This window comes from Pongo abelii, chromosome 1 (genome assembly GCF_028885655.2).
Source record: "Pongo abelii isolate AG06213 chromosome 1, NHGRI_mPonAbe1-v2.0_pri, whole genome shotgun sequence".
Classification (NCBI taxonomy): domain Eukaryota; kingdom Metazoa; phylum Chordata; class Mammalia; order Primates; family Hominidae; genus Pongo; species Pongo abelii.
In genome coordinates, this window is record NC_071985.2 from 209,003,050 (window position 1) to 209,104,481 (window position 101,432).

The window sequence follows — 101,432 nt, forward strand, 5'->3', positions numbered from 1 at the left end:
ATTTGTTGTGAGGGGCTGTCCTGTGCATTATAGGATACTCAGCAGCATCGCAGCATCCTTGGCCTCTGCTCACTAGATGCCAGTAGCATCCCACCAGTTGGAACAACCAAAAATATTACAGAGCATTTCCAAATGTCTTTGGCAGACAAAATTTTCTCTGGTTGAGAATCACTGGAGTAGAGCTATTTGGCCTGCCTCTTAACAGTTTCCTATTCTCCCTATCCAAGAAGAACTAGATAAGAAGGAAAATGTCCAGTCTGTTTTCACACCTGTGGATAAACAACCAATAACAATGATGATGATGACGATGGTGATGACCAAAAGCACAATTACTACCATTGATCAAGTGTCTTTTACGTGCCAGTTACCATGCCAAGTACTTTGTATATGTTTTCTCCATATATTATTCCTATTTTACAGACAAAGGAGCTGAGGCTCAGAGAAGTTAGGAAACTTGCCTGAGGCATCTGTGCTGATACATGGCAAAACTAGGATCTATTCGTTTCCTATTGCTGCTCTAACAAATTATTGCAAATTTAGTGGCTTAAAACAACACACATTAATCTTCTTTCAGTTTAAGAGGTCAGAATTCTAAAGTTGGCCTTAGTGGGCTAAAATCAAAGTGTTAGCAGAGCTGTGCTCCTTCTGGAGGCTCTAGGGGAGAATTCATTTCTGGGCCTTTTCTTGCAAGCTGCCTGCATTCCTTGGCTTGTGGCTTCCTCCTCCATTTTCAGACCAGCAGCGTAGCATCGTCTTACCTCGCTGTCTCTGATCTCTGCTTCCATCATCACATCTCTTCCTCTCTCTCTGACCCTCCTGCCTCTCCCTTATAAAGACCCTTATGATGACATTGGGCCCACTCAGCTAATCCAGGATCATCTCCCCACCTCAAGGTCATTAACTTAATCACATCTGCAAAGTTCCTTTTGCTGTGTAAACTAACATATTCTGAGGTTTGGGGGATTAGGATGAGGATGTTTTTGGGAGGCCATTATTCAGCTTCCTACATAGGAGTTGGACTCTTATCTGTCTGATCCCAAGGTTTGCACTCTGAATCCACTCCTGCTTCATCTACACTGCCTTTACACACAGACACACAGGCCAAGCACCGTGGGAGGCACTGAGGTGGATCCGATGTGTGCAGGGGGTGGTCGGCAGCAGCAACACATCATGAGGGCGCGCATGAGAAGGGCTGTGAGAGACGGACAGAGAAAGAGTCCTGGAGCCGCTGGGCCAGCTGGGGTAGGGGAATAGGGAGTGGGCTCAAGAGGCAACTGGGCAGGTCTGATTCCTTCCTTGCTGAGCAAGCTGATTTCATGTAAGTCTTAGCACCAACCTACCTCTAACTTAACTTCAAAGGTATCCATAGTTCGTCCTGTCCTGAAGGACCAGTCCAGCCCTGCCCCTGCCCGCCAGAATTCTATCCCATCTGTGGGCTTTATTTGCCTAGTTAACTCATAACCAATCTCAAATCTTCTTTTCTAAAGCTCCTCCCTGCCAAGGGCTTAGAAGGTCTTTTGTCTTGTAAGGACTTTAGTCTTGTAAATGTCTACCAAAGTAGACTGTCTGCTTTAGGCCACTCCCAGGCCAGTTCTGATTTGCAAGGATGTCTTTCAGCTGTCTGGCCCCTCCATGAGCCTCATCAATTCCTTTACAGACTAGAGGAAGTGTACTGGGTTGGTTAGCTGGGCTCTCTTTCCCAGACAGGCAGAGCCTTGGACTTCTCCCAGCGACTCTCAGGCCGTGCAGTAACTTAGGGTAGTTTCTCTAGGCTACTGAACACAATGAATTTCCTGCCTGCAGGAAACTTACAGGTAAGAAGGATGAATTCTGGTTGGCCTTATCTTGACATAAACAAAGTTTGGGATACATCTTTTAAACAAAAGAAAGCAGGGGCCGGTCTTAGTGGCTCATACCTGTAATCCCAGCACTTTGGGAGGCCAAGGCAGGTGGATTACTTGAGGCCAGGAGTTCGAGACCAGCCTGGTCAATATGGTGAAACCCTATCTCTACTAAAAATACAAAAATTAGCCAGGCATGGTGGCGGGTGCCTGTAATTTCAGCTACTTGGGAGGCTGAGGCAGGAGAATCACTTGAACCTGGGAAGCGGAGGTTGCAGTGAGCCGAAATAGCACCACTGCTCTCCAGCCTGGGCATCGCAGCGAGACCTCATCTCAACAACAACAACAAAAAAAGCAGAAAAGACTTCTGGCTGGTTCAACAAACCAGATGGGGCACAAGTATTCATCTCTGCTTCATCTTGAACCCCCCGACACATAACAGTGAAGGAATCAAGAATCAAGAGGCATCAACTCTCAAGGCCAAAGGGAACAGAAGAGAAAGCAACCACATTGGAGAGACACCAATCCAGGTTTGAAAGTTGGAAAAGCTGATGGCTAAGGATGACTTACAGCCTGGAAAAGGTCAAGGCCCAAACCTACAGACTGGGGAAACCAATTAAAGCTGATTGCACTGAAGAAACCCCCCAAAGACTCAGGAGTGAGTGGTGACAGAGATCACCAGATGTCAGGGTGCCAGGTAGGGCTAAAAAGAGGAAGACTGGCTGGGCGCAGTGGCTCATGCCTGTCATTCCAGCACTTTGGGAGACTGAGACGGGTGGATCACCTGAGATCAGGGGTTCGAGACCAGGCTGGAACTTGACAAAACATGGTGAAACCCTGTCTCTACTAAAAATACAAAAATTAGCCAGATGTGGTGGTGCATGCCTGTAGTCCCAGCTACTCAGGAGGCTGAGGCAGGAGAATCGCTTGAACCTGCGAGGTGGAGGTTGCAGTGAGCTGAGATTGCACCACTGCACTCCAGCTTGGTGACAGAGCAAGACTCCATCCCCCCACCCAAAAAAAGAGGAAGACAAAAGTTAAGGTGCAGCTCCACTCTGCCCCCCTCCACCCCTTCCCTCCATCCTCACCACTGTGGGCCTCCTCCACCCTGCAGAATAGAATGAGTTCTGCCTCCCTCTGCAGAGACAGCCAGGAGGAGGTAGACCCGCACCGCCCGACATGATAGCCACAGGTAGCCACGGTGAGTTAAAGAAAAATTAATTACACTTAAATACAATTAAAAATGTAGTGCCTCTGTCACATTAGCCACATTTCAGCTGCCCAGTGTGTGCTGTGGCTGGGGGCTCCCGCATTGGACAGCACAGGATTGTGTCAAGTCATTTTGGGGAGTGCTGCTGCAGGCTGTGGCCCTCACAGTGGATCAGCATCACCGGCAGCTCTGGTGCTTTGTTGGGAATGCAGACTCTTGGCTCCACTCAGGCCTGCTGGCCAGAACCTATCCCTCAGCCAGACCCCAGGAGATTCATAGGCACATTTGTCTGGGAAGCTTGGCTCTGCCAAAGGCTAATCTCTAGCTGAAAATGGGAATGTCACAGCCTAGGCTCTGGGAAACTGACCGGCCAAAGGGAATAGACCTACAGTTACTGATTCACTAGAGAATCCTCTAATACAATGGCCAGGTTCTGTCCAGTCAGCCTATGGAGAGGCTGCTAGTTGACAAGCTCTGCCTATTTCACCTAGAGTTTCGAATGGATTTTTGTTGCCTTATTTATTTATTTATTTATTTATTTATTTATTTATTTATTTTTGAAACAAGGTCTCACCCTATTGCTCAGGCTGGAGTGCAGTGGTGCAAATCATAGCTCACTGCAGCCTTGAACTCCTGGACCTAAGTGCAGCCTCCTGAGCAGTTGGGACTATAGGTGCGCACCACCGTGTCTGGCTAACTTTTTAAATTTTTAGTTTTGTAGAGATGTAGCTATGTTGCACAGGCTAGTCTTGAACTCCTAGACTCAAGGGATCCTCTGGCCTCAGCCTCCCAAATTGCTAGGTCACAGACATGAGCCACCACCCCCAGCCTGTGTCTTACTCTTAAATAGGAACAGATAGCCAAGGACCATCAACAGACCTCTGAGAAGAGAAAAGCCCCAAGCATGACAAACAGATAGCAAACAAAACAAATGAACAGACGGAGGCATTTAAGGCAAGTAGAGACAATGCACAGAGCAGAAGAAAACATCGATATATTCAGACAGCTAAGATATTGCATCTATAAAACAAGAACAGGAGGATGCTATGAGAAAGGACACTTTTAGGCATGAAGTCTTTAAAAAAAAAACCCCACCCTACCCCATGCACCTTTTCCCAGGAAGCCCCTGGAGGATGCACCCACTAAAGTGAGGGAGGGGTGAAGCAAGAGAAGGCAGGGATTCCGGGGACCAGGGGCTCCAGCCTCCAGTAGGAAGGAGCAAGAAGATGCCGAGGTCCGAGCTGCCGGGCACAGTCTGCGGGTAACCAGCCTGACTGGGGTGGGGGAGATTCTGTCAGCTAAAGAAAAAATGAAACCTATAGATTTTCTGATGTGTTTGTCTAGATGGAAAGGACATCTATTCTTCTCTTCTGTTGGAGAGTTTGCAGGATGAGTTTATGATAGAAAACTAAGTTCTCAGTCAGGTGTTGTGGCTCTTGTCTGTAATCCCAGCACTTTGGGAGGCTGGGGCAGGAGGATTGCTTGAGGCCAGGAGTTTGAGGCCAGCTTGAACAGTATAGTGGGACCCAATCTCTACAAAAAATAAAAATAAAAATTAGCTAGGCATGGTAGCATGTGCCTGTAGTCCCAGCTATTCAGAAGGCTGATGTAGGAGGATCACCTGAGCCCAGGACGTTGAGGCTGCAGTGAGCTGTGATCGTACCACTGCACTCCAGCCTGGGAGACAGAGCGAGAACCTGTCTCAAAAAAAAAAAAAAAAAAAAAAGAAAGAAAGAAAGAAAAAGAAAACTAAGCTCCCTCCCCCAACAGGCTTAGGGATTAAAACTGTACCTTTCTATTCCAGCTACCCCCCCCCCCCACCCCACTCCCAATTTCTCTTCACCACACCACACACCCTCTGTGGAGGCTCTAGGAAGCAACTCCGTGTCCCAGGATCCTGGAGACCCCAGTTGGAAAACTCCTGAGTCCATTGCCCTCTCTTCTACAAATGGGGAGACTGAGGACCAGCAAAGCCCCCAGGAGCACATAGACAGAGGAAGGTTCATTGGTAGTTTATTTGGTACAATTTTTTTTTTTTTTTTGAGACAATGTCTCACAGGCTGGAGTGCAATGGCATGATCTTGGCTCACTGCAACCTCTGCCTCCCAGGTTCTCGTGCCTCAGCCTCCTGAGTAGCTGGGATTACAGGCACATGCCACCATGCCTGGCTAATACTTTTGTATTTTTAGTACAAACAGGGTCTCACTATGTTGCCCAGGCTGGTCTCCAGCTGCTGGCCTCAAGTGATCCACCCGCCTCGGCCTCCCAAAGTGCGGGGATTACAGGCGTGAGCCATTGTGCCCGGCCTATTTGGTACATTTTTTAGACCTCCTTTCGAATTCATTCAAAACAAAATGGGCAACAGCAGTAGCAAGAACCAAACCACCCCTAAAGGAGCCATGGCCAGGAGGCAACTTGTGAGAACCCTCGACCCCCGGCCCATGCGTCTCTCCTTTAAGCTTTCCTCGCAACCACCCTGCTGTTGTAAGGCACTAAGTCTCCCAAAAGCTGAAACTGAGGTTTCTGAGTCACTTCTAATTGCCACCTACAAAAAGCAAGACTATGTAGATGTAGTTGATATCTATGCCATGAATAAGGCAACTGAAAACTTCTGAGAAAAAAAATTGGGGATGGGAGTGCAGGAAAAAATTCAACTCCAAATGAGTGCCAGCAATCTCTCTGGAACCAGGTGTGTTGACTTCCAGAACCAAGGCCAGGCCGGGCATGGTGGTTCAAACCTGTAATCCCAGCACTTTGGGAGGCCGAGGTGGGAGGATCACTTGAGGCCAGGAGCTAGAGGCCAGCCTGGGCAACATAGTGAGAACCCATCTCTACAAACGAAAAACAAACAAACAAAAAACCCAAAAAAACAAGGCTAGTGCCTTCTTAGAAACTCCAGAAATCTGAGTTTATCCCTAATGGATCTTCCAGTGGTCTCGCTTTTGTTTCTCTGTCTCTTCCTCTGCCTTATCCAAGGGCTTGGCTAACCTCAAAGTGTTTGTTATTAATGAGTTAAGGATGACAATTCTCTGGGAGTATCTGCATTTTAATATGAAATTCTAGGAAATCTAGTGCTCTATAATTTTAGCATGTGACATCCTTTTTATTTTATTTTATTTTATTTTTTTTTGAGATGGAGTCTCACTCTGTCACCCAGGCCTGGAGTGCAGTGGCGCGATCTTGGCTCACTGGAACCTCTACCTCCTGGATTCATGTGATGGATGCTTCTTCCTCAGCCTCACGAGGAGCTGGGATCACAGGCATGCACCACCACGCCCAGCTAATTTTTTTTTTTTTTTTGTATTTTTAGTAGAGACAGGGTTTCGTCATGTTAGCCAGGCTGGTCTTGAACTCCTGACCTCAGGTGATCCACCTGCCTCAGCCTCCCGAAGTGCTGGGATTACAGGCGTGAGCCACTGTGCCCTGTGTGACATCCTTTCTTTGAGCCCTAAGGTCTTGGTCTATGGGGCTACCTCACCTACTTAACACAGCCACCTTGAAAACTCCAACAGAGAGGCCTGAGATGGGGGGCAAGAACCCCAGGCTGGAGTTAGGAATCCTGGGTTTTAGTCTCACCCCTGTTACTTACTTGCTGTGTGACCTGGGGCAGGCCACTTGTTCTGTCTGGACTGCAGTTTGCCCTCCTGCAAAGTGAACAGCTGGGGACCAGGGACCTCCCTTTCTGGCCCCTTCCTCCTTGTGACTCTTCCAGCCTCTCACTTGGTTCAGGACACCCTCCCCGAGGCTTGTTTGCCTCCACACCCTCCATTCCAGAAGGAACACCCCTCCCCTTTCCCGCCAAGCCCGGGCCTGGCAGCCACTGAACTCCAGAGAGGACAGGAGTTGGAGAAACAATCCCAGCCGTTCAAGCTGCACGCGGTGTGAGCTGGCCAGTGGCCAGTCACAATAGGCCCAAAGATACAGAGGGGCGTTTGTCTGGGGGACCTGCGGTGTCATTTAAACCTACACTTTCGCCTTGGCCCGCCGCCTGTCTTTTCTTCCTACCCTCTCAAGCAGCAGTGCCAGCCCCCAGCTTTGTCAGGAGGTGGGATGTGGATGCCGCACGGACCTAAGTGGCCTTTGTGTGGCTGGGAAACTGGACCAAGAAAGGCAGGTGGGGGGACAGGCAGGGGAGCCATCTGTGCAGGGTGGCAGTGGCGAGGGTGGAGGGTGGGGACAGCGAGGCTGGAGGGTGGGGACAGCGAGGGAGGGCAGGAGAAGCTCTGGAAGGGGCAATGCGGCTGCGCAGAGAGGATCAGGATGAGGGAGCTAGTTCCGACTCCTTCACTAACTAGCCAAGTTACTGTGGGCAAGGCACTTTCTTCTCCTCTCCAGGCCTCAGTTTCCTCATTTTTTTTTTTTTTTTTTTTTTGAGAGTGCAATGGTGCAATCTCGGCTCATCGCAACCTCCACCTCCCGGGTTCAAGCAATTCTCCTGCCTCAGCCTCCCGAGTAGCTGGAATTATAGGCACATGCCACCACACCCGGCTAATTTTGTATTTTTAGCAGAGATGGGGTTTCACCATGTTGGTCAGGCTGGTCTCAAACTCCTGACCTCAGGTGATCCACCCGCCTCAGCCTCTCAAAGTACTGGGATTACAGGCATGAGCCACCACGCCCAGGCAGTTTCCTCAGTTTTAAAATGGGGCAATTGCTCCTAATCTGTGAGGACTGGGTTAAATACAGTGATGAGCTTGCAAATGCCAAGTGTGGCTTGGTGAAGACAGGCGTCTGGACTCAGATGGACCTAGGTTCAGATTCTGCCTCTGTCACCTTTAAACTCACTGTTGTAGACAAATTATTCACCCTCCAGGAGCCTCATTTCCTCATCTGGATTATAAGGATCAAATAAGAGCTGACAGAAAGCACTCTGCCCAATAAACCTGTCTGAACGAATGAAGACTCAGTCGGGTGCATTATGACTTCTGCGGGGCCCTCCCAGCGTAATACATTTTTGTGGCCTCTAAAAATTTTATTTTTTTTCCAACCCGAGGGAAAAAAACTGAAACTTTTTTTCTGCTCTAAAAGTTATTTCCCCTGCTTGATTTTAAAGAAATTAAAACATCTTTTTTTATCTGCGACGAAGTCTCACTCTGTCGCCCAGGCTGGAGTGCAGTGGCACGATCTCAGGTCACTGCAACCTTCACCTCCCAGAGGTTAAAACATCTTAATGGGCCCTTAAGAAATTAAAACATCTTAATGGACCCTTAAAAGTATTATGGGCCTTGGCCAGGTGTGGTGGCTTATGCTTGTAATCCCAGCACTTTGGGAGGCCAAGGCTGGCAGATCACCTGAGGTCAGGAGTTCAAGACCAGCCTGGCCAACATGTTGAAACCGCATCTCTACAAACAAAAATTAGCCAGGCATGATGGTGGGTGCCTGTAATCTCAGCTACTTGGGAGGCTGAGGCAGGAGAATTGCTTGAACCCAGGAGGCAGTGGTTGCAGTGAACTGAGATCATGCCATTGCACTCCAGACTGGGCAACAGAGTGAGACTCCGTCTCAAAAAAAAAAAAAAAAAAGTATTGTGGGCCTTGTCTACTGTGCCTAGTGGTCCTGGTACTGCTGGTTCAGGGTTCTCTCAGAGCTGACCTATCCTGGACACCGTCTCCAATGTCTGCTGGGCCCCTGATATTGTCTCTGAAGAATCTGCTGTGGAGCTCAGAGTCCTGGGACATGGTATATGTCAGGGTTCTCCAGAGAGACAGGATCAATGGGTTATACAGATACAGAAGAGGGGACTTACTAGGGGAATGGGCTTATGCAATTGTGGAGGCTGCGAAGTCCGGTGACAGGCCATCTGCAAGCTGAAGACCTTGGGACATCAGGAGCGTGGCTCAGTCCAAGCCCGAAGGCCTCAGCACCAGGGACACTGATGATATAACTCTCAGTCCCATTGGCCAGGCGCGGTGGCTCACGCCTGTAATCCCAGCACTTTGCGAGGCTGAGGTGGGCAGATCACTTGAAGTCAGGAGTTCGAGACCAGCCTGGCCAACATGGTGAAACCCTGTCTCTACTAAAAGTACAAAAATTAGCGGGCATGGTGGCACGCACCTGTAATTCCAGCTACTTGGCAGGCTGAGGCAGGAGAATCACTTCAACCTGGGAAGCAGAGGTTACAGTGAGCCAAGATTCCACTGCACTCCAGCCTGGGCAAAAGAGCGAGACTCCGTCTAAACAAAACAAAACAAAACAAAACAAAAAAACCCTCTCAGTCCCAGACTGAAGGCTTAAGCACCTGGGGGCTGCTGTGTGAGTCCTGGAGTCCAAGGGCCGGGGGGCCTGGAGTTCTGCTGTCCAACACAGGAGATGAGCGTATCCCAGCTCCAGGAGCTAGACCGACATATTCCCCCTTTTTTCTCTTTTTTTTGTCCTCTCTGGGTCCCCAGCAGAGTACATGGTGCCGCCCACACTGAGAGCGGATCTTCCCCGTCTGGTCCACTCAGACTCGCTCGCTAATCTCTGGAAACACCATCACAGACACGCCCCAAAATAATGCTTTACTAGGTTTCTAGGTTTCTTTTCTAATTTTAATTATATTTTTTCTGGAGATGGGGTTTTTCTATGTTGCCTAGGCTGGTCTCGAACTCCTGGGCTCAAGAGAGCCTCCTGCTTCGGCCTTCCAAAGTTCTGGGATTATAGGTGTGAGCCACTGCACCTGGCCGGTTTCTAGGTTTCTCAGTCCAGTCAAGTTTTTGTTTTTGTTTCTTTTTTGTAGGGGGGACAGAGTCTTGCTATGTCGCTCATGCTGGAGTGCAATGGTGCAATCTTAGCTCACTGCAACCTCTGCCTCCCAGGTTCAAGTGAGTCTCCTGCCTCAGCCTCCTGAGTAGCTGGGATTACAGGCACACACTGCCATGCCTGGCTGATTTCTGTATTTTTAGTAGAGACAGGGTTTCGCCATGTTGGCCAGGTTGGTCTTGAACTCCTGACCTCGTGATCCACCACCTTGGCCTCTCAAAGTGCTGGGATTACAGGAGTGAGCCACTGCGCCGAGCCCCAGTCAAACTGACACCTAAAATTAACCATCATAGACACTGATGCCTTGCCCACTACAGAGCTGAGCTCAGGGGTCCGTGTTTGAGCCAAATCGCCTGGTTTCAATGTGTATGAGTCCTGTCCCTGAAGGCTGATGGGGCCCGGGAGAACCTCAGGTGTGAAGGCTGGGAGGACCCAGGTCTGCCCTGTAGACAGGCATGGAGGTGTGTGAGCAGGGCCTGGCTTTCCTAGACCTGGGGTGTAGAGGGTGGACACCACACAGTCATGGTTGCTCCTTCTGGGTGCCTCTTCCATGCCCTCTACTGGGCATGGGCTTCATGTTCACAGTCCCGTTGGATCCTTATCAAACTCCATTTTGCTTCACACCCAGGGTCACTGAGGCTCAGAGAGACTGAATAAATCGTCCAAAATCACAGAGCTATTGGGGCAGGATTGGGACCCAGTTTTCTGCTTCCCAAACCAGGGCCTGGCAGCACCCATCCTGCCCGCTCCTTGACGTGTCAGAGGAAAAGTGGAAGAGACTTTCAGGACGTGCGGAATGTGCGAGGCAAGCGTGAGCTGGGGGTCCAGGAAATGCAAACATGAGCAGGAACGAGGTTTGGGGAAGGATGTGGTGGGTGTGCTGGGGTGCTGAGCTCTCCAGGGGGCCTGTGTATTCCTAGGAGGAGGGGGCTGAGCAGTGGGGAGGGGCGGCGAGTGTGTGAGCAAGTGTGCAAGCGAGTGTGCCTCTGTGGGCTGGTGTGTCCAGAGCCGGCCCTGGCAGGGGGAGCTTGGCCAGGCGGGGCTAGCAGGTTCTTCACTTCCTCGCCAAGCTGCCCAGAACCATATCTGTTACCCACAAACCATAGCAGGTGCTGAGCTCAGCCCCAGCCTGCACCATTCAGTGACCACTGACTGCCTCGGGAAAGAGCAGGTCAGAGGCACAGGAAGGAAGGGTCTGATGGGGTTGGAGCCTCAGACCTGACATTTACCTTGGACGGGAGAGTCCTTCTTGGGGATACGGAGCCCATCTCCACCTCCAAGTCATACCCCAGTGGGGGAACGCCCTCAGTGTGATCCGTCCACCCTAAGGTGGAGAGGATAGAAAAGCCCTCTCCCCTTAAAATCCATCAGCTGTACAGCCACCCCAGAGAACTCTCTAGAAGTACATCTGGCCATGCTCACCACTGCCCCAACCTTGGATGGCTACTCATCACCTAAGGTGAATGAAGTCCCAATCCTCAGCCGGGCTTTCACCACCCGGCAGCATCTAGATCTGTGCTGTCCAGCGTGGCGCCCCTGGCCACGCATGGCTATTCGAGCCTCTGAAATGTGGCTGCTGTGAGTTACAATGTATTTTAAGTGCAAAATGCCCATGGAATTACAAAGACTTAGGACAAAATAAAAGAATGTAAAACATCTCATTCATAATTTTTTTTTGCCGGGCGCGGTGTCTCACACCTGTAATCCCAGCACTTTGGGAGGCCGAGGCAGGCGCATCACTTAAGGTCAGGAGTTTGTGACCAGCCTGGTCAATATGGTGAAGCCCCGTCTCTACTAAAAATACAAAAATTAGCCAGGCTTGGTCGTGTGCACCTGTAATCCCAGCTACTCAGGAGGCTGAGGCAGGAGAATCTCTTGAACCTGGGAGGCAGAGGTTGCACTGAGCCGAGATCGTGCCATGTCACTTCAGCCTGGGTGACAGAGCAAGACTCCATCTCAAAGAAAAAAAAAAAGTATATATATAAAGTTTTTTTCTATTGACTAAATGTGGAAATGTTCATATTTGGAATACGCTGGGTTACATAAAATATCAAAATTTAGCCTGTTTCTTTATTCTTTCTTTCTTTTTGAGACAGAGTCTTGCTCTGTCACCCAGGCTGGAGTGCGATGGCGTGATCTCTGCTCACAGCAACCTCTGCCTCCTGAGTTCAAGTGATTCTCCTGCCTCAACCTCCTCAGTAGCTGGGTTTACAGCCGTCCACTACCATGCCTGGCTAATTTTTGGATTTTTAGTAGAGACGAGGTTTCACTATGTTGGCCAGGCTGGTCTTGAACTCCTGACCCCATGATCCGCCTGCCTCGGCCTCCCAAAGTGCTGGGATTACAGGCGTGAGCCACCATGCCCGGCCCTTTTTTTACTTTTTTAATGTGGCTACCAGGACATTTACAATAACATATGTGGCTCACATTATATTGGACAACACCAAATCACACTCTGTCCTTTTCTCTTTGCTTTATACCCAAGGATGCTGGGAACTCCAAGAGAAATCTCAATGTCCCTGGTTGTGAAGCAGAATGGGGTTTGATGAAGATTCAATGGGACTGTGAACATGAAGACCATGCCCAGTGGTGGGCATAGCAGAGGCGCCCAGAAGGAGTAATTATGACTGGGTGGTAAGTGTCCACCACCCACACCCCTCTCCTACCAACACCAACTCATTCATTTGTTCATACATTCATTCATTCAGGAAATATTCATTAATCATATATTATGAGCTAGAGACTGTGGCACCGAGCCAGGATCGGGCACAGGGCACCTGGCATGTACCTTCCCCCCATGTGTGGTCTGCATCACCAGAGATGTGACACTAACACAGAGGTGCTGTGAGCTCAGAGACTGAGGGTGCTGAGCAGGGGCCTGGGGGAGGGCAGGCCACCTGGAGCAGTGGAATTTGAGTGGCACCAAGGGGTCATTAAACTCTTCAGCTGTGGGGTCAGACTGACCTGGATCTGAATCCCAGGAATATAATAATAGCTTGCATGTACTTAGTTCTAAGTGCTAAGCCCCCTGTTAAGTATTTTGTTTGTTTATGTATTTAGTTTTCGAGTGAGATCTTGCTCTGTTGCCCAGGCCAGAGTGCAGTGGCACAATCACGGCTCACTCCAGCCTTGACTTCCCCAGTTCAAGGGATCCTCCCATCTGCACCGCCCAAGCAGCTGGGACTACAGGTGCACGCCGCTGCACTCGACTAATTTAAAAAAAAAATTTTTTTTGGTAGAGATGGGGCCTAACTTACTTTATGTTTATTTGTCTCTCCACCCTAAGTGAAAAGCATATTGTTTGTTAAAATTTCTAGGCTGGGCATGGTGACTCACGCCTGTAATCCCAGCAGTTTGGGAGGCCAAGGTGGGCAGACTGCTTGAGTTCAGGAGTTCAAGAGCAGCGTGGGCAACACAGGGAGACCCTGACTCTACAAAAAAAAAAAAAAAAAAAAATTGCCAGGTGTGGTGGCTCACATCTGTAGTCCCACCTAGAGGTTGAGGTGGGAGGATCACTTAAGCCCAGGAGTTCAAGGCTGCAGTGAGCAGTGATTGTGCCACTGTACTCCAGGCTGGGTCACAGAGCAAGAAAAATTGTCTCAAAAAAAATTTTTTTTAAGTGAGGAAACTGAGGCCCAAGGAGGTTAAGTAACTTGTCCAAGGTCACCAACTGAGGAAGGACGTAACCCCAAAGAATCTGACTTCAGAGTCTGCACCATGTTTTGAGGGCTTGAAGATAAGAGGAGCATTTAATGAGCACTTACTATGTGCCAAGCACTTTTCTAAAAACTTTGTAAGTAAGCTTTTATTTGTATAGTTTAAATTTTTATTTGTATAACTCATTTCATTCCATGCCAGCCCTAGGAGGTGGGTATCATTATTTCCATTTTACAGGTAGAGAAACTGAGGCCCAGAGAGACTAAGTATCCTGAGGTCACACAGCCAGTGAAAGTGGCAGAACTAGGTGGAACTTAGGCCAAGTACACCAGAGTTCATGCTTTTGACCACTCCACTTTACTGCTGCCGCTCAATCAATGAACATTGTTACTATTATCATTTGACTGGGACTTTATGAGGTGGGAAGGGAAGAATGCCAGTCTAGCTGGGAAGAACAATGGGAGTGAAGTCTGGGGAGGAGGGGGTGCGAATGCGCACATTAGGGAAGGAAAGTGTAGGATTTGGTGAGTGGGTGGGAGAGTGAAGTTCCCAGCACAGTGAAGTCTAGTGCCCAGGGAGGGCCAGAGTGGAGCCTAGATTCAAGAAATATGTTGGGACTGGGCATGGTGGCTCAAACCTGTAATCCCAGCACTTTGGGAGGCTGAGGCAGGTGGGTCACCTGAGGTCAGAAGTTCGAGACCAGCCTGGCCAACATGGTGAAACCCCATCTCTACTAAAAATACAAAAATCAGCTGGGCATGGTGGCAGGTGCCTGTAATCTCAGCTACTCAGGAGGCTGAGGTGGGAGAATCGCTTGAACCCAGAGGTTGCAGTGAGCTGAGATCACACCATTGGGCGACAGAGCAAGTCTCCAAAGAAACAAAACAAAACAAAAAGAAATATATTGGGAATTAAAGCTGTGGAAGAACTTCCTCCACAGTAAGAAACTAGCATGCTCTGGGCTCTCAAGAACCCCTACATTATGAGCTGGGTATGGTGACGCACGCCTGTAGTCCTAGCTACTTGGAAGGCTGAGGCGGGAGGATCTCTTGAGCCCAGGAGTTTGAGTCCAGCCTGGGCAATATATCAAGACCCCTGTATCTAACAACAACAAAAAGGATCCCTATTATGGGATTCAGTTTGTTATGGATTCAGTTTGAGATGCTTGAAAATGAACCAGTAGTGGTCAGAGCCAGACTGACCTGGCTCGGCTGGGTGGCCTTTGGAAAGTTACTTAACCTTCCTGTGCCTACATCTCCTTTTCTGTAAAGTGGAGGTAATAACAGGACCCTCTTCATGGGGATGCTGTTTAATACTACTACTAAATATAAAGTCTCTAGCAGTGTTTGGCACAAAGCAGCCCTTTAATATATTTCCTTTCTCTCCCCTCCTCCACCTCTAGGAAGATCTCCCCAAACCCCCAGCCACACAAGAATCGAGGTTAAAATCAGCAATGAATCTAGCACCACCGAGGTCCCTGGGGACCCCAGGTCAGTAAGGTGAGGGAGGAAGAAGAGAGGGCAATGTCAAGCCATCCAGTTTCCAAATGTGTCTAAGACTGAGAAAAAGGAATAAGTAGAACTTGTTCTCCTCTCCTTCCTGCTGTGTCAACTCCGAGTTATATAACTGAGCTTCTCTGTGAGGTGCCCCGTGGGGGCCTCCAGGAGGCAGGGTTGGCAGTGACATAAATAAATATTTCTGTGCTCTCTGCCCCCGGGCTCAGGTTCTGAGCAAATACCACAGCCCGAGAGGGAGGCCCTGACAAAGAGGAAGCTCTTGGCTGTGAGTTGCCCTGTGTTCCAGGCCCAGCCCTGCCTGGAAGGATATGAACGGGTCACAGGCAGGTGCCTAATTAGGTGACGAGCGGTCACGGGAGTGTGATCTGGAAGGAGAGATTCCAATACAGCCAGGGCGTCGCGGAACCCTCGGTCGATTCTCCCTATGGGTAGAATCAAGCCCACTCTCCTACTCCACCTGGTGTTCAATGCCCTTTACAATTCAGCCCCCGCCACCTCTCTCCTACCTCCTCTCCCATCCCATCTGGGCACCCACCTACTCCACACCCTGGCTCCTTGAGACTACTGAGTTTTCCCAAGATCTGTCCCCTTTTTGGGAATGTCCTCCACTTCTTCCCTCCTCCATGAACTAGAAAGGGGGTGGAGTAGACAGAGATCAGGACTTTAGAATTAAACTGGGGATTGAACTCCGGCTTAGTTGTGTCCTCTTGGGCTCACAACTTAGCCTCCATGCCTGTTTCCTCAACTGTAAAGGAGGCTTTGCGACTCCTCTCTAGTTCCTTCTTGTTACACTCAAAGGAGATGATAATTGTTAATATTAAGTGTCAATCACTTAGCTTTACTGTATAGACCAGGCCTGTGTAAGAGTTTTGTGTGCATAAGTCGCTGAGCAGTGCATGTTAACCCCCTAGCAGAATGCCTGGGCCCTAGTGGGTGCTGATAATGTCAGTTTCCTTTTTCTCCAAGACCTGCCCAAAGCCTCTCCTCCTATCTGAAGGAGGTCAGGCTCCTCTGAGACTCTTCACAGCATCTCATAGGTACCTTAGTTATAGCACTCACCACCTGAAAGTGTTGTTATCAGTAGGGAGGTCCACTTTCTTTCTATTCTAGGTGCTCCTTGGGGGACAGACCTGCCTTACTTATAGCCATCCTGCCAGCACCCAGCACAAGGCCTGCTGTTTAGAAGGCACTTGAATGAATGAATGCGTGAATGCATGTGTGCGTATGGGCTGCGTGGAAGAGATGGGGTTAAGCAGGTACCTGAGGATGGGTTGGCTCCGAACATACGCTTAACTCTCTGGGGTCCGGCTCCCTGACCTCAGGGCCTGGACCATCACAGCCCCTCTCAGCTCCGTGCAGACTCAAGGGGCAAGTCACAGCCTCCTTTGTACTTTTACATTGCTTGGACTTGGATATTTTTCTCGTAAAAAACCAGGATATTTGTCCCGGCAAAGGGTTTTTGGGCCATGAGGCATCCAAGAGGGGATCTAGAAGCTATGGACTGGAATTTCCAGAATTCAGTTTTATGAATCATAGACTTACCTCCACAGTGCCTGGCCTGACCTTGCACCCAGCATACAATAATTGTCTAATAAATGCTTAGTGGATTTGAGGCGGTGTGCTTTTTATGCCATTGTGGGGCTGGGATATGTCACTGTGAAGGAACAGAAGCCTCCAGCCTCTTCCCTGGGGAGCCACTTGTTGAAGGAATTAGAATTACAGACCTTTGCTTTCTGCACGGTTTCTCCATTGTTCCAAAAGCAATGATCATTTCCAACTTGCTACAGAACAAAGTTCTAATGATCTGTTGTGGGAATCAAGGTCTTCCATGAACTTGCCTCAGTCTTATTCCACCAGCCCCTGTCTCCTCTTCCCTTCCTCCGCCAGGCAGAATGAGCAATTTCCTGTCTCCAAAACCCACCAGTGCTTCCCAGCTATGCAAATCGCAGTTTCCAAAGACAGCCTCATAATATCTCCCATCCCATATTCTCTCCTGCAGTGTGACCCGGCCACTGCCCACATCAAGAGGCAGAGTCCATTTCTCCACTCCCTTGAATCTGGGTGGGCCCTGTGACTGCTTAGACCACTAGAATATGTCAGAAATGGCCAGGCACATGGCTCATACCTGTCATCCCAGCATTTTGGGAGGCTGAAGTGGGAGGATCACTTCAGCCCAGGAGTTAGAGACCAGCCTGGGAGCATTAGTCTGTTTTCTTACTGCTATAAAGAACTGCCCAAGACTGGGTAATTTATAAAGGAAAGAGGTTTAACTGACTCGAAGTCCAGCATGGCTGTGGAGGCCTCAGGAAACTTACAATCATGGAGGAAGGAGAAGGGGAAACAAGGTAACTTCTTCACAAGGTGGCAGGTTGGAGAAGTGCCGAGCGAAAGGGGAGGAGCCCCTTATAGAACCATCTGATCTCATGAGAACTCACTGTATCACGAGAACAGCATGGAGGAAACCACCACGATGATTCGATTACCTCCATCTGGTCTCTCTCTTGACAAGTGGGGATTAAGGGGACTACGATTCAAGATGAAATTTGTGCGGGGACACAAAGCCTAACCATATCACTGGGCAACAGAGTGAGACCCCATCTCTACAAAAAAATGCAAAAATTAGCCAGGCATGATGGTGTGCACCTGTAGTCTCAGCTACTCAAGAGGCTGAGGTGGGTGGATTGATTGAGCCAGAAGGTGGAGGCTGCAGTGAGCCGTGATCACGCCACTGCACTCCAGCCTGGGTGACAGAGTGAGACTCTGTCTCAAAACACACACACACACACACACACACACACACACACACAATCTTCTATCACTTCTAAAAATGGCCAGTGTCACTTGCCATTAATAGAAGGTAACGATGACATAAATTAGATGAAATAGATCAATGTCATTAAATTCTAGCTAGACAATGTCACTTCCCAAACTGTCCAAGCCCAGGGCTCACTCTCTCCTTGTTGAAAAGATGAACAAGTGTTGCAGTGACATTGGTACCCAGACTCTGGGTTCCAATATCTGGGCTGTTACAGTGTATCAGCTTCCAGGTCCCTGGATCCAGGATGTATGTGTCCTTGAATTCAACAGCTCCCTGTCAAGCTCAGTTTCAACCTCCAGGGAAGCCTTGAGATTCCTCCACTTGCCTGGTTATGGCAGATGCTGTAGCTCCCCAGTCTGGCCAGTTTTGCAGTATTTTGGGAGCCTCTAGCCTTTCCTATATTAAAAACAAACAAACAAACAAACGAGGTGTATAAAATCCCCTCCTGCCTAAAATGCCAAGTACTGCTTCTATTTCTTGCACTGAAGCCTGACTTCCCACAGTTCTCGCAGGATCTCCTGAACATTTCTTTTATTATTAATTTCCTGCAAGAGCATTTTCAATGTAGGTCTTTGTGTATTCCACCTTCTGAGGCTTTATTTGCCTAAGAATATTTTTGTTATGACCTCGTGTTTGAATGACAAATTGGCTGGCTTTAAAATTCTGGATTGAAAGAGTTCTTTTTTTTAAATTACTAGTGACATCACTTCTTTGACTTTATTGGGTATTGCTGTTGAGAAGTATAATGCCAACCCAGTTCTTGTTCCTTTGTATGCCATCTGTTATTTCTCCCTGCTCTTCTTCCTGGTCTTTCATATTCTTAATTTCCCCATGATACCTATGTGTGAATTTTTCCTTATTCTTTTCTACTGTTGGTTACTCTATGAGCTCTTTCAATCTGCACTCATTAAAAAAAAACTTTTGGAACACTTAAATCTCCATTATTTCTTCAATTATTTATTTCCTCATCTCCACTTTTATTTTTCTTTCCTTTTGGGAATCATATGTCTACTCTCCATCTCTCTCAGCAATTTTTTTTTTTTTTTTTTTTTGAGACAGAGTCTCACTCTGTTGCCCAGGCTGGAGTGCAGTGGCGTGATTTCAGGTCACCGCAACCTCCAATCTCCCGGGTTCAAGTGATTCTTCTCTTGCCTCAGCCTCCCGAGTAGCTGGGATTACAGGCGCCCACCACCACACCCAGCTAATTTTTGTATTTTTAGTAGTGATGGGGTTTCACCATATTGGCCCGGCTGGTCTCAAACTCCTGACCTCAAATGATCTGCCTGCCTTAGCCTCCCCAAGTGCTGGGATTACAGGCGTGAGCCACTGCGCCTGGCCTCTCTCAGCTTTTCTTTTCTATGTGTTGTCTCTGTTTCTTTCCCTGTTGCTTTTTTTTTTTTATCATCCTATCTACTCACAAATTCTTCAGTTGTATCCATCCTGATATTCAGGCCGTCTATTATGTCTTTTATTTTTTAAATCTTAAATTTTTCATAGCTATTGTTTTGGCTTCAATCTGTCTTATGACTTCTTTTTTTCCTGTTCGTTGCAGCAGTTTTTTAATGAAAGCTGTATGTAAGATTACTTTATTCCACATCTTCCCAATTGCATTTTCCTTGTATTTGGCCTTTTCTGTTCCTACTTGGTGAGGTTTAGCTTTCTGCTCAAGGATCTCAGTCTTTGTTCAGGGTTAAGCACCCTGCTGGGGCAAATGGCCAGCCTTCTCCCCCTGCATATGTCCAATGCAGATAACATATTTCTTCCCAGAAACTTGGACCACTTTGCTAATTTGCTGACCTCTATAGTGTCCTTGTGCAAACTGAGCCTCTTCATCCTTTCAGAGGCGCATGGACCGAACATTATATTTCTGTCTCAGCTCTTTGGAAAGAGGAGAAGACATAATCTTCCTGTAAATATGGGAAGCTGCACTAAATTACTGCTTATGGTTCTTGTGAGAGTCACAAAGATTTCTTGACTTTCAGAAGTCACTGAATTTCTTTTTCTTTTTCTTTTTCTTTTTTTTTTTTGTTTTGTTTTTGAGAAGAAGTTTCTTTATTGTTGCCCAGGCTGGAGTGCAATGGTGTGATCTCGGCTCACCGCAACCTCCGCCTCCCAGGTTCAAGTGATTCTCCCTGCCTCAGCCTCCCGAAGTAGCTGGGATTACAGGCATGCACCACCACGCCTGGCTAATTTTGTATTTTTAGTAAAGATGGGGTTTCTCCATGTTGGTCAGGCTGGTCTTGAACTCCCGACCTCAGGTGATCTGCCCACCTCAGCCTCCCAAATTGCTGGGATTACAGGCGTGAGCCACCATGCCCAGCCAAGTCACTGAATTTCATTTTGGCCACAGTTGCTTCAGTGATAGCTAAGAAAAGGAAGTGCCTGTGACTTCTTGTTCTTGTATTATTTCATGAATTTCTTCCTTTATTTCCTTAAGGAGATAAAATCTTGGTCCATCTGCTTCAGTAATTCTGCTCTGAATGGCATATGTGGTTTGATTTATCTTTCTTTTGTAGTAGCTGCACTTCTCAAGTGTCTAATTATTTCGGCAGGTGAGTTCATGTCCCCCCCAGGGATGCCAGCTCTCTGTCTGGTAATGTGCCCTGGAGAAAGGGCATAAGGAGGGGGAAGGGATGAGCCCCAGGGCAGGAAGCTTCCTTGGCTTTTCTGCCTGGCACTCTGCCAGCTTCACCTTTAAGTTCCCAGAGAGAAGCAGGCTCAGCAGGAAGTAGACTCTGCTTGGGAGATTCCCTTAGCTGGGGGTGGGGGTGGGGGTGGGACTGTAGGGGCATTAGTGGAGAAGTCAATGCCTGATCCCTTGCCTGTTTTTGTAATTCCTCACTCCAGCAGGGCTGTAGCTGCCAATATCTGCACCAAAGTGAAAGGCAGTGATTGTTTCAAGACAAAGAGCAGGGGACCTGAAGCAGGTGAGCTTCCCTGAAGGGCAGAATAGCGGACAGGGTAAGAGTTCAGGCTCTGGGGTCTGTCAAGCATTTGTTCATTCCACATCAAAAGCTGGTATGTGGCGGGCATTGTGTTGGGTGACAGGGAGACAGTGGGGAACTGGGCACAATCCTCACCTTCAGGGAGGTTACATTCTGACAACAAACTAACAGTCGTGGATCCATGTTGGCACTGCCAGCTGGGCAACTCACTGTCTTTCCAAGCCTCAGTTTCTTCATCTGCAAGACGGAGATGATAATAGCACTCATTTATAGGGTTCCTGGGGCTTATCAGGAGACAAGGCTGCAAAGTGATTCGTGGAATGCCTGGCGCATTGAAGACTCTCAAAAATGTTAATTATTGTTGTTATTGTTGTGACGAATGACGCTGTTACTGGGAATTAGGTAGGAACTTGGAGCTGCTTAGAAAAAAGATAAATGAATTGCTTTTCATCCTCTGGGCAAACCAGTTACCCTTAGGAGGCAGAACATTCAGAATTTCAAAGAAAGAGGATTGAGTAGGCGTGGATCTTAAAAAGTTGAGGTAAAAAGCAGCAAGGCAAAGAAACAAAAAACCAAGTTTCATTTTCCAGCAAGAACTATTAATATCATTAAAGGTGTTCAGATTTTGGATAACTGGTCTCCTTCTCCAGTTCTTTGTCCCTCCCTCCCTTTTTTTTGAGACGAAGTCTCGTTCTTGTCCCCCAGAGTGGAGTGCAGTGGCGTGATCTCAGCTCACTGCAACCTCTGCCTCCCAGATTCAAGCGATTCTCCTTCCTCAGCATGCTGAGTAGCTGGGATTACAGGTGTGTACCACCACACCTGGCTAATTTTTTATTTTAAGTAGAGACAGGGTTTCACTATGTTGGCCAGGCTGGCCTCGAACTCCTGACCTCAGGTAATCTGCCCACCTCAGCCTCCCAAAGTGCTGGGATTACAGGCATGAGCCACCGCGCCCAGCCCCTCCCTTCCTTCTTTCTTACTCAAGGCAGTACTGTGAGGTTAGAGCTTCCACAGTGATGGGCCTGGCTGGAGTTTCATCCCTTTGCTTGTTAGCTGGAGGACCCATGTCTCCATTAGGTGCAGGTGGCATGATGCCCAGAGTAATTTTAGGGGCCACAAAAAATGTTTTTATTTCTTTTAAAATCCAGAGGAAAAAGTGACTTTCAGGTTGCAGAAGATGTTTTGATATACCCATGCAGTCATATAAATATCATTGTAAATATTTCTTTTTCTTTTTTTGAAACAGACTTTCACTCTTGTCACCCAGGCTGGAGTGCAGTGGTGCAATCTCGGCTCACTGCAACCTCTGCCTTCCCCATTCAAGCGATTCTCCTGCCTCAGCCTTCCAAGTAGCTGAGATTACAGGTGCTCGCCACCATGCCCAGCATTTTTTTTTTTTTTTTTTTTTTTTTGTATTTTTAGTAGAGACAGTGTTTCACCATGTTGGCCAGGCTGGTCTTGAACTCCTGACCTCAGGTGATCCGCCCTCTTTGGCCCCTCAAAGTGCTGGGATTATAGGCGTGAGCCACAGAGCCAGGATGATTTTAAATATTTCTTATGGGGCATGGGTCCCGTGAAGGCAAAATTGCCCCAGGCCCAGGGAAGTCAGAATGCATCCCCAAGGGCACCATGGAACAATAATACTCATCTCTGGGGGTGTTAAAGGGCCAGGGCTTGTATAGCATTCTGCACTGTGTGGGCACCTAAGAAGCTCTCAGCAAGCAAGTTAACCATTTGTTTTCCTCTATGAACTGCAAGTTGAAACCTTAGGAAACCCCCATGAGGGTCATGGGATTGGGCCAGCAGCGAGGGGAAAAGTTGCACAACTGCTTTTTTTTTTTTTCTATGAGATAGGGTCTTGCTCTGTCACCCAGGCTGGAGTGCAGTGGTGCCATCACAGCTCACAACAGCCTCAACCTCCTGTGCTCATGTGATTCTCCCACCTCAGCCTCCCGAGTAGCTGGGACCACAGGTGCACAACACCACACCTGCTAAAGTTTTTGTTATTTGTAGAGACAGGGTCTCCCTATGTTGGCCAGATTGGTCTCAAACTCCTGGGCTCAAGTGATCCTCCTGCCTTGGCGTGAGCCAACACCCCGGGCCCACATTTTTTTTTATTACACAACAGACTAAGGAAATACCCCAGGTGGAGGAACAGATGAAAACTTCAAAGCAAGGCCACTGTGTTCCAGGGTGTGCAAGAAACCAGACAGGCAGCAAAAAGAGCTCTTTCTGAATTCCCAGTGCAGGTGTTAGCAAGCCCTGAAGAGGTGGGCTGAGTGAATGAACAAATGAATGAACCAATGACGAGTGAATTGTGGGCGAATTTTTAAATCCTGAGGTTGTTTGCCCCAAAAGGTAGCTCCCTAGACACAAGTTTCCTCAGAGGCAAAGGGAAACAAATTTTTTTTTTTTTTTTTTTGAGACGTAGTCTGGCTCTGTCGCCCAGGCTGGAGTGCAGTGGTGCGATCTCGGCTCACTCCAAGCTCTGCCTCCCGGGTTCACGCCATTCTCCTGCTTCAGCCTCCAGAGTAGCTGGGACCACAGGCGCCCACCACCACACCCGGCTAATTTTTTGTATTTTTAGTAGAGACAGGGTTTCACCATGTTAGCCAGGATGGTCTTAATCTCCTGACTTCGTGATCCGCCTGCCTCGGCCTCCCAAAGTGCTGGGATTACAGGCGTGAGCCACCGCACCCGGCCACAAATTCTTAATAGATGATTGCAGAGGGTACTGTTGTCTCTGGCTAAATTAGGAAACTGAGGCTCAGAGAGGTGATGTGGCTTGAGGCAGAGTACAGGGCTTAACGCCCTGCTCATCTCTGCCTCCTCGGGGCTGTTACTTGGAGCAAAGCCCTCCAAGCCCAGAGGCCCCAAGCAGGTACCAGCCCCACAAGGGCCCCCATAGTTCAGGTGTGTCCAGCCCAGGCAGGAGGCCCCTCGGAGAAGGCCTGAGCCCAGCTAGAGAACAGGCCTCTCTGTCTTAGAGGTTGGCACACCCTCTATTCCTTCCTTAGACTAAACTGCAGCCACTACCTCGGGGAATTTCAAACCACATGAGAAGGTCCAGCCCCACTAGCCAGCTCCAGCTCTGACTCCACCCCCTCAGCTTCACCCACACCCCTGCCCTGCTCAGGATCCACCGAGACTCACTGCTGGCTCTTTTCTTGGCTCAGTCCCTTTCCTTCTTCCTGCCTCCTCCTGCTCACCTAGGATCTGTACTTCTGATTAGGAATTCATTTCAGTGTAAACAGCAAGAAATCCATCCTGCTAGGTCCCAAAGCAAACAGCGGGACTCCAGTGGCCGAGATGCCAATGACTGCCTCAGGAGACTGGATGGATGGAGACGGGGAAACCGATAGGGGAACTAGAACAAGGCTTGGAGGTTGTCCAGGAGAAACAAACCGGCCGCTGCTTCCAGGCTGACTTCAGAGGCCCTTGGACAGCAGCATGCAAAGTGGACATCTTACCACAGGCACTTCTGGCCAGCAACAGGTTTAGCCCAAATTACAGAAGTTCTGTTTTGGATATTTCTCTTCGATATCAAATATATATCTTTTTAAAAGTCAGGTGAATAGATGTAATTTTGGGTCTTTTCTTTTCATCATACATGAGTTTTTTTTTTTTTTTTTGAGAGATTAAAAGAGTTTATTGGGCAACTTAAAATCTACTTTACCTTTCTTTTCTTTTTAACTTTTCATCCCAATTTATTGGAAGACTGAAAAATAAAGGGAAGTGTTGCTGCATTTCCAATTCCCGGAGAACACCACCGCTTACTGAGTGTGGAAAGCTGTTGGAGTTAGGAGAGATGCTCTTCCCCAACTCTACGTGACCCTTCACATCATGTCCAGGTCCCGGTTTGCAAACCCTGAGAGTGACAGTGCGCTCCGCTCCCCGTAGAGATCCTGTCACCTCTAACACACTATGACCCTGTGTCCCAGGAGCAACAGGATGAGGGGAGGTCAGCTTGGACGTCACTTTCTCCTCTGGGAGCCCCGGGAACAGCGACATAGTGTGAGGCCTCCCCTCATGTGTCAATGTCTAGCACTAGATCCTTTTCTGAGAAAAGGCATTGATGATGGTGGGAGAGAGGGCGGAGGTACCAAATGTGAGAGAGGGGATGGGGACAGTGGGGGGACCACACAATGAAACAAGAAGCTCATGGTCAGTTTTGTCAGAATCTCCTCTCTCAAAGCCAAAAGCCCCGTCCTCAGCCTGGGTGGATGCATTCCACATAGATTCCTTGAGCCCCTCCTGTGAGCCAGACGCCATGCTAGGTGGGGACAAAGTGAGAAGCAAGGCAGGCTTGCTCCCTGCTTTTCTAGAGCTTAGGGCAAAACACAGATATTAAACAAGGGTTGTTGGCAATTATGGAAAGTGCTACAAGGAGAAGCTTCGAACTTGGCCTCCTTAGGGGGTCCAATGCCTCCCAACTGTTGATATACTCCTCCAGTCTCCACCTGCACTTTAGAACTTTGCTTCTCTCATATTCATGGTCAACCCAGGGAGATGGAAACCCACTGCAGCTGCCTGCCAGGACATCACAAAACTAAAACTAGCTTTGCTTAGAGTGGCTCTACCTCAAGGACACAGCTCCTTCCTGACTTCAAGCAGGAATGGCCACAGTCCACATGGTGCTATGGAGCCCAGGAACTGGCCCAGGGGATAAGCTGTTGATAGGAAACCACTACACCAGATTCCCACAGAGCCCAGCCAGTTCCTCAAGCCCAGCTCACTATATGCCCAGCTCACCACACACGCCGCGGCTGGCTGGCTTGGCACCATGCTGCCTCCCCACAGCTCACCTCGGCCCCAGCCAGCACGGAGACCAGCAGGGACAAGGTGAAGAATGCCCCATGCCATGAAGGGGTCATGGGAACCCCCTTCCCATTTCCTCCTCCCCTCCCACCAGGCATTCATGGTCCTTTGGAGTCTCTTGGCTGCCCTTCTGTCCCCTCTCCCCACTTAGAGGACATGAGTAAAGGTATTGGCCTACCTAGAGTTCCTGCCCCATCATCCACTCCCACGGGCTGATGGGACTCAGGATTCCAGGGTGTTATGTGCCCTCCTCTATCCCGGTGCTCTGGCTGTGCCTGTCACTTTCTACTACCACCACCAACACACATACGCACACACACGCACACACGCGCGCACACACACATGCACACACGCACACAAGCACACACATGCACACATACACACATGCACCATAAGAGGGGGTGCCTATAATCTGTTGCTCTGGGTTTCTGCTTATAACTGTTCTATCCACCTAGACCACCGTCTCTGGTATCCATACCCACCTCTTAGAACCAGCCATCTGTAAATTCACTATTTGTGCCAAGCATTGTAGTTCATATGCATTCATTCATTCATTGGACAAATATGTATTGAGACCTACTGCATGCTGGGCACCGTGCTGGTGCTGGGGATACAAGGGTGAACCAAATAGGCATCATCCCTGCCCCCAACCAGCTGCTAGCAGACATTAATAGCTCATGTTTATTGAGTGCCTACTATATACCGACCCTGTGTTAAACACTTTATGAGTTATCTGATTTAATCTGTCAGAGAAATTGTTTCATTTAAGGAGCACATCAAAGTGAACCATAGAGAAAAGTGTGGACTTGCCCGAGACTGTTGGACGGCCTTGGCTGAGGGGTAAAGCAGGGACTCCAAAGCGCTACCCTAACCACCACCTTTCCTTTCCCTGCCCCACTCAGATGCCACCTCCTCCAAGGAGCCTTCCGGAATCTTCTCCCAGACTCAAGGGCTGCCTTGGTCTGTCTAATCCAGCCTTCATATTTGACACAGCCATCTCCTCCCACAAGGATACCCAGCGAACTGGAGCCGTCTCTGCATCCTTCCTCAGGAGCGCTGTTGGATGAGCGACCCCCGAGCCCCTCCAAACGTGCAGCGAATGGGAACTAGGGCCCTGGGCTCCTTCTCTGCCGTGGGTTTTCATCTCGCTGAATCGCAGATCTTCCGGAGGGGCCTCTGCATAGGGCCGACCCATCAAGGCGCCCATTTAACAGATGAGGCGGATAAGGCCCCAAGTGGGTAAAAGTTCCTTGTATCTCCAGGCCGGGTCAAGGTCGACTCTCTTTTCTTCCAGCGAGCCTCGGCCCCTCCGCCAGAGGCTTGGGTGGGGAGGGGACGAGGAAACGACTTCGTCTCCAAAACCCACTGGAGATGATCAGCCTCCCCGGACCACCACCCCGGACCAACGCCCTCCCGCTCAGACCCCAGGCACTTCCTCCAACAGATGTGGGGGCAAGACTGGGGACCCCTCGTCTCCACCCCCGGGCCCTCCTTCGCCCAGCGCGGCCGGCAGGTGGACAGGAAGCCTCCGCACCTGGGCCGGACCGCTCCTCGCTCCCCGCAGCCCCGGGCAACCCCGGCGACCAGGCGCCTCCTACCTGCTCTGTCGAGCCCCGCTCGGCCTCCCGCCGGCACCGCCGCGCTCCCAGCCAGGGTCTCCGCCGCCGCCCGGCGCTGCCACCCTGGGATCCCGCCCCCGCCCGGAGCGTCCCGCCCCCGGCCCCGCCCCGTGCAGGTGATCCCGGGGAGGCCGGGGGCCGCGCCGGGGGTGCCAGGGTCCCGCACACTGGAGTGGCGGCGCCTCCCCGTGGTGTCCCCGCGCCTGGGTCCTTTTTGGGACTGGCTCTGGCACTCCCGGGCACTCAGTCCAGTACAGAAGTCCAGCAGGAGGCTTCCAGGTCGTGCTCCTCCGAGGGGTAAAGAGAGGGAAGGGGCCTCACAAACACACCCAGGTGAGCTCCAGGCACTTTGAGTAGGGTCTTTAAAGGAGCACGATGCTAACCTGATTGAAGGTTTTGGGGGGCAGCTGGGGATTCAGACAACCACAAAACGTTAGACCGGGAGGAAACAGGCTTGGCAGCCGGCAAGTGTCAAGAACTCGGGCGCTGTAGGATCAAAGGCTCCTTCCTCCCCAGGCTGTCGAGCTTCCAGCTGTATCCCAGGAGCCCAGGGCGATATCCCTGGCAGGCAGCAGGCACTCAATCAATATTTATAGAAAGTGGGAAGAGACCTCGGAGAGGGGATCTCTTCTTTCAGAAACAGGGAAGCTGAGGCCCAGGAAGCAGAGGTGAGCACAAAGTCTTACAGCAGGTTAGTAACAGAATCAGGAGTAGAGGCTGGTTTCCCGGTTCTGTTTTCAATTGATTTCCAGAAAGTGATTGCATCTGGGCCGACTGCCTTGCGGCTCAGTGCCTGTGAGATGCTTTCAAACTCTCCTCAGCTAAGAACTAAGATTTTTATAGGAAAAAAAAACCCTGTATTTTTATAGGAAACTCTAAGGTAGTATTTATTTATTTATTTATCTTTGAGACAGGATCTCACTCTGTAGCCCAGGCTGGAGTGCGGTGGCACAGTCTTGGCTTACTGCAACCTCTGCCTCCTGGTTCAAGCGATTCTCTTGCCTTGGCCTCCGGAGTAGCTGGGATTACCAGCACATGCCACCACACGCGGCTAATTTTTGTGTGTGTGTATGTATATATATATATATATATTTTGGTAGGGACAGGGTTTCACCATGTTGGCCAGGATGGTCTTGAACTCTTGACCTCAAGTGATCCACCAGCCTTGGCCTTTCAAAGTGCTGGATGAGCCACCACTCCCAACCCACTTTATTGTATGGAGACTGGGTCTTGCTCTCCTGCCCCAGCTGGAGTGCAGTGGCGGGATTTTGGCTCACTGCAGCCTCTAACTCCTGGGCTCTAGCGATCCTCCCACCTTGGCCTCCCAAAGTACTGGAATCACAGGCATGAGCCACCATGCCCAGCCGCAAGGTGGTATTAACAAATATTGACTGAGAGTGTAATCCTGTAATTCTACTTTCTCATCAAAGACTTGAGACACTTGAGCATGGTCTTTAAGGAGCATGGCGCTAATCCGTGGCTTCAAGAGCTTCCCTGTGGGGGGGGAGGCAGACCTGGTTACAGGGAAAGGCCACAATCTGGGGAGAGGAGTCCAATGGGAGCCTGCTCTGGCCCTGAGGCCTGAGTTCCACAGTAAATGGCACTGGGGGGGGCCACTTCGGGATGCTTCTGGAAGCTTTTCCAGGTTTGTTTGTGGGGGCAAGAGCCCCCAGTGCATGGTCTCAGGTTCAAATCCTGGCTCCACTGCTTACTACTCGCAAGAAGGGAGTAGTTTCTGAGACGTTTCTTTCTGTAAAATGAAGAGAAGATACTTCAGTATAGTTGTGATGAGGATTAGAAATGAGATCACACTTGTGAAGTGCCAGGTAAGTGCGAGAATGATTATACCAAGTGGCAGGAGCTGGGAAGGGGGACTTTGATGTCTTAGATAGGTCCTTCTCTGTGGGGTTTGGTAGTCTTCAGCCTTCTGTTATCTATGGCTCAAGCCCACCTTCTGCTTTGTCCCTTAATTCAGGCTGGCTAAGCCACAGGACACCTGCCGTGTCAGAATGAGTTTGTGCACACCGACAGTAAGGGGTTTGGGAAGGGAGCTCTTCCTTGCATCAGCCCTCCCATAACCAGGGTCAGACACACCAGCCAAGCCCAGGAGGCAGAAGCATGAAAAGGCTCTTCATCGCTCATCATATTCACTCATTAAGTGCTACACAGTGTTCACTATAGGCCAGACACTTTGCAAGGTAGGGCAGAGTCAGTGGTGGCCCCTCCCTGCCCTGTAGACCTCACCTTCCAGTGGGGCTGGGGTTGGAGGAACAGATGACCCAAGCACAAAAGATGGTAACAAAGTAGTGAGACCATCTGAAAAGTTCTAAAGGAAATAATAATATGGTGTCATTGATTATTATGGGTGGGAGGGCAGGGGCTCCCACAGAAACCCATCTGCCAGGGGAGGACAGAGGAGCTGAGACCCAAAGGACAAGCAGGCAGGTGAGGAGGGGCCGGAGCTGGGGCTGGGGAGCACTCTAGAAGGGAGCAGGGTGGGATAGGGTGGGGGAAGCAGAAGGTTGGTTTGTGCAAAGATCCTAAGGCCAGTATAGCAACCAAAGCCAGGGGTGGTTTCAGGGAGAGTGGACAGAATGAGGTCAGAGGCAGGCAGAGATCAGATGTGAGGTCTTACAGGTCAGAGTAAGGATTTTATTCCAAGGACTAGGGAAAGCCATGGAGGGTTTCCCCTTGCAATTAAGGAAAGCAACAGGCTGGGGGCGGTGGCACACACTGTAATCCCAGAACTTTGGCAGGCTGAGGCAGGAGGATCACTTGAGTCCAGGAGTTCAAGACTAACCTGGGCAACATGGCAAGTTCCCATTTCTACAAAACAAATTTTAAAAATTAGCCGGCCACGGTGGTGCATGGCTATAGTCCCAGCTGCTTGGCAGGCCGAGGTAGGAGGGTCACTTGGGCCTGGGAGGTAGAGACTGCAGTGAGCTGAGATCACATCACTGCACCCCAGCCTGAGTGACAGAGCTAGACCCTTTCTCCAAAAAAAAAAAAAAGGAGAAAGAGGAAAAAAAAGATTTTGAAAGGAATTTAATGGAATATTAAAAAAGTGTGGTGATTTTTCATTTTTAAAATAAAGATGATGTTTATATATAAATCAGTTTTATTAGTCAATGAAAATTGCTTATACAATTACCCAACATCCCAGCACTTTGGGAGGCCAAGGTGGGAGGATCACCTGAGGTCAGGAGTTCGAGACCAGCCTGACCAACATGGCAAAACCCTGTCTCTACTAAAAATAAAAATTAAAAAAAAATAGCTGGGCGTGGTGGCGCGCACCTGTGATCCCAGCTACTCAGGAGGTTGAGGCAGGAGAATCACTTGAACCCAGGAGGCAGAGGTTGCAGTGAGCCGAGATCGCACCGCTGCACTCCAGCCTGGGTGACAGAGTGAGACTCCATGTCAAAAAAAAAAAAAAAAAATTACCCAACAAACCACTCCAGTTTCGGATGTTACCATATGGCGTCTCAGGTGCTGGGGGATTTTAAAATAACAAAAAACGGCTGCTTCCGTGTGGAAAATACTCAGAGACAACTGGTTATCCTTCCTTTTCTTATTAGCAGAAGATGTAACTATAAACTAGCCTTTGAGTGGCTGTGTTTTCATCTCCTGGCCAGGCATGTCCAGTCTTTCATGTCTCCCCTCAAAGCCTTAATCTGCTGTTTATGGCTTTTGAGATGGTTGCTGGGGAAACCAGCCAAATGTCATGTGGGATTAGAATGCAATTTCAGGGGAGGAGATGAAGCACAGAGAATTATGAGTCCAGAGAAACCCAAGTCCACATTGTTTAATCTAGTATAGAGAGAGAGAGAGAGAGGAAGGGAGAGAGAGAGAGAGGGAGGGAGGGAGAGAGAGAGACAGAGAGAGAGAGAGGGAGAGAGAGAGAGAGACAGAGAGAGAGGGGGAGAGAGAGAGAGAGGAGGCAAACATACCTAGGCCAATTGATTTTGAAACAATTCCGTGTCTCTCAACTAAGTAGGCAGAGAGTAGAGGGAGCAGCAAAGGCCACAAGACACAGGCCAAGGTTCTAAATGACCTACAGGGCTCGTAGTGCAGTGTGTCATGTGGCTGTTCCCAGATGGACACGTGCTGGGTGGACATGAAGTGCGGAGGAGGACCAATGCCCCTCCCCACACACTGCTGTCTTGCGTGTGGTCTAATTCCCATCTTACCTCTAGGAGCATCTGGCGATAGAGAATGAGAAGACAAGAGAGTGACAGGGGCGGAGTCAGGGGTCTAATCTCCCTGCGAGCTACCTGATCTCCCCGGGCCTCTGTTTTGTCATCTGTGAAATGACGGGTTGGACGGCCTTGTCTCTGAGGCCTCATCCAGTTCCACGGTAAGTCTGATAATCGTGAGTGTGCCTTTAAACAGCCAGCCCAGGTCATTACCTGACAGCTTCCTCATTTTTTTTGCTACGTTTTTAGGAATGTACGTTAGCATAAACCATGTGTTGGTAATCACGAGGGAAAAACTTCTATTCTCAGAATGAAAATAGGAAGCTGTAAATTAATTTAAGTCCTTCTGCCATCAGCGGAAGCCACTCCTCCTCACTTTGGCAAGGAACCTGTGCTCTCCTGGTGGCAGTCAGCCCATTCGCAACTATCTCGGCTGCTGAGTCCTCCTCCCCTGGTACCTCCTTGGTCTATCCTACTATCACAGTCACCCTAGGAATCCCAGAGTGAGAGCAGAAAAAACACACACCGAGAGAAGATGCAATCTAATGGCTACTCCATTTACTTGCTGTGTGATTCAGGCAGGTCTCCTAACCTCTCTGGACATGAGTTTCCTCTTCTATAATTCATTCATTCAGTGAATATTTACCAACAGCCTGCTATGTGCCAGCGACGAATAAAAGAGATGACAATCCTCCTCCGATGAAGCATGCATTCTGATGGGAGAAAAACAACAAAAATGAAGAAGCCAGGCCGGGCGTTGTGGCTCATACCTGTAATCCCAGCACTTCGGGAGGCTGAGGAGGGTGGGTCACTTGGGTCCAGGAGTTCAAGACCAGCCTGGGCAACATGGAGAGACCCTGCCTCTACAAAACATACAAAAATTAGCCTGACGTAGTGACACACGCCTGTAGTCCTGGCTACTCAGGAGGCTGAAGTGGGAGGATCACTTGAGCCTGGGAGTTTGAGGCTGCAGTGACCTGTGATTGTGCCACTGCCCTCCAGCCTGCGTGACAGAGTGAGACCCTGTCTCAAATAAATAATTAAATAAATAAGCCAATGATATGGCATGTTGGAGAGTAATAAGTGCTCTGGAGAAAAATAAAGGGAAGCTGGGATAGTGATATCTGCCTACCCCAAAAGGCGTGGAGCATGAATGAGTTTATAACCTTACTTTCAAAGAGTAGGCCAGGCATGATGGTTCGTGCCTGTAATCCCAGCACTTAGGGAGGTTGAGGCTGGAGGATCACTTGAGCCCAGGAGTTTGAGATCAGCCTAGGCAACATAGTGAAACCCTGTCTCTACTAAAAATACAAAAATTAGGCGGGCCAGGTAGCGGGTGCCTGTCATCCCATCTACTCAGGAGGCTGAGGCAGGAGAATTGCTTGAACTTGGGAGGCGGAGGCTGCAGTGAGCGGAGATTACAACACTGCCCTCCAGCATGGGCAACAGAGCAAGACTCTGTCTCAAAAACAACAACAACAACACACACATGCACATGCACAAAGAGTAATTACTCTTGATATTTGCACACACTCTTGTGCAAATATCAAGATTAATTATAGTATTGTAGATGGATATTTTGTTAAATGAAAGCATTTACAGTAATTCTAAAGGCCCAGGAAATGGGGGTAATCCAGGGAGTAAGAAACCAAGTTTGAGTGAACTTGAACATCCCCCAGCCCTGGGTGTCTCAGTCCTGGTGGTCCCTCAGAATCCCTTGTGGACTTTGGAAAACTCTTGCTAAGGTTGCACTTTACAGTCATAGAGCTAGAGGCTCTGCAGTGGGGCCAGACCAGTCATGGGTTTTTATGAGGTGCCCAGGTGATGCTAATGTGTGACCAGCGTTGGGAGCCACTGAGGAGCCCAAGATCATAGAGAGGGAGTGACTTGCTTAAGGGCTGGCATCCGAAGTGCTGGGATTAGAGGCGTGAGCCACTGCACCTGGTCATTTATACTTACTTTTAATTGCATACAGATTAAGGGATGGTTTATGAAGAAATTTCCAGGAAAAGAGTAGTAGCTTCTGGGTTTTTGGGTCATTGCCATGCAAAGGGGAAGTAACTCCTGGATGCTGCCTAAGCTGACATGGAACACTGGTGGGTGTGTCTCATGGAAAGCTGCTTCTGCCCTGTCCTTATTTTAACTACTCCTCAGTTTGGTTCGGCGTCCAAGTCCCCCTCCAGAGTCTAGTCCCACCTTCTACCTCATGGCTACTGTTAATGATCCAAAAGCATCCCAGTTATGAAAGATAATAATATGTCAACGTGATGGAAACCCAGTCAATCCTGTCCTCTGCTCTGGTCATTTGCCTTAGGAGGTAGATTCCTCACCTCAGTTCCTTTCAGGAGAACAGTGGGGGCTTTGAGGCTGGTTTAAGATAAATAAGAAAGAAAAAGAAGGAAAGAAAGAAAGAAAAAGAAAGAAAGGAAAGAAGGAAGGAAGGAAGGAAGGAGGCAAAAAGCCAAAAGGAGCCAATGGGCCATCTCTGGCAATTAAAAATCTCTGATCACATGACCAGGTGCAGTGGCTCACACCTGTAATCCTAGCACTTTTGGAAGCTGAGTGGGTGGATCACTTGAGGTCAGGAGTTTGAGAGCAGGCTGGCCAACATGGTGAAACCCCATCTCTACTAAAAATACAAAGATTAGCTGAGCATAGTGACATATGCCTGTAATCCCAGCTACTTGGGAGGCTGAAGCCTGAAAATCGCTTGGACCCGGGAGACAGAGGTTGCAGTGAGCTGAGATTGCATCACTGCACTCCAGCCTGGGTGATAGAGCGAGACCCTGTCTCAAAAACAAACAAACAAACAAACAAAAATCACTCTGATCAGGTTTGTCTAACAAATGATCAAATGATCACAATTACAAAAAACAAAACACAATTTCTGAAAAAATATCTGGCATTTGGAAAACCACTGTCCTGCTTTTAGAAAGTTCTTCCTGAGCTATAGGATTGAGTTTTATTAAACTTATTCTATGGGGACTGGAAGTTACTTTTTCTGGGATATACAGGTGTTTGCTCAGTTAGCGACATGTGTGAGTTCATTTGAGTAAACACTTCCTGAGAGCTCAAGTGGGCAAGGCGCTGAGCTGGGCTCTGCGAGAGACACAGAGGCTGCATTCTCTGCTTTTTTCTTATGTGTTTGTTCCCTTACCGGACCTCTCTCCTCCCCATCGTGCCAGGTTCCACATTCTTCCGTGTGTTTTACCATCCACTGTGAGATTTCCCCTGTATGTTTTCTACTTCCTAAACTATGTGAAAACTACATTTTTAAACACAGAATTCCTTCCAGTGATTTTTTTTTTTTTTTTTTGAGACAGAGTCTTGCTCTGTCATCCAGGCTGGAGTGCAATGACACGATCTCAGCTCACTGCAACCTCCACCTGCTGGGTTCCAGCAATTCTCATGCCTCAACCTCCCGAGTAGCTGGGATTACAAGTGGTTGCCACCATGCCCAGCTAGTTTTTGTATTTTTAGTAGAGAAGGGGTTTCAACATGTTGGCCAGGCTGGTCTCTAACTCCTGACCTCAGGTGATTTGCCTGCCTCAGCCTCCCAAAGTGCGAGGATTACAGGCATGAGCCACTGAGCCCGGCATCTTTTATTTATAAAGTCAGAAAATCTAAATAAAAACATGTTATGAAATTATTTCCTTTCTTGGATCTTTAGATGCCTAAATAGGGAAATGGCACAAAACCAAAATATATGTGGCTAACCCTATTAAAAATTTAAAGTAATGACAAAATACTGTTATTTATGTATACTGGCATGTATGATATGTCTCTTATTATGATGTGGAAGACTGGGATAATGGTGTTGTTTCACATTCAACATCAAGATCATAAGGAAGCTCTGTGGTAAATATCATAAAACTCTCTGAAACTCTCTATACCAGAACTTACTTTGGGTACGTTTATCAAACATGCTTAAAATTTACTTCTCGTATCTTGCCTGGAATCAGAATTGAGTGGTGAAAAAAATGAAGACCAGATACAAATCAATGCTTACGTATTAGGTCTCTGAACTTGGACTAATTCACCAATGAATAAAATACTCTCCCCTTCTGGTCTTTATAAAGTTCCTTGAGATATTGAAGTTTGCTGTGATTGAAGTTCACTGTGATAGCTATTTTATTTTTGTCTGCCCTGCTTTCATTTCCCTTTCTTGGGTAAAAGCCTTGCCCATCTGGCCTCAGGGATGGGCAGGCAACCCAATCTGGCCAATGAGAATCCCTCTGCAGTATGGAATCATAGAAAGAAGCTCTCCTTCCACCTGAGTTGTTGGCTACCATGCTCTCTGCTGCAAGGGGACGTCCTTTTTGCAGTAAGAAGGAATTTGGTGGACACGCAAAGAGAGGTAGAGACAAAGACAGCTGAGAGATGAAGAAAAAGTCCTTACCCTATGCCCTTCTAAGCTCTTAACAGAAGCATTTAGAGCTATACATTTTCCTCTCTACTTTAGCCCCCTTTTTCTCCTACTACATTGTACCAGGTTGGTCTATGACCAATACCATATGGCAGAAGTGATGGTCTGTCATTTCTGAGATTAGGTTATGAAAAGACTTCATCTTGGGCTCTCTCTCTTTCTCTCTCTCTGATCACTCGCTCAGGGGAAGCCAGCATCTATGTCCTGTGAGCAGGCTTCTGGAGAGGCCCCTGTGGCGAGGAACTGAAGCCTCCTGCCAACAGCCATGTGAGTGAGCAGGGAAGCAGACTGTCCAGCTGAAACAGGAAATTTCCCTTGGCCCCTTTGTGAGTCTTGCAACACGGGTGCCTCACTTACTTATCCCACAGCTCTCAACCCCTCGTGGGACGGGGAGCACAGGTGAACAGGTGCAGGAGCCAGGGCGAGTGCTTTTGGGCACTGGTAGGAGCAAAACTCCCATGGCAGCATCTAGAGGGGAGTACCTGTGACCCCCCCCCCAAGAGACTGGAAGAGTGTTACAGTGAACACTCTTTTTTATTTTATTATTATTATACTTTAAGTTTTAGGGTACATGTGCACAATGTGCAGGTTATTTACATATGTATACATGTGCCATGCTGGTGTGCTGCACCCATTAACTCGTCATTTAGCATTAGGTATATCTCCTAAAGCTATCCCTCCCCGCTCCCCCCACCCCACAACAGTCCCCAGAGTGTGATGTTCCCCTTCCTGTGTCCATGTGTGCTCATTGTTCAATTCCCACCTATGAGTGAGAATATGCGGTGTTTGGTTTTTTGTTCTTGCGATAGTTTACTGAGAATGATGATTTCCAATTTCATCCATGTCCCTACAAAGGACATGAACTCATCATTTTTTTTATGGCTGCATAGTATTCCATGGTGTATATGTGCCACATTTTCTTAATCCAGTCTATCATTGTTGGACATTTGGGTTGATTCCAAGTCTTTGCTATTGTGAGTAGTGCCGCAATAAACATACGTGTGCATGTGTCTTTATAGCAGCATGATTTATAGTCCTTTGGGTATATACCCAGTAATGGGATGGCTGGGTCAAATGGTATTTCTAGTTCTAGATCCCTGAGGAATCGCCACACCGACTTCCACAATGGTTGAACTAGTTTACAGTCCCACCAACAGTGTAAAAGTGTTCCTATTTCTCCACATTCTCTCCAGCACCTGTTGTTTCCTGACTTTTTAATTATTGCCATTCTAACTGGTGTGAGACGGTATCTCATTGTGATTTTGATTGGCATTTTTCTGATAGCCAGTGATAGTGAGCATTTTTTCATGGAACACTCTTTTTAAAAATTATTTATTTATTTATTTATTTATTTATTTAGAGACAAAGTCTCGCTCTGTCGCCAGGCTGGAGTGCAGTGGTGCGATCTCTGCTCACTGCAACCTCTGCCTCCCAGGTTCAAGCGATTCTCCTACCTCAGCCTCCTGAGTAGCTGGGATTACAAGCGCATGCCACCACACCCGGCTAATTTTTGTATTTTTAGCAGAGATGGGGTTTCACCATGTTGGCCAGGATGGTCTCGATCTCTTGACCTCATGATCTGCCTGCCTCAGCCTCCCAAAGGGCTGGGATTACAGGCGTGAGCCACCGCACCCGGCCTACAGTGAACACTCTTTTAGCTTTTGCCGTTCACAGACGGCTTAAGTGTTAAACAGCTCAGTGGGCCCTCTCTCCGCCTTTTCGCGTGAGGTGGTTGCTTTCCACCAGCGAGGGCAGAGGGTCAGTGTGACAGCCTTCTGTATCCCAAGCTCTTGTCTGGCATCCAGAAAGAAATCAGGTCACATGAACGAATTGAAGGATAGTAAATGCGGGGGATTTTATTGCTGACAGAAGTGGCTCTCAGAGGGAAGGAAAGCTGGAAAGGGGATGGAGCGGGGAGGTGGTCTTCCTCTGAATTCTGGCCATGTCCAATCAGACTTTTCTCCAAAGTCCCACTGTCAAGCCGTCCCTCTGAAGTCAAGCTGCTTCTCTCTGACATCCGGCTGCTTCTTCTCTTCTCCCCTTCTCTGCTCTCTGCCAGTGGAGTTTTTATGGGGTTTTTATGGGTACAGGATGGGGACTGGGTGCGCCAGGAGTGGTTTTGGAAACGGCAACATTTGAATGGGAATACAGGGATTTTCTAAGCTTGGGCCATGTTTCCAGGCTTGAGGGTGGAGCTTTGCCAGGGTCCCTGTCCTTTTCAGCCTAGAATTTCTCTGCCTCCTGTCCTTATCACAGCCTTGCTGATGACTTGATGGCAACCTCTGAGAGACCCTGAGCCACCACTGTCCAGCTTAGCCACTCCCAGATTCCTGATCCTCAGAAACTGTGAGATAATGTTTTCTTGTTTTAGGCTGCTAAATTTTGGGATAATGTGTTGTGCAGCAATAGATAACTAATAGACCCTTAATGGAGTTTTATTAAACCTGCAGTTTAACTGTCTCCTTTTTCTCTAGCATGAACAACTAGTTAACTTCTCTCCAGGAAAACACACCTTAAAGTGTTCAATTCATATAATTGGAGACATCTGGAGACAGGAACTGAGCAGGAGGGCAGCTCTGTGCCCTTTCACAATAGAAGTCATTAGTATACAGTATCTAGGATTGGCAGGATGCCCAAGGGCTGCTTCTCATTTGCAAAGGAGACAAATCTCCATTCTAGACTTTCCAACAGTTGTTAGAAATATCTAATGGGATAGAATAAATAGCCTGCCAAGTAACTGAAGTTATCAAGGAAATAAGTCAGAGGAGGCTAGTCCATTTGGTCCACAAAAGACCTTTCATTCACAGGGCTCACTCAGGCAATTTCTAAGAAATCACTTTTGGTTTAATTTCCTCCTTTGGGGGAAGGAGCCTGGTCAAATCTCTCAGGACAGAATACTGTATAATTTCCCTTCAAAGATCTCAATTATTCAAAAGATATTTAAGAAAGATAGCACCAGGCCGCGAATTAACCTGATTACTTTTTTGAACCGAAAGGAAATGGTGAATCTAGAGTCAAACCACATGCAACAGTCTTCATTTGTAGCTCAGAGAAGAATGAATGATACAGTATATTTTTTTCCATCCATATGGGAGTACATTTAATAAAGAAGCTTCATCTACATAATATAGTAAAGTAAAAAAGAATCTATTAACCCTTTAAAGTCTATCAAAAGGTGATATAAAGTCTCATAGTAAATCAGACTTCTCAATTATCCTTAATCAATTATCTTGCAATTATCCTTGATCAGTGTGCAATTATCTTGTACATTATCCTTGATCTGTGCAAGATGCCTCTTGTGTTTGGAGGTATATGTTTAATGTGTATCTTTTTATTTGTATGTATTCTTGCAAAGTGCATTACTGTCTTTGTGTGGTACTTCACATAATGCAAATGTTAGATACATCTTCCTCCTTTTGGCACTCAGCTGTTTTCAAGATATATCCATGTGGCTGTGTATATGACTACTCTTGCTGCATGGTTCTCCATAGTGTTCATTTTCCAGTTGCAAACACCAGTTTGTCTCCATAAATAATGGTGCAATGAACATCCTCAACGTATCTCTTTATGGCCCTGTGTGAGTCTCCCTTTGGGATATTCTTGGGACATCTCTCTCTCTGTCTCATCTATATCCAGGAGCAGAACTGCAGAGTCAGAGATTTTGTTCTTACTTAGATGACAAAGGACTGCCAGTTTTTCTTCAGAATGACTAAACTAGTCTATACTTCCACCAGTTATATGTCAGATTTCCTACATCCCCTCCCTCTGGCTATACTTGGCATTAATTGCTTTTACATTTTTGAGAATCCAATAGGTATAAATGGCATCTTGTCATTTTAATTTGCACTTTATCTGATTACTGGGTTTTAGTATTTCTTCATAGGCTCATTGTTTTCCTTTTCTGTCAATTACTTTTCATATCCTTTAGCTTGTTTTTCTATTGGGCTGCTTTTCCTTGTCAATTTGCAAAATCTCTTTGTATTTTATAGTTATTTCTCCCGTGTTAGTGTCAGAGGTGTTCAAACCAGGGTGACTCCATCTTGAATAGGGGCTCAGCAAAATGAGGCTGAGACCTACTGGGCTGCATTCCTAGGAGGTTAGGTGTACTTGGTCACAGGATATTTACAGTTAAGGGAACAAGTTAATAATGTTAATGTTAATGGGAAATAAGAGACCCAGGAAATGTCCTGATGTCCCCATATCTTAAGAACAAAAGCATTTTTAGTTTAAGAATATGTTTCGCTTTAAAGATAATAATATAGATGCTTGTGGAAGACAGCAGTTACACAAAGATTAACAGTCCTTTGTCACAAACCTTTGTAGTAGAGCACATCTCCACCATGATTTTTGCTTTATCTTATATATAAACAAGCATTGTATCTTAGGCAGGCACGTTCCCCCTTGTGCTTTTGGGAACGCCCTACTCTGTTTATGGAGTATCTATTCTTTCACTCCTTTACTTTCTTTTTTTTTTTCTTGAGACACAGTTTCACTCTGTCATCCAGGCTGGAGTGCAGTGGCACAATCTCGGCTCACTGCAACCTCCACCTCCTGGGTTCAAGCAATTCTCCTGTCTCAGCCTCCCAAGTAGCTGGGACTACAGGTGCGCACCACCACGCCTGGCTAATTTTTCTATTTTTAGTAGAGTCGGAGTTTCATCATGTTGGCCAAGCTGGTCTCGAACTCCTGACCTCAAATGATCCACCTGCCTCAGCTTCCCAAAGTGCTGGGATTAAAGTGAGCCCATGCCTGGCCCATTCCTTTACTTTCTTAATAAACTTGCTTTTACTCGGCTGGGCACCGTGGCTCACGCCTGTAATCCCAGCACTTTGGGAGGCTGAGGCGGGTGGATCACCTGAGGTCCAGAGTTCGAGACCAGCCTGACCAACATGGAGAAACCCCGTCTCTACTAAAAATACAAAATTAGCTGGCCGTGGTGGCGCATGCCTGTAATCCTAGCTACTCGGGGGGCTGAGGCAGGAGAATCGCTTGAACCCAGGAGGCGGGGGTTGCAGTGAGCCAAGATCACACCATTGCACTCCAGCCTGGGCAACAAGAGCGAAACTCCGTCTCAAAAAAATAAAAAAATTAAAAAAAATAAAATAAACTTGCTTTCACTCTACTCTGTGGGCTCATTCCGAATTCTTTCTTTCCTGAGATCTAACAACGCCCTGTAGGGGTCTGGATCAGGGCCTTTTCCAGTAACATCAGGACTGCAAATATTTCTCCCTATTGTGAACATTTTCATGGCATTCTTCATTGAACATGAATCATTGATTTTGATGTAACCAGTTAGAATTCTTACCTTATAGCTTATGCTTTTAAAGTTTTATGAAGTCTCTCCCTGCCTCTAGGTCACAATGATATTCTCCCACAATTTGTTCTATTAGTAATTTTACATTCTAGATTTAGGTCTTTAACTTTTCTTTCAGCATTTAACTTTTCCAAACATTTCGGACCACAAACTTTTCCCAAGTAACGTACTTTGAAATACCTTACTGAAATATCTAATCTACAAATCGCTTATATTTATACTTTCTATGTCTCAGAAGACCCGGGGAAGCTTGGTAAGATGAGATCTTTCCTATGTGTGCAAGAATTTTAATCTTTTCTTCTTCTAGATTAGAACATTTTAATGTGTTCATTGAGGGCAGGAACATAGTGGTGGCTCACTCCTGCCCTTTAAATATACTTCTCAGTGATAATAGGACTCTGATACATCTGATACATACATTGTATGCATTTAACTTGAAGCCAGTCTATTAGGTAAATTACTTAAATCTTGATTCTTGTATTTCCCATTCTGCATTAAAGATTTTGTTTTTGGCCGGGTGCGGTGGCTCGTGCCTGTAACCCTAGCACTTTGGGAGGCCGAGGTGGATGGATCACCTGAGGTCAGGAGTTCAAGACCAGCCTGGCCAACATGGTGAAACTTGTTTCTACTAAAAATACAAAAATTAGCCAGGCATGATGGCATGCGCCTGCAGTCCCAGCTACTCGAGAGGCTGAGGCAGGAGAATTGCTTGAACCTGGGAGGCAGAGGTTGCAGTGAGGTGAGACTGCGCCACTGCACTCCAGCCTAGGCAACAGATTGAAACTTGGTCTCAGAAAAAAAATTTGTGTGTGTGTGTGTTTTGTCCTAGGTTCTTTGCAGTGGTTTTCCAATTTTCTGTTTTAGCCAAGGAATCCTTAGTTCAAGTGGAAAACATGCTAGGACCTTTAGGTACAGCAAATAGGGGAGCTGAAGCAGGAGTGAAAGGCCCCAGGAACCTGGAAGCATGGCACCCCCTGAAGGCAGCCCCACAGAACACAGCTTGGAAAAACATCAAAGTGGAAATGTCCCCAGCGACTCCACTTTAGATTTTTAAAAACAAAGAAGGCCAGGTGCAGTGGCTCATGCCTGTAATCTCAGCACTTTGGAAGGCCAAGGCAGGTGGACTGCCTGAGATCAGGAGTTAGAGACCAGCCTGGGTAACATAGGGAAACCCTGTCTCCACAGAAAATACAAAAATTAGCCAGGTGTGGTGGTGCACACTTGTGGTCCTAGCTACGTCGGAGATTCAGTTGGGAGGTCGGGGCTGCAGTGAACTGTGTTCATGCCACTGCACTCCAGCCTAGGCGACAGAGCAAGACCTTGTCTCAAAAACAAAACAATATCAAGAACCTTTGAATCCAAATATATTTATCCAGAAAAATTAGATTTTGGTGTAACAAAGTAGTGGAGTGTGGTAGAAAGAATGTCAAGAAATGGGTTCTAGTCCCAGGTCCATGACCATCCAGATGTGTGCATTTGGCAATGCCTCTGGGGGCACTTTCTTGTAAAGGTGTGTTGGGGGTGGGGTGGGGATGGAGGAGGAAGTGGAGGCAGGCAGGGGCAATAGAGGGGTGTGTCTGGGTCTGTTCTGCTGAGCTCTCACAGGGGTTGGAACTCAGGTTCCCATTCCTCCCCCAGCCCCTTGAAAAGTAGCAGCTTTGTTTACCTTTCTTTTTTGTGATAGTTTTACATTGGCTTTGTGTAAGATTTCATTTGAACAAAGAGCAGAGTCCTATGGCTTAAAAATAAGTATTCGAAATCCCACTGCAACTAGATAACCTCTACTGTCATTTATAGTTCCACATTTTGAAGATTTTTTTTTTTTTTTTAACCAAGACAAAAAGTAAGTCTTTACCAGGAATAAATCATTTTTAACCAAAGGGGAAACCAGGGTAAAAGGTTTCTTGGGGAAGAGCTGAAAGTGCAGTGGTTATTTACAGAGTGAGCAGTGACTCACCACCTTGAACTCTGGCACTACACGGCATTAATGTTCAACAGGACTCTTGTGAAAGGAACAAACACAATATTGCACTTCTCTGTCTTATTAGCTAAATGTAAGTGATGCGTATTGAAAATACTACACACAAAAAAACTCAATTCAATGGACTGATTTAAAAATAGTTACTAACTTTATTTGTATTCGTTTTAAAAACAGAACTTGTTACAGGTAATCACGAAGCTTCCAAAAAAAAAAATTACATTCTGCTTTTGTCACCTTGATAGGACAAGGAATGTTTAAATGTCCTTAAAACACAGGGTAGTTAAAGTTGACAAATAACAAACTACTACAAACTATGGATTGTCACTTCAAGTACACTAACATGTGGAATACACGTACATAAATTACTGACCAGTTTTTTTGCAATACAAAGAGTATGCACTACAGCTTATAGTACCATAAAGGTAACATGCCCCAAAATATAACAGAAGATCACAAACACGTTCGGAGAAAATAATAACTTTGACTCTTGGGTTCAATTAAGATTGAAGTGAAATGATTGGGAAAGTTTTCTGAAACTTGAAGGGCATGCACATTATAGCAGAACCGTCAATCAACACTCACATGGGGTTGAAAAGCAGCAGGAAGAATATGGCACGGTAACAGGGGTAACCACCTTTCTCTCTCCTCAGTCCCCAATTTGAGTTAGGAAGATTGGGGACTAAACAGAAAACAATATTTAAAAACATGTATTATCTGCATAGATAGAAATCTTCCATTATGATGAGAGTGAACATTCGGTCAAAGCTATGCAGGAGTGCCAAGAGTCTGCAGGACACGATTCTGTTTCAAAAGGAAATATATAGGTTTACATCCAGACAGACCACATAACGAATTTAGAGAAAGATCTTTACACTGTTATTTAAGCGGGTAGAGACGCTGACTCAGCCCCAGGTTAGTTCTTGAGCTTGGCTAAAAACTCTACTTTGAACATGATGATTTTTATAATCTTTGTCAGTGAACCCAGCAGTTGTTGCTTTCAGTTGTCTTATGGATTGTACATTTGGTAATAAGAAAACAGTCTCCAAATGATTAACATTTTCCCCTGATTCACAATGAAACAATGGCATTCTGACGAAGATGATCCATACACTGAGGGGAGTTTAAAAGGCAAATAAGTATTCAGCGAATTGTAGGACAAGGTTCATAAATCTTTTAAAACTTTTTAAATAGTGAGTTTCTGTAACACGGACTTACAGCTCCAGCTAGGAAGCAACTATTGCCCCATCTTTTTTTCCTTTATATTGTCAACTCAATTATAAATAATTTGTTTCTTTTAGTACAGGAAGATATAAATGCAAATGTGCAAAAAAAAGGAAGAAGGAAAGATGGACCAAGTTCACCTGTTTGGTATGTACGAGGTCCACAGCTCTGCAGAAAGGGGAGAAACCCGGTAGACAGAGGGCCTGATGCACCATAGGATTGAGTACATTTTCCATTGCTTAATTATGTGTGAGACTTTCCCTTTTAAAATAAGTCTATGGTCTGTGAAATAGTCTGTATAAAAATATGAAGCCTTGAATAGGTCAGTCATAGCAGTTCTGTCTTGAACAGAACTCAATTTTACAAGCATGGAGTGACAGTATCGTTCCACTGCAAACTCTTTTATTTCCACAACATACTAGATCTCATTCTGCTTCAGTAGCGTTACCTCTTAAGTATGACTATTAATCATTTCATTAATATGAAAATCTGGGAAAGCCCACATAAAATGCCAACATAATTGCTGGCTACCAAGATAAAATTATTGAGGCAGATTCTAACCCCAATGGTTCAATGATAACAAAACTACAAAACATGGGACATCAAATTCATTAACTAAAATTATTAAGTCACCTCTTCCATCAGATGATGAGATTTTTCTTATTCACTGTTTCCCATCAGGGAAAAAAGAATCCTCCCACCTCATGCCTTTTTTTTTTTTTTTTCTGATGCCAGGAATTAGTATTCATTGCCTCTTTAAGAGGCCAATACAAAAAAAGGTAGAAAAAGCCCTAGCCCAGGAGTTGGGATTGCCAGTTCTAGTCCCTGGGTTGCCTTGCTGGGGGTGCCTAAGTCAGTGCCATAACCTCAGTTTTTCTAATCTATGTAACATGGGGATAGAGTATATGATTTCCAAGGTCACTTTCACCTCTGTGATTGAGCCTCTAAGAAAGCCAAATCTTTTCACTTTGTAATCATGACATTTTTAAAAGATGGAGTTAATATGAATGGGAAACTTTTTTTTTTTTTTGAGTCAGGGACTTGCTATTTTGCCCAGGCTGGTCTTGAACTCCTGAACTCAAGTGATCCTCTCATCTCAGCCTCTCAAATAGCTGAGACTACAGGCACACACCACTGCACCTGGCTAAAGACTATATTCTTAAAGAATGAAAGTACTGCACTTCACCTCTATCTCCTGGTATCTCTTCAATTCAAACACACCATAAATGACTACAATATTTTATTTAAGGCCAGGCGCGGTGGCTCACGCCTGTAATCCCAGCACTTTGGGAGGCCGAGGCAGGCGGATCACTAGGTCAGGAGATCGAGACCATCCTGGCTAACATGGTGAAACCCCGTCTCTACTAAAAAAAAAAAAAAAAATATATATATATATATATATATACAAAAAATTAGCCGGGCATGGGAGCGGGCGCCTGTAGTCCCAAGCTACTTGGGAGGCTGAGGCAGGAGAATGGCGTGAACCCGGGAGGTGGAGCTTGCAGTGAGCCGAGATCAGGCGGCTGCACTCCAGCCTGGGCGACAGAGTGAGACTCTGTCTCAAAATAGATAAATAAATAAATAAAAATAAAAAATAAAAAATATTTTATTTAAACCTTTATGTTGAACTTAAAAGTTCCTTGAAGCTTTGCTTTGGCTCTTAATTACTGGTATGTTTTTGAGTATAACATTTTGAAGAAGCAGAATGTGAAAAGACTAATTTGCTTTCCAGCTGAGTTTTAGTTCTCGAAGGCAATGGAACTGTTCTTATCCATTTCTGCCTCTTAGTACCTTAAACCTCAGAGATGCTTACTAGAACACTTTTTACATGGATTTGTCTTTGGTTTCATCAGGTGGATGTGCTACAAAAATCTAGAACCTAAGAGCCAATGCAGTGTAGGTTCTGTGACTATCCTTGTTAAGTGTTACAGTTTTCTAATCCTTCACAAATGTTTTTTTCCCAACACAAAGCACCATTATCTTTCCTCACAATTTTCAACATAGTTTGATTCCCATGAAGAGGTTATGATTTCTAAAGAAAACATGGCTACTATACTATCAGGGTTAAATCTTTTTTTTTTGAGATGGAGTTTCGCTCTTGTTCCCCAGGCTGGAGTGCAATGGTGTGATCTTGGCTCACCGCAACCTCCGTCTCCCGGGTTCAGGCAATTCTCCTGCCTCAGCCTCCCAAGTAGCTGGGATTACAGGCATGTGCCACCATGCCAGGCTAATTTTGTATTTTTTAAGTAGAGACGGGATTTCACCATGTTGGTCAGGCTGGTCTTGAACTCCTGACCTCAGGTGGATCCACCCACCTTGGCCTCCCAAAGTGCTGAGATTATGGTGTGAGCCACCACACCTGGCCTATCAGGGTTAAATCCAAGTAATAACTCAATTTCAAAAAAATTGCAGAAAAGCCTATTAAAAGAAAAAAAAAACATGAGACTTATCTCTTGTAAATTTGTTACATGACCTAGATATTAAACAGCCAAAAAAGGACAGAGATGATAGTACCTGTTAAGATCCTGGTTCATTTCACAATATGAAAAAGTTGATGGGTACTTAGTAGCTTTTTTTAAAAAAATTCATTTTATTATATTATACTAGAAAAATGAAAATATTAATATTTTCCATTCAGAGAAGCTTAAATGACTCCTCTCTAATTTTGGTTTAAAGTTTTCTTCAATTTATTCAACGCTCTCAAAAAAAAATAGAAAAGCACTGTAATTTGCACTGCTTGACTGTAAAAAGTTTTATGTGTTAGGAATAGAATATTCTTTAATTGGCAGGCAGAGAATGAAAGCCAAGCCAAATAACAAAATCTCATGGGTTTTGATCACTTAGAAAATTACAGTGAATCAATATTACCTAAAAGGAAATTCAAAAAATTCCCAATTGTTGATAATACATGTCTCCTGACATACAGGGTCCATCTTGCTATGAAAAATGGGCACAATGCTGAGTTCAGAAGTGCAAAGTAAATTTAGCAGATGGTTGTCGGTTAAAATGAGAAATGATGATCTGAATTCAATACATTAAATTGCTGATAGAATTGCAAATTTCAACTGAATTTACACTGAGGCCTAGCAGTGGTAGTTGGCTACAAATGGAACAGTTTATCACCTCAGAGTATTTGAGGGCAAGGAAGATAGAGGAAAAAAAAATTAGGGGTATGCAACACGGTTTAAGTGCTCAGAAATAAATTTTATCATAGCGAGAACGAAACCACAATGACATGTTACTAATGCTGTGCAGACGTCATGGTTGAATGTCTGCGTTTTGTTCCTTCATGGTGACAGCCGCCTTGGTTCATTAGTTCTCACGTCTGCAGCTCCTTCACATGCCCCGGAGCTTCCCAAGTGTGCCACTCAAAGGAAACAGCACAGTGAGTGGAGGCCAGCAGACCCACCCAGCCCAAAACAAAGCCTTCTCAGTTATGAGACTTTTCTACGGAAGGGACTTCAAAGTCTAAACAGACCAGAAAGAGTTAAAAAGATCCTGCTGCTTCTTAGGGAAGTTCAAATGTACATTCTGACACCTAAGTGAGAAACAATTCTGTTTTAGGAAAAGTGCCAACTGCAATCTGGGTACAAAATTTCAACAAAAAGAAAAGTAAAACTGAATTATCTCCCCCTCATTCCCTAATTCATAGAAAAATAGTAGGTGTGACTTTTGTTTCAAAGCAAGCTGAAAAATGGTTAAATGGACAATTTACAAATGGTCTTCAGAAAACCTTATCATTACCTTTTCTAGTTGAAAAGTCTATGAATGACATACATAAACGTACACATCATAGCCAAAAAAACTCAAGAACTAGTGGTTAACACGATACTGGAAAAGGTGAAGGATAAAAACTGGTGAATGAAGGTAGTTGGGTGGTCTACAGGCTAGAACACGGTCACGAATGGCAGAATGCAGTAGCCACCTGCGATCCTAATCATTCAACCTTACTGGTGATACGTCCCACTTCTAAAGTGGCCGTCCTTCCCAGGCAGCCATGTCTGGAGGGCGCCACATCAGGAATGAGGGCCTGTGCATTGCTTTGTCCCAAATTCCAGATAAGAGCAACATGTGGGTGGATCTGTGTCGTAAGACTGATTCTCAAAGTGGATTTGGCATTTCTTCCCCAAAGCTCATCAAACAAATACTTGAGAACCATGATTTCTACAAATTATTCTGTATTTCAGGTTTCCTTTCCTGCAAAAACTTTCATGTATACTGAGTAACAAACTTTGATCGATTTATTAATTAGAAGCTATTTATACCAGTAGAAAAATACCCACAAACAATTAAAATTATAAGACTATTTTTAAATTCATAAAAATGGTACTGTACTGGGTGTGACTATAGTTCCAGTTTTTGGTGTCTCATGTGATACAGAATCAGGACTTACATGGCTGGAGGGGAGGGAAGCGGTTTTCCTAATTTGTCACTATTTAAAAAGGTTAAGGGTAGCCACATCCATCTTGGGGGCTTCTCCTTTAATGTAAAGTCCCTTTTGGAATATCACTTAAAATCTGGGACAGGTCAAATCAGCTGCTACTCTACACGACCGTGTCTGCAGTACAGGCGTGGTGAGAAGACCTAAACCTCAACCCGCAGAGTCTCACCTATGCTGTTCGCAGCAACGCATAGGCCGCGGGCACAGATCGCCATGGCCGGAGCCCACCAGGGCAGCCACCTCGCACCACAACCAAGGGCCTCACAGCGCGCAATTGAAGGTCTGGGGCTCACTCAACGCTGCGGTCGGAGGGTCGGGGCGCCTCGTCTGGGCAATTTTCTGTTTGGGGTTTTTTGTTTCTTCTTCCTCTTCAGTTTCACTTTCACAGACATGAACCACCACGCTGGGTGTCGACTCCGTTCCCGCGTGAAGTTCGTATTTCTCTCCTGCAGAGGCAAGCAAAATAACCACGACAAAAGCATCACTTCCAGCAAAAAGAACTCTTTTGTCTCTTGCAACTTTTTGTTCCACTCCTATTTTAATGGGTGATTCTTGTTTTTTAAATCTTTAAATCCTATGTCAGAGTATTTTATCTTGTTTTGGTGTTAAAGATTTGATACTTTAAGGCTCGTATAAAATGTTTCAGTACTGAGGTCTTGGGAGTTAAAATGCAAATGCTAATTATTGTTTTATGAATAATATGAGTGAATCTGTTTAATTAATTAAGTTATTTATTTGAGATGGAGTCTCACTCTGTCGGCCAGGCTGGAGTGCAGTGGCGTGATCTCGGCTCACTGCAACCTCCGTCTTCCGGGTTCAAGCGATTCTCCTGCCTTAGCCTCCCGAGTAGTTGGGACTATAGGCATGTGCCACCACGCCCAGCTAATTTTTGTATTTTTAGTCGAGATGGGGTCTTTTTTTTCTTTGAGATGGAGTCTTGCTCTGTCGCCCAGGCTGGAGTGCAGCCGCCTGATCTCGGCTCACTGCAAGCTCCGCCTCCCGGGTTCACGCCATTCTCCTGCCTCAGCCTCCCAAGTAGCTGGGACTACAGGCGTCCGCTACCACGCCTGGCTAATTTTTTTTCGTATTTTTAGTAGAGATGGGGTTTTATCATGTTGGCCAGGTTGGTCTCGAACTCCTGACCCCAGGTGATCTGCCTGTTTTGGCCTCCCAAAGTGCTGGGATTACAGGTGTGAGCCACCGCACCCAGCCAAGTGACTCTGTTTTAACTTCATAATGGTTTCAGTTTGGGAGATACTTGTAAGGATCCAGGCAGCACAGGCAATCCCTTGATTATAGGACCTTGGATATCTAAGATACAGCTCTAACGTCTAAAAACAGCACTGAGTCACTTCTTCCTCAAAATGCCTCTTTTATTCCTCTACAAGAGACATAACTCTGTCCTGGGTGGACAACTGTCTGAACCAGCATCACATCGGTTTCTTATATGATTTTAAAAGGAAGAGAGGTAGAGAAAGTAAACAGAAGGAAAAAGGAAATGAAAAAGAAATGACAAAAATATTGATGGAGTGAGATGATGTCACCACCAATTCCTTGTAATATATTCAAAGTAGTTGTTGTTTGTCTGATACTTGGTGGGGCTGGGGAGAGAAGGCACCTAATATTCACTAACTGCCTATCAAGTACTAGCAAAATTTGTAGTAGTAAAAATTACAGTTACATTTATTGAGTATTATCTATACATCATTTAATACTTGATTTTTTATTTTTACTTTTTTGGAGACAGAGTCTTGCTTCATTGCCCAGGCTGGAGTACAGTGGTACGATCTTGGCTCACTGCATCCTCCGCCTCTTGGGTTCAAGCAATTCTCCTGCCTCAGCCTCCCAAGTAGCTGGGACCATAGGCGTACGCCACCATGCCTAGCTAATTTTTTGTATTTTAGTAGAGACAGGGTTTCACCATGTTGGCCAGGTTGGTCTCAAACTCCTGACCTCAAGCAATCCACTCACCCTAGCCTCCCAAAGTACTAGGATTACAGGTGTGGGCCACCACACCTGGCCCTCATTTAGTACTTATAACCACACTGAATGGTACATATGATTCTCCCTACTTTATAGATGGAAAAGCAGAAGCTCAGAAAATGGAGGCTAAGTAACTTGCTCAAGATCACAGAGCAAGCAGATGCCACAGCTGGAATTTGAACCCAGTTGTGTTTGACTTTATTCTCTGCTCTAATCATACTGCCACAATGCACATTGCTGAATACGATCTTCAATACAAAAGTTTCTTGGGGAAGAAAAGAGGAAAAATAGAAGTTTATTACCTGGTCCCAATTTGGAAACAGCACAGAGTAAATCATAATTTATAACAGGCATCGCATCTTCGCTCTGCTTCCACCCCACTGGGGGAGAGGCTGGAGGGGAGATGAGGAACTGCTTGACAGGCTGGGGTGGCAGGAGATAGGACTTGTCCCGCACTTCGCCGGACATCTGCACCTGCAGGGAGCGAGATGCTCAAAGCCAGTTTGCAAACTGGGCTATGTTTTCTTCATTTTCACCTTTATGTTGACTGTTCCATCTTTTTGTAGAAAATTAAACATTTCTTTTTTTTTTGAGACGGAGTCTCACTTTGTCACCCAGGCTGGAGTGCGGTGGTGCAATCTCGGCTCACTGCAAACTCCGCCTCCCGGGTTCACACCATTCTCCTGCCTCAGCCTCCCAAGTAGCTGGGACTACAGGTGCATGACACAACGCCCGGCTAATTTTGTTTTTATATTTTTAGTAGAGACGGGGTTGCACTGTGTTAGCCAGGATGGTCTCGATCTCCTGACTTCATGATCCGCCCGCCTCGGCCTCCCAAAGTGCTGGGATTACAGATGTGAGCCACCGCGCCTGGCCTATTTCTTGTAAACAGTCTATAATCTCCAAGAGGGTGGGACTGGGTCTGTTTGGCTCACCACTGGCCACTCAGTGTACAGCACATGGCCACACATAGTAGGTGCTTCAGGAATATTAACTGAATAAAAAATAAATGGATGGGCCAGGTGTGGTGGCTCACACCTGTAATCCCAGCACTTTGGGAGGCCGAGGAGGGTGGATCACCTGAGGTCAGGAGTTCGAGATCAGCCTGGCCAACATGGTGAAACCCTATCTCTACTGAAAATACAAAAATTAGCCAGGTGTGGTGGCACATGCCTGTAGTCCCAGCTACTTGGGAGGCTGAGGCAGGAGAATCACTTGAACCTGGGAGGCGGAGGTTGTGGTGAGCTGAGATTGCATCAGTGCACTCCAGCCTGGGTGACAGAGTGAGACTCTATCTCAAAAAATAAAAAAATAAAAATAAAAATAATAAATAAATAAATAAATGGATGAACAGAGAAATGAACGACAGTAACTACTAAATTCCAATCTTAGAAGACATTAGGTTATATGGACTTATTTATACTCCATCTCAAGAGACTCTACCAAGAAACATCAAGACATCTCTTTCATTTAGGTTTTTACTTGGAAGACAAGACAACAAACCTTTTTTTTTTTTTAATTTGAAAGGTAGACTAAAAAAATGCTTTTTTGAAAATAAAACAGTGCACTTAATACACAAGTAATCTCCTGATTTTGCTCATTCTTCTCAGAAGAAATTGGTTTCTCAGAGAGTCACACCAATGCAGGATTAGAATATACTAAGCATAGCCAATTCTTGGTACCCTACAGGGTCCTCTGCAATTTCAAAGTTGAAGACAGTCTTTTTTACAGTTCTGTGACCTCCCTGGTTCCTCATATGAATTATGGAAATGATTTAAGAGACCATTTTCTCAGTTTTCCCAAGGATTTCATGTCTTATTTCATGTATACCATTCTAGATGCACAGGAGAGAAGTTAGTTCCCTAACACTAGGGTGTCAGGGCGTAACCCACACAGAGTCCCAGTTGAGCAAAGCTGCCAGAAAAATCAACTGCTTCAACTACTAGTCTCAGCAAAACAAAGGAGGTAAATGTGCTTAATAAATACATGAAATTATGTATCTATAAAACAAAGGGAAAGTAGTTTTGTATTATTTGCTGATTGAGATGGTTCATTCTACACACCTCTGCTATAATAATATAGAAAATGGTGAAATAAAAATATTTTTGGATGGAGAAAAACAAATTTAGAGAACAGTGTTCTTTGCACTGTGAAGTACCTGTGCAAAATACAGCTTTAGCTTCTGCCCATTGAAGTCTGTTTCGTGGAGTTCTATTCGCGCTCTTGCTGCTGCTTCAGGTTTGCTGAAATTTATTCTGACTCTTCTAAAGCTTTTAAACAGCTGAAAAGTAACTTGGTCATCATAGATGGTGAAGAGTGCTTCAAATCTTTCCTACAGTTAAGGAGCAGCAAGGCAAAGGGAATGGGAGGAAAAAAAAAAGAAAAACCTTTAACAGAAGGGGAAATTTAAATCATGAAACCTAACTAAGAACTCATTATAAGTTAACCTTTTCTCCAAAAAAAGTATACTTTTCTTGCACATATACAAGAACAGGTATCCTGTAATTTGGCAATTACACTTACTTTATGTATTTTTTTGAGATGGAGTCTCATTCTGTCATCCAGGCTGGAGTGCAATGGCATGATTTCAGCTCACTGCAACCTCCACCTCTCGGATTCAAGTGATCTTCCTGCCTCAGCCTTCAAAGTAGCTGGATTATAGGGGCCGGCCACCATGCCTGGCTAATTTTGACATTTGTAGTAGAGATGGGTTTTTACCATGTTGGCTAGGCTGGTCTTGAACTCCTGACCTCAAGTGATCTGTCCACCTGGGCCTCCCAAAGTGCTGGGATTACAGGTGTGAGCCACCACGCTGGGTCGTGCACTTATTTTAAATGTAATTAACTTTATTAAATATTGTCCACATTCAAAGGTTATAAAATGAATGCAAGATATAAGAGAATGATACAAACATGCCCAATTCTAGAACACTGCTATTGTTCTGATGTCCTCGGTACGACAAGGTTGGTTTTTCCCTCTGTCACATTCCTTTCCTCCTTCAAAGTTGTCATTTCTGGAATTTTATCATTCCCTTGTTCTTCTTTATAGTTGACAACATCTATTTGTATCTCTAAAAATGTTATCATGTTATATGTATTCTTCCACAGCTTGCTTTTTTTGCTTAGATCTTGCTCCTGAGGTTCTCCCTTGCTGCTGTGTGCGACTGACTTTTTTTTTTTTTTTTGGAGATAGAGTCTCACTCTGTTGCCCAGAATGAGGTGCAGTAGTACAATCTTGGCTCACTGCAGCCTCGACCTCTAGGGTTCAGGCAATCCTCCTGCCTTGGCCTCTTGGGTAGCTGGGACTATAGGCACCTGCCACCACATCCAGCTAATTTTTTGTATTTTTAGTAGAGACGGGGTTTTGCCACATTGCCCAAGCTGGTCTCAAACTCCTTGGGCTCAAGTGATCTACCCCCCTTGACCTCCCAAAGTGCTGGGATTATAGGTATGAGCCACTACACCCACCAAGACATCCATTTCTAAGTACTGTTTCAGTTGTTCTCCACCAGTTTGTTTAATTTTGTATTTTTTTTTGTGATGGGGTCTTGCTATATTGCCTAAGTTGGGCTCAAGTGATCCTCCTGCCTCAGCCTCCCAAGTAGCTGGGAGTACAGGCACGTGCTACCACACCCAGCACCTGAACAGTTTTGATATGTTTTATTATTTATTTTTTAAAATAGAAGGCAGGGCACAGTGGCTCACGTCTGTAATACCAGCACTTTGGGAGGCTGAGGTGGGCGGATCACTTGAGGTCAGGAGTTCAAGACCAGCATGGCCAACATGGTAAAACCCTGTCTCTACTAAAAATATAAAAATTAGCCGGGCATGGTGGTGGGCGCCTGTAATCCCAGCTACTCAGGAGGCTGAGGCAGGAGAATCGCTTGAACCTGGGAAGTGGAGGTTGCAGTGAGCCAAGATTGTGCCACTGCACTCCAGCCTGGGTGACAGAATGAGACTCTGTCCTTAAAAAAAAAAAAAGAGACAGAATCCCTCTGTCACCCAGGCTGGAGTGCAGTGGTGTGATCAGAGCTCACTGCAGCCTCGAACTCCTGGGCTCAAGCCACCCGCCCCTACTTCAGCCTCCTGAGTAGCAGGCACCACCATGACTGGCTTTTTTTCTTTTTCTTTTTTTTTTTTTTTAAATGAGATGAGGTCTCGCTATGTTGCCCAGGCTGGTCTCAAACTCCTGAGCTCAAGCAGTCTTCCTTGCCCTCCCAAAGTGCTGGGATTACAGGCATGAGCCACCATGCCTGGCCACACCTGGCTAATTTTATTTTATTTTTGTACAGACAGAGTCTCAATGTCTTGCCAAGGCTGGTCTGGAGCTCCTGGGCTCAAGCATCCTTCTGCCTGAGCCTCCCAAAGTGCTGGGATTAAAGACATGAGCAACTGCGCCAGTTGATTCTAAATACTCTCTAATTTCCCTTATGATCGCTCCCTGTCTCATGAATTATTTAGATGTATGTTTCTCAAATTGCAAATAGATGGGAGTTTTTTATCTTTTTAATGTCTAACTCATTTTCACTCTGATTGGAGTAGGCGATCCATAGTGATAGTAATCCTTTGACAGTTTGAGATTTGCTTTTGGTTCAGTGTCATCAAATTTCATAAATCTACATGTGCTTGAAAAGAGTGTGTTTGTGCAGCTGTTTGGTACAGTATTATAAACATGTTCAGTATAGCCAGCTCCTGTGCTTTACAAGTTCTATATCCTGATTTTTGGGGGGTCTGCTTTAACTATTATCAGGAAAGATCTATTAGATTCTCCCACTATTAGGTGGATGTGTTATTTTTCTGTATAATTTGGTCACTTTCGCTTCCTACATTTTAAGGCTAAGTTATCATGTGCGTACAAGCTTATAATTTTTTTCTCTTCCTGGTGAAAGAACTTTTAATCATTAGGTAGTGACTCTCTTCATCTCCCAGATAAAGGAATGCCCTTTGTCTTAAAGTCTATTTTGTCTGGCATTAATATAGCTGGTGTAGCTTTCTTTTGATTATGTATCACATGGAAATCAATTTTCAGCCTTTACTTCTAACTTTTCTGTATCCTTATGTTTTAGATATGCCTCATAAAAAGAATACATGTGTGTATAATACATGTGTGTATAATGCATGTGTGCGCCTGTATGTAAATAAACACAGTTTGACACTCACTGTCTTTTCACTGGAGGAACTAGTCCATTGTTGATTACTGATATTTTGGGATGTCTACTATCTTATTTTATCTGTTTGTCTCAGATTTTCTGTGTTCATTTTCTTTTTCTTTTTTTTTTTTTTTGCTTTTTTCCCAACTATTTTTTCTCTTTCTCTATTTTCCTCCTCTGAATGAAATTCCCATGAAAGATGCTAATGTACGTTTGGCAACTTCTTTAAAGATGCCTAACTCCCTATAGCCACAGTTTCTCTTTCACAAAGGCAAAACAATCAAACCTTTTTCTCAACATTCATACTGGGATTATGTAATTCCACAAAAATTGCATTTTGGGGTGAAAAGCATTGGAAGAATATCTGAGCACAAATTATTTTATATAATTTGCAACACGTGTATATCTCCTGAGTATTTTGAGATGGACCAGAGAAAAAGAAAGAGAGCAATATTTGAGTTGTTCATGAGGCTGAGAAAAAAAAAATTGTTATTTTCCCATTTATTAATGAATTGGGATAATGAAAAGCCTAATTTCAATCACTAGAAGAAAAGCAACATTAAATTTTCTTTACAGAAAACATATTTAGGCAATGGTTTAATAAATGAAATGCAATAAAACGGATCTAAGAAACTTCTCAATACCTTTAGAAATATTCCTTAGGTTTGGCAATGGTAACACAATAAAAGGAACTTATAAATTAGCTTTGTTCTTGCTTGGCCTATGTAAAGATCTTTCAATGATCTGTTGTTCCTGCACTGCAAATTATACACTCCCTCATTTATTAACTTCTCTCAATTTGAACATTTACCTGCCACTTTGCAACATTTCTCCAACTAGATAAAATATAAAATAATTTGTGCTCCAATATTTATTCTTCCAGTGTTCAAATATCCTTCATTATTGAGGAAACATCATTTATCCTAAAAACTATGTATTTTTTGTCAATTCATTTAAAAATATATATTATGTCAGACCTTCTACTCAGTCTGGCTTTTCAGTGGACTGCAAGCTGCTTCCAGCAGGGGGCAGTTTTAAAACCAATCCTATTCTTATTTACTATAGTGTTTCCATATATTAAAGTAATACAGAAAGCCATGCACGGTGGCTCACGCCTGTATTCCCAACACTTTGGGAGGCTGAGGCAGGCGGATCAACTTGAGGCCAGGAGTTTGAGACTAGCCTGGCCAATGCAGTGAAACCTCATCTCTACTAAAAATACAAAATTACACACCTGTAACCCTAGTTACTCTGGAGGCTGAGATATCTGAATTGCTTGAGCCTGGGAGGCAGAGGTTGCATTGAGCCAAAATTTTGCCACTGCACTCCATCCTGAGTAACAGAGCAAGACTGTCTCAAAAAAAAAAGTAATATATATAAATAACAAAATATTATATAGATATAGTAAGGATTTTAAAGTAGCATATCAGTTCTTAAAAGGGAAGGTGAATATGTAAGTATATTAAATGCTGATAATTATTATTACTTCTGGATACATTTCAAAGTTTCTTTAGCATCCATTTCAAAGGTGGCTAGCTTTGTCGCTTTTAAAGAGAATTAGAATTGAGATTTTGCAAAATCACATCCCATCTGGTTCTCGGTATTAGCTTATTTTAAATGTATTTTAAACTTTAAGAAAATATTAAAATTCCTATGTGAGATAGTTAAGAAATACTAACACTGAACACAATGGAAATTAAGGAAGAACTAATTAAGAAAGAATAGCTTATAAAATATTAGTACTTTGTAATTCTGTACATTAAACATTTTCCTTGCCCAAGGGAAAAGGCCCATGTATTATCCCTAGCCCCCCACAACAATGAATTTTTCCTAGTACCAATGCATCATATGACAGAAGCTATCTTGCAAACAGCTACTTGATAATCATATCCTCCTTCCCATTTCCCTTCAAGATAATGTTTTTTTTTTCAAATTCCAGAAATACACTGTAACTGAATGTAACATGCAGATGACAGCAATGGGTCATACGGCTCTCTCTCTGTCTCTCTTCCGAAATCCAATACCTGTGATAGGATTAAGAATTATAACAAAATGGCCAGGCACAGAGGCTCATTCATCCCAGCACTCTGGGATGCCAGGAACTTGAGACCAGCCTGGACAACAATGCAAGACCCCATCTCTACAAACAATTAAATAATTAGCCAGGCATGGTGGCATACGCTTGTAGTCTTATCTACTAGGTTGGCTAAGGTGGGAAGATTGCTTGAACCCAGGAGTTCCAGGCTGCAGTGAGCCACAATCTCACCACTGTACTCCAGCCTGGGCAACAGAATGAGACCCTGTCTCTCTCTCTTAAAAAAAAGAATTACACAAAAATGAAGCCATGCAAGAACTGATTAGCAAGCTTTTACTGAGTTTTGTGTTCTCTCTCCTCCACACCCATTTTCCCCTTGAAGTAGCATAAATATGGTTATGAAATACGTGAATTCTAGCTGTGAGGTGCTTTAGAAGCATGAAGAATTAACCTGGAGGCAAAACCATCCGTTTCCTATTTGAGAAAAATGGTTACGAGCCCTCAGCTGGCAGCTTTGCCCTTCTGTGAGTCCACAGACATCCCCATGTAGATTCCTAAGGCTGCCCCTGATAACCTGGCATTAGCACGAAAGGGATTTAGAAGATTGCAGACGACAGGGGAAGGACATAATCTATGAAAATGGACTGAAAATGACTTGTGATAAACAGGAAGGATCTGCAGCTGTTCATTGAAAAACCAAATGACTGTTTTTCTCCTTAGAATTATTTCAGAAATAGCTCACTTTTATAAATTTCTGAATTCTCTAATGATATAAAATTAACATCATCCTGTTGGGTGATGGCTGCATATTTATCTGAGAAAAGATAATGGGGATTCCATTAAAATAAAAATCATCATTAACCACTTAACTTTTTCTGTAGTCACTTAGTATCCCCCTCTGGCAGCACAACATCTACAGGCATAACACAAATAATGCAGCCTAAAAACCAATGCCCGATGCTTTTTCCTATGATGTAAGTAGGTTTTCCACAAAATACAGACCAGAAGCTGCCTTCATATGCTAAGATCACCTGTGCAGTTAGTCAGTCATCAAAACGACAGCACATACCTTGTACCTAAAATAGCTAAGAACAACGTGTAACCAACAACCTTCTTGGGAACTTAAGAAAGAGTGCTTGACAGCTGGATAACAGGCATCAGTAAAGGAGAAAAGTGGAAAACGCCATACAGGAAGGTCAGTTTCAAGGAGCAACAGATGAGGATGGCAGCCAAGTGTGTATGTCCTGACCTTTCTGGATCCACCACGGCTCCACTCGGTTGCCCTATCCCAACTCGGAGAAGGCAAGGTTTAGCTGTTTCACTGAAGAACAAACTGGGAACATGATTTTTCCACACCCCTTTGCTTTGGACTGAAAAAAAATGAGAAGCCCACCACTTCTATTAAACATTAAAGAGTGGGAGGAAGGGAGGCTGAGGCACGAGAATTGCTTGAACCTGGGAGGCAGAGGTTGCAGAGAGCCGTGATTATGCCACTGCACTCCAGCCTGGGCGACAGAGCGAGACCCTGTCTCAAAAAAAAAAACAAAAGGAAACAAAACAAACAGAGTAGGAGGACCGATTTTACTCTTGAGAAGGAATGGCTTGATCCATTCAGCAGTGAAATTATCTTTGGCATCCTAAGGCAAGAGATTTATATTCTATGTCTTTCTGTAAATCTGATCTAGAAAATTCCATTTCTCCAGTGTCCAGAGCCTGCAGGTCCACTAATATCAAAGGCAAGGCCTCCATTTCTGCCTGGGGGTAGGCAAAGTGCTTTTGGTTCTTCTCAATCACCACTGACTAAAACAGCCAGAGAGATGGACTTTACTGAATAGAAAAAAGTGCACATACAGCTAGGCATGGTGAATTTAAAAACTTTACTTTGATAATCTCAGTACTTGTAAAATTCTGGGACCTACAGTCAAAAGTGCTAGAGGGGAGCAGAATATATGAAAAATGCAAAAACCTTTGATAACCTTTATTATTTATGTTGCCATCATCATCTTTCCAGATCAGAAAGAAACCTGTAACTGAATTAGAATTCAAGAAAATATGGAATGCTAGCTATTCAAGATGGGTTTTTATGTTTTAATGGCTACCGTATTTATAAACACATACTCTGACTTATTGGAACTCCTTATTTTTTATCTTTTTTTCTCGGTCTCTCAGGCTGGAGTGAAGTGGCACGATCTTGGGTCACTGCAACCTCTGCCTCCCAGGTTCAGGCGATTCTCCTGCCTCAGCCTCCCGAGTAGCTGGGATTACAGGCGTGCCCCACTATGCCCAACTAACTTTTGTATTTTTAGTACAGATGGGGTGTTGCCATGTTGGCCAGACTGGTCTCGAACTCCTGACCTCAGGGTGATCCACCCACCTCGGCCTCCCAAAGTGCTGGGATTACAGGCCTGTGCCACCACGCCTGGCCAATATATAAAATTTTAAATGATGTAAAATACTATTTATTTCATTAGTGTTTTAGCATACAGTTTAGCATATAATTTTCAGCATACAGATCATACACATATTTTGTTAATGTATACTTAAGCTACAAATATCGTTGAAGATAATTGAAGATGCTTATCTCAAAATATATTACATTATTTCATGGCCGGGCATGGTGGCTTGCTTGAACCCAGGAAGGGGAGGTTGCCGTGAGCCGAGATCGAACCACTGCACTTCAGCCTGGGAAACAGAGTGAGACTCCGTCTAAACAAAGAAAAAGAAAAATACATATATATACACATATATATGTGTATATATATGTGTGTGTGTATATATTTGAAATAATATAGATTTGATATACCTTTATATATATGTGTGTGTATATATATTTGTATAAATATATGTGTATATATATTTAGGGATTTTGAAATATCTATAGATATCTCAATTTCCAAATGTATACTGTTACAAAGACAGCTGATTTTGTACATTGACCCCATATTCTGCAATCTTCCTAAACTCACTTATTCGTTCTAACAGCTTTTATGTAGATTCCTTTCTAAAGAGACAATCATGTCGACTTCAAATACAGGTAATTTAAAATCCCAGCAGTTTGGGAGGCCGATGCGGGTAGATCACCTGAGGTCAGGAGTTCGAGGCCAGGAACATGGTGAATCCCTGTCTCCACTAAAAATACAAAAAATTAGCCGGGTGCAGTGGCAGGTGCCTGTAATTCCAGCTACTTGGGAGGCTGAGGTAGGAGAACCGTTTGAACCTGGGAGGTAAAGGCTGCAGTGAGCTGAGATCGTGCCATTACACTCCAGCCTGGGCAACAGAGTGAGACTCCGTCTCAAAAAAAAAAAAGTGTGTGTACATACACACAGAATATCAGGCTAAATCAGAAGAAATGTTGATATTTGACCACTTTTGACCAACAAATATAGCAATTTCATATGGTTCAACCTATTAAAGTTTACAGATTTCATGGAAAATGAGAAACCTGAGTTCAGGATGATGGTTATCTCTGGGAGGAGACACAGGGGATTCAACTGTATTAGTAAAATTTTATTTGCTAAATTGGGTGGGCACGTGGGTGTTTTTAATATTAGTCTTTATCCTTTTTGCATAACCTAAAAATTGCCTTTTTTATTTTGAGAGTCTGGGACAGTACCTTACATAAGAGGAATAACCATAACCAAACTTGGAAGCATTACCTGTGCCTAATCTGGGCTCCTCGGAAAAGCAGAGGCAAGGCAAAGGCACACACGCTGAGTGTTTGTTTTGGGAAATGACCCCATGAGACAAGAGTGGAGGCCTGGGAACAGTGGCACCAGGAAGGAGGGCAAGCCCATTCTCTGTCCCTCCAGGTCACGTTTTCAAGCTGGTCACCTCTGTGGGCAACTGGGGCTTGATCTGCTGGGGAGTCAGTAAGAACCCGCCTGAGAACTGTTGGCTTCAGTGTCAGAACACAGAGGAGCTTATTCACTGGCTTGTTTTCCACTGGTTGAGGGCTACCCTATGGGACTTTAACTCCTTCATGCTTCCAAGTCTCTGCATGCATCAATATGGCTGAGCATCCTTGTTCAGGCAGCACAGAAATGCTGGGATGGAAAGACAGGGCAGCTCAGGCCAGGTGTGAGGTCACACCTGCACACAGCTGGCTGCTCCAGCAACGACTAGGTGAAAAGAGGATTAAAGTGGAGCCAAACAGGTGTCCAATACATACATATCACACACACATATGTGTGTGTATAAATATATGTAATGTGTATATTTAAAAACATACATATTACCAAGAACACTAAACACAAGAAAAATAAGCTTTTTTTGCATTATTTTTATTATGGTCAAATATACAAAACACAAAATTTATCATTTAACCATTTTGAAATGTACAAGTCAGTGGTATTAAGTACAGTCTGTGTGATCATCACCACTATCTGTCTCCTGAACTTTTCCATCATCCCATACAAGCTCTCAATACATTAACTGTAAATTTTTTCCCCACCCCCCAGCAACCAATATTCTATTTTCTTTTTTTTTTTTTTATTTTTTCGTTTGTTTGTTTTTGAGACAGAATCTCACTTTGTCACCCAGGCTGGAGTGCAATGGCACGATCTCAGCTCACTGCAACCTCCACCTCCCAGGTTCAAGCGATTCTCCTGCCTCAGCCTCCCGAGTAGCTGGGACTACAGGCGTATACCACCACGCCCAGCTAATTTTTGTATTTTTAGTAGAGGTGGGGTTTCATCATGTTGGCCAGGCTGGTCTCGAACTCCTGACCTCAGGTGATCTACCTGCCTTGTATTCCCAAAGTGCTGGGATTACAGGCATGAGCCACTTTGCTCAGCCTAAATGGTACTTCTAAAAGCATGCTATTATGAGCTGTGCCATAGAGGGTAGCACAGTTCCAGCACATAGAGGAGTCTTCTCTCTGAAGATGCTACTGCATCTTCTAAGAGTTTTATAGTTTTAATTCTAATGTTTAAGTCTTTGGTTTTTTGTTTTGTTTTGTTTTAGGAGATGGGGTCTCACTATATTTCCAGGCTGGCCTCAAACTCCTGCGCTCAAGCAATTTTCCCACCTCAGCCTCCTGAGTAGCTTGATCCATTCTGAGTTAATTTTTTATTTGATATAAAATAAGGATGCAACTTCATTCTTCTGCATGTGGATTTCAGTTTTCCCAGCACCTTTTGTTGAAAAGAGACTGTCCTTTCACCCACAGAATAGTCTTGGAACCTTTGTTGAAAATCATTTGACCATATATACAAAGGTTCGTTTCTGGGCTTTCTATTCAATTCCATCCATCTCTATGTTTGTCTTTATGCCAGTACCACACTGTTTTGATTACCATGGCTTTATACTAAGTTATGAAATCAGGAAGTGTGCGTCCAACTTTGTTCTTTGTTTTCAAGACCGTTTTGGCAATTTGGGATTCCTTGAGGTTCTATATGAATTTCAGGGTAGGTTTTCTATTTCTGCAAAAAAAATCATTGGGATTTTGACAGGGATTGAGTTGAATCTGAAGAGCACTTTGGGTAGTACTGACGGAGAAAGACTCCATCTCACAAAAAAAAAAAAAAAAAAACCAAAAAAAAGAAAGAAATAGACAAGATTGTGAGGTTTCTTGAGAGAATTCCTACATACATAATTTTAACATAAATTGGCAATTCATCTGGTTTTTTACAACAATAAACAAGGTTAACTTATTTATAACATAGAAACTTAGAGCTCTTAGCATGAAACTCAAAAGGATGATTTCAAAATGTCTAAATTATGACTGAACTTGGGGAAGCAAATAGCATTTGTAAATGAAACAACCCTGAAAGACACAAAGCTGGCGAGTGCAGCCCCCTTCCCTGCTCCGCTTGGGGTGGGTCATCTCCAGGCGGGTGCACTCCGAGAGCTCCCTGGCTCCCTGCTCTGCCCTCTTCTCCCATCACTCTGCCATCCACGTGCTGCGGGCTGAGCTTCCTGATGTGGAGCTCTGATGGCCGCTCTGTGCTCAGAAATCCTCTGACCGTTTCCCACAGAAGGGCAAGCTCCTGAGCTAGATGCTCATGGGATTTTGCTGGGTGGCCCCATGCCTGACTTCTCCTGACTCTGGCCAAATATCAGCTATGTGCTAAGCATACAGAATGGCTTGCTACTCCTGAAAGGGCCCGCACTCTCCCGATTCAGCTCTTTTCTCATTCTGTTCCCCGTGGCCAAAATTCCCTTTCCCTTCCCTGCTAAAATCCTACCGAGCTCTCACAGCCCTTCTCCAACGCCACCTCTCTGTGAGATCTTTTATTCCAACTGGCTGTGATCCTTCCTCCTTTCTTACCTCAATGCACTTTTTAAATTATTATTATTATTTTATTTTATGGAGATGGGGTCTCACTATATTGCCCAGGCTGGTCATGAAACCCTGGGCTCAAGTGATCTGCCCACCACAGCCTCCCAAAATGCTGGGATTACAGGCGTGAGCCACTGAGCCTGGCCCTGTTCTTTCAAGTGTTTCTTTCTTTCTTTTTTTTTTCTTGAGACTGAGTCTCGCTCTGTTGCCCAGGCTGGAGTGCACTGGCGCAATCTCGGCTCACTGCACCCTCCGCCTCCCAGGTTCAAGCGATTCTCCTGTCTCAGCCTCCTGAGTAGCTGGGATTACAGGCACCTGCTACCACGCCCAGCTAATTTTTGTATTTTTAGTAGAAACGGGGTTTCACCATGTTGGTCAGGCTGGTCTGGAACTCCTAACCTCGTGATCTGCCTGCCTTGGCCTCCCAAAGTACTGGGACTACAGGCGTGAGCCACCACGCCTGGCTACTTCAAGTGTTTCTAAAGGCACTAAGATTCCATTTGATATCATAATTACTTGTCATCCCTGCTGCCTGGCCGGACACCATGAGGCAGAAGCTGCATGACTCACGCTTTATCCCCTGAAGCAACTGGCACCAGCACCTGGCACACCGCAGGTACTCAAGTACGTCCTGAGTTAAATGGTATCGAAGTTCTGCTCCAAGAAAGTCATCGGAAGGGAAATATTTTGGGTGCATCAGCTGAAAACTAAAGGGCCAGTGATAGTGTTTTGAGAAAAAGCCTCAGAACATGGAAAACACATCCCAGTGGCAGAGCTATTTTACTTTTGTGGGACTAAGACCTATAGCCTTTTGTGAGGTCATGACGGGGAAAAACAAAACAAAACACACACACACACACACACACACACACACACACACACACACACCTCTCTTTCTAGGTAAATAATAAATGAACTAAAGGAATCTTTAAAATAATAAGCTCAATCATTTTCCCCAGTTGTAGAAACTAATACAAGAAACGTGAACAATTTTGTTACGACAAAATCATAAATAGTCCTAATAGGTGTTATGTAAATCAGCCCCAGGAAAAAGATGAATTCCTTTTGCGAATGCACTCCCAAGTAATAGGAAGCCCGGCTAAAGATCCCCAGGTTTTCTTTAATTATAGTCTCTGAAAATGAATAAGTGAATAAATAAGTGAATGGATTGAATAAGACTGGATTCAGAATTCACTAAATGCCAGTGCTTCTTAAAGTGTCTGTGGAGAAGAACTGGTTTTGGAACATTTCCTATCTTCTGCAGACTGATACTCTTCTAAAAATACAATAAAAATTCTGCAGCAACATCTAAAAGTGGACATACACTTTCTTTTTTTTGGAGATGGAGTCTCGCTCTGTCCCCCAGGCTTAAGTGCAGTGGCATGGTCTCAGCTCACTGCAACCTCTGCCTCCCAAGTTCAAGTCCTGCGAGTAGCTGGAATTACAGATGCGCACCACCACACCCGCCTAGTTTTTGCATTTTTAGTAGAGACAGGGTTTCTACATGTTGCCCAGGCTCGTCTCGAACTCCTGACCTCAGGCGATCTGCCCACCTCAGCCTCCCAAAGTGCTGGGATTACAGGCATGAGCCAATGTCCCCAGCCTAAAAGTGGACATACACTTTCTATACTTAATTTGTCAGGGACCAGTCAAGCTCTGTTTCCCCAAATCCACACACATTTAACATGCTACAAATGTAGGGAAAGGGAGGATAGATGCCTACCTTCTGCTCTTGTGCCTCAAACACTGCTTCATGGACGCTGCAAGCAAAAAGTGAGGTAGGCAGATCACTTAAATCCATCATCTCATCCAAATCATCTTCATTTTCACCAAAAATCATCTCTTCTTCCTCTTCTTGGTCAGTGCTACACAGATCTGACTGGCTATCATTCCAAGATTTCATAGTGTCCCTCAGCATTATCCCCCAAAGTGGGCCTTTTCCGTCTGTATAGTCCTAGGATGTCTATCAGGCGCCCACTGTTAAAAAAAAAGAAAACGCAGAGGTAAAACTCTGAAGACCAAATAATGTTCCAATCAATCAATGTCTCCAGGCTGCAATTCATCAAATGAAGCAATTTTATTTAGAAAGATAAATCAATATTTAAATCAATGCATTACAGTCCTCATAAGTGAATTCTAGATACGCTAATTTGATTTGCTTAGCATATTTTATGTAACATATTTCACTGGCAATGATTTATTAAGAAAAAAAGGCAAAACGTTTTCTAGTGAACCTAGGGAAAAAAGGGTAAAATAAAATGAGATCATATCAATATGTATTCTAGTTTATAAGCAGTAGAAAGAAAAATGTGAACCAGAAGAGCCTCCACATATTTGTTTGGGGTTTTCCATCTACAACACTGTAACTGGCACAGCCAAATACAACCCACACTAATTCTCTCACCATCTGCACCCTGAAATATGGTCTGTGATGAGCTGACTCTACCTCTCCTAACCAATTTGTTCTTTTTGAATACACTTGAAAGAATTAAGTTACACAGAATCAAAAGCTGTCTATAAATTCCATCTTTGTTAATATTAGAAATATTTGCAGTAGGCAAAATTTAACACAGAAAATCAAAAACAGGGCCAGGTACGGTGGCTCATGCCTATAATCCCAGCACTATTTTTTTTTTTTTGAGATGGAGTCGTGTTGTGTTGCCCAGGCTGGAGTGCAGTGGCACAATCTTGGCTCACTGCAACTTCCGCCTCCCGGGTTCAAGCAATTTTCATGCCTCAGCCTCCACTACAGGCGCGTACCACCATGCCCGGCTAACTTTTTATATTTTTTTGGTAGAGACGGGATTTCACCATGTTGGCCAGGCTGGTCTCCAACTCCTGACCTCAGGTGATCCGCACACCTCGGCCTCCCAAAGTGCTGGGATTACGGGTGCGAGCCACCATGCCTGGCCAATCCCAGCACTTTGGGAGGCTGAGGCAGTGATCAAAGGATCACTTGAGCTCAGGCGTTCAAGACCAGCCTGGCAACATAGTGAGACCTTGCCTCCGCAAAAAATTAAAGAAAATAAAAAAGATGCCCTTTTTCCGAACTTTTTTTGAGACGGAGTCTCGCTCTGTCACCCAGGCTGGAGTGCAATGGCGCAATCTCGGCTCACTATAAGCTCCGCCTCCCAGGTTCACACCATTCTCCTGCCTCAGCCTCCCGAGTAGCTGGGACTACAGGCGCCCGACATCACGCCCGGCTAATTTTTTGTATTTTTAGTAGAGATGGGGTTTCACTGTGTTAGCCAGGATGGTCTTGATCTCCTGACCTGGTGATCCGCCCGACTCGGCCTCCCAAAGTGCTGGGATTACAGGTGTGAGCCACTGCGCCTGCCCTTTTTCCGAACTTTAAAAAATAACCAATTTTAAGGCAAATGTCTGGAGCTAACAGTGTCATTGGGTAGAATAAAAGGACAGAATCTGTCTCTCATAGGCTGTTTCTGTGCATGTCTGCCTCTTCCAATGAACTGCACATCACATTCACCGAGCAGAGAGCCTTGGACATGACACATTTCAAGATGCGGAGGCAGAATTTAATAAATATGTAGCAGGCACAGAAAAACTAAGTGATTATGATTACTATCTCAATACCACCTGATTTGTGATTTTTTTCCCTTTTATTTCAAAGAACAGAAGGTCACAAATACATTGCTTACACATAGTACGATACAGAATGGTAATTATGGAATAAAAATCGTGAGTTTTTTTGGTATTTTACAGTATCAATCAAGACTACTTCTAAGAAGTAAAATCTTCATTCACTTGTATACACATTTTCTGAGTGCCTACTGCTTGGTGTTGGGGAGTGAAGAAAACATGGTTCCTACCCTCAAGGCACTCCCAGCAAAGCCAGCATTTCTCCTCTTCAACAATGCTAAGCACCCATTCTCCTAAAGAACCTCGTTCCATCAGCTGTCAGCTGTACTTAATTTTTTTTTTTTTTTTGAGACAGAATTTTATCCTGTTGCCCAGGCTGGAGTGCAGTAGTGCGATCTTGGCTCACTGCAACCTCCGCCTCCCAGGTTCAAGCCATTCTCCTGCCTCAGCCCCCCAAGTAGCTGGGACTACAGGCATGTGCCACCATGCCCGGGTAATTTTTGTATTTTTAGTAGAGACGGGGTTTCACATGTTGGCCAGGCTGGTCTCGAACTCCTGACCTTAAGTTATCCGCCTGCCTCGGCCTCCCAAAGTGTCAGCTATACTTTCAATTTCTCCTTCTCCACTTGTTCCTCTTCCTCAGCAAACATGTGTTCCCGCGAGCCCTACCATCTGGATTCTACTCTCCCCTCACGCTCCCCCTAATTCTCCTTCACCTTCCTACCAGCTCCTAGGAAACGTGATCTCTTCTTGCCGCGCTCCCTCTGCTCTAGTCACTCCTGAATTAGGTGCAGTTTGGCCTCCACACTACCTTTTGGCTGCAGCTGTCCTCCTCATGGACGGCAACGGCTTCCCAACAGGCATCCCATATTTTATCATGCGTCACTTTATCACACTGCACTGCATTTTTTCCAAAGTGAAGGCTTGTCACAACCCTGCACTGAGCAAGTCTATCAGTGCCACTTTCAAACGGGATGTGCTCACTTCATGTCTGACATGTTCTGGTAATTCTCACAATATTTCAAACTTTTTCAATATTATTTTATCTGTTATGGTGATCTGTGATCAGTGATCTTTGATGTTACCATTGTAATTGTTTTGGGGCACCATGAACAGCACCCATATAAGATGGCAGACTTAGTCAATACATGTTGTGGGTGTTCCTAATCGACACGTGTTGTGGGTGTTCCTAATCGACACGTGTTGTAGGTGTTCCTAATCAATACGTGTTGTGGGTGTGCCTAATCAATATGTGTTGTGGGTGTTCTTAATCAATGAATACACGTTGTGGGTGTTCTTAATACATGTTGTAGGTGTTCTTAATCAATACATGTTGTACATGTTTTGTTTTGTTTTGTTTTTGAGACAGAGTCTTGCTTTGTCGCCCAGGCTGGAGTGCAGTGGCGTGACCTCGGCTCACTGCAGCCTCCGCCTCCCGGGTTCAAGCGATTCTCCTGCCTCAGCCTCCTGAGTAGCTGGGACTACAGATACACGCCACCATGCCCAGCTAATTTTTTGTATTTTTAATAGAGACAGGGTTTCACCACGTTGGCCAAGATGGCTTCGATCTCTTGACCTTGTGATCTGCCCACCTTGGCCTCCCAAAGTGCTGGGATTACAAGCATGAGCCACCGCGCCCGGCCATGGGTGTTCTTAATATGTGTTGTAGGTGTTCTAACTGCTTTACTGAGTGAGGCCATTTCCCCAACTCTCTCCCTCTCCTCAGGCTCCCTACTCTGAGACACGACAATATTGAAATTAGGCCAATTAATAAACCTTCAATGGCCTCTAAGTGTTCAAGTGAAAGGAAGCATCCTGAGTCTCTCACTTTAAATCAAAAGCCAGCAATGATTAAGCCTACTGAGGAAGATATGTCCCCAGAGGCCAAAAGCTAAGTCTCTTGCACCAATCAGTCAAGTTGTGAATGCAAAGGAAAAGTTCCCAAAAGAAATTAAAAGTGGTACTCCAGTGAACACACAAATGCTAAAAAGGCAAAAATAGCCTTATCGCTGATACGAAAAGTCTGAGTGGTCTACACAGAAAAGCAAACCAGCCACAACATTCCCTTAAACCAAAGTCTAATCCAGAGTAAGGTCCTAACTCTCTTCACTTCTATGAAGGCTGAGAGAGCTGAGGAAGCTGAAGAAGAAAAGTCTGAAGTTAGCAGAGGTTGGTTTATGAGGCTGAAGGAAAGGAACCGTCTCTATAACATAGAAGTGCAAGGCAAAGCAGCAAGTGCTGATGTGGAAGCTGCAGCAAGTTATCCAGAAGATCTGGCTAAGGTCACTGATGAAGGTGGCTACACTCAACAGATTTTCAGTATAGACAAAATAGCCTTCTAGTGGAAGAAGATGCATCTAGGACTTTTATAGCTACAAGTCAATGCCTGGCTTCAAAGCTTCGAAGGACAGGCTGACTCTTTTGTTAGGGGCTAACGTAGCTGGTGACTTTAAGTTAAAGCCAATGCTCATTCACCATTCTAAAAATCCTATGGCCCTGAAGAATTGTGCTAAATCTACTCTGCCTGTGCTCTATGAACAGAACAATTCAGCCTGGATGACCGCACATCTGTTTACAGCATGGTTTACTGTATGTTTTAAGCCCATCCTTGAGACCTACTGCTAAGAAAAAAAGAGATATTCCTTTCAAAACACTGCTCTCGTTGACAATTCGCTTGGTCACCCAGGAGCTCTGACAGAAATATACAGGGAGATGAATGTTCTTTTCATGCCTGCTAACACAATATCCATTCTGCAGCCCATGGATCAAGGAGTAACTCTGACTTTCAAGTCTTACTATTTTAAGAAATACATTTCGTAAGTATACAGCTGCCAGAGATAGCAATTCCTCAGATGGATCTGGGCAAAGTAAATGGAAAACTTTCTGGAAAGAAGTCATCATTCTAGATGCCATCCAGAACATTCGTGATTTATGGGAGGAGGTCAAAATCGCAAGATCAACAAGTTGGGAAGAAGTTGGTTTCAACCCTCATGGATGACTCTGAGGTGTTCAAGACATCAGTGGAGAAAATAACTGCAGATGTGGTGGAAATACCAAGAGAACTAGAATTAGAAGTGGAGCCTAAAGATGTGACTGAATTCCTGCAATCTCAAACAAAACCTGAATGGAAGGGAGTTGGCTTCCTGTGAATGAGCAAAGAGGGTGGTCTCTTGAGATAGAATCTACTCCTGAGGAAGATATCGTAAACATTGTTGAAATGACAACAAAGGATTTACAATATTCCATAAACTTAGTTGATAAAGCAATGGCAGGGTTTAGAGGATTGGCTGCAATTTTGAAAGAACTTCTACTGTAGGTAAAATGCTATCAAACAGCATCACATACTACAGAGAAATCTTTCGTGAAATGCTGTTGTCTTATTTTAATAATTGCCACAGCCACCCCAAACTACACTACAGCATCACCACCCTGATCAGTCAGCAGCCATCAACCTCAAGGCAAGATCTTCCACCAATGAAAAGATTATGACTTAATTGTTTGCATTATTTTTTGAGATGGGGGGGTCTCACTCTGTTGCCCAGACTCTAGTGCAGTGGCGTGATCATGGTTCACTGTAGCCTTGACCTTCCCAGGCTCAGGTGATCCTCCCACCTCAGCCTCCCAAGTAGCTGGAACTACAAGCACACACCACCATGCCCGGTTAATTTTTGTATTCTTTGTAGAGATGGGGTTTTGCCATGTTGCCCAGGCTGGTCTCAAACTCATGGGCTCAAGTGATCCACTCGCCTCAGCCTCCTAAAGTACTGGGACTATAGGTGTGAGTCACCACACCAAGCGATCATTTTTAGCAACAAAGTATTTTTTAAATGAAGGTCTATAAATTTTTTTAAGACATACGCTATTGCACACTTAATAGACTATAGTATAGTGTAAACAAGACTTTTATATGCACTGGGAAACCAAAATTCGTGTGACTGGCTTTATTACAATGATCTGTAACGAAACCCACGATATCCCCGAACAAGCCTGTAGTTGAAACCCAGTGTCAGGTCTCAGCCTATCTCTGTAGCACATGACCTGGCTGCCTATTCCATTCATTCTTGGACCTCCCTGTGTCCCTGCCTTCTGGGTCTTGCCTCTTCCTGGCTCTTCTTCCTCACCAGCTCTATCTTTTTTACTGCCTCTTTCTCCACATCCTCATCCTTTTTTCCTCATCTCCCTCTCCTGGGTGATTTTATCCACACTGCAGTATTTAGCTGCCTAATCACCAGAGGTTCTCAACTAAGTTCCTGCCTCCCTGTGGTTCACGCACACCTGTATCAATACTGGCTCTCATTTCATGCAACGACCTTAAGACAGGATGACTATCACCAAAGTTGGGAGGGAAGCCAGAGCAGAACCTTGAGCAATAAAGAGGATGGGTAATTTGGAAAAGCACCATGTCCCCAAGAGACTGTGATCTGCCTGTTGGTCTTTCCTGCCTACATACCCTGAAAAGCACTGATCTATATGGCTACATTCAAATTTATATACCAAGACTCACTCTCAATCCTGAGTTCTAGTCTTGTATTTTTCACTTTCTTTCTTTTTTGAGATGGAGCTTGTCCAGGCTGGGGTGCAGTGGCGCGATCTCGGCTCACTGGCAACCTCTGCCTCCAGGGTTCAAGCGATTCTCCTGCCTCAGCCTCCCGAGTAGCTGGGACTCCAGGCACACGCCACCACACACCCAGCTAACTTTCTGTATTTTTAGCAGACATGGGATTTCATCATGTTGGTCAGGCTGGTCTCAAACTCCTGACGTCAGGTGATCCACCCGCCTCGGCCTCCCAAAGTGCTGGGATTACAGGCGTGAGCCGCCACCACACCTAGCTGTATTTTTCACTTTCTATTGAATATATCTATCTGGGTGGCCCACAGGTACAACAACTGTTTTTAACTTACTCATTTATTGTGCCAGAAATCTCCAATCTGGAAAGGGGCCCTGCGGAAGCAAGGCAGGGAGTGATACTGTATCTCACTGTGGCTGTCATTAATCGTTTCTTCAAGACAAAGTTGTCAAGTGGATTTAGCTCTTACAGTGCTTGGTTTATTTTTCTGTTATACACTTATTTGTGATTATTTGTTTACAAATCACTCCTAGCTACAAGACTGTATCTGCGAAGCCCCAGGCCCTGGCATTGTTTCCCGCTCACAGTGTATGCTTAATAAGGGAGGCTGAATAAAAGCAGGTAGTATTGTGGTTACCCTACTGATATGTCAGCACGGACAAAGGTAAATTGAATTCTGCATGGAATTAGAGATAGCTTCCCAAAGGAGGCAATGGTGAGACTTCAAGGATGAACAGAATTTCAGGAGGAAAAGAATGGGGAGCATTCCACGCAAAGCTAGCAGGACATGAACAAAGGCAGGAAGACATAGGACCAGCACGCACAAAGGTCACGTGATCTGGCGTGGCTAGGGTGCAAGGTGTTTGGTGGGTGTGGCATGAGACAATCGGAAAGGCAGGTATGGGCCAGGTTGCCAAGAAAGTAGGGTTACAGAGTTTTGACATAAAAACCATGTCAATATCAGCATGCCATTGTGGGTTTTTAGGCAGGGAAATGATAAAACCAAGTGCAATTTAACTTTTAGTATCTCTAAAGGTGGGCTGTATTTGTATCTTATCTCTTAGAGGAACTAATGTTTCTATCCTATTCCCAACCCATTAAAAAGAGGTAAAGAAAATACTGTGCCCGGGTTTTTGGAGGCTGGCAAGATGGGGAGCTCTGGCTGACTAGATTTTGAAATTTGAGAAAGTCAACCTATTCTTGATAAGATTTTTTTGTTTGTTTCAAGTTCCCTCGTCTAACCCGTAAAAAGATTTTAAAAAACAGAACACAGGAAATAATCCTTCACCTGACTTAAAAAAAAAAAAAAAATTCTTAGAATATCACACCTTCATTTCCTGTTTTCTACCTTCAATTTTGAGTACCTTTTTTTTTTTTTGATATAACTTCAAACAGAAGTTATAAGAATAGCACAAGGAACTCGGGTATGCTGTATCCTTTACCCAGAGTCACCAATTCCTTCTGTTTTGCCCATCTGCTTTATCTTTCTCTATTTTTATAGATATGCATTTTCCTGAGCCATTGAAAGATGGAGCATACCCCTTTTACTTCCAAATACTTCAGTGTATAAGAACAAGATCATTTTCTTATATAACCCATAGGATAATTGTCAAAAACAGGAAATTTAACATTGATATAATACTATTATCTAATACATAGTTTGTCAAATGCATAATCTGGATTCAAATTTTGTCAGTTATCCTAATAATGTCTTAGCTATTTTCCTTCAATTTTTTTTAGATTATTGTCAAATTATTTGTCGTTTGTCCCAAGGTATCTATAGTTCTTTCTTTTTCCTTTTCTTTAGAGACAGGGTCTCTGTCACACAGGCTAGAGTGCAGTGCTATAATTATAGCTCCGCTCCAACTATCACAAGACTAAACTGTTCCTCAGTTTACCAATCCAGGGAACTCTTGACTGGCCCAGCAGAAAGGGCTGAACCGATATCCTCCAGCTCCTGTAAGCAAAAGTCTGTGCTAATCCAGGTTTCCCATCATCTCCAGCACAACTGTAACTACGGCTGGCTTCTGGCAAATTGTTTCTTCATGGAAATATCAAATGAGTGGAAAAACTCCAAGTAGCATGACCATCTGCTCTGCCACAACAAGCCTGTGACAAAAGTCATCTATCAAGGCAAAATGTCAAGCATGTGGCATGGATCTTGCATTTTCTGTTCTGATCAGGAAAAGGCAAATTCTTTCTCCTCCAGGATTAAAATAATAATAATTTTTCAAATTAATAGGCTTCCCAACTTGGTGAACATTTCAATATCTTAGCTAGATGTACTTTTTACTTTTTTTGTGTGTTAAAAATGCTACCAAACAATACTGGAAGCAAACAAGTGCTCCATTATCAGCTCTGCAAGTGTCCTGCTGAATAACCTTGGGAAAAATCACTTGGTTTTTCTGTATTTATAAAATGAACAAAATAAAATACATAAAATGTATAAAATATATAAAATAAACACAGGTGCTTTGGGCTACTAAGTTCCTTTTTTAAACTTCTAAATTATAAATTTCAACTAAGATAAAAAAACAAAACAAAACACTTGGACTGGTGTGGTGGCTCATGCCTGTAATCCCAGCACTTTGGGAGGCGGAGACAGGCGGGCTGCCAGAGCTCCAGAGTTCGAGACCAGCCCGGGCAACATGGCAAAACCCCGTCTCTACAAAAAAATACATAGTGCACGCCTGTAGTCCCAGCTACTCAGGAGGCTGTGGTGGGAGGAATACTTGAGCCTGGGAGGCCAAGGCTGCAGTGAGCTGTGTTTGCACCACTGCACTCCAGCCTGGGCAACAGAAGGAGACCTTATCACCAAAAAAAAAAAAAAAAAAAAAAGTAAAGAAAAGAAAAAGAGAAAAAGAAAACAAAGCAACAACAAAAAGCCACTTAGGATCGTCAATGCGAAGTTCTGAACGGCTATCACGAAGCCCTACCTTCTATTCTCTACTCATTTACCACTTACAGGTAGAACTGTACTATTTTTTAGTAGCTGTGTGTAAGAAAAATTTGGTGCGACAGTAAAGTAAAACGGGTGAAAATTTGATTTTTGTATTTTGTATGTTTCAGTGACCCATGTCTTGTTTTCACAGATAACCTAGAATTGGTCCTGTTATAATTGAGGTTCCACTCCACCAGGAATTTGTTAGCAAGAGACAGATAGAAATAAACAACAAAAACCAGCCTACAAAACATAAGAAAACAACAGGTTTTAAAGAATAACTGAAGTTGAGATATATAAGACTGATGCTATTTGTTGTGCTGTGTATAATTTCTTTCCCCTGGATAGAACCTCTACATTCTAGGGAAAAAGTGGAGACTGCTGTCCGACCTCCACCTTCTGTGTTTTTTTTCTAAGTAACAAATGGTGTTGAACTTTAGAGCTTCCATTATTTCACAGGCTTCAGGCTAATGGATTTCCACGTCACACTATTTTTCATGCTGTAAGTCCTTCAACCAACAACCCTAACACCATACAAAATCTGCTCGTCTGTTACCTAATGTTCACATGTTTGACACCTTTACAAACGTTATATTTCAATAGCAGGAAAAATCTTGTTTCCTAGAAAAGCACTGAAATCTGTTTTCAGGCTAAGAAAGAAAAGGTTTGGGCTGGGTGCGGTGGCTCATGCCTGTAATCTCAGCAGTTTGGGAGGCAGAGGTGGGCGGATGGCTTGAGCCCAGGAGTTCAAGAACAGCCTGGGCAACATAGTGAGACCCAGTCTCTACAAAAAAATTAGCCGGCACCTGTAGTCCCAGCTACTCAGGACGCTGAGAGGTGGGAGGATCGCTTGACCCTGGGAAGCTCAGGCTGCAGTGAGCTGTGTTTGCACCACTGCACTCCAGCCTGGGTGACAGAGCGAGGCCTTGTCTCGAAAAGAAAAGAAAAGAAAAGGCAAGGCTTGCCAATGCAGTAAAATGTAAAGCTGATGACCTGGCTAAAGAAGAGACTCAGTTTTCAAGCTTTTCACAGTCTTCCTGCATGGAAAGCCCATTTCTAGATCAATTTAAATCCCCACCAAAAAGAACACATTTGTGTGATGCATATCTAGCTCCTGAATTATGTGTTTACAGAGTTTAAGATATTGAACCAAAGCCAATGAAATAGTCTTAAAACAAATTACTTTACATCGTATGTAATCATAGCTACAGATAAATCAATTGCTTCTTTTGCCAAATAGTACATCAGAGACTTCCATGAAAAGTTCAAATAAATGTGGTGTACTCGGTGGCTTCCAACAAGTAGAAGCGAATATTTTTGGCTTTCAGCACTACAGGAAAACATCACTTTAAATAATCCTTGTTTGTATCTGAAACACGGATCTGGATTGCTTCCTACACTAGAATCCTAATCTCTAAAGGAGAGGATCAGATTTTGCACGGAAGCTAGACGAATCAACCTGGAACAGATCACTCCTGCCCTACCTGTCTAGGCGGCGGACAGAAGCAGACAGACAAGTTTCAAGAAGTTAGGGAGTCACTAATGCGATGGTGATCCACGCACCGTGGGGGAAGCGGGGCAAAGGAGAAAGACAAGGGGCTTCCACCTTCCACGCGCCCCTGCACCGCTCCTGCCTTCAGAGGCAGGCTGGGCCTGTCGGCTTTTCAAAAAGTCAAACAGTTGGTGGGAGAAAATCGTTGGTAGAGAAGACAAAACATTTTTGTTTTGTTTTCCGGGACACCACCCTCGAGGCTGCCAGACTAGACCCCGCGCGCGAGAAGGGTGCGGCGGGGGGCGAGGTCGCGCGCGGCAGCATCTCCCGGTCCCGCGTCTCGGGGTGCCCACCCCTCCCGGACTTCTCGTGGCGGCTTCTTTTTTTTTTTTTTTTTTTTTTAACTTTTCACGCCCCCCCCCGCCCCGCCCCGCGCTCCACCCCTCCCCCCGCCCCGCGCTGGGTGCAAACCTGCTGGAGAGGCCGGGCGCCGTGGGGCCTCACCTGCACGCCCCGCCGCCGCAGGACGGGAGCCGGAAGGGCAGCTGATGGGCCCGGGCTGCCCGGCGGGGCTGCGGGGAGTCGGGCGGCGCGAGCTGCGGGGCCTCCGGGAGCCTGGTGGGCGGCGGGCGGGGCCGAAGGCAGAGCCGGGAGCCGCCGGCAGCAGCAGCCTCGCCACCACGCCCTCGACGCCGGCGAGAGCGGCCGCCTCGGCTGGGACTAGGGCGGTGTCCCGGCTGAGCAAGGCTGCCGGCGCCGCGCGCGCTCCCGGGCCCCTGCGCGCGCCCGCCTCGTCCCCTCCTGTTCTGGCAGGGCGCGCGCACGGCGGCGCAGGCGCCAGAGCCCAGGACGAGGCGGGGACCCGGGCGGGGACCGGGGCGGGGGCGCGCGGGGGCCGGGGTGGGGGTGTCTCGCCGCGCGCGCCCTCCTCCCGTTCCTCCGGGTCCCTGGTCCCCAGCCTGTGGGGGGCTTGGGCTGTAGCGCTGGGGCGGGAGCTTTAGATCCCCCCGAAAACAGGACCTCTGGCGACCTTCTCGTTTTCCACCGGGAGCGGAGAGAGCCGATCTCCTTTTCCTGCTAGCCCCGTAGGACAGTCCCCGGAGCAGCTCATAGGAATATGACGAACGTTTACTCAGGGCTGGTTACTATGTACACTGCGCCCCGCGCGCGGCGAGTTTACCTCGGTTCACCTCCCGGCAACCGGCGGCCCGGATATTATCAGACGCTGGGGGCTTCCCGGCGCCTCATTGCCCGAAGAGAGGCGGCCGCAGGTAGCTGAGCTGGAGCTAGCACCAGGTGTGGGACGGCACAGGCTGGGTCCCGCCCTGGCGGGTACAACCCTCTTCCCCTTACCCACTCCTTCCCCTCCCCTCCCATCCCCTCCCCTCCTCTCCTCCCCACTCGTGCTCTTCTCCCTCCTCCCGCTCTCCCTCCTCTTACTCCTCTTCACCCTATGCCCTATCTACCGTTGTCATACAATCCACATGTTTAATGCTTTCTTTTTCGTGTAAAAACCCTTCCACGCAGTCCTGCTTGCTTGTCTCCGACGCCCTAGGAGACCATGGGACATGATTACAACTATTACACAAAGGGAAGAGCCGGGGTCTAAGCTGTTCAGAGAGTTTCAGTGGTAGGACCGAGGCTTACATTGGCAAGTATTATTACCACCAATAACAACTATGATGACAAAGCTCCTGAGCCCAACTTGGAAGGCAGCTGGTGTCTCTTCCCTTAGCCGGCAGAGAAGGAAGCAGGGTCACAGAGCAGGGAAAATAACTGGGCTCATCTCCCACCTACAAGGACGCGCAGTGGCGCGGTGGTGGGCAGCCGTAGTCCCAGCCAACTCAGGAGGCAGAGGTGGGAGGATCGGTTGAGGCCAGGAGTCTGAGACCAGCCTGGACAGCATAGCAAGACTCCGTTTCAAAAAAAAGGAATATGCAGTTAGAAGAAAATCAGCTCTGATTATCCACTCAAGGCCTTTCAGAGGCAAAGTGAGGCACAGTGAAACTTAACATCAAAGGCACTCAGTGCCTGCATCATGGGGCAGGAAGATGGACTAAAATGTGTACAGCACATCTAATCCCTGTTAGATGTAAACTAAGAAATCAGGGCTGGATTATGACCCCAAGGGCTCTCCAGCAGTTGAGCCCAGCATAGTCGCCGAGGTATGCCCAGCAGATCACCCCTCCTGCTTCCTGCTTGCTGCTTCTGTGGTTCCTGCTGCCTCCAACCGTGCTGCTCCTGCTCCCCATCTTGTCTTAACTAAGTTCTTCACTTTCATTCGTTTAACTAATATTGATTGCAAGCTGCTTCTTTTGTCAAGGTCACCCTAAGGACTGTAGTAATTTTTTTTTTTCTCTAAATTCCTCTAACACAGCAACTTTTGCAAAAATTGAGGGTTTTTTTTTTTTTTGATTTTTTTTTGTTTGTTTTGAGATGGCGTCTGCTCTGTCGCCTAGGCTGGAGTGCAGTGGCACAATCATAGCCTCAACCATCCAGGCTCAAGCGATCCTCCCATCTCCGCCTCCTGAGTAGCTGGGACTACAGGCACATGCCACCATGCCTGGCTAATTTTTCTACTTTTTGTAGAGACAGGGTTTCACAATGTTGCCCAGGCTTGTCTCGAACTCCTGAACTCAAGCAATCCTCCTGCCTTGGCCTCCCAGAGTGCTGGGATTATAGGCGTGAGCCATTGCACCTGGCCAAAAAACTGAGTTTTCACATCAAATGAGATTGGAAACAGCTGCATTCCATAGCCCTGCCTGGAGATGTCTGATGCACGTTCACACAAAAAAATGGCCCTGAGAGATCCTAAGTCAAACAACCAAGTTAGCTTAACTTAGTTTCCCTGAGGTATTAGGCCCTGTGTGGGTGTTGGGCTTGCAAGGGTAAGGCCCATAGAGATCTGCCACCTGAGGAGCTCACAGATGGGAGAGACAGTGATTGTGATCCAGTTGTATTTGCGCACTATTTGAGACATTTGCAAAGTGCTGACAAAGCAGAGGAAGAAGTGAGCAATCCTACATGATGGGTCAGGGAACGGGGTTCGCATTTTCAAGTATTATTCAAGATTCTCTTTTTTTCATGGAATACATCAATCAGACTGGGTTAAGCAGCAAATGGAATGCATTGACTCACATAATAGAAAAGTTTGGGGCTTCAGGCATGGCTGGATTCAGGGGCTTAAACTACGACATTAGGATTAAGTCTTTTCTCTCCATTTCTTTTTTTTTTTTTTTTTTTTGAGACGGAGTCTCGCTCTGTTGCCCAGGCTGGAGTGCAGTGGCGCGATCTCGGCTCACTGCAAGCTCCGCCTCCCAGGTTCATGCTATTCTCCTGCTTCAGCCTCCTGAGTAGCTGGGACTACAGGCGCCTGCCACCACGCCCGGCTAATTTTTTGTATTTTTAGTAGAGACGGGGTTTCATCTTGTTAGCCAGGATGGTCTCAATCTCCTGACCTCGTGATCTGCCCACCTCGGCCTCCCAAAATGCTGGGATTACAGGCGTGAGCCACCGCGCCCGGCCTCCATTTCTTGACTCTATTTCCTGTTGATTTTGTGTTCTTAGGCTTCCTTTTCCCCATGAGATGGTAGCATGGCAGCTTACAACTTCAGATCACACCCTTTCCAGCAGAAAGGGAGTTTCTTTTCCCCGATGCTGTCAACAAAAGTCCCAGGACTACATCTCATTGGTCTAACTTGTGTTACCTGTGCATCACTAAACCACCCTCCTGAGAAGGGGCATGGAACATTCTGACAGCTCCTCTCAAATCGTGTAGACTCAGATTTGGGGAGAGGTGGCTTCCTGTGCTAGATCATTTCTGTTGGCCCTTCCAGACCTACTCTCCACCCTTTTCCTTCCTGATCTGAACCTCAAGAGGCCAACCTGCATGGACTGCTTCCACAGGTCCCTTGTCCTCTGACTTACAGTTGAATTCACCAAATAGAAGACATTGGAAATGAGACCCGAGGGGTTGGAGGAGGAGGAAGGTAAGGGTATTATTCCTCTGACCCCTGCCCTTCTTTGTTGCTGCAGGTTGGCTACATGCATTTATTGAAGCTTCTGTCAACTGGCCTTCTTCACACAGCTACTCTCTCCTAGTTCTAGTAAATTCTGCTTTCTCCACCTCCAGAATTATCCACCCTGGAGGTGATAATGGCTCCCCTCTGTTGCCTGCCACAGTGTATCACACCATCAGCCCTGCTTTTTCCCTCAACCTTGCCCACACATCTGTATGTAACCTTTACTAAACACCCTTTAGATTAATCATCTGCTGGGATGCTGATGGTTACATTCACCAAAGGAGATTCAAGTCTCTATTACCAAAAGAAAGGGGAATGAATCAAGGGCAGGCAACAGCACTACGGTAGTGATATTGGTTTGGAAGAAGTATCACCATAGTGCAGACCAGAGATGACTGTAGCTTGGACAGGGTCGTGATGGAGGAAGCAATGAGAAATGGTAGGCTTCCGGCTATATCTCAGAGGCAATGTTAACACAGTTTACTGAGGAATTGTATGTAAATTATGAGCAGTAGAGAGGAGCTGAGGATGGAAGCAGTTGGAAAACATGCATCTGGAGCCTAGGAGTGAGCTCAATGAGTAGTGATTTGGGAGGGAGGCACGGTAGTTGAAACCACGGGCTCAGATGAAATGACCCAGGGAGCCCATGTAGAATAGAACACAGACAGGGCAAAAGGCAGAATCTAGAAGAACAAACACCAGCCTTTCCATGGTGAACAGAGGAAGAGTTGCCATCTTGTATCTATCATCTAGATTGTGGGCAACTCGATAATTTGAGCATAAGAAGAGAATCTTCCACATCCTTCCTCTTTACCATCGTGTCTAGCGAGGTGATGACCACACGGTGGGTAATCAATGCTTATTATGAATGAACTTGACAGTTTCGCATTTCTAACACTCCCTCCCTCTCCTTCTCATGTGAGGTTTGAGTTACAGGCCGAGAAAAAGAGAAATTGATCCCTGTGGCTCAGTCCGTTGAAACCTATGCCCAGAGTGCTAAGCATTTCGCTGCCCTGGAAAACTTCAGTAGAACCTCTCAGACAATGCCACAGATCCTGAGTAGCACACCTCTTGTCTTTTAGGAGAATTTCCAGACCAGCGATTTCATTTCAGATTTTCTTATTCCAGATTTTCTTATTCTTATTTGAGTAGATTTAACAGTAAATATGCTAACAAATCCTTATTAGGTTTGTTTTGGGTTTGTGCTATGAAAATAATACAAGTGGCAAAAGATCTCCATCTCACATGCATACATTACTAGTGGAATGTAAAAGGATGCAACTGATTTTTGGAAACTGCCAGTTTATCAAGCTAAATGTACACCTACCCTATGACCCAGAAATTCCACTCCTAGATGTAGACTCAAGAGAAATGTAGGCAAATGTCTACCAAAAAAGAGGCTGGTACAAGAATGCTCTTAACATCTTGGCCGGGTGCGGTGGCTCATGCCTGTAATCCCAGCAATTGGGGAGGCCAAGGTGGGTGGATCAGTTGGGGTCAGGGGTTTGAGACCAGCCTGGGCAACATAATGAAACCCTGTCTCTACTAAAAATACAAAAATTAGCCGGGTGTGGTGATGGGTGCCTGTAATCCCAGTGACTTGGGAGGCTGAGGTGGGAGAATGGCTTGAACCCGAGAGGCAGAGGTTGCAGTGAGCTGAGACTGTGTCACTGCATTCAAGCCTGAGCAACAGAGTGAGACTCCGTCTCAAAAAAACAAAAACAAATCAACAACACAAAATATTTACTCACACTATTCTCCAACTGTAAATATCCCAAATGTCCATAACAGGAATGGATAAGAAAACCATGGTATATTCAAACAATATAATACTACACAGCAATAAAAAAAATCATGAAATGCTGATACACATAACAACGGATAAATCTCAAAAGCAATTGTTGAGCAAAAGTCAAAACGCATAGATGTATGATTTCATTTATATGAAAGTCAAGAAGAGGCAAAACTAATGTAATAAGCATCAGAATAGTGGTTGCTTCTGAGGGTAGGGATTAATTGGAAAGGGGCACAGAACATTCAGGGGTTATGGAAATGTTCTTCCCATGCCAGTATGTTTGCCAGACATGGTTCTAGGCATTGGGAATATAGCAGTGAACAAAACAGACCAAGTCCCTGCTTTTATACAAATCCATCTCAGTTCTTTTAATTGGTTGCATTGTTTAATGCATTTTAAATAAGAAAAAAGTGGCCTTTCTTTAAATATAGTCTATGACAAATCTGAGGAGCTTTCTTGCTTCGTTTTTAGTTGCTGATGGGAAGGCAGAAAAGTACAATGGAAAGAGTATGGGCTCCAGGAAGTCAGCTCTACCACTGACTGGCTGTGTGATTTTTGGGCAAGTTCTTTAAACCTGTGAAGCCTTACTTTTCTCATCTGTTAAATGGATTTTTAAAATTATTTTTATAATTTACAAGCAAGGTCTCGCTTTTGTTGCCCAGGATAGTCTCAAACTCCTGGGCTCAAGTGACCCTCCAACCTCAGCCTCCCAAAGTTAAATAGAATTGATGATACCGCCTTGCAAAGTTGTTTTGTAAAGTGCCAGACACATTGCAGATGCTCAGGAAACATGAGCTGGTTTATAATCAGTTTACAAGGAAAATTTTACTTTTGCCCAGTGAGATATGAGCAGAGGGAGGCTGACTTGGCTGGCAGAGGTATCCTTTTGCTTTTTTTTTGAGATGGAGTCTCACTCTGTCGCCCAGGCTGGAGTGCAGTGGCACAATCTAGGCTCACTGCAACCTCTGCCTCCTGGGTTCAAGCAATTTTCCTGTCTCAGTCTCTTGAGTAGCTACGATTATAGGCATGTGCCACCATGTCTGGCTAATTTTTGTATTTTTAGTAGAGACAGGGTTTCACCCTGTTGGCCAGGCTGGTCTCGAACTCCTGACCTTGTGATCTGCCCATCTCAGGCTCCCAGAGTGCTGGGATTACAGGCGTGAGCCACTGCGCCCAGCCCAACCTTTTGCTGTTCTTTCTTCTAGCCTGCAATGTGAACATGACGGCTGGAGCTCTGGCAGCCATTCTGGACCAGGAGGTAGCCTTGAAGATGGAAGCCACATGTTGGGATGGTGAATCCAAAAGATGAGCAGCCTGTATTCCCTGTGACACCAGAGCTGCCATAGCAGCCCTGGGTTCCTCCATCTATACTGCCTTCATATGGTAAAGAAATATTCTTGTATCTTGTTAGGTGTCTGTTGCAGCCAAACACAATCCCAACTGATATTCACTGTAAATGATTCCATGGCTCCCTGTAGTACTTTTACAAAGCATCTATCACAATTGTAATTAATAAAATAATTATGCAATTACTGGTTTAATGCCTAAGTCCCAAGGAGAATATCAGTTCCATGGGGGCAGGGATTAGTCTGTTCATGGATGTATTCCCAGCTCCTATAACAACATCTGGTTCTGGTAGGTAGTAAGTGCACAATAGATGTAGCAGAGTGAAAGGGAGAGAGGAAACGGAGCTGCTTCTGATGAGGAGAGAAATCACAGCGTTATCGATCAATCTCTATCTCAGACTCATTAATATGCATCTGGGTGTGCTGGATATTTTAATTCATGTTCTGCCACCCTCTAGATCTCCTATGGGATTTGCATCACAGATGGTACCTTTTCCTGAAGAGGCTTAAATTAACCTGCCTCCCTGGTAACACCCTCATTTGTCTCCCATTCCTGGCAAGTCAGCCATTCCCCCAAGAAGAGAGTTGCAACACGATCCAATAGTTTGCTGGAGGAGTGAAACTTCTTATCAGCCCCGCATCCAACATTGGTTGGGAGATGAGTCATGTCGATTTTTGATATTTAAAATTTTCTCATAAAAATTGGACTTGGCCTTTGTAGAACATTTGAAAACAAAAAGATAAATTAAAAAATTCAAATCACGTACAATCCCAGGATCCAGAGATAGTCATGTGCAAGGAAAATATCTTGGGTCCCCCAAATCACTAATGGGTCCCCCAAATCACTAAGCTAAAGGGAAAAGTCAAGCTGGGAACAGCTCAGGGCAAACCTGCTTCCCATTCTATTCAAAGTCACCCTTCTGCTCACAGATAGATGCATATCTGATTGCATCCTTCGGAGAGGCTAATCAGAAACTCAAAGGAATGCAGCCATTTGTCTCTTATCTACCTATGACCTGGAAGCCCCTTCCCCGCTTCAAGTTGTCCCGCCTTTCCAGACCAATCACTGTTCACCTTACATATGTTGGTTGATATCTCATGACTCCCTAAAATGTATAAAACCAAAGTGTGCTCTCACCACCTTGGGCACATGTTGTCAGGACCTCCTGAGGCTGTGTCATGGGCATGTGTCTTCAACCTTGGCAAAATAGACTTTTTTTTTTTGAGATGGAGTCTCACCCTGTCGCCCAGGCCGGAGTACAGTGGCGCAATCTCAGCTCACTGCAAGCTCTGCCTCCCGGGTTCGCGCCATTCTCCTGTCTCAGCCTCCTGAGTAGCTGGGACTACAGGCGCCTGCCACCATGCCCAGCTAATTATTTTGTATTTTTAGTAGAGACGGGGTTTCACCGTGTTAGCCAGGGTGGTCTCGATCTCCTGACCTTGTGATCTGCCTGCCTCAGCCTCCCAAAGTGCTGGGATTACAGGCATGAGCCACCACGCCTGGCCCAACCTTGGCAAAATAAACTTTCTAAATTAACTGAGAACTGTCTTAGATTTTTGGAGTTCAGAGTCACTATTCAATATTTTAGTATACAGTGTTTCTCTCCAATTTTTTGGGTAAGATTAGTATACCATTAGAATCAGCCAATTTGGATCTCCTATCTATTTCACTTAACATATTGCAAACATTATCTTGTGCTTTAAAATACTATTTAAATTTTTTTAATGACTACATAATATTGCATTGTATGTTGTTATTTATCTAATTATTTCTTTATTGTTGTAGTCAAAGTTTCATTCCAATTTTCTCTTACATAATTAACCATACAATGAATATCTTTATATGTAAAATATGCTGTTGCATTTATGATTATTTCCTCAGCATAGATTCCCAGAAGCAGTTACTAGGCAAGGGGCATGAACATTTAAAAAAGCTCTTATTGGAAAATGACAAAATGCATTTCAAAAAGGTTGTTACTGTATTTAATTATAAATGCCTTTCCTGATTGATAGGCAAAAAACAAACAAACAAACAAACAAAAAAACACCGCTCCAAACATGACATCTTGATTTTTCACATGTGTTTCATTTGAGATCTGCCCAAGTTCTCTGTGCATTCTTCCACTGAGCTATTAGCATCATTTGTTTATAAGAACATCTTACACACGGTGGATAGTAACCCTGTGATTACATTTGTTGAAAATTTTCTCTTCATAATTTCCCTTTTGAAATTTTTCTTTGATATAAAGATGTTTTAAAAATTTTATTTGGCCAGGCGTGGTAGCGCATGCCTGTAATCCCAACAATTTGGGAGGCCGAGGCAAGAGGACTGCTTGGGTCCAGGAGTTCGAGATCAGCCTGGGTAAACACTGAAATCTTGTCTCTACAAAAAATATAAAAAATTGGCTGGGTGTGATGGCACGCAACTTTGCTCCCAGCTACTCAGGAGGCTGAGGTGAGAGCATCGCTTGAGCCCAGGAGGTCAAGGCTGCAGTGAGCCATGATTGCACCACTGTACTCTAGCCTGGGTGACAGTGTTTTGAGACTTTGTCTCAAAACAAACAAAAAACCCATGTAATCCTAGCACTTTAAGAGGTCCAGGAGGGAGAATCCCTTGAGCCCAGGGGTTCAAGACCAGCCTGGGCAACATGGCAACCCCCAAATCTCTACCAAAAAAAAATTAGCCTGGGCATAGTGGCAGGCACCTGTGGTCCCAGCTACTCAAGAGGCTGAGGTAGGAGGATCACTTGAGCCCAGGGAGGTTGAAGCTGCAGTGAGCTGTGATCACACTGCTGCACTCCAGCCTGGGTGACAGGGTGAGATCCTGTCTCAGAAAACAATTATTTGTTTACAGTATATTGATCTTGTACTTTATGATCTCTCAGCTTGCTGAAGTCTGATTAATCATGACCTTTCTTTTTTTGGAGACAGCGTTTATCAAAATGTAACACCAATATAAGTCAAGGTAAGCCTCAAACTTAATTACTGTTTCCAGTGGTTCTAACATTAATAATTAAAGAACCCACTGCTTCATATATATACAATTTAGTACAGATGCTCCTTGACTTACGATAGGTTATGTCCTGAAAAACCCATTGTAAGTTGAAAATATCGTTAAGTCATAAGTGTATTTATTTAGAGATGGAGTCTCGCTCTTTTACCCAGGCTGGATTGCAAGGGTGCGATCTCGGCTTACTGCAACCTCCACCTCCTGGGTTCAAGTGACTCTCCTGTCTCAGCCTCCCGAGTAGCTGGGACTACAGGCACATACCACCACACCAGGCTAATTTTTGTATTTTTAGTAGAGACAAGGCTTCACCATGTTGGCCAGGCTGGCCTTGAACTCCTGACCTCAAGTGATCCACCCTCCTCGGCCTCCTAAAGTGCTGGGATTGCAGGTGTGAGCCACCTTGCCCGGCCCGTAAGTGTATTTAATACCATATACGTAACCTACGGAACATCAGAGCCTACCTGAAGCATGCTCAGAGCACTTACGTTAGCCTACAGTTCGGCAAAATCATCTAACACAAAGCCTATTTTATGAAGTGTTGGCTAGCTCATGTAATTCATTGGTGATGGTACTGAAAGTGAAGGCAGAATAGTTGTGTGGGCACTCAAAGTACAATTTCTACTGAATGCGTTATGTTTTCACACCATCGCAAAGTGGAAAAATCGTAAGTTGAACTAGCAAAAATTAGGGACCTGGGCAAGGCGTGGTGGCTCCCACCTGTAATCCCAGCACTTTGGAGGCCGAGGCAGGCGGATTGCTTGAGTCCAGGAGTTTGACACCAGCTTGAGTAACCTGGTGAAACCCTGTCTCTACTAAAAATACACACACACACACACACACACACACACACACAAAAACTAGTCGGGCGTGGTAGCATGTGCCTGTGGTCCCAGCTACTTAGGAGGCTGAGGTGGGAGGATCACTGGGGAGGTGGAGGTTGCAGTGAGCCACTGCGCTTCCAGCCTGGGTGACAGAGTGAGACCCTGTCTCAATAAAAAAATTTTTTAAAAAAATTGAAGACTGTTTGAATATGTAAGAACATACTACATATGTATTTCCAGATGATTTCTTCTGTTGCATTGATCTAGCTGTTAATAGAAACGGTTTTATCATTGTAGTTTTATTATCTGGAAGAGAATGTCGGTACACGTATTTCCAAATACTTTTCAGAAAGGTTGTACCAATTTCTACCTGCCTCCTCCCAGCCCCCGCCCCGACTCTGCCCCCTTTCCACAATCTCACCAAAGCTGCAGGCATTTTCCTTAAAAGTCTTCACATCTTCAGAACACTCAGGCTCCCATCCTGCTTGCGCTACTAACTACAAGTGGCTGTTTAACATTGAGCAAACCTCACATTCTTTGAGCCTGGCTCTCCAGCTCAGTGGAAATAACAGTGGTACTGCCCTTCTAAGATGGTTTGGAGGCTCAAATAAACCATTTGTGACAGCACCTAGAAAAATATAAACTTTCAATAACAAGGTTGGCAATCAATAACGATTGCATTTTCATTAAAAAGAAACATGTCTTAAAAAAAAAACCACTCCTGCATAATTTTGAAGATCGGGCATGGAAATACATCTTCAGCATGTTTGGAAGCCTGGATGCTGGGTGAGGTTTCATCTTGCAGTGTTGCTCTAAATTAGAACCAATTCCATTTGCCCGAAGATTCGGAAGCTGCTGAATTAACTACAGATCTGTTATCTTTGAGGGCATCAGTACCTACAGCTCCACACTGGAAGCAGCTGCTCTTTAAAAGTTGCAATCCTGGAATATGGGGGAAGGAGATATTACTTCCTGATTAACTTGAGCTGCAGATGGTGAAGAATAAGAGCTAGACGGCCATAATCACAAGGAAGGCAGCCAGGCAGAGAGCAAAGGAGAAAATGGAACATTAAAAATGGGCAGCTGCTTGAGCAGCCCAGGGATTCAAATGAGTCTTGAACTTTCTTAAGGATCCATCAAGGTTTGATCAAGAGACAGAAATCACATCAGTTAAACAGAAATAATATAAAGAATTGTTGACCATGAGCAGTGGCTTGTGCCTGTAATCCTGGAATTTTGGGAGGCCTCGGCAAGAAGATCCCTCAAGGCCAGGAGTTCGAGACCAGCCTTGGCAACATAGACACCCCGTCTCTAAAAAAAAAAAAAAAAAAAAAAAAAAGTTTAATTTGCCAGGTGTGGTGGCATCTGCTGGTAGTCCTGGCCATTTGGAAGGCTGGGGTATGAGAATCCCTCATACCCAGGAGTTCGAGGTTGCAGTGAACTGTGATCATACCACTGCACTGAAACCTGGGCAACAATGTGAGACCTCCTCTCAGAAAAGAAAAAAAAATTATTACCTAGACATGAACCTATTACCTAAGTAACTGAACAGGTAAAACTCAAAAAAAAAAAAAAAAAAAATCATGGTGGTAGCAACTACAGCTACATCCATTCCTACTGTGTCCAGAATTGGTGGGTTCGTCTCACTGACTTCAAGAATGAAACTGCAGACCCTCATGTTGAGCGTTACAGTTCTTTAAGACGGTACATCCACAGCTTGTTCCTTCGGATGTTCATATGTGTCTGGAGTTTCTTCCTTTTGGTGGGTTCATGGTCTCACTGACTTTGAGCGAAGCTGCAAACCTCCACAGTGAGTGTTACGGCTCATAAAGGTAGCACATCCAGAGTTTCGTCTGGAGTTTTTCATTCCTCCTGGTGGATTTGTGGTCTCACCTGCTTACAGGAGTGAAGCTGCAGACCTTCATGGTGAGTGCTACAGCTCACAAAGTCAGTGCCAACCCACACAGTGAGCAGCAGCAAGAACAGTCAAAGAATCACACCTCCACACGTGAAAACAAACCCCAGTAGATCGCCACTTCTGGGTTGGGCAGCCTGCTTTTATTCCCTTATCTGGCCCCACCCACATCCTGCTGATTGGTCCATTTTGACAGAGTGCTGATTGGTGCATTTACAATCACTGAGCTAGACACAGAGTGCTGATTGGTGCATTTACAATCCTCTGGCTAGACATAAAAGTTCTCCAAGTTCCCACCAGATTAGCTACATACAGAGTGCTGATTGGTGCATCCACAAACCCCAAGCTAGACACAGAGTGCAGATTGGTGCACATACTATCCTCTGGCTAGACATAAAAGTTCTCGAAGCCCCCACCCAACTCAGGAACCCAGCTAGCTTCGCCTCAGTGGATTCCGCGCCAGGGCCGTCGGAGGAGCTGCCCGCCAGTCCCGCTGCTGCGCGCCTGCGCTCCTCAGCCCTTGGGTGTCGATGGGACCAGGCACTGCGGAGCAGGAGCAGAGGGCGGTGCCCGTCGGGGAGGTTCCGGCTGCGCAGGAGCCCACGGGGAGTTGGGGAGAGGTGGGGCTCGGGCATGGCGGGCTGCAGGTCCCGAGCCCTGCCCTGCGGGGAGGTGGCTGAGACCCCATGAGAATTCGAGTGCGGGGCGGGCGGGCAGGCAGTGCTGGGGGACCCGGCGCACCCTCCGCAGCTGCTGGCCCGGGTGCTAAGCCCCTCATTGTCCTGGGCCAGCTGCTCCTAGTGCGGGCCCGCTGAGCCCGCACCCACCCAGAACTCGAGCTGGCCTGGGAGTGCCCGCCGCGCGCAGTCCCGGCTCCTTCCCGTGCTTCTCCCTCCACACCTGCCCACAAGCAGAGGGAGCCGGCTCCCGCCTCGGCCAGCCCAGAGAGGGGGTCCCACAGTGCAGCGACAGGCTGAAGGGCTCCTCAAGTATGGCCAGAGCAGACGCTGAGGCAGGGGAGGCGCTGAGAGCAAGCAAGGGCTGCTAACACATTGTCACTTCTCACTAGAACCAAGGGAACCAAAGGAAGAGGTGGTAATGATTAAACTTTAGAAGAGGTGATTCAGATACGAAAAGGAAGTACGTGCTGCAACTTGGATGGACCTTGAAAGTATTAGGCTAAGTCAAAAAAGTCAATCACCAAAGCCCATATATTATTTCATTCCTAGGAAAATCCAGAATAGGGAACTCTATAAAGACAGAAGGTAGATTGGTGCTTGCCAGGGGCTAGGAAATAAGGGGTACCAGGAAGTGACAAAGAGTATAGGGTTTCTTTTTAAATTGTGGTAAAATACACCTAACTTCAAATTTACCCTTTTCACTATTTTTAAGCATACAATTCAGTGGCATTAAGTAGATTTTCACTGATGTAATAATTAGAGCCTCTTCCTTGGTTCCCTTGGTCCTAGGAATGGACATAACTCTCTATAGTTGCTGCCTCCATGATTTTTTAGAGTGTTTACCCGTTCAGTTACCTAGGTAATACTTTCAGACTAGGTAACAATTTTTTTTTCTTTTTTGAGAGGAGGTTTCACTCTGTTGCCCAGGCTGCAGTGCAGTGGTGCCATCACAGCTCACTGCAACCTCAAACTCCATCCATCTCCAGAACGCTTTTCATCTTGCAAAACTGAAACTCTGTACCCATGAAACCCTGGACCCATTGACTTCGCAGTTCCCTCTTCCCCAGCCCCTGGTAGCTGCCATTCTACTTTCTGTCTCTATAAATTTGATCTTCTAGGTACCTCATATAAGAGGAGTCACATAATATTTGTCCTCTTGAGGCTGGCTGATTGAACTTGGCCTGGTATCTTCAAGGTTCATCTATGCTGTAGCATGGGTCAGAATTTACTACTTTTTTTTTTTTGAGATGCAGTCTTGCTCTGTTGGCCAGGCTGGAGTGCAGTGGCGCGATCTCGGCTCACTGCAAGCTCCCCCTCCTGGGTTCACGCCATTCTCCTGCCTGGCCTCCTGAGTAGCTGGGACTACAGGCACCTGCCACCACGCCCGGCTAATTTTTTTTTGTATTTGTAGTAGAGATGGAGTTTCACCGTGTTAGCCAGGATGGTCTCGATCTCCTGACCTCGTGATCTGCCCGCCTCGGCCTCCCAAAGTGCCAGGATTATAGGCGTGAGCCACTGTGCCAGGCCAATTTCCTTCATTTTTAGGACTGAATGATATTCCATTGTGTGAAGAGACCACATTCCGTTTATCAACTGATGGGCACTTAGCTTGCTTCCATATTTTGGCAATCATGAATAATGCTGCTGCGAATGTGGGTGTACAAATACCTGTTTGAGACCATGCTGATATGGTTTGGCTGTGACCCCTACCCAGATCTCATCTTAAACTGTAGCTCCCGTAATTCCCACGTGTCATGGGAGGGACGCAGTGGGAGGTAATTGAATCACGGGTTCGGGTCTTTCCCATGCTGTTCTCTTGGTAATGAATAAGTCTCACGAGATCTGATGGTTTTATAAATGGGAATTCCCCTGCACAAGCGCTCTGTTGCCTGCCACCATGTAAAATGTGACTTTGCTTCTCATTTGCTTTCTGCCATGACTGTGAGGCCTCCGCAGCCATGTGGAACTGTGAGTCAATTAAACCTCTTTCCTTTATAAATTACCCAGTCTCAGGTATGTCTTTATTAGCAGCGTGAGAACAGACTAATACGCCTGCTTTCACTTTTTTTGTGTGTATATATAACTCAGAAGAAGAATGGCTGGATCATGTGATAATTCTATTTTTAATTGTTTTTTGGACTTGCACTTATTTATTTATTATTTTTGAGATAGAGTCTCGCTCTGTTGCCTAGGTGAGAATGCAGTGGCGCATCTCGGCTCACTGCAGCCTCCACCTCCCAGGTTCAAGCAATTCTTGTGCCTCAGCCTCCCGGGTAGCTGGGACTACAGGCATGTGCCACCACACCCAGCTAATTTTTGTATTTTTTAGTAGAGCTGGGGTTTCACATGTTGGCCAAAGTGCTAGGCCTCCCAAAGTGCTAGGATTAAAAGCGTGAGCCACTGTGCCCGGCCTATTTTTAATTTTTAAAGAAACCACCGTACTGTTTTCCATAGTGGTTGCATCATTTTCTTTCTTTCTTCCTTTGTTTCCTTTCTTTCCCTTCCTTCCCTTCCTTCCCTTCCTTCCCTTCCTTTCTTCCTTCCTTTCCTTCCTTTCCCTTCCCCTTCCTTCCTTCCTTCCTTCCCTCCCTCCCCCCCTTTTTTTCTTTCTTTCTTTCGAGATGGAGTCCTGCTGTGTCACCCAGGCTGGAGTGCAGTGGCGCTGCAACCTCTGCCTCCCGAGTTCAAGCGATTCTCCTGCCTCAGCCTCCTGAGTAACTGGGATTACAGGTGCATGCCAGCATGCCTGGCTAATTTTTGTATTTTTAGTAGAGACGGGGTTTCACCATGTCGGTCAGACTGGTATCGAACTCCTGACCTCGTGATCCGCCCACCTTGGCATCATTTTCATTCCCACCAGTGGTGCAGAAGAGTTCCCAGCTTCTGTACATCGTCTCCAACACTCATTATTTTATTTTCCTGTATTCTTTTGAACTGATGAAAATATTCTAAAATTAGCTGTGGTGATGCATATATTTGTGATATACTAAAACCATTGGATTGCACGCTTTAAGTGAATAAATTGTATGGTATGTGAATTATATATAGAGAACAGTTTTTTTTAAAGAAAAGTAAGAGGAAGGGGCCCTGTGGACCTGGGACATAGACCTCTGAGGAAGAAGAGCTGTTGTCTCGGGTTGGGGGAGGTTCTGTGAAGCTGGTCGTGCAAGAATTGGAAAGAATCGCAAAACTAGATTCAGCTGCTGCTACGCTAGAGCAAAGTTGCGTTCCTGGGGTGATGTGTGGAGGAACAGGAAGTAGATAAGAAAGAGCAAGTCCTTTCTTCCTCCTCCAGCCTCAGTTGCCCTCACAGGCCCCTCACAGGGAGCAGCTGGTAAAGCAGAGAGATGGTTTGGAGGGTTCCAGCTCCAGCAATAGGTTTGGAGCTAAGAGAAAATAGCTCCAGCAATAGGTTTGTTCCAAAGCCAACAATAGGTTTGGAGCTGAGAGAAAATAGCTTAAGAACTTGCACTTGATCTTGGCAACTAAGAAGGCTTCAGCAGGAATCAGACTGGTTTTGTCATCTCAGAGGCCCCAAGAGGGTCTTCAAAAAGATACCCACAAATTTGAAGGTACGGTTAAACTTGTAAATGTCCGTTGAGAAGTGGATCGATATTTTTGGAATAGTAATCCCCCTCCCTCCCTGTTGTGTCCAAAATGTAGCCTCAAGACCCACATGAAAGGCAGGAAGCTACAAGGGAGGCACAAAGCTCTTTGCCTTCTGCCTGGTGGCTGTATCTCTACTTACACTGCTCCATGGCTTAAAGAAAAATAGTAACAACAGCTAACATTATTGGCCGGGTGCGGTGGCTTATGCCTGTAATCCCAACACTTTGGGAGGCCGAGGCGGGTGGATCACGAGGTCAGGAGTTCGAGGCCAGCCTGGCCAACATAGTGAAACCCTGCCTCTACTAAAAATATTTTAAAAATTAGCCGGGTGTGGTGGCAGGCGCCTGTAATCCCAGCTACTTGGGAGGCTGAGGCAAGAAGAATCACTCGAACCCGGGAGGCGGAGGTTGCATGTGCCATGATTGCGCCATTGCACTCCAGCCTGGCAACAGTGTGAGACTCTGTCTCAAAAAATACAAAACAAAACAAAACAAACAAAAAAACCCAGCTAATATTACTGAGGTCTTACCATGTGCGAGGCATTGTTCTCTATTCAGTCCTTATAAACACCTACAAGGAAGGGAGTATCACTATGCCAGTTTTACACATGAGGAAACAGAGGCCCGGAGGGGTTATGTACTTTCTCAAAGTCGTCTCAGAGAGTGAACGGCAGAGCCTGGCACCCTTTGCCACGATGCCATGCTGCCTCCCAGAGTCCTGCCCTGTGCTTGTTATGACTTGACAGGCCACGTGGCCTTCCTTCTACCTATGCTGCAGGCAGCATCCCAAAAGATCTAGATGACATTGAAAACCCACCTATGCCTGGGAATTGAACAATGAGAACACTTGGACACAGGGGGGGAACATCACACACCGGGGCCTGTCGGGGGTGGGGGGCTGGGGGAGGGATAGCATTAGGAGAAATACCTAATGTAAATGACGAGTTGATGGGTGCAGCAAACCAACATGGCACATGTATACCTGTGTAACAAACCTGCACGTTGTGCACATGTACCCTAGAACTTAAAGTATAATATATTAAAAAAAAAAGAAAAATAAAACCCACCTATGCCATCAAACCAGAGATCATGGTGAATGGTTCTGCTGCAATACACGTAGCCCCTTGAATGGTTTCAAATGCTGCCGGCATTTGCCTTGATGTTGCTGTGGCCTGACGGACTGGATTGACATCCTCCTCTCAGAATGCAATGGGGTACTTGGTGAAGACCTGAATCAAAATTCTGGACTGGGCATGATGGCTCACACCTGCAATCCCAGTACCTCAGGAGGCCAAGATGGGAAGATTGCATGAGGCCAGGAGTTTGAGACCAGCCTGGGCCGCATAGGGAGACCTCACCTATAGAAAAAAAAGTTTAAAATTAAAAAATTAGCTGGCATGGTGCTGAGCACCTATCTACTCTAGGGGATCGCTTGAGCCCAGGAATTAGAGGTTGCAGTGAGCTATGATTGCACCACTGCACTCCAACCTGGGCCATGGAACGAGACCTTGCCTCCCACCCCCCCAAAAAAAGAAAATCTGAAGCTGAAAAAAATCTACCATTTGAAATGTTTTCCTTTCCTTTCTTTTTGTTTGACAGAGTCTCTCTGTTGCCCAGGCTGGAGTGTAGTGGCACAATCATAGCTCACTTTAACCTCCAAGTCCTGGGCTCTAGCTGTCCTCCCACCTCAGCCTCTCAGGTAGCTGGGACTATAGGTGTGAGCCACCACACCTGGCTAGCTTTTTATTTTTTATAGAAACAGGGTCTCGCTATGTTGCCAGGCTGGTCTCAAATTCCTGGCCTCAAGTGATCCTCCTGCCTCAGCCTCTCAAAGTGCTGGGATTACAGGCATGAGCCACCTTGCCTGGCCTGAAATCGTTTTTGATGTTAAGGGTGAAGACTTGAGTTGCCTGAGTTCTGGGAGGGCCAGCTCTGTGGGGCTCTTTGAGAAAGGAGATGTAAGTTAAGTTCTTGAGGAAAGACTTGGGCCCAGTGGAATCCAACAGGTCTAGCTTCTCTGGTACTTGGAGATTCCTGGTGGAGGAAAAGAGAGCTGCCCCTGAGCCATGAAGGCTTACATGGATGGGGGATTGGTTGGGGGAACCCTGCTCATTAAGTCTTCTGAGGTTAGGCATGGCCTGTAGGCTCACACAGAGCCGTTTCCAGGGGCTGCTGAGGGCGTGTGCCCTGTCTTGTGGGGAAAACCCACGGTGGAAGGCAGAGCAGGTGGGGAACCCCTGGCAGTGGGAGGTGAGCAGCAGGGGTCTGCCGTGTGCTGGTCTTGAGGGGCAACAATAGCTGAGCAAGATGAGAAAACCCAAGAGATGTTGCAGAGTACATGGTACGCTCAAAGCATTCCCTGAGAATGTCTCCAAAAAAACAGAAGATGGGGATGGGGGAGAGAAAATGTCACACTGAGGTGGGCTAATTTCCAGCTATTAGAAGCTTGTGATGGAATCATCTGATATAAAAAGGAAAAGCATTATTAGCCAAAGTCATGGTCTGGTGAGGCCTGAGACATAAGGGTCCAATTGAAATATAAATTAGACAAACTTTTTTTTTCTCTGTTGCCCAGGCTGGAGTACAGTGGTGCGATCTTGTCTCACTGCAACCTCCACCTCCCTGGTTTAAGCGATTCTTTTGCCTCAGCCTCCCTAGTAGCTGGGATTACAGGTGCACACCACCACACCTGGATAATTTTTGTATTTTTAGTAGAGACCGGGCTTTGCCATGTTGGCCAGGCTGATCTCGAACTCCTGACCTCAGGTGATCCGCCTGCCTCAGCCTCCCAAAGTGCTGTGATTACAGGAGTGAGCCATCATGCCCGGCCAAATTAGACATTTATCCAAGTGGGACATTCGACCAATCAGGCTGTTGGTGTCTGGTGATTTGGCTTGAAGTGAATTGACTCAGAGCCCTGCCATCTGTATATCTCTCTTTTACTTCAAAGGTTTCCCGTGCGGTGCTGAGCTTTTTCTTGATTTACAAGTCTTTGATTATTCAAAAGGCGGCAGTGTATTGCAGGTGCCCACAGAGCAGCAGAGTCTATTTTCCTTCTTTCTTTGAATCACTGTAACTTATTTCGATGGAAACTGATGCCTACAACTTTTAGGAAAGTGCTCTTTCTCTTAGATGAGGCATGTCTTGAGCTGGATTCAGAGCAGCTTTCACACTAAGAACCTACCAGTTTGTTACTTTTAGTCCAAAGAAGTGGGCATCGCCTGAGTGTCCTGGAAAGGCCCCCGCTGGACAGATATCCAGGGCCTGTTTCCTGGGCACTGTGGACTGTGCAGGGGCACAGCGCCCCACACTCTAAAGGGCCTCACACTTGGTTTAAATGCCCTGCATTTATCATCTTGAAATCCTTAACAATCTCATCTCTGAATATTTTTCCATCTGTAAGCAAAGTCAGATGGGACAATGCAGCCGTGGGCAGATTGGCACAGTATATGTGTCTGCTGTTTTTTGCTGCCCATTCACATACAGCATTCGCCATGCCCCTGAGCACCGAGTTCTGCTGGATCCATCACGTGTGCGCAAAGCAAGTACAAGGTTAAGTGTGTGATGGCTGGGCGCAGTGGCTCACACCTATAATCCCAGCACTTTGGGAGGCCAAGGCGGATAGATCATTTAAGGCCAGAGGTTTGAGACCAGCCTGACCAATATGGCAAAATCCCATCTCTACTAAAAAAATACAAAAAATTAGCCAGGCATGGTAGTGCAGGCCTGTAATCCCAGCTACTCGGGAGACTGAGGCATGAGAATTGCTTGAACTAGGGGAGGCGGAGGTTGCAGTGAGCTGAGATTGCCCCACTGCACTCCAGCCTGGGAGACAGAGAGCGAGACCTTTGGTTTTTTTTTTTTTTTTTTGGAGACAGAGTCTTGCCTTGTTGCCCAGGCTGGAGTGCAGTGGCGTGATCTCGACTCATAGCCACCTCCGCCTCCGGGGTTCAAGCGATTCTCCAGCCTCAGGCTACCGAGTAGCTGGGATTACAGGCGTGCGCCACCATGCCTGGCTAATTTTTTTGTATTTTTAGTAGAGACAAGGTTTCACCATATTGGCCAGGGTGGTCTTGAACTCTTGACCTCAGGTGATCTGCCTGCCTCAGCTTTCCAAAATGTTGGGATTACAGGCGTGAGCCACTGTGCCAGGCCGACCCTGTCTTAAAACAAGGTAAGTGTGTTATGTTTATGATTCTGTGGGGGGGCGGGGATGGGAGTGGGGAAGGGCTGGCCTAATGGGAGGCCATACTTTCTCTTCCAACCCAAACTTTCTTTAAACACAGAAAGAAGGCTGTGGACAAGGAGCCCTATCATGTCCTCCTTACTAATGCTACCTCCTGTGCCAGCCAACAGCTTACACTGAAAATGATGACATAGAGAGACAGGAAAAGGTAGGGCAACCCACAGTGTCTTTTCCTTTCAGTCCTTTTTTTTTTTTTTAAAGAATCGGGGTCTTGCTGTCACCCAGGCTGGAGTGCAGTGGTATGATCATAGCTCACTGCAGGCTTGAACTCCTGGGCTCGAGCCATCCTCTCACCTCAGCTTCCTGAGCAGACAGGCCCACAGGCGTGTGCCACCACTCCTGGCTAATAATGTTTAGTTTCTGTAGAGTCAAATTCCTGGGCTCAAGCGATCTTCCTGCCTCGGCCTCCTGAGTAGCTGGGACTTCTGAAGTTTCCTTTTAGTCCTTCTTGACTCATCAACAAGCTGAAGGCAGAGAGAGGTGGTAGAACGTGTGCAATCAATCAATGACACAAACACAGTTGAGTGTGTTTCATGCAGGGTTCTCACTGTTCTGGTAAGAACAAAATACGTATGTATGAGCTATGAAACACAAATTCTATACTATACTTCAGTGATTATAGATACGAGTTAAGTGCTCTTATATTTGCATTTAAAATGGGTATTGCAGAAAACAAAGATGAATGGGTAAAAAATTCATGCTAATCATTTAAAATTTTAATTTGCCTTTACTGAAAATGACATTAAGTAACACATTTGAGAAGTCAAGAGACAGACTGTTGTTAAAGAGAGAAAAAAGCTTTTAGAAGTCCCTTGGTGGCACTTTTTCTCGGTTTTTGAACTAAGGGCCCCTCCATTTTCATTTTGCATTCATTTCCTGGGGAAAGGAAAGCCTCCAGGCACGAAATACACTGCCTGCTCTGTCACTGCTAGGGCCACCCCCACAGCTTCCATTTCCCTTTCTTGGTTCTCTCGCTTCCTGCTTCGTCCTGACACTGTGAAGTGTCATCGCTCCCTCAGTTATAACATTCACCACACTTTGTGTGGTTTGCTTTAATTTCTGATTGCTCTGCATGGGGGAGGGGCACTCTCTCTCCTTCTCCACTGTATATCCAGTGCTTAGCTCCTAGTAAGTGCTCAGTGACACTTACTTTTCATCTTTTACTATGAAAACTTCACATAGGCTGGGCGCAGTGGCTCACGCCTGTAATCCCAGCACTTTGGGAGGCCGAGGTGGGCGGATCACCTGAGGTCAGGAGCTCGAGACCAGCCTGGCCAAGATGGTGAAACCCCATCTCTACTAAAAATACAAAAATCAGCCGGGCGTGGTGGCGTATGCCTGTAGTCCCAGCTACTTGGGAGGCTGAGGCAGGAGAATCGTTTGAACCCGGGAGGCAGAGGTTGTGGTGAGCTGAGATCGCACCATTATACTCCAGCCTGGGTGACAAGAGCGAAGCTCAGTCTCAAAAACCACTTCATGTAGACATAAAATAGAGAAAGTAATTTAATGAACCATTGCCCTGTCTGCATTATCCTGACATTCTTATATTAACTCAATTATTTTATTTTAAAAATTTTTTGAGACAGGGTCTTGCTCTGTCGCTCAGGCTAGAGTGCAGTGGTGCAATCATGGCTTACTGCAGCCTCCATCTCAATGGGCTCAGGTGATCCTCCCACCTCAGCTCCCCAAGTAGCTGGGACTCCACGTGTGCACCACCATGCCCATCTAATTTTTTGTATTTTTGTAGAGACAGGGTCTCACCATTTGTAGAGACAGGGCCTCTCATGCACCATGCATTGTGTGCATTTTTTTTTACCAGGTTGCCCAGGCTGATCTCAAACTCCTGGTCTCAAGCAATTCTCCCGCCTCGGCCTCTTAAAGTGCTGGGATTGTAGGTGTGAGCCACTGTGCCTGGCCTCAGTCATTTTAGTCTCTCTCTTTCAAGCTGTTGAATTTCCTCAAATGTCTTGCGATTCTTGGTGGACAATCCCATTTATAAATAAAGAACTACAGTGCTTACTAGAGATTTCCTTTGCAGTTGTGTGCATTTGTTTATCTGAAGGCATACCATCGTCCCCTGAATGTGAGGGGAGATTTTCATCTTGGAGGAAGTGAGCGGGGCCGGGTCATCGGCTTCCTCCTCAGGTGCATGAGCCTGGAGCTGCTGGCTGCCTTGGGACAAGACATCTGCTGAAGGACATGGGACTTGGCTCCAGCTCTCCATAGGTCTGTCTCCCGACAGAACAGAGCTGGAGGTCCATTCGTTTCCTTGCCCCCTGCTCCAATATCCCTACCATGGGCCGTCCACAGCCAAATCTACCACTCTTTTTTTTTTTTTTTTTTTTTTTTTTTTTCAGTTGGAATCTCGGTCTGTCACCCAGGCTGGAGTGCAATGGTGTGATCTTGGCTCACTGCAACCTCCGCCTCCCAGGTTCAAGCGATTCTCCTGCCTCAGCCTCCCGAGTAGCTGGGATTACAGGTATGTGCCACCATGCCTGGCTAATTTTTGTATTTTTAGTAGAGATGGGGTTTCACCATGTTGGCGAGGCTGATCTCAAACTCCCGACCTCAGGTGATCCACCCGCCTTGGCCTCCCAAAGTGCTGGGATTACAGGTGTGAGTCACCGCGTCTGGCCATCTTCCGCTGTTTAGAGTAATTCTTAGGGTTCCCTCTGGGGCTGATTTTGTTCTGTGTCCATGGGACCTATAAATAGTCTTCCCTTTAATCCAGATTGCTGCCCATAGCACACTTGTTCTTCTCACTTACTGTCTAAGTTCAGAGCCACTCTGGGGCAGAAAGGAGGTGAATGTGTGTGCCTAGGTTGCCATGTTGAACAGGAACCACTAACAGATATTCTTGGCATGGTTAAATAATTGTTTTCTTTTCCACTTAAGGTCAAGGAGTGTCTCTTTTTCAATCTGTGGTCTCCAGGGCTCATCCAGAGCCTCATGGGTCTGGGTCTCCTTTTTTTATTTTTTTTCCCTGAGACAGAGTCTTGCTTTGTCACCTAGGCTGGAGTGCAGTGGCGCAATCTCGGCTCACTGCAACCTCTGCCTCCCGGGTTCAAGCAATTCTCCTGCCTCAGCCTCCCAAGTAGCTGGGATTACAGGCATCCACCACCACACACACCCAGCTGATTTTTGTATTTTTAGTAGAGATGGGGTTTCACCATCTTAGCCAGGCTGGTCTCGAACTCCT

General features: G+C 45.6%; 1 protein-coding gene and 2 long non-coding RNA genes across 5 annotated transcripts; 2 read left to right on the forward strand and 1 right to left on the reverse strand.

The window, feature by feature from the left end:
- Nucleotides 1–27,290: 27,290 nt before the first annotated feature.
- LOC103888817 (uncharacterized) lies at nt 27,291–44,973 on the forward strand. Its single transcript, XR_653186.4, has 3 exons — nt 27,291–27,499; nt 31,360–31,520; nt 44,379–44,973. It is a non-coding gene; the product is annotated as an uncharacterized LOC103888817 (long non-coding RNA).
- Nucleotides 44,974–46,354: 1,381 nt separating this feature from the next.
- RCAN3 (RCAN family member 3) lies at nt 46,355–78,121 on the reverse strand. Of its 3 annotated transcripts, none has more exons than XM_054540093.2 (5): nt 77,971–78,121; nt 65,913–66,166; nt 52,884–53,057; nt 51,028–51,199; nt 46,355–49,188 (listed from the first exon to the last, which is right to left on the reverse strand). In XM_054540093.2, exons 2-5 carry the CDS (start codon nt 66,105–66,107, stop codon nt 49,004–49,006), a joined length of 726 nt encoding a protein of 241 aa, XP_054396068.1. In that variant the 5' UTR covers nt 66,108–66,166; nt 77,971–78,121; the 3' UTR covers nt 46,355–49,003. The 3 variants fall into 3 exon arrangements, with proteins under 3 accessions (XP_054396068.1, XP_002811321.1, XP_002811322.1); XM_002811275.5 differs by lacking the exon at nt 77,971–78,121 and adding an exon at nt 77,295–77,598; XM_002811276.5 differs by lacking the exon at nt 77,971–78,121 and adding an exon at nt 77,262–77,598.
- Nucleotides 78,122–80,305: 2,184 nt separating this feature from the next.
- On the forward strand, nt 80,306–84,155 carry LOC103888825 (uncharacterized). Its single transcript, XR_653193.3, has 2 exons — nt 80,306–80,779; nt 83,813–84,155. It is a non-coding gene; the product is annotated as an uncharacterized LOC103888825 (long non-coding RNA).
- Nucleotides 84,156–101,432: the final 17,277 nt, after the last annotated feature.

What these genes read in the sequence shown, in the direction of transcription:
- RCAN3 (XM_054540093.2), bottom strand. Translation starts at nt 66,107, where the DNA reads ATGCTGAGGGACACTATGAAATCTTGGAATGATAGCCAGTCAGATCTG. An exon ending in TTGAGGCACAAGAGCAGAAG is followed by an intron (nt 53,058 to 65,912) that starts GTAGGCATCTAT and finishes CCTTAACTGTAG; the next exon opens with GAAAGATTTGAAGCACTCTT. An exon ending in TGTTTCCAAATTGGGACCAG is followed by an intron (nt 49,189 to 51,027) that starts GTAATAAACTTC and finishes TTGCCTCTGCAG; the next exon opens with GAGAGAAATACGAACTTCAC.